At 47.6% G+C, this 121,896-nt stretch overlaps 3 protein-coding genes and 1 long non-coding RNA gene across 19 annotated transcripts in view; 1 reads left to right on the top strand and 3 right to left on the bottom strand.

Moving 5' to 3' along the window:
- CDHR2 (cadherin related family member 2) overlaps window positions 1-17,310 on the bottom strand; it is a 55,259-nt gene extending 37,949 nt beyond the window's left edge. For both annotated transcript variants that reach the window (XR_008525677.2, XM_054556325.2), the window contains exon 1: window positions 16,884-17,310. Coding sequence is in view for 1 of the 2 variants with exons in the window: in XM_054556325.2 (XP_054412300.1) it covers window positions 16,884-16,970 (87 nt within the window). In the remaining variant the exon portion in view is untranslated. The remainder of the gene's footprint in view (window positions 1-16,883) is intronic.
- On the top strand, window positions 15,546-32,178 carry RNF44 (ring finger protein 44). 15 transcript variants are annotated; one of them, XR_010140113.1, is made up of 13 exons: window positions 21,251-22,511; window positions 26,505-26,655; window positions 26,828-27,017; window positions 27,388-27,555; window positions 27,996-28,169; window positions 28,274-28,435; window positions 28,667-28,791; window positions 29,055-29,142; window positions 29,229-29,350; window positions 29,484-29,583; window positions 29,781-29,988; window positions 30,125-30,284; window positions 31,262-32,178. XR_010140113.1 is itself a non-coding variant. In XM_063724520.1 (11 exons), the coding sequence occupies exons 2-11, from the start codon at window positions 26,549-26,551 to the stop codon at window positions 29,841-29,843; spliced, it is 1,299 nt and encodes a 432-aa protein (XP_063580590.1). In that variant the 5' UTR covers window positions 15,546-15,754; window positions 26,505-26,548; the 3' UTR covers window positions 29,844-32,178. The 15 variants fall into 15 exon arrangements, 8 of the variants coding, with proteins under 8 accessions (XP_063580590.1, XP_054412305.1, XP_024102688.1 ...); XR_010140116.1 differs by having other exon boundaries at window positions 21,251-22,033; window positions 31,473-32,178; XR_010140114.1 differs by lacking the exon at window positions 21,251-22,511 and adding an exon at window positions 26,249-26,403.
- Window positions 32,179-50,964: 18,786 nt separating this feature from the next.
- FAF2 (Fas associated factor family member 2) lies at window positions 50,965-114,602 on the bottom strand. Its single transcript, XM_002816244.5, has 11 exons — window positions 112,799-114,602; window positions 81,988-82,056; window positions 74,731-74,865; window positions 72,052-72,128; window positions 68,748-68,886; window positions 66,998-67,083; window positions 66,807-66,898; window positions 64,425-64,602; window positions 61,989-62,160; window positions 60,935-61,078; window positions 50,965-54,257 (listed from the first exon to the last, which is right to left on the bottom strand). Exons 1-11 carry the CDS (start codon window positions 112,859-112,861, stop codon window positions 54,075-54,077), a joined length of 1,338 nt encoding a protein of 445 aa, XP_002816290.1. The 5' UTR covers window positions 112,862-114,602; the 3' UTR covers window positions 50,965-54,074.
- Window positions 106,832-109,430, bottom strand: LOC129056880 (uncharacterized). Its single transcript, XR_008521468.2, has 2 exons — window positions 108,212-109,430; window positions 106,832-108,122 (listed from the first exon to the last, which is right to left on the bottom strand). It is a non-coding gene; the product is annotated as an uncharacterized LOC129056880 (long non-coding RNA).
- Window positions 114,603-121,896: the final 7,294 nt, after the last annotated feature.

Below are 121,896 nucleotides of genomic sequence, written 5' to 3' on the forward strand. Positions count from 1 at the left end.
CGCTCGAGGGCTGTCTACATACATGGAAATAGACATGAAATGAAATGAACATTTCAAGGAGATTTACACCTCTGGCTAGGGTGAAGGGATGAACTTGTGATACCATGTAGAAAACTAAGCAAGCAACCGGGCGCGGTGGCTCACGCCCATAATCCCAGCACTTTGGGAGGCCGAGGTGGGCGGATCACAAGGTCAGGAGATCGAGACCATCCTGGCTAACACGGTGAAACCCTATCTCCATTAAAAATACAAAAAATTAGCCTGGCGCGGTGGCTCACGCCTGTAATCCCAGCATTTTGGGGGGCTGAGGCAGGTGGATCACCTGAGGTCAGGAGTTCGAGACCAGCCTGACCAACGTGGAGAAACCCCATCTCTACTAAAAATAGAAAAAATTAGCTGGACGTGGTGGCACATGCCTGTAATCCCAGCTACTTGGGAGGCTGAGGCAGGAGAATTGCTTGAACCTGGGAGGCGGAGGTTGCTGCGGGCCGAGATCGCACCATCGCACTCCAGCCTGGGCGACAAGAGCGAAACTCCATCTTAAAAAAAAAAAAAAAAAAAAAATTAGCCGGGCGTGGTGGCGGGCGCCTGTAGTCCCAGCTACTAGGGAGGCTGAGGCAGGAGAATGGCGTGAACCCGGGAGGCAGAGCTTGCAGTGAGCCGAGATGGCGCCACTGCACTCCAGCCTGGGCGACAGAGTGAGACTCTGTCTCAAAAAAAAAAAAAAAAAAAAAAAAAAGAAAAGAAAACTAAGCAAGCAAAACCAGTGACCATGCAGGAAAGGAAAGCTGTACTAGAAGGAGCCCAGAACATCATACACCAGTGGCTCAGCTGGGCCCATTCCCATGGTCGTTGGAGTACAACCTTACCGTGCGCACTGGGGAAGCGTGATGGGCTGTAAGATAATAAATTCCTCATCTTTCACTTTAAGAAATTAACAGATAGGCCAGGCTTGGTGGCTCACACCTGCAATCCCAGCACTTTGGGAGGCCGAGGCTGGTGGATCACGAGGTCTGGAGTTTGAGACCAGCCTGGCTAACAGGGCAAAACCCCGTGTCTACTAAAAATACAAAAATTATCCGGGCATGGTGGTGGGCGCCTGTAACCTCAGCTATTTGAGAGGCTGAGGCAGGAGAATCGCTTGAACCTGGAAGGCAGATGTTGCAGTGAGCCAAGATCACACCACTGCACTCTAGCCTGGGCAACAGAGCAAGACTCCATTTCAAAATAAAAAAAAAAAAGAAAGAAAGAAAGAAAAAGAAATCAACAGATAATGACTTAGCCCAGGAGGTTGAGGTTGCAGTGAGCCGAGATTTCATCACTGCACTCCAGCCTGGGCGACAGAGCAAGACCCTATCTCAAAAAAAAAAAAAAAAAAAATCTAAGACGGTGATAATAAAAAAGAAATAAACAGATAATGTCTTAAAAATTATGAGGCCAGGCACAGTGGCTCACGCCTATAATCCCAGCACTTTGGGAGGCCAAGGCAGATGGATCATTTGAGCTCAGGAGTTTGAGACCAGCCTGACCTACATGGCAAAAACCCATCTCTGCAAAAAATACAAAAATTAGGCCAGCATAGTGGCACATGCCTGTAGTCCCAGCTACTTGGGAGGCTGAGGTGGGAGGATCACTCGAGCCCAGGAGCTTGAGGCTGCATATAGCCATAAGCACACCACTGCACTCCAGCCTGGGTGACAGAGTGAGATCCTGTCTCAAAAAAAAAAAGCAAAACAACAAAATATTATTAAATAACAGGCCAGGCGCAGTGGTGCATGCCTGTGGTCCAGTGCTCCTGTGTTCCTAGCTACTCGTGAGGCTGAGGTGGGAGAACTGCTTGAGCCCGGGAGTTTGATGCTGCAGCGAGCCAAGACCTTCCCACTGCACTCCAGCCTGGGCAACACAGCAAGACTCCATTGCTAAAAAAAAAAAAAAAAAAAAAAGAAAGAAAGAGAGAGAAGGAAGGAAGGAAAGAAGGAAGGGAGGGAGGGAGGGGGGAGGGGAGGGGAGGGAGGGGAGGGAGGAGGGGAGGGGACCAAAGGAGGTGACAGCAGTTGCTTCTAGAGAGTGGATATTGGGGATGTGGGGTGTGGGTCAGGAAAAGGCCGACTTTTGTTATAAACCTTGTAGTATTGTTTGATATTTTTGTTTGTTTTAAGGCTAGTGAAGTGAAGCAGTTTGAGTGGAGAAGGAAGAAAGCAATCTGTAACCTGTTGTGATAAATTAGTTGTAAACACCACTGCACTGGACCAGCCTGTTTAGCTGGTTTTTTTTGTTTGTTTTTTGTTTTTTTTTGAGACGGAGTCTCGCTCTGTCGCCCAGGCTGAAGTGCAGTGGCGCGATCTCGGCTCACTGCAAGCTCCACCTCCTGGGTTCACGCCATTCTCCTGCCTCAGCCTCCCGAGTAGCTGGGACTACAGGTGCCCGCCACCACACCCAGCTAATTTTTGTATTTTTAGTAGAGACGGGGCTTCACCATGGTAGCCAGGATGGTCTTGATCTCCTGACCTTGTGATCCGCCCGCATCGGCCTCCCAAAGTGCTGGGATTACAGGCGTGAGCCACCACGCCCGGCCTGTTTAGGTGTTTTTTGAGACAAGGTCTCGCTCTGTCACCCATTCTGGAGTGCAATGGCGCTATCCTGGCTCACTGCAGCCTCAGACTCCTGGGCTCAAGCGATCCTCCCATCTTGGCCTCCTAAAGTGATGAGATTACAGATGTGAGCCACCATGACTGGCCTATTTTATATTTTTAAAAATTAAATGCCCATATTGCTGTGATAAGGTGAGCACTGTTATGGGGGAGTCCCAAGTAGCACAAACAATATGAGAGATGGCCTGGGCCAGGGAAGAACCAGGTGTATTCCAGGAGTTCAAAGAAGGTCCCTGTGGCTGGGTTGCAGGGAGAGAGGTGGGGAATGATGGGAGGGAGGCAGGTTCGGAAATTTGGCAGGGCCAGAGCATGCTCCACCCTATGAGACACAGGAAGGATGTTTCATTTTATTCTAAGAAAAACAAAAAACAGGAGGTCATTTCAGAGCAGTTTTTTTTGTTTGTTTTGAGATGGAGTCTCGCTCTGTCTCCCAGGCTGGAGTGCAGTGGGGCGATCTCGGCTCACTGCAACCTCTGCCTCCCGGGTTCAACCGAGTCTGCTGCCTCAGCCTCCTGAAGATTACAGGCGTGAGCCACCACACCTAGCTAATTTTTGTATTTTTAGTAGAGACAGGGTTTTGCCATGTTGGCCAGGCTGGTCTCAAACTCCTGACCTCAGGTGATCCACCCACCTCGGCCTCCCAAAGTGCTGGGATTACAGGCGTGAGCCACCCACTGCACCTGTCCCATCTCAGAGTTTTAAGCAGGGGAGTGGCAGGGAGTAATTTCCTCTTAAGACCTTTCTGGCTGCTGTGTGTCGCTGGGCTGAACTGGGGGCAGCAGGGCTGGAGAGAAGAGGCAAGAGCAGGGCTGTAGTTTGGAGGTAGAATATTTGGGATTCATAGACTTTCATCTTCACAGCAACTCATTTTGCAGATAAGCAAACGGGCCCTTGCTGGGAGTGTTCTGCTGAGGCCCTCACAGCTGAAAGTGAGCGGGATTCACAGCCACCCTCCAAGCCCAAGGCCCTTGCCTCTCCCTGAGGCAGGGCGAATGAGGCAGCCCTCCCGTGGCCCCAGGGCCCTAGCAAGACGAGAAAACCCCAGTTCAGATGTGGACCCCAAAGCTTCAAAATGTTTGCCCTGTTGACCTACTCACCCAACTAACATAGAACAAGAAGCTCTTTTTCAGAAAGTTGTTCACCATGAGTGACTATTTATAATCATGGGAAGCTGGAAGTGACCGTAACATGAAACACAGGCAATGAACAAAGATGTGGACAAGCCCTGGGTGGGTTGTTCGGCAACAATTAAACATTACGGCAATGAATAGCAAGAGACCCGTGGAGGAAGCACCTCCTGCCTCTCAGAACTTGAGCCGGGCACTATGTAATGCTCACAAAATCCCTTCGAGGCCGGGTGCGGTGGCTCACGCCTGTAATCCCAGCACTTTGGGAGACCAAGGCGGGCGGATCACTTGAGGTCAGGAGTTCAAGACCAGCTTGGCCAACATGGTGAAACCCCATCTCTACTAAAAATACAATAATTAGCCGGGTGTGGTGGCACTTGCCTGTAATCCTCAGGAGGCTGAGGCAGGAGAATGGTGTGAACCCGGGAGGTGGAGGTTGCAGTGAGCCGAGATCATGCCACTGCACTCCAGCCTGGGAGACAGAGCGAGACACTGTCTCCAAAACAAAACAAAACAAAAACAAAAACAAAAAACCCTTCTAGATTGGTACCATTCTACCCACTTCACAGATGGGGAAAACAAAGCTCAGAGAGGTGGAGAGGCTGGCTTGAGTTTACAGAGTCAAGGAGCAGCAGAGCTTCGCTGGGCAGTTCACTGCCCTTCTCTAAGCGTTCCCTCCCCTGTGAGAATAATAACCCCACTAAGTGATGAGGGGGGCAGCGGGGGATGAGTGGGAATAAGAATGTGCCACCTCAGCTCCTGGCACACAATAGGCGCTCAGCAAGTGCAAATCTTCCTTCCATGAGGTTGTCCTCACCTTATGGCTGCTCCTCCCATTGCAATCACCATGGAAACAGCTTCCTCCGTCCCTGGTGACCATCCACGCTCCCCAGGGTCTGAGACTGCTTGCAGAGGCCAGAGCTAAATGGGCATGGCCAGGGCTGTGTGCGGAGGAGCCCTGGGGCTGTTTCTGATGCTACCTTCCATGGGACTCTAGCCAGGGGAACCTTGGGAAGTTGCTGTGGAAAATGCTGGCTTGCCAAGAACCCTGGAGATGACAGCTGGGGACAGCCCACATGCTGAACGGCAGGGCTGCACTCAGCCAGACTGATAAATACCAATGTGCCCCGCTGCTCAGGGGAATTAGTAAGTTCTCAGTCCTCAGAATCCCCAGCAGTGCTGAGCCACAGTCCTCAGTGAGGCAGGGACAGCGATGTGGGTACAGCTACGCCCTGGAGGGTGACATCATAGCGCTGGAGTCAAGGGCAGTGAGTGAGGTGGTCATGCAGGCAGGGTCCGATATCAGGATAGGGATCCCTCGGGGGTCGGGGTGGCACTGGTGGTGGTAAGCAGGGATGGACGTGCTGATGATGTGTGTGCTGATGAAGGTGGAGACGCAGGTGGAGCTGGTGGAGGTGACAGTTGGGGGAGGGAGATGGTGGTGGTGGCGGGGCTGGCAGTGGAGACACAGGTGAGCTGGGCATTAGCGGTACGGCTAGACTGCAGGAGTCCATTGTGTGAGGAACAGCCAGGGGCTGGATGCGTCCAGCCCTGGCATCCCTCCGAGGCTGTAATCTGGGACCTACCTCCCTCATCACTTTTTTCTCTCATGTTCTGTCCTTCAGAAATGAGTCAACTGCCACAGGACAATTAGTCACTAGGTGTGCAGCCAGCAGGTATCGAGATAGATTCATCATCATTACAAAGTTCCCCTGGGCCCAGCCTGTAGGTCAGGAGATTCCTGCCCTCAGGGTCCCTCCTCCCAGTCCCAGAGGTAAATGGGAACTGGCAAGGAAGGGCCGTGTGCCGAGGCTAGCACTTTGCCCCCATCACCATTTAGTCCTCAGCAAACTGAGGTCCAAAAGGGGAAAGGGCATGGCCCAGCCAGTGATGGGATGAGAACCCAAGCCAGGCCTGTGCCTTCTCTCTTTTCTAGGCTCCTGGGTTTTCCTTCTTGAGCTGCCCGATTTTCCCACAGGTCATGCTGAGCCCACAGACATGTGACGTTGAGAAAGAACAGCCCGAACCAGGACCTTCACCCAGTCCCCGAGGCGCCTCCCCCTGCAGCCCCTTCCCCATACTTGCCACGCTTCTCCCTCATGGAAGTGTCTCCCAACTCCCCCCTCCCCATCTCACAGGGCAGGACGGACGGCCTCAAGAAGCCTGTGGACCCTCACTCAGAGCAACAGCGATGCCCCTTTGCATCTGTGTGATGCACACACAGTCTCTCCCCTGCATCTGGGCCCAGCCATCCCCCTGGAAGGAAGAGCTGGGTTCATCAATCCCCTTTATGCACACAGACATGAGTGCAGGAGGCCAGGGTTCCTGCCCAGCAGCTCCAAGGCTGTCAGAGGCAGAGCGGGGGTGCCACCCTGTCTGCCTCCCAGGCCAGTGCTCTTTCTTGCCTCATCCCTGCCTCGCCTGCCTCTTGCTCTGCTGGGGTTGGCCCCGGGTTTCTCGCAGTCCTGCCTCCTCATGATCATGATGAGGCTGGTGTTCTACAGTCCAGAGCATCTGCCTCTGGATTCAGTCACTTGGGGAAAAAGCGCAGTGTCTGTGTGGGCTGGGGAAGGCACAATAACGGCCTGCCCCAATGCTAAGCCTTCCCTATCATAGGCACTGTCACTCCCAAGCTCAAATCTCCTGCGTGGCTCCCACTGGCTGCAGGACACACTGCCTGCCCCTCAGCCTGACAGGTGAGGTCCTTGGAGGTCCTGGGTCTTGATTTTTCCACACGAGCTGCTCTCTCCCACTCCTGAGGTCCAGTGGTGTTGGATGCTCCTGTTCTCGATCCACACCCTGCATTTTCCTTCCTCCTTCATTTGCCTAAACGGTTCCCTCTGCGCAGAATGCCTTTCTTTGCCTTCTGCCTACGTGCAAATTCTCTCCATTCTGTAAGGCCCAGGTCAGCTGTGGAGCTGTGTTCAGGCAGTTAGTGGCCCCCCCTCTGGGCTCCAAATTTCCTGGTACCCCAGCAAGGGGCAGGAGCAAGGTGCAAATGGAAAACGAGTGAATGGAGTTGCCCCTGGGCTGGGACTTGCGGACAGGCACCCTCTTCTCCCTGCTGGGGCAGCCTCAGGCCAACGCGCGGGTGTGAAACAAGGCCCCAGTCACTGCACAACCGTACCCCCAGGCTCTTTTCTCTGTTTGCTCCTTTAAAAAATGGGAACTATTAACCGGGCACGGTGACTCACGCCTGTAATTCTAGCACTTTGGGGGGCCGAGGCAGGCAGATCACGAGGTCAGGAGATCGAGACCATCCTGGCTAACATGGTGAAACCCCGTCTCTACTAAAAGTTCAAAAAAAAAAAAAAAATTAGCCAGGCGTGGTGGTGGGCGCCTGTAGTCCCAGCTACTCGGGAGGCTGAGGCAGGAGAATGGCGTGAACCCGGAAGGCGGCGCTTGCAGTGAGCTGAGATCCCACCACTGCACTCCGGCCTGGGCTACAGAGCGAGACTCTGTCTCAAAAAAAAAAAAAAAAAAAATGAGAACTATTGGCTAGGTGTGGTGGCAGTCCAGGCCAATACCAATAGTTCTCATTTTTTAAAGGAGCAAAGGAGCAAACACAGCCCAGCACTTTGGGAGGCTGGAGTGGGAGGATCACTTGAGCACAGAAGGTCGAGGCTGCAGTGAGCCGAGATCGCGCTGCTGCACTCCAGCCTGGGCAACAGAGCAAGACCTTGTCTCAAAAAATAAAAATAAAATAAAATAATTTAAAATGGGGACTATCTATATTCCAGAAATTACTGCTTCCTTGTTCTCAAGCCCTCCGGCCACTCCTATTCTTTCCCTGCTCTCAAAAAATGCCTGGACCAGCCTGACCAACATGGTGAAACCCTGTCTCTACTAAAAATACAAAAATTAGCCAGGCATGGTGGCAGGCGCCTGTAATCCCAGCTATTCGGGAGGCTGAGGCAGGAGAATCACTTGAACCAAGGAGGCGGAGGTTGTGGTGAACTGAGATCGCGCCACTGCACTGGAGCCTGGGCGACAAGCGAGACTCCATCTCACAAAAAAAAAATTAGCCAGGCGTGGTGGCATGCACCTGTAATCCTAGCTAGTCAGGAGGCTGAGGCAGGAGAATCGCTTGAAGCAGGGAGGCACAGGTTGCAGTGAGCCAAGATAGCGCCATTGCACTCCAGCCTGGGCAACAGAATGAGAATCTGTCTCAAAAAGAAAGTGCTTAGGGAAGGACCAAAAAGGACACAGAGGAGAATCAGGGAGACTCTGGCCCCTACACCATGAGATGTGTAGTCTCCGGGAATCCTCACTGGTCCCACCTGGCCCAGGAGGTGCCAGCTCTTCAGCCTCCGCTGGGAGGGGGCTTCAGCCGCATCTCAGAGCAGTCCACGGCGCCAAGATTTTCTAGAATTTGGAACCACTGGGAGTGAGGATACCCGGACTGCCCAGGGCCTCCAGGGGGGTCAGGGTGGGGAGGTGGGTCCTCCTTCAGTGCGGGGAGCCCCCGGGATGCACTCAGCCATGATGCTACAGAGCTCCCCCAGCACCGCCACCGCTACACGGCCAGCTCGCCATGCACTTTCACTTCTGCTTTTTCATTTACTTCTCACAGCTGTTCCCAAGCAGGAATTATCCTATCCTATTATTCCAAGGAAACCGAGGCTCACAGATGCCCAGAGATGGGTGAACCAGGGACAGCGGGTTAGACCCGGGGTCCTCCAAATCCAGGGGTCCCTGGGCAAGCCTTGGTCTGGGCTCCGTTGACCCAGGAGGCCGTGCCTGCACCCACAGAGTGGACTCCAGCTGAGCCTGGGTGCCCGGAGCAAGGATGTGGGACCTGAGCACCCAGCTCCCCGCAACGGGCCCTCCCAGTGCCTATGGCCTGGGCCACCTGGCCCAGCAGACACGTACAGACTCAAATAGCCCCGGGTTCAGATGGCAGCATTTCACATATTTGTGCAACCCCAGGCAAGCCCTCTCCCCTCTCCAGGCCTCAGTTTCCCCTGCTGAGAAGCAGAGTGAGGATAAAAATCACGGAGCCTACACACGGGCCATGACCTGTTTCCATCAGTGGGACCCCAGTGCTCACTGGGACCCTGCCTTGTGCCTAGTGCCCAACCCAGCACAGGCCTGCCTGAGTGATGCAGCGTGGCCCCGACTCTCAGCTGGGTCCCCACCCCCTCTACCAGGGCAGAGAGATGTGCAGGGCCCGGACTGGGCAGAGCTGGGGCCAGCCTGGGTCAGTCCCTGCCTGACACTTCCTAGCACTGGCTGTGGTGACACTGGGCTGGGTCCTAGGCCACATGCCCACCTTTGCCTCAGGGCTTTCCGGGCCCTTTCTGGAAATCTTCTCATCCCCATTTGATAAAGGAGGAAATGGAGGCCCAGAAAAGTTAAGTAGCCCACCAAGGTCAGGGTGGAGCTGGGATGTGAACCGAGCAGCTGGGGTAAGAGCCCAGGTCAGCTTCCCCGTCCTCAACCCCTGAGCATCCTATGAAGGGGCCAGGCCAGTTACCTCGTTTCCCTGGGGTGCCTGCCTCCCTTCCATCCTGTGAAGAATCATCCTGTGAGGACTTGGATGGGAAGGGGGCCATCAGCCCCCAAGGAAGGAGGTATTATTATCCCATGTTTACCGAAGAAACAGGCCTCACAGCAGGCTGGGACCTGACCCGGCTCTGCCCCATCAAGCGTGCGACTTCCCCTGCCCAGCTTCAGGGGAGACTTTTAAAGACCCCCAAGCTTGCCTTGGCTCTAGGGATCCCCCCAACCCCCACATATCTCTGGCCCAGAGACCCCCGATGGGCTGGATAGTCCCTACCTGTGTCCCCTTCGCCACGGAGGCGGCAGGCAGGCGCCGGACAGGTGCCGGCGAACAGGTGGGCACCCTCTGCGGCCTGTAGCTATGTGGCCAGCAGACTTTGGCACCATCTCCACCTCCACTGAGCAATCATTAACCCTGCCAGAGACCACACCTCCCAGGAGGGGGCCGACTTCTCATGAGGCAGAGCACAGCTGGGGGCCCCGGACAGGAGGAAGGGACCAAGGCGCCAGAGCTCCTGGTGCTCCTGGGGCTGGAGGCCCACACCACAGGAGAAGGGGCCTGACCGACCCTGAGCCAGAGGACCTGGGAACAAGGCCCAACCCTGGGGCAGGCTGGAGGCGGGGACGGTGACAGTCAGAAGGTGATGCCAGAGCCCCCGTCCCCTCCCTGCTATGAGTCTTCAGTGACAGGGGATCTGTGGACAAGTGGGGGATTAAGTCAGGAGAGGGAAGTGGTAAAACAGTGTAACAATCAAACACTGTGTGGCCAGACCAGCCCCTGTGAGGTTCTCGTGGAGGACTGGGGGCTACCTGAGCCTGGACAACCCACTTTCGAGCCTATTGACACTGATCTCAACCTGCATTGAGACCCTCAAAAGGCATCTGCCCGTCCCCAGGGGCTTCATCCACTCCCAAGTTGCCTTTTTTTTTTTTTAATTATTTATTTATTTATTTATTTATTTATTTATTTATTTATTTATTTTTGAGTCAGAGTCTTGCTCTGTCACCCAGGCTGGAGTGCAGTGGCACAATCTCGGCTCACTGCAACCTCTGCTTCCCGGGTTCAAGCAATTCTCCTACCTCAGCCTCTTGAGTAACTGGGATTACAGGCGTGGGCCTCCATACCCAGCTAATTTTTTTTGTATTTTTAGTAGAAACAGGGTTTCACCATGTTGGCCAGGCTGGTCTCGAACTCCTAACCTCAGGCGATCCGCCTGCCTTGGCCTTCCAAAATGCTGAGATTACAGGGACGAGCCACGGAGCCCGGCCCCCAGGCTGGCTTTAAGCGCTGCCCGATGTGGTGGCCTCCCGAAGGGGCTCAGCCACAAGTCCTCCTTATCCTCACTTTGGCCCAGCCATCACAGTTGACACAGAAAGGGGACCCTGGGCACAACTTTCTTAAGGCACACCACTGAGTCGTCACCATTGGGTGGCCCTCTTCTTGTGGGCAGAGGACATGTCTAATTCACAATAGATATATAGTCATACACCATGTATGTGTGTTTTGGTCAACAACGAACCACACATATAATAGCGGTCCCATAAGAGTATAATATCATATTTCACTGCACCCTTTCTGTGTTTAGATGCACAAATACTTACCACTGTGTTGCAGTTGCCTGCAGTGTTCAGTACAGTCCCAGGCTGCATAGGTTAGCAGCCCAGGAGCACAGGTGGTGGTATAGAGCCTAGGTGTGTAGTAGGTGGTACCACCTAGGTTTGTGTAAGTCACTGTATGATGTTCACACAATGACGAAATTGCCTGATGACACATTTCCCAGAAGGTGTCCCCGTTGTTAAGGGATGTGTGACCGTATATCAGGCAGTTGCTATAGTCAGGCATTTTAATAGTTTGTTTCCCAACTCTCCAAATGTAAAACATATTAACAAAATATATATGCCACGAGCATAAAAAGGAGAAGAAACCCAGATGAAGGGAAGTCAAGTGAGAAAAATAAGGGTAATCTACGCCTGAATTGAGGCCATAAAATACTTGTCTTGAGGTGGGGGCACTGGTGTGCACCTGTAGTCCCAGCTACTTGGGAGGCTACAGCAGTAGGATGGCTTGAGGCCAGGATTTCTGTGCTGTAGTGCACTATGCTGATGGGGTGTCCACACTAAATTCAGCACTAATATGGTGAACCCCAAGGAGCAGAGGACCATTAGGTTGCCTCAGAAGGGGTGAACCAGCCCAGGTCAGAAACAGAGCAGGTCAAAATTCTGGTGCTGATCAGTAGTGAGATTGTGCCTATGAATAGCTACTGCACTCCAGCCTAGACAACATAAACAAGAGCTTCTCTCTCAAAAAATAAACAAATTATATATTTGCCTTCAAGTTCTGGGTAATTGTAGAGATGGGTCATGAATCACGTTCTGAGCTTCCCAGCAGGCAAAGCAAAAAGGGAATTGAGATCCATTAAGTCCAGCATCCATCCATTTTAAAACATTTGCATAGGCTGGGCATGGTGGCTCACGCCCGTAATCCCAGCACTTTGGGAGGCTGAGGCGGGTGGATCACCAGGTCAAGAATTCGAGACCAGCATGGCCAAAATGGTAAAACCCTGTCTCTACTAAAAATACAAAATATAGCTGTGCACGGTGGCAGGTGCCTGTAATCTCAGCTACTCAGGAGGCTGAGGCAGGAGATTCACTTGAACCCAGGAGGCAGAGGTTGCAGTGAGCCAAGATTGTCCCACTGCACTCCAGCCTGGGTGACACAGCAAGACTCCATCTCAAAAAAAAAAAAAAAAAGAAAAGAAAAAGAAAGACCAAAAAGACCACTTTGCATATAGCCAGGCTCTGGGAGCTATGATGCAGTTCTGAGTTTTGATACCCAAGAGGCTTTTCCTCTTTTTGAGAAGTGTTTCTGAGGAAAGGATGCTGCAGACACTGGGTAGCACTTGATGCGACTATTACAATGCAGGGGTTAAGAGACCAGGCTCCTCTGGGGTCAGACTGCTGGGTTCAATTTTTTTTTTTTTTTTTTGAGCACCATGTTGGCCAGGCTGGTTTCAAACTCCTGACCTCAGGTGATCCACCCGTGTCGGCCTCCCAAAGTACTGGGATTACAGGTGTGAGCCACTGTGCCTAGCCACAATTTTTAATTTTATTTTAATTTTTTTTAACTACTGTATATTCACAAATGGGTTCAATTTTGGCAGGGCAAGTTACATAACCTCTCTGTTTCCTTATCTGTAAGTTGCAGGTAATACATGATGCCTACCTGGGCAGGTGATGGTGAGGATGTAATGAAGTCACGAATTTAAAGTCCTGAGCACAGTGCCCAACACAATAAGGTCTCAATGAATGTTAGTTTTCGTGGTGGCATGGTGGTGACTATTGCATTACTATTACTAATATCACCTCATTTAATCCTGCCAATAACTCCAGGGATGATTTTTTTCCCCATTACAGATGGGAAAATAGACCTCAGACAGATTAGATCACCACCCGAGATTACAGAAAGTGGCAGAACCGAGATATTAGCACATCTGTGCAATAATTCTTGCCCCTGACTTTCCTGCCACAGCCGCCAGATTCCTCTCTGAAGGAAGCAGGCACTAGTCATCGCTGGTGGCTTAACTGGTAAGAAGAGAGGCAGGTGACCCCACACAAGGCTCCAGGCTCCCCGCTCTGCCTCAGACCACGGGAGTCAGCCTGGTGGCTCTGCTGTGCCCCAAATAGGGCAGACCCCAACCCAAGCCCCCGCCCTCCCTCCCTGCCCTTACGGCTGAGACCGACAGCTCTGAGTCACTGCTCTGGCTGCCAGAGGTGTGTCCTGGCCTGCCCAGACCTTTGGACCCATCACGATGAGGCATGTGTGGCCAGATGGTGCCCTGCCCATCTCAAGGGGCACCATCCACCTGCCACAAGGCAGCCTGGGAAGCACACAGGGATCTGGGCTGTGACGATCCAGGTCCAGGTCTAGGTCCAGGGTTGGCTTCATGGAGCAGCAGGCAGCCAGGCAGAGTGGGACTGAGAGCCCAGAATATGGACTCAGGTGACCTGGGTCCTAATCCCCACCACCACTTACCTGCTGGGGGCTTGGGCAAGGTACATCATCTCCCACACTATTGGTGTCCTTGTCTAAAATAGGCCTAATGCAGACTCCACCTCATAGGCCTGTTCTAAGGAGTAATGATGTAATGCATGACAGCACTTAGCACAGAGTAAGTAATGGGGTGATGTGCACGAGGCAACAGTTTAGATACACATCAGGGTTCCTTCACAGCCACTGTCTGAAGTGTGCGCCTTAAAATTTTTTTTAATCAGAAAAACTTCTCAGCCGGGCGCGGTGGCTCACGCCTGTAATCCCAGCATTTTCGGGACACTGAGGCAGGCAGATCACTTCAGGCCAGGAGTCCAAGACCAGCCTGGCCAACATGGCGAAACATGGAACATGGTGAAACCTCATCTCTACTAAAAATACAAAAATTAGCACAGCGTGGTGGCGTGCACCTGTAATGCCAGCTGCTCAGGAGGCTGACGCACAAGAATCGCTTGAACCTGGAGGTGGGGTGGAGGAAGATTGCAGTGAGCCGAGATTGCACCACTACACTCCTGCCTGGGTGACAGAGTGAGACTCTGTGCCCACCCCCACCCCCAAAAAAAAGAAAAAGAAAAAAAGGAAAACTTCTCATTACCTGTCTTTGCTATGTGCACCCACTGCATACTCAGAAATTTATCAAGTTGAAATCAAGTGTTAGCTTGCCCCGGCGTTAGGCAAGTCTCTCTTTCCCTCTGAGCCGCCATTTCTTTACCTGCAATACCTCTGACGCCCACCTAGTGCACAGCCTCAGAGGTAACCCGGAGAGTCTGGGCTGAGAGTGACTCTAATGTGAATGCATTCAATCCCTCAACTTCCCAATCATCCCCAGAAGTTGCACTTTGCAGGGTACAAAGTCCCTTCATTGCTCTTACAGTCAAGGAACCAGACCAAGAATATCCCCGTGATGTCACAGACTCACAGCCTCCCACCCTAGAAAGAACTTGGGACTGGGCGCGGTAGCTCACGCCAGTAATCCCAGCACTTTGGGAGGCCGAGGCGGGCGGATCACGAGGTCAGGAGTTCAAGACTAGCCTGGCCAACATGGTGAAACCCGCATCTCCACTAAAACACAAAAAATTAGCCGGGCGTTGCGCCCTGCACCTGTAATCCCAGGTACTCGAGAGGCTGAGACAGGAGAATCGCTTGAACCCGGGTGGCGGAGGTTGCAGTGAACCGAGATCGCGCCACTGCACTCCAGCCTGGGCAACAAAGTAAGACTCCGTCAAAAAAAGAAAGGAAAGAGAGAAAGAAAGAAAGGAAAAGAAAGAAAGGAAAGAAAAAAAGAAAGAAAAAGAAAAGAAAGAAAGAAAGAAAAAGAAAGAAAAGGAAAGAAGGAAAGAAAAGAAAGAAATTGGGGACACATGAGACCAACTTCTCCCCACCCCAGAGCCTCCTTCCAGGGCACTCATTCCCTCTAAAGCTCTCCTTTAGGTGGCTGTTCTGTCAACAAACGGCAGCTTTAAAAACTAAGTAGACCGGGTGGCAGCCGCTCCACCGTCTAATCAGCCCTCCGCTGAGGAGCTAAACCTGGGCTGAGAAGACGACCTGGTGTGCAGCTTGTGGGAGGCGCGGTCTGCAGGGACTACCATCACCCGCATGGCAGCCAGAGCGCGGCCCGCGGCGGGGTGCAGCCCTCGCTGGCCTAATGCGCCCAGGAGGCGGGGACGGTGGGGCTACCCTCGGGGGCTGGGACCTGCGGCCTGAGCTGGTCCGGCCATGCCCTGGTCCAGGTTGGCTCTAGCGATGGGGACACAGGGGTTGCGGGGAACGTAATCCCTCCCGACGTCTCGGCCGGCCGCCTCGTTTTTTGTCACTGGAGTCTCCCATCCTCCTCCTGAAGAAGGTATCATCAATTCCATTCCGCAGACTTGAAAACTGAGGCTCAGAGAATGGCCCAAAGTGGCGAACCAAGATCTGCTGACCCCCGCGCCCTCTCTATTAGCTACCCCCGCGCCCACCGGGGCTGGGGGAGGGGACACACTCTCCGGGAAGCGAAGATTCTCTGAACGACCATGGGGTCGTATTGTTTCCCCTGTTTCACAGGCGAGAAAACGAAGTCACTCCTCCAAGGTCACGGAGGCTGCCAGGCCCCAGGCGCCGCGCCCTTACGCACCCCTGACCGACTGACGCTGGGCGGGCGCGGCCGAAAGAGGCTCCGCCCCGCCCGCGCCACCCGCGCTCCGGCACGCGTGGTGCGGTCCAGGCAGCTCCATTCGCGCGGGGCCGGGGCGGGGGTCCTGGAAGCTGCGCAGCCGGTGTGGGCCCCGCGCGCCCGGGTGCTGAGGTCCGCGGACGGTTCCCCTGCACCGGGCCGGAGAGGGGCCGCGGCAGGCGGCGCGCGGGCCGCAGCCGCACCACGAGCCTGGGCTGCAGCGGGAGCGACGCGCCGGCCGCCGGCTGGGGGTGGAGCCCCGCCGCGGCCCCAGGTAACGCCGGGCCCGGACCCTGCGCCGAGCGCCCCGGGCGCAGGGCCGGCGAGCACGCGGCGGTAGGGGGCGGCCGCGGGCCGGCGGAGGAGCGCACGCGGGGGCTTCCCGCCAGGCCTCTGCAGGCGCCCGCACGGCGGGAGCTCGCAGTCCCAGGCCCGGCAGCGGGAGCTGCGCCGCTCTTCTCCCCGTCCGCTAGGTCCAAACGCCCCAGCTCGGGGAGCCCCGGGGAACTCCGAGCCCCCGCGTGCCCTGCGCCCCGCGCACGTCCCGACCGCCACCCCCGGCGGGTGCCGGCTGCGGCTGGGACCCAGGCGTCCGGCACCGCGAGCCGGAGACGCGCTGCAGTTCTTTGGCCTCGCCATGTCCGTCCTAAACATTTCCCCGACGCCCCCTGCGCCAGCCGCCGGGGAGCCAAAGCGGCCTAAGCCCTGCCCTGGAGCGGCTGCAGGTTCGGGGAACAGACCGCTGCACTTCAGCGCCGTCCCTACTGCATTCTGGATGTCGGAACGCCGCGGGGTCCGGAGAGGGTCCGTGTCTTGCCCAAGGTCACACAGCTTCCATTGCCTGAAAGCCACTAAGCTCGAGTCGAGCTGGTGCCAGGGGCTGTGAAGTGGGGGGAGGAGGACGAGTAAGATGGAGGGACAGTGGGGGATTCGGGTAGACTCGTCTTCCTGGATCTTCCAGGGACCGCACTCCTGCAGCCCTCGGTTTTCATCACTGAATAATGTGACGGTTCCTGCCCCCTTTGCAGAATCTGGGGGTTCCAGTAGTGAGAACTGCGGGGTGGGGCGGAGGAGTCAGAAAGGGGAACGCCCCCACGCCACACCCACACAGCGCACACCTCCAAATGCGGACCCAGACCCGAAAAGTCGGCCGGCACACACACACAGAACCACTGTTGACCCACCGAGGAGGATGCTTTCACCCAGCTTCACACCTGGACAAACAGCCTAACAGACCTTACTGACTTCCCCAAGGTCACAGGCTAACCAGAGGCAGGGCGGGCTGGCCTCAGGGGCTCTGTCTCACCCCTCAGTGTAGTCCTTTCGCCCCAGTGGCCTAGTTACTATCGATCACCCGATTTTACAGACGAGAGATTGAGGAGGAGAGGAGCCATAGAACTTACCCAAGGTCTCAAAACTGGAGCCCGAATGCTGAGGGCCAGAGCCCCAGACGGGGAGCACCTCTCCAGACGCCCTGCCCTCGCCGCCATCTGCACGCACAGCCACTTAAGGGAGCCAGAACTCGGGGCTCAGGGCTGTTGAGGCCAGCCCTGAGTGGAAAGGACTTAGCAGGGCTTTGTCTACTCCCTCCCTGGTGTGTGAGGCTCTGGGCCCTGCTCTGATGCTCTGGTGTCTGGGAGGTGTGAACCCTGAGCTGGCTCTGCCAGGCTGTGCTGTGTCCCGCCACCTCCATCCTGGGAAGGTGACTGGGCCCTGCCTCTTTGGAGGGAGGTTTGAGGGGCCTTGGAAGAAAGAAATGGGGTACTTTCTGACTCTGAGGGAGAGAGGCAGCCAGTTGTCCAGGCTCTGGGGTAGGTGAGAACCCTAGTCGGGCAGGGCCCCAGCAGGAAACATGGCCACGCCCTCCTCTTCCTGCCTCAGCTTGCCCAAGCCCCTCCCACTGCAGAGGAGGCCTGGGGGAGGAAGCCGGAATGTGGCATCAAGTGCTTTGTGCTGAAGGATCAAACTTTGGATCCCTCTCAGGCTCCTGTCCACTCTGATCTGGAGCCATCCACTAGTCCCTCAGCCTCTGTGTTCTCCCCTTTCCCTGGGGACATCTGCATTTGGTTGTTCGGCAACCACGGGGCCCCTGTGTTGGCATTCATATTACACAAACCACACTTAATGTGAGATGAGAATGGGATCCCAGGTTTGCCCCTTGATGGCTGCATGGCACTGGGTGAGTCCTGTCACCTCTCACCTCATCTGTAAAATGGGACCAATGCTGGTGGCCAGCTCTTAGAACATGATGAGGAGAGGATCAGGATAGGACTTGCCCAGATCTTGTAGAAGACTCTAGGACTCCCATTTCCCCATAGAACCTCACAGCAGATGCCAGACCAGAGGTGGGCCACTCCCATCTGAGGTTTCACACTTCTGGGCTCTGTGGCGAGGGTCTGCCCCTCCAGGGCTCTGAACCGCTTTCCTCTGTGAGATGAAAGTAAACAACGTCTCCCTTTGAGGGCTTGGGGTGTGGGGAGGACATGGCTCGCACAGTAGGTGTGCAGGCCATGTCCCCACAGCAGGGTTCCAAAGCCTAAGATCCATCAGTGACCCTGAGGAGGGATTCGAAGAAAAGTTCAGATTTCTGGGTTCATTTGAAAAACTGGAAAATTCTGGGAAAATTGTGCCTCCCTTCCCACTTGCTCCAGAGTGATTTCACATCCACACATGAAGGTTTTTCAGGTTAGGGGGAGATGTGTTATTGGCCTCTGGCGCTGAGGGGAAACTCAAATGACTGGGGATTTACTAAGGGTTTCCTGGTCCTGCAGGACAAGAGGCAGATCCAGAGCCCCATTCCTGGGCATCCGCCACCCAGCATGAGCCAGGTCCTGGACTGGGTGTTGTGGGCCCTGCTGGGAGCAGGGGAGCAATCACATGGAGATGGCCTTCTGCTCTCATGATGCAATGTGATGGTAATCCTAATGGACTGAGGAAGCCAGAGCAAGCCAGCAGGGCAGGGAAGGCACCATCCAAGGCAGTGGTCTTTGAGCTAGCCCCAAAGCATGAGCAGGATTTTGCCCAGTAAGTAGGGGATATTGAGGACATATAAAGCAGGGAGAATGCCACAGTCAGAGGCTTGGTGGCTTTAAAGTACGGGATTAGATTGTGGCTGGAGGGTCGCTTTCCTGGGGTGGGGATGGTAAAGGTGGTCTCACTGTGTGGCCTCAGACAAGTCACTTCACCTCTTTGAGCCTCAGGTCCTCATCTGTAAAATGAGGCTAGGGTACCCGTATATGCCAGTGAAGGCTGGACGTCTGCACACTTAAGCCAAACCCCTTCAGCCAGGAGGGGAATTACTTAGTGAGACACACAGCGATTGTGACAGGACTGTGTGCAAATTAAATGGCATGAGGTAAAGGCTGGGGTGCATCTAGCTCTGCGTTCAAAAATGGGGGATTCGGCACAGCTGGAGATGTCACAAGCAGCTTCCTGTAAAAGGTGAGATAGGAACAGAGCTTCAAACAGCCGAAAAGTGAAATGGATTGGCAGAAAGGAAAAGAGAGGGCATCCCAGGCAGGCAGTCTAGCCTGAGCAAAGGCGGGAAGGTGGCAGGGAGAGAAAGCCAGAGGAAGCACCACCATGGTGTGAGAGGGGAGACTGGGGAGAGGCGAGCCTGAAAAGTTTGGACAGGAAGAGCTTGTTAAGTGCAGCCCCAAAACCAGGCTTCCATGCAGTTGGCAGTAGGGAGCCATTGTAGGCCCTATCCATAAGGACAGGCAGGCAGTAATCTAACAAATATGTAGGTACCTTCGAATGTGGGGAGAGTTTTTTAATTTAATTTAATTTTATTTTATTTTTAGACGGAGTCTTGCTCTGTCGCCCAGGCTGGAGTGCACTGGCGCAATCTCGGCTCACTGCAACCTTCACCTCCCGGGTTCAAGCAATTCTCCTGCCTCAGCCTCCTGAGTAGCTGGGATTACAGGTGCACGCCACCATGCCTGGCTAATTTTTGTATTTTTTGTAGAGACAGGGTTTCACCATGTTGGTCAGGCTGGTCTCAAACTCCTGACCTTGTGATCTGCCCGCCTGGATCTCCCAAAGTGCTGGGATTACAGGTATGAGCCACCGTGCGCGGCCATGGGAAGGGTTTTCAAATTGCTTTTATGTGGTGGGGAAAACAAAAGGTTGAAGGAGACATTGGAGGTAAAGGAACAGTTGATGATAAGGAACTGGTTAAAGACATAACCTTGTATATCCACACTTATTCTCATGCACATGTAATTTTTAACTGTGATGGATAGAGTTTGGCGTTCCGGGGAACATCGATAGCACTGCATCATGAACTTGCTCTTGTGTTGCTTAGAGATCTGCAAACAGACGGCTCAGGTCCATCTTCAGTCATTGTGTTGCACAGTGATACTGATCCTTGCTGGTCTAAACATTGCCATAAACATGTCTGTTCCCCAAGCTGAAAGGGGGTTTCTGATTCTAAGGGAACAAAAGGTTTTCTGGCTTAAAAGACTTAAGACATAGTCTTTATAATAGCTTTCTTTAAAAATTTCAGTGGGTTATAATGCATAGGGTTTTTAAAAAAGAGCTAATGTGCAATATATACAATAGTCTATCCTCCTGACCCACTTCTCCCTTCCAGTTCTCCCTAAGGACAACAATTGTTAATCAGTTTCCTGTATACCCTTCCAGAAATATATGCAGATGTGGCATATGTCCAATTAAAGAAACCTGATACATACTGTTACACCTGTTCAGCATCTTGGTTTCAATTTTTATATAAAATTTAGGATTATGAAATATACCAAAGCAGCATAGAAAATGAGCCCCCCATCCCCCTGCCCCATGGCCCACCACACATGTTAACATTTTGCATTGGCGCCTTGTTTATGGCTGTCTTGGAGGTAGCCCCGTGTCGCCTCCAGCTGCCTCTTTGTGGTAACTGCCCAAGAGTCGTTATTGATTATATGCATGCACCCAATATTCATTATTCGACCTGTTCCAGCTCTTGGATATTTAGGAAATTACTGATTTTCTGCTTATATAATTGTGGTGGAGTTAATACCCCATTTTGTATAAATTTTGCCCGGGTGGGTGGGCTTCGAGGCAAAGGAGAACGAGGCTCGGCTTTGGATTAGGTTCACATTCCTGCTCCGCCACGCTTCTAGTTGTGTGATCTGGAGGAAGGGAAGGCCCTCACTTTCCCCATCTGTAAGATGAACTGGCTATAGTAATCCCTCCGTCTCATAGCTGCTGAGAGGAATAGAAAACTAAAGTATGGAGGCTTCACTGGGCTTAGTTCCCAGTTTCCCTGGCTAGGGAGGTCTCCGCGGGGACACCAAACTCTCAAGCCCAGCCTAGCAGCTAGAGCGCCCGGCGCCTGCAGTTTTGCTTTAAACTACAACCTGTTCCCCGCCTCTCTTCCTCTGCCGCCACGCTGGGGGCGGGGCGGTTAAATGTCTCCGTGACGTCAGCGCGAGCAGGGCCAATCTCCCTGCCCGGCAGACGTTAGCTCGTTGGCATGGGTGGCCCGCCATTGGTCTGTTGGGCAATCTGGGCCGTCCCAGCTTTTTAAAGACGCCGTGTAGTATAAACAAGGAGAAGTGGGGCGGCCGGGCCATGATGTCAGCGCGGTGCTGCAGCTCTTGGGGGTGACGTCATCTCCGGGAAGGTGGCCGGCCCAGGGTTGTTAGAGCCAGCCTAACCACTTGGGCCGGTTTGAGGCCGCTCTCGCCCCGTCAGAGGTCAGACCCATTGCACTTCAGTATCTCAGGCAGCACCCTGTCCCCGAGGAGGGGACCATGACACAGTAAGTCCGTACTGCCGGTTCTCCTGGCGGGACCCATTTCTTCGGCAGGGCAACTGAGCCTCAGAGGCACGAGTAGTTAGCGAGTTTGCATAGCAAGTTCGAGTTGCAGCCGATCGGTTTTGCCCACCCTGGGGTCTCCCCATCTTTATGTCAGGATATGTGGCCCCGCCCCTTGCTTTTGACTATGGCTGCGGTCACTTTAAGTGCGAAGGTGGGGGCGAGGAGGAGGTTAAAAAAATTTCAAGATGGTGGCCCACTAGTCACGTGCGTGGTCGCGGCGAGTGATTGGCTCTCAGGGCGGAGCTCCCGGCGCGGGGCGGGGCCTCCGCGGGCTTGCAGCGGGCTACTGTTTGCCGGAGCCTCCCGGCGCGCCCCCGCGAGCCCCCTCCCGTCCGGCGCGCGACCCCGCCGCTTCGAATGTTGTGAATCAAATGTGGGGTTTGTTACATTCCGCTGCCGCCGCGGACAGTTCTTAAAGGGCCAGCCGCCGGCTGCCGCGCAGACCCAGCTGCGTCCTGCGCCGCCTCCCGCTCCCTGAGGGCCTGGGCCGAGAGAGACTGATCGCGCGTGGGCCTCGCGAGGCAGACGCCGTTGGGCGGACAACAAAGAGAGAGGCCCCGGAAGGAGCCGGGCTGCCCCCGGACCCGGGGGTGGGGAGGGGAGCACATTGTTCCGCAGGGCGGGAGCTCTTAAAGGATCCAGACAGGCACCCCCCACCCCCACCGCCCCCTGCCCAGTTTGGCCGTCCTAGATCGGGAACAAAGGAGTCAACGTGTGGCCGGACGGCCAAAGGTGAGTCGGTGCCAGGGCCCCCAACTTCCTATTTCCCCACCCATGGACCTTCTGTTCCCCTCCCCTGGGAGTGGGGGCCGTGATCTAGCTGGCTCCGCAGGGGTTAATCACGGGCGGTCCAGACTGCGGGCAGCGAGACCCCAGGGATCAGGAACCCCCCCCAAGGCCCCCCGTGGCCGGGCCGTGTCTCCCCTCTCCTGCAGCTGAGCGCTGCGGTTGGAGAGGAAGGAGCCGCCCCCCTCCCCCTGCGGCCGCCACTTCCTTTGTTGTTGCTTTTGTCTCACGCCGAGCACATGGTCCGGGATCCTCGGCTCTTAAAGTCACAGCGTTCCGGCCCCTGCGCTGCAGTCTTGCCTCCCGCCTCCTGTGTCCCTCCGAGAGCGGCACAAAAGAGTAGGAAGCGAACGAGGGAGGCCCCTCTCGGGGCAGATGTCCGCGCCTCGGCCCCCCAGCACTATGCCTGGGGAGGGGTGGCTGGGTAAGCTTCCCAGAGCCCCACAGCGTGCACTTGGCCCGCGATGGGGAGCCCCCCCTTCCCCAGGACACTGGTTTCCTCCCCCACTAGTGTGACCACCTGGTTTTTTCTGGGCTCTTCTGGTTTTATTTGGGCGCTGTGGGAAGGAAAGATTTCCACCCCCATTTTACAGCTGTGCCAACTGAGGCTCTCAGAAGCAAAGGGATTTCCTTGACCAAGGTCACCCAGGGAGTCTTCTCTCCTAGTCTGGTGGTCCGGCCCTCAGCTGCCTCCAGGCACCACACGTTGGGAAGCTCTGCTTGCGCTAGGCAGAGCCTGCTTGTTTCGGGTGGGGTGTGGGGAAGTAGGAAGGGGGGCTTCTCTTCCTGGCTGAGTCTGCTCGTGCCCCCAGGGTCTGACTTTGTTTTTATCTGCAAAAGGGAGTGTCTCTTCCTGCAAACAGATCCCTGGGGCTCTTAGACCAAGGTCGGGGTAGGTGCTTGGGGCATTGGACCTAAGGGGTTGGCCGCCTCTCTTGGGTGCGTGTGGGGGGGGGGGTGTTAACTGCAAAATGCATTACATGCCTGGGGCGGACGGGGCTCAGCGACGGGACTCTCAAGACCCGTTCACACAGAGCTCCGTGATAGCACAGCACAGAGATGTGGACGGGCAGAGCAGTTGTTAGGGGAGGCCACCTGGCCACCCTTGCTGTTTGACCTTGAGCAAGTTGCTGGCTCCAACTCTGGGCCTTGCTTGCTTCTCTGTACCACAGAGCTAAAGATGGATGCCTGAAAGAGAGTGCCCTCCCAGCCTCCTGTATGACTTGGAGACTCGGGATTAGGTGATTTCCTCCAGCTATTGATGCCACAAGGAGTTATGGGTTGGGGGAGTTTGGGCCTAGGAGGCCAACTAGGACCAATTCCGTTCTCTCTGGCCTTGTGGCCTAGAGTAACTTCCTTCCTTTCTCTCGGCTCCAGTTTTCTCAGCCATGAAGTGGGTGTAACCCTTCTATGCCACCTCTGTTCCTGGCAGGGCTTAAAGAACCAGGATCCACTCTTACCAGCTGAGGTATTCCCCTAGAGTAGCATATCTGCCTGCTGCCCTGGAAGTGTCACCCTTCAAGCTCTGCTGGAGGTTGGAAATGGAGGTCAGCGTGTCATATTATCTAATAATGATCATTCACACCCAAGCTAAGTTCATACTTTACAAGTTGCTTCTGCTGTTGCCTTGGAGCAGTCCTTGATGGTAAACTGGGAGGTAGTTATTGGGCTGTTCCCATTTTACAGATGAACATACTGAGGCTCGGGAGGGGAAGCCCTTGCCCACGGTCTGTAGGCAAGAATCTCGCTAGAAGTCACTGTCATGTGTGAGTCTGTGAGGGCTGACACTCTTACCCACAGCTGGAGGCCCTTCTGTCTCCTGGCTTGCTTTCACAGCTCCTCACCACCTTCCCTGCCCTGGGGAGTGGGTGCCTTTGTAGGGGGCTGGCCACAGAGCAGACACCCACAGGCCTGGGCCTCTGCAGGAGTGCCTTGGGCCTGGCACTGCTCAGCCATCTGCAAGACATCCTGACATAAGAGGAGCAGTCAAGGCTGCTGGCTTGGTGGCTAATCATGGGTGCTTTATGGCCAGACTGCTTAGGTCATGCCCCTGTGCACTCACGATTCCAGCTGACTGGCCTTGGACCTCACCTGTCTGAGCCTTGGTGTCCTGACCTCCCAGGGTTGCTGGGAGGACTCACCAAGTTGGCGCCGGGGAAACAGCATGGTTATTATGGTGACTGTTCTGCACCAGCAGAACTATGGGCTCCTAAGCTTTCTGAGGTTAGCTAGGGTAGAGATTCCCAAACCTAGCTGTGCTGTGACAACTTCTGGGGAATTTGTTAAAAATCTAGGTGCCCTTGTTCCCCATCCCTCCAAAGCGTCTGGTCCAGGAGGACTGGGATGGGCCAGGCATCTGCTGTTTCAGTTATTTGGGGATTTCCTGAGTCTCCCTTGGCCGTTGGTTGCTTGGCTAGTTTGTCGGCAGGAGTTTGGGAGGCTGTGTGTGTAGACATGCCTGTCAGGATGTGCACTTGGCCCAGGCCAGGGGGCACAAACCCAGTCCCTGATGGTGGGCAGGCAGAGGCTGGGCCTGGGTGACCTGGAGGGAAAGCGCTCGCTCCCAGTGAGGGAGCCAGGCAGAAACAAGTGGGACCAGGCTTGCCATGAGAAGCCAGGTTTTTTTGTAATCTCCCAACTGTCAGTCGTTGGCATTAAAGTCATTGCCGCCAGACTGGGTGACCTTGGACCTGTGTGATTGGCTCTGTTCCGTGCACATTTATCACATCAGGCCTGCCCTGAGCTGGACACAAGGTGGTCCCTGGCCCTGCCCGCACCCTCTGCTGGTCGGGCCCCGTCTCCCATGCGGGCTCCTTTTGAAAAGTAGGGCCCAGGCTTGTGAAGTGCAGTACAGAGGAAATGGCTCTTGCCGCTGTTGGCAGGAAGGAACTAGGTGTTGAGCTGACAGTTACACTGGCTCCCTGGCCGTGTCAACAGGGAGGTGACATTGAAAGCTGGGTATCAAGGATGCATAGGAGTTTTGTTAGATGGGGAAGGGATGGAAGGAGCCTCCCTGTGGCAGGAACAACAAAGAGCTGGTCCTGTTGGACGCACTCTTCAGCTTTGCAGGGCCTGACGGGTTCTAGAGCTTTTCCTGCCAGGGCCTCGTCCCAACTTTGAGTTGAGCGGAACCCTGAGGTTGAGCCAGGTCCCTTGACATCCTCCACCTGGACCCTCATCTCTGACTGGAGGCAGGAGACCCTGCCCCAACCCATTCCTATTCAACTTCCTCTCTCGGGTTCTTCCTTCCCTTTTTTCTCAACAGGCTCCACCTCCCACTTTGAGGGCTGGGTTGGGGGCCCCAGAGCAAGGGCCTGGCTGCATGCCAGACTCCACAGTCTCCCCAGGCTGGCTTCCTTCATCACCTCCCATGAAGCCTGGGGCTGGTCCTCTCCGTCGGCAGCACAGCACAGGGAGAGGCTTTCTTTGGCCCACCTCCCAGCTTTTACACTTTACCGTGGGGCTTTGGGCAAGTTTCTTCTTGCTGAGCCTCAGTTTCCTCCTCTGTAAAACGGGCCAGCTATACATTCCTTGAAAGGTAGATGAAGTCACACGTGGACAGGCACAGTGGGAGCAGGTTAAGGAAAGAAAGAATGGTGTCTTGCTTTGGACTGGAAGCCCCCAAGGGCAGGAGCAGGTTAGAACCTCTTGCTTGGTGCCAGTAAGAGGAGAACTGGGTCCCCAGGCCTGTTTGGAATCCCTGCTGGAACCAGCCAGAGGGAAGGGAGGATGTGGACCCTCCTCAGGAACCCCCAGCTGCCGCCTGGAGGCCAAGTTGTAGCCCCTGGTGTAAGGCAGAGAAAGATCTGGCCCTAAGCCCCTTTCCAAGACAGGGTGCCCTGAGACCCCGCCCAGCGGGAGCCTACCGGGAGCCCGCTGGCTTGGAAGCACGCTGGCCAGCTCGCTGAGCTCCGCAACTGAGGGGGACTGGGTCCCATTTCACACAGCAGGAGGGTGAGGCCTGGGTGCTGGCAGGCTGAGCTGTCCTGGCGTGTCAGCACTGGACCCCAGGGCTCGGAGGAGGGGCGTGGCTGAACACCATTCGTCCCTGGGGTCACACTGCAGAGGTTTGGTTCTGTGGTTCTGTCTCCTGACCCCTCATGGCACAAGGGCCTGGACTCCTCTGTGCCTCAGTTTCTTTCTTTCTTTTTTTTTTTTTTTTGTTTTGTTTTGTTTTGTTTTGTTTGAGACAGGAGTCTCGCTCTGTCACCAGACTAGAGTGCAGTGGTGCGATCTCAGCTCAGCTCACTGCAACCTCCGCCTCCCGGGTTCAAGCGATTCTCGTGCCTCAGCCTCCCAAGTAGCTGGGATTACAGGTGTCCACCACCATGCCTGGCTAGTTTTTGTATTTTTAGTAGAGACGAGGTTTCACCATGTTGGCCAGGCGCCTCAGTTTTCTTGTCTCCTTGCCTCCTAGGGTTGTGAGTCCCGGCCCAGCCCCTCCACCCCCCTGCCCCCCTGATGCGACCATGGGCTCTGGCAGTGACTAGGTGGCCACCCTCCGCCCCCGTGGGTCAGCGGCGATTCTCTGCGGGACCCGGCAGCACCCCGGGCCAGCTCTGGGGAAGGTAGGAAGGAGCCTCCCAGTCCTGGTGCTGGGGCACGGGGGCCAGCAGGAGTGGGGCGCAGGGCCCTGAGCTGCCTTCCCTCCCCGTGGGGGGAGTCACCCTGGTTTCTCTCCCTGCTCTGTGTACGAGTGGCCCCCCTCAGTCCTATCGGGGCCTCCTCTCTGTGGTGCAGCCCTGGCCTCGAGGGCCCCCTGGCCAGCCCGCCTGCCCGGGATGAGCGCTTACCCTCCCAGCAGCCGCCGTCCCGACCTCCACACCTCCCCGTAGAGGAGCGCCGAGCCTCGGCTCCTGCCGGCGGGAGCCCCCGAATGCTGCACCCCGCCACCCAGCAGAGCCCGTTCATGGTTGATCTCCACGAGCAGGTAGGCAGAACCCCATCCCCGGTGCCCCTGGCCCTGTGAGCCAGTCTGAGAGGCAGAGGCAGCAAGGCCTAGATTTCACCTAGCTTGCATTTCACGTTCCAGGGAGGCATTATTAGCCCTGCTTTACAGGTAGGTAAACTGAGGCCCGGGGAAAGGGCCACACTGGGTGACTGGCAGAGCTAGATTCCCACGGGGCTTTCTCTGCCCCGGGGGCCTGGGAGTAGAGGCACGGTCTGGTCTGCACTGAGGTAGGCCGCCGTGGAGAAGGGAAGGGAGCCGGCAGCTGGATGTGGCAGGATGATTTCTCCTGAGAGTAGCCCTCACGGCCAGCTTCCTTCTCACACTTTCCCGGCGTTCTCTTCACCCACAGGTGCACCAGGGACCTGTCCCTCTGTCCTACACGGTTACCACAGTGACGACCCAAGGCTTCCCCTTGCCTACAGGCCAGCACATCCCTGGCTGCAGTGCCCAGCAGCTCCCAGCATGCTCCGTGATGTTCAGCGGGCAGCATTACCCCCTCTGCTGCCTCCCGCCCCCGGTGAGTGAGTGTTTCCAGCTCCTCCTCCACCAGCTGCAAGCCCCAGGCACAAGCCAGCGGCTCAGCGGGCCCAGGGCAGCCCTGAACCGGGCTGAGCTATCCAGCCATCCAGGCTGTCAGAGCGCCTGCCTGGCCTACCCAGGAAAGCATACGTGTGTTCACATTTGGTAATAGAGTGTTTCAAGGTTCAGGGACCCCCAGTACCCCTGTACCTGCCTTACAGCTTGGCAGAGGCCCAGGAGTTGAGGCTGTGGGCCTTAACAGTGGAGTGTCTTGCCTGGGTGGCCTAGGACAGGGATGGGCCTTCCACAGGGTTTCTTGTGCAGACCCTGGAGCTGCTGGGTGTGTGCCCAGTGGGGGCCTTTTGCTGGGTGGCATGGCGTAGACCTGGCCCAGAGCCCAGGAGAATGTTCTCAGCCCCCCGCCCCCTCTCTTGGCAGCTTATCCAGGCGTGTACCATGCAGCAGCTGCCTGTACCCTATCAGGCCTACCCCCACCTCATCTCCAGTGACCACTACATCCTGCACCCCCCACCACCGGCCCCACCCCCCCAGCCCACCCACATGGCGCCCCTGGGGCAGTTTGTGTCTCTGCAGACCCAGCACCCTCGGATGGTGAGTCGGCATGGGTCCGATGCTGGAGGGGGATGGTGTGGGGGGAGGCGAGGTGAGGACAGCCTCGTCTCACTGACTTGCTGACCCGGTGCCGCTTCTTCCAGCCCCTACAGCGGCTCGACAACGACGTGGACCTGCGTGGGGACCAGCCCTCCCTGGGTAGCTTCACCTACTCCACCTCTGCGCCTGGCCCAGCCCTTTCCCCGTCGGTGCCCCTGCACTACCTGCCCCACGATCCGCTGCACCAGGAGCTGTCTTTTGGTGTGGTGAGTGCCACCCCGACCCCCACCTGGGCTCCGGGGTGGCTGAGAGGCAGACCTGCTGGGCTGACCTGCATCTGGGCTCCCGGGCGGCTGGGAGGCAGGCCCGCTGGGCTGACTCGCACCTGGGTTCCAGGGCACCTGGGAGGCAGGCCCGCTGGGCTGACCCCCACCTGGGCTCCGGGGCGGCTGGGAGGCAGGCCTGCCGGGCTGACCTGCACCTGGCCCCTCTTGCAGCCATATTCTCACATGATACCACGCAGACTGAGCACCCAGAGATACCGCCTGCAGCAGCCACTGCCCCCACCGCCGCCACCACCACCCCCACCACCCTACTACCCCAGCTTCCTCCCCTACTTCCTGTAAGTATCCGCACATCCGCCCCAGGTCCCTGATGCCCTGTTCTGGAACCTCCAGTGGTTAGACCTAAACACAGCTCCAGGGGCCCCAGGGCCTCTGAAGCCATCTGGCGTTCCCCCCTTAACCTGACAGGCATGCCAGCTGGGCTCCCTTTCCCGCTGCAACGTTCTGGGCTCTGTTTGCAAGGAGGGAGTCAGGAGAGCGGCTCTGTGTGCCCCCTTCCTTCTGACCTTGACCCTGGGCCCCCACGCTTGTCTCTCTCTAGCTCGATGCTGCCAATGTCACCAACAGCAATGGGGCCCACCATCAGCCTGGACCTGGATGTGGATGACGTGGAGATGGAGAACTATGAGGTCCCATGGAGCCCCATGCTGGGAGGTGGGGTTTGGGAGACCTGCAGCCCTGGGCACCGCTGACCCCGTCTCCTGCCCGCATGCAGGCCCTCCTGAACCTGGCCGAGCGGCTGGGAGATGCCAAGCCCCGGGGCCTCACCAAAGCAGACATAGAGCAGCTCCCGTCGTACCGCTTTAACCCGGACAGCCATCAGTCAGAGCAGACGCTGTGAGTACCATGTCCTACCTCCCACCCCTCTGAACACAGCTGGCTGCCATGGGACGCCCCTCTCGGGAGTCACACTCCACTGAGCCTTCCCGTGGCCCTCAGCGTGAAGGTGACGCTCCGTGCCCCTCTGCAGGTGTGTGGTCTGCTTCAGTGACTTCGAGGCGCGGCAGCTGCTCCGAGTCCTCCCCTGCAACCATGAGTTCCACACCAAGTGTGTTGACAAGTGGTTGAAGGTAACACTGCCCAGGCTGGCTCCTGGGTATTCCTCATGCAGTGATGGTGGGATGGGCTGGCCTGGGCTGTTTCCCTCCTTGTCCTTGTCATTATCTCGGAAGTTCTGGCTCCAGGGGACCAGGTCCCCCTAGGCAGCTGCACAGATGTGATGGGTTGGGGCTGGTGAGAGCAACGCCTGACGTGCATGTTCCCACAGGCCAACCGGACATGTCCCATCTGCCGGGCCGACGCCTCCGAGGTGCCCAGGGAGGCTGAGTGAGGCCACACAGCCGCCTGCCCGGGAGAACCCTGCCTGAAGCTCTGGAAACTTGTGGGTGGGGCCCAGGGAGGATGGGGAGGGAGTGGCCCAGGCCTGCCCCGTCGCTCCCGCCTGCATCTCCAGAGCTGGTGCCAGGGTCAGCCCGGTGAGGAGTCCCTGCAATAAGCCCCTGCATTTGCCAAGCTCCAAAGACTCCCTCCCTAGTCTTCCTGCCTGCCCGCCCGCCCGCCACGGAGCTGCCTGAGTGTCCCTGATCGGATCTCCCTCCTGTGCACCCTCAGGTCCCTCCTTTTCCTGCTGGCACTGAGAGCCAGGGGTCCGCTCCCTCGGTGGGGCCGGTGGAGATCCTTGGCCCCAGGATGGGCAAGACAGAGCACCATCCTGGGTCAGAAGGTCTCATGCTCTGAAATGGTGTGCCCTCTGCCCAGGTGGCACTGCCAGGTGCGTAGACAGACGGTGTCACGAGCCATTTCCTGAGCCCCAGGGCTGAATCCTCCCTCCTTGACCCCAAACAGTGAACTCAGGCAGCCGGCTCTGTGTTGGCTGCTGTGAGGGCTGAGTCTGGCTCCCTAGGGGACCCTCATCCCAGGCACAACATTCCAGCCCCACCCTCAGGCTGGAGGGCGTCCCAGCCTAATCCCGAGCTGGGCACACACGTATCCTGAGGGGCTTGGGCCATACGGGGAGAGGGAGCCCTGTGTTCCCCGGTGGCTGTCCCTCCCAGGGATGCAGCCAGACCCGTGCCCAATCTCCTCTCCCTCTGTCGTTTTGCATGAACGTGAGGAGCAGCAGTTTTTGTTTATTCATTTGGCCCAAAATCGCGTGTAGGATTTGGGGATGTGGATATTTAAGACAATTTCTTTTTTCTTTTGGTTTAATAGGGGCGGGTATAGGGACCAACTGGGACTGAGTGCCCAGGGGGCCGAGCACGGTCGTGCTGACTGGCCTGCATGCATGCGTGTGCCGGGCTGGGCTGGGCAGCCGGCGGTCGTTGGGCAGGGTTGGGGGTCTGTGCTCAGCTGATAACTGCCATGCACTGTACTGCACACGTCCCTAGAGCCTACCGGGACCCGACGCTTTTCAGGGCATTTCTCCCTCCAGCCAGGGCCCATCTCCCACCTGCCTGGGCGAGTCTCCTCCAAGGAAGTCCCAGGAGGATGGGGTCCAGGAAGGCTGTGGGCCCCCACCTCCAGGGGGCCTTCCCAGCCTGATCCCTGTCCTCCAAGTTCTGGAGGAGGCCGCTGTAGGGTCTGGCTGAGCTCCCCACCCTCTTTCCCTGGTCCCAATCCTTTCTTGTCCTATACCCAGCTGGGGTTGCTGCCCTGAACGAACTGCGTGTGGGGCCGGCACATCCTAGCAGGCAGCCCCTGGCGCCTGCTGCCTCAGGGATGCTCCAACCACCCTCGTTCTCCCCGCAGCGGCCCTGGCTCCCACCTCCCGCCCCAGCCTGCCGTGGGGCCTGTCAGCCTGGTCCCACCCCCATGGAGAACCCAAAGTCTTACTGTATATAACTCCAGGTGACGTTTCTATATTTATAGCAGTGTTGAAAACCCACGTGTTTTACACAGAACCACCCTCTCCAACCCCTCCCTTCCCAACCCCAACAAAACGTTTTCAAACCCCTTACAGTTCCTGGGGCAGGCGGAAACAGGCTCACAGATTGTGTCGGCTGCAGCAGTGATTCCAACAAGCAGCTATTGGGGGGGGGAAACACAGCATTTTAAAAAATCATCATTAAAAAACAAGATTTATACAACAATTACTTAGGATGTTTGTGATCTGCCGACCTTGCTATAGATGCCATGTTACCAATGATTTCCTGTGGTGGGGGCTTGCCATTGTTTACTCTTTTATTTACCAACTTCTGGCCTAGGCATGACAGTGGGCACCTTCCCCCAGCCCCGGCTGGGCCCAGCGCCTGTGTTCTGTGTTAGAAAGGTTTTATATATATATATAAAATTACATATATATGTAGAAATATATGTAATTTTGGGGGCCCTGTTCCTTGCACATTTTACAGTTACCTCATTTTTCCCATGTATGTATTTGAGAAAATGCTAATATATAGAGAAAAAAATGGTTCTTAAAGCTTAAATGTGTGGTTTTTTCCATTCCATGGGATTCACGTTGGTTTGTAGCATTTAACATAACTAGTATGTTGTATTATATATATGTGTATACTGATTGAAATTTTTAACAGATTTGTACTTTTTTTAAAATGAAAGTTGCTAGTTCTGCTTGACCAAGTAGTGCAATCATTATTTTTTTTAATATTGTTGCTGATTTCAGAGGGATATTCACTAATAAATGTATGATGTATACCAACGACCACCCACGCTGCCTTTGGCTGCCCGTGTCTTTTTGGTGGGAGGTGGGATGGGGATGAGGCTTAACGCCTGTAATCCCAGCACTTTGGGAGGCCGAGGCTGGTAGATCACTTAAGGTGAGGTGTTCGATACCAGCCTGCCCAACATGGTGAAACCCCTTCTTTACTAAAACTACAAAAAAATTAGGCCAGACGCGGTGGCTCATGCCTGTAATCCCAGCACTTTGGGAGGCTGAGGCGGGTGGCTCACGAGGTCAGGAGATTGAGACCATCCTGGCTAGCATGGTGAAACCTTGTCTCTACTAAAAATACAAAAAAAAAAAAAATTAGCCAGGCGTGCTGGCGTGCACCTGTAGTCCAAGCTACTCGGGAGGCTGAGGCAGGAGAATGGCGTGAACCTGGGAGGCGGAGCTTGCAGTGAGCCAAGATCGTGCCGCTGCACTCCAGCCCGGGTGACAGAGCAAGACTCGGTCTAAAAAAAAAAAAATTAGCCAGGTGTGGTGGCATAAGCCTGTAGTCCCAGCTACTTGGGAGGCTGAGGTAGGAGAATTGCTTGAATCCAGGAGGTGGAGGTTGCAGTGAGCCAAGATTGTGCCACTGCACTCCAGCCTAGGTGACAGCGGACTGTGTCTCAAAAAATAAATAAAAATGAATCTCAAGGTAGGTTTCTTCTGTCCTGACTGGATCAGGGGGCTCAGGCCTGTCATGAGGAAATAAGGTCTCCCTCATTTCACAACTTGTTTTTTCAATAGGAACAAGTCTCACTATGTTGCCCAGGCTGGTCTCGAACTCTTGGGCTCAAGCAGTCCTCCCACCTTGGCCTCCCAAAGTGCTGGGATTACAGGTGTGAGCCACCGCGTCTGGCCTGCAACCTTGCTTTTCTCTGCGCGGTAGCGCTTGGTAGCCCTTGCTCAGTCTCCTCTAATTTAGCATCACCTCTGGGGATCGAGTGTTGTCAAACTGACTTCGGTTGTGTGCCCACACGAGATCCATTTACTGATGTTGGGGAGTGAGAACAGCATGACTGGCCAGGCCTGTGTTCCATACTGCCCACCCTTCAGCCCCACTGAAACTAGGCAGAGTTGCACCTCTTGGACCCAGGCTCAGTGGGGATGAAGTGCCTGGGAGCCACGAAAGAGACCAGCTTGGTGATGAGGAATGTTGGCTGACTTGTTAGCATGTCACAGCAGTGTGGTCTGGAGCCGGAACAGTGGGCTGGAGTCAGGAGACCTGCGACCTTGTGTCTGTGATGCCACTAACCAGAGCCCTGGTCATAGCACTTCTCTTTCCAGTCTTTGGATCATCTGCAAATTAGGGGACAAGATCAGTTGAATAGTTCTCCAAGTGTGTTTCTGAGAAAGTCCAGTGAGACCATAACGGGGTTTGTGCAAAAAAAGAGCTCTATGGTCAAATAAATGTGATAAACTCCATGTTGAAAGTAACAGGAATCTATTGCAGGGCTTCTCTGAGGCTTGGCTATGATGATTGACGTTGTAAATCTCCAAGAGTCAATACTGTGGCATTTCCTGCATTTGGCTAGTTTGGCCAGGTGTAGGGCTCAAGTTACATTCCCTGGAGCACACTGGTACAAGGTGGACTAGAACAAAGGTAGCATCTGAGTTCCTAGGGCTCTATACGTCTGAGAAAATTGTAAGGTTGGGAAGGTTCCAAGCTTTTTACAATATTTTGCAAAGGCTAAAGAAAATCACATGATCATATCAATTGATGCAAAAAATTTTTTGACAAAATTCTACACTCATCCATGATAAAAACTGTCAACAAGCGAGGAAGAGAAGCTAACTTCCTCAGCTTGATAAAGAGCATCTACAAAAACCCCTACAGCTAGCATCATACTTAATGGTGAAAGACTAGAGGCTTCCAGGCCGGGTGTGGTGGCTCATGCCTGTAATCCCAGCACTTTGGGAGGCCGAGGCGGGAGGATCACGAGGTCAGGAGATCGAGACCATCCTGGCTAACACGGTGAAACCCCGTCTCTACTAAAAATACAAAAAATTAGCCAGGCGTGGTGGCGGGCGCCTGTAGTCCCAGCTACTCGGGAGGCTGAGGCAGGAGAATGGCGTGAACCCGGGAGGCGGAGCTTGCAGTGAGCCGAGACAGCGCCATTGCAGTCCGGCCTGGGCGACAGAGCGAGACTCCGTCTCAAAAAAAAAAAGACCAGAGGCTTCCTGAGATCGGGAGGAGGCAAGGCTGTCTCCTCTTACCACTCCTGTTCCACATTGTACTGGAAGACCCAGCCAGCACAATAAGGCAAGAAAAGGAAATAAAATTAGGCAAATAGATGCCTAATATGTAAGGAAAGGGAGAAATAAAACTCCCAATTTATAGCCGATGAGAGGAAAATCTAGGTAGAAAATCTGAAGAATCTACAAAAAAACTCCTAGGACTAAATGAGTGCAGAAGGTCATAGGTACAAGATCAACATAGAAAAAATAATTGATTATGTTGGACGTGGTGGTTCACACCTGTAATCCCAGCACTTTGGGAGGCTGAGGCAGGCGGATCACCTGAGGTCAGGAGTTTGAGACCAGCCTGGCCAACATGGTGAAACCCCGTCTCTACTAAAAATACAAAAATTAGCCAGGCATGGTGGCAGGCACTTGTAATCACAGATACTCGGGAGGCTAAGACAGGAGAATCACTTGAACCTGGGAGGCGGAGGTTGCAGTGAGCCAAGATTGTGCCATTGCACTCCAGCCTGGGCAACAAGAGTGAAACTCTGTCTCAAAAAAAAAAAAGAAATAAAGAAAAATTAATTGATTGTACGTACTAACAATGAACACATGGAAACTGAAATTTAAAACACAATAATACCTTTTTTTTGAGACAGAGTCTCTGTCACCCAGGCTGGAGTGCAGTGGCATGATCTTGGCTCACTGTAACCTCTGCCTCCCAGGTTCAAGCGATTCTCTCACCTCAACCTCCCAAGTAGCTAGGACCAGAGGCGTGTGCCACCATGGCCTGCTAATTTTTTGTATTTTTTTGTAGAGATGGGGTCTCATATTGTTTCCCAGGCTGGTCTTGAACTCCTGAACTTAAGTGATCTGCCTGCCTCAGCCTTCCAAAGTGCTGGGATTACCCGCGTGAGCCACCGCACCCAGCTTAAAACACAATGATACTATTTCTAATTGCTCAAAGAAAAATGAAATACTTAGGACTAAATCTAACAAAACGTACAAGACTTGCATGCTGAAAACTACAAAACTGTAATGAAAGAAATCAGACCTAAATAAATGCAAACAAACCATGTACTCGGATTGGAATATTCAACATAGTAAAGGTGGCATTTCTTCTCAGATCAATCTGTAGGTTTAATGCAATTTCTATCAAAATCTCAGCAAGGGTTGTTGTTTGTTTTTTAAGATGCAGACATGCCTAGGCTGGGCACCGTGGCTCGAGCCTGTAATGCCAACACTTTGGTTTGTTGTTGTTGTTGTTCTTGTTTGTTTGTTTGAGACGGACTCTCGCTCTGTTGCCCAGGCTGTAGGGCAATGGCGCGATCTCAGCTCACTGCAACCTCTGCCTCCCAGATTCAAGTGATTCTCCTGCCTCAGCCTCCTGAGTAGCTGGGACTACAGGCATGCACCACTACGCCCAGCTAATTTTTGTTTGTTTTTTGTTTGTTTGTTTTTTAAGACGGAGTCTGGCTCTGTCGCCAGGCTGGAGTGCAGTGGCGTGATCTCAGCTCAGTGCAACCTCAGCCTCCTGGGTTCAAGTGATTCTTGTGCCTCAGCCTCCCAAGTAGCTGGGATTACAGGCACATGCCACCATGCCCAGCTAATTTTTGTATTTTTAGTAGAGGCAGGTTTTCACCATGTTGGCCAGGATGGTCTTGATCTTCTGACCTCAGGTGATCCGCCCACCTTGGCCTCCCAAAGTGCTGGGATTACAGGAGTGAGCCACCGCACCCAGCCAATTTTTTGTATTTTAGTAGAGAGAGGGTTTTACCATGTTGGTCAGGCTGCTCTCGAACTCCTAACCTCAAGTGATCCACCTGCCTCGGCCTCCCAAAGTGCTGGGATTACAGGCGTGAGCCACCATGCCTGGCCCTGTTTTTGTGGGGTTTTTTTTTTTTTTTTCTCTAAGACAGATTCTTGCTCTGTCACCCAGGCTGGAGTGCAGTGGCACAATCTTGGCTCACTGCAACCTCTGCCTTCTGGGTTCAAGAGATTCTCGTGCCTCAGCCTCCCAAATGGCTGGGACTACAAGTGTGGGCCACTACGCCCAGCTTTTTATATTTTTAGTAGAGACAGGGTTTCTCTATGTTGTCCAGGCTGGGCATGAACTCCTGGCCTCAAGTGATCCGCCCGCCTTGGCCTCCCAAAGTGCTGGGATTACGGGTGTGAGCCACCACACCTGGCCTAACACCAACACTTTGGGAGGCAGAGGTGGGAGAGTCACTTAAGGCCAGCCTGGCTGGTCTCAAACAAGACACTGTCTGTACAAGAGAAAAAAGACACAGACATGCTTATGCTTATTCTAAAATGTATACGAAAAGGCAAAGGAATGAGAGTAGCTAAAACAATTTTGAAAAACAAGAATAGGTTGGGTGTGGTGGCTCACGCCTGTAATCCCAGCACTTTGGGAGGCTGAGGCAGGCAGATCACCTGAGGTCAGGAGTTCCAGACCAGCCTGGCCAACATGGTGAAACCACATCTCTACTAAAAATACAAAAATTAGCCGGGCATGGTAGCAGATGCCTGTAATCCCAGCTACTCAGAAGGCTGAGGCTGGAGAATTGCTTGAACCCAGGAGGTGGAGGTTGCAGTGAGCCGAGATCGCGCCATTGCACTCCAGCCTGGGCGACAAAAGTGAAACTCCGTCTCAAAAAAAAAAAAAAAAAAAACAAGGAAGAATAGGCTGAGCATGGTGGCTTTTGCCTGTAATCTTTGGGAGGCCAAGGGAGACAGATTGCTTGAGCTCAGGAGTTTGAGATCAGCCTGGGCAACATATGTGGCAAAATCCCATCTCTACAAACAAAACAAAACAAAAATTAGCCGGGCGTGGTGGCACATGTCTGTACTCCCAGCTACTTGGAAGGCTGAGGCAGGAGAATCACTTGAGCCCAGGTGGTGGAGGTTGCAGTGAGCCAAGATCATGCCACTGCACTCCAGCCTTGGTGACAGAGGCAGACCCTGTCTCAAAAAAAAAAAAAGAAGAAGAAGGAAGAAGAAGAAAAGAGGAGGAGAAGGACGGGGAGGAGAGGGAGGGGAGGAGGAGGAGGAGGAAGGAGGAGGAGGAGGAGGAGGAGGAGGAAAAAAAGTGGGAAGATCAACTGTACCTGATTTTAAGACTTACTGCCATCGCTGTATTAGTCAAGACAATGTGGTATTTGCAGAGGATAGAGAAATACATCAATGGAACAGAATTAAGAACCCAGAAATACACCCACACAAGTATAGCCAACTAATTTTTAAACATTCAATGAAGGATATTCTTTTCAACAAATAAACCCCACAACTTACACAAAAATTAACTTAAAATGGGTCATAGATGTAAAGGTAAAAAAAACATAAAGCTAGAAGACTTCCGGAAGAAAACAGGTGAAAATCTAGGGCTAGGTGAAAAGGTCTTAGACATGACACCAAAAACAATCCATAAAAGAAAAATCTATAATTGGACCTTATCAAGATTAAAACTTTTAATTTGCAAGCCACATATCTGACAAATAACTCACATCTCAGATATATTAAAAACTCTCAATTTCAACCTGAGAAAGCTGAAAAACTCTCAAAAACCCAAAAGATCAACATACATTTTACTGAAGAGATATTTCATGCACTCACAAAAATATGCTCCACACCTTTAGCCATTAGAGAAATGTAAATTAAGCCACAATGAGGTATTTTTACACACCTATTAAAAGGAACTAAAATAAGAAATAGTGATTATTGGCCGGGTGTGGTGACTCACGCCTGTAATCCCAGCACTTTGGCAGGCCGAGGCAGGGGGATAATTTGAGTCAGAGGTCCAAGACCAGCCTGGCCAGCATGATGAAACCCTGTCTCTACTAAAAATACAAAAATTAAGGCCGGGCATGGTGGCACATGCCTGTAATCCCAGCTCCTCAGGAGGCTGAGGCAGGAGAATTGCTTGAACCTAGGAGGCGGAGGTTGTGCTGAGCCAAGATCACACCACTGCACTCCAGCCTGGGCAACAAGAGCGAAACTGTGTCTCAAAAAATAAATAAATAAATAAAAATTAGTCGGGCATGGTGGCGCCCGACTGTAATCCCAGCTACTCAGGAGGCTGAGGCAGGAGAATCGCTTGTACCCAGGAGACGGAGATTGCAGTGAGCCAAGATTACAACACTGCACTCCAGCCTGGGGTACAGAGCAAGACTCCGTTTCAAAAAAATAGGGGATGGGAAGAGGGTGGCATGACTTTTAAAGAGGCAGCACGAGGAAGATCTTTGCACTGATGGAACAGATCTGCATCTTGATCATAGTGTGGGCTACACACATCCACATGTGATGAAATTTACAGAACTACACACACACACAAATGAGTGCATGTAAAACTAGTAAAATCTGTAAATTGTAGCAACGCCAATTTTCTGGTTTTAAACAAGATGCAGCCATTTGAGGGAAACTAAGGGTGCATAGGTCCTTTCTGTAATGTTTTTGCAATGTCCTGTGAATCTTAAATTATTTCAAAATTTTAAAAAGGTCATTTGTGCCAAACCATTCATTCAGCAGAACTGGCCAAGTGCTTCTGCCCAAGCCGGGTACTGTCCTGGGCATCAGGACTACCCCAGTGGACAAGATGGAGCTGTTATCTCCAGGAAACTGGCCCTCCCAAAGGACGGCGGGACAATATGGAAGTCAGCAATTATTTCAGAGCATAACGAGGGCCGCGAAGGAAAAGTAACAAGCCACAGAGGGTCTGTGGACCCTGACATAGGAGTGGCCTTTCAGAGGAAGCAACCTTGAGATGAGTGAGGCCTGAGTGGTGGGAAGGAGCCGGTCAGGAGGCGAGCATTCCACACAGGACACAGAATGAGCAGGCAGAGGAAGGGCGGTGCTTGAGCGGGAGCTGGGAGCCGGTGAGGTGGCAGAGGGAGCAGGAGCAGGGCCAGGTCCCAGGGCCTCACAAACCCTGGCATTTCATTTGCATCTTGGCATCCAGAGTTGAGGTGTTTATTATATTCTGTTTCTATTTGGAGAAAACGAGGCTTAGAACGGCCTGGGTCTAGGCCCAGCTAGAAAATGGGAGTATCAGGTAGTTCTGTAGTCCCCATTCCTGCATTCCCCAAGTCAGAGAACCCACTTTTGGAAAGCCTGCATAGAGGTCCCCCGGCTTGGTTGGCCTCTGCACCTCGGAGGCCCCCTCTTCAGCCTACCCCTCCTGCCTCCTGCGAGCTCCAGGTGTGCCCTCCCTTCCCGCCACCACCATTGCCACTGCCACTGCCCTGCCACAGTAGGAAGCGGAAGGCCTCTGGCCCTTGGAGGGATCTTTGAGGGGCTGTCAGCAACAGAATACGTTTTTCCTTTATTGAATGAGGAGACTGAAGTAGACTGAATCCAGCCCTGAATTTAAATCTCCTTTGCCGTTTCAGAGGAAGGTGCAGGCTCTCAAAGCGGTAAGTTTGCAAGCTGGACTCTCCCTCCTCTCCCGTCTTCTCCAGCCTCCCTGCGGGAGGGATGGAGGTGGTGGAAGAACCAGTATCCCAATCTAGTCACACTTTGTCAGTTCCCACCTCTCTCTCCTCCCTTCCAGCCATGCTCCAACCCTTGTGGTGCCCCAGTGCCCGTTTCAGCATGCAGGGCGTGTGCTCCCTCTGCCCAGGGCCACTCACACTCTTTGTCCCGCCATGCTGCCACCTCACCTCTGCGGGACCCTTCTGCTTTCTTTCTCTTTCTTTCTTTTTCCTTCTTTCCTTTTTAGAGGCAGGGTCTTGCTCTGTCATCCAGGCTGGCATGCAGTGGCGCAATCATAGCTTACTGCAGCCTTGACCTCCCAGGCTCAAGCCATCCTCCCACCTCAGTCTCCCAAAGTGCTGGGCTTACAAGTGTGCACCACCATGCCTGGGCTCTTCTGTTTTCTTGACAGTAAAACTGTTATTACCTTCCTTCTAGTTCCCACTGAAGAAACAGAGGCTCAGAGAGGGAAGATGACTTCCCCAAGGTCACAGAACCAACAAACAGCAGGGCTGGGATTGAGACCCAGGTCATCTGTCCCTGCACCCTTTTGCCCTTTTATCACCTGCTTTGCCTCAAATGCCTTAACGTGTCTCCTCCTCCTGGCAAGCATGCTCCTTTTCCAGAGCCCAGCGCAAATGTCCTCTCCTCAAGCAAATTGCCCTGACCCCTCCCTCAATCCTGAGCAGCCACGCTTCCACTCTGGGCTCCACTGCACACCTGCAGGTGGCTCTTCTCTGTGCATCTCACCTGTCAGCATGGATCCCGCTGACTGCCCACGTTCACTAGACCAAAGGCCATCATGTTTGCCATGTTCCCAGACCTAGCAAGAGGGAATGGACACGGCGGGCATCAGAGAGTATCTCCTGAGTAGGTGACTGAGTAAGCGAGCAGCTGAGTGCACCGCTGGGAGAGAAAGTGTGCGCGGAGCTGACTCCACCACTGGGCCCAGGTGCCCTTATACAGGCCCTGCCCTCTCTTTCCAGTGCCCCAGCATAGTGAAATGACCTGTTACTTTTCCCATTTCCTATTATTCTTTTTTGCATAATGATGACTCCTTACACCCCTCCTCACTGCAGATCAGACAAGCTGGTTCACATCCATGGGCCTCTGCTGCTGTTTCTACCTGAGATGAAGGCTCTGGAGAGAGGGCACCCTGGAAAGACCCTCATATTGAAGACTCGTGGCTGATGAGTGCCCAGCATGCTGGCAGGTCTGCCCAGGGGCAAGTGCCAAAGTCCAGCTTGGCTAGATGTTAGCCACATCTGCTGAGCATGGATTTATTTTAGCATATCTATAAACATTTTCTGTGATTTTTTTTTTTTTTTTGAGACACAGTATCGCTCTGTCACCCAGGCTTGAGTGCAGTGGCGCAATCTTGGCTCACTGTAACCTCCACCTCCTGGGTTCAAACAATTCTCCTGCCTCAGCCTCCCGAGTACCTAGGATTACAGGCGCCTGCATCACAGCCCGCTAATTTTTGTATTTTTAGTACAGACGGAGTTTCACCATGTTGGCCAGGCTAGTCTTGCACTTCTGACCTCAGGTGATGCACCCGCCTCGGCCTCCCAAAGTGCTGGGATTACAGGCAGGCACACATTTTCTGTCATTTTAACCAAAGTATATCCACGAAAAAAGCTGGAAGCTGACCAGGCACGGTGGCTCACTCCTGTGATCCCAGCACTTTGGAAGGCCGAGGCAGGCGAATCACCTGATGTCAGAAGTTCAAGGTGAGCCTGGCCAACATGGTGAAACCTCGTCTCTACTAAAAATACAAAAATTAGCCAGACGTGGTGCGGGCACCAGTAATCCTAGCTACTTGGGAGGCTGAGGCAGGAGAATCGCTTGAACCTGGGAGGCGGAGGTTGCAGGTGAGCCGAGATTGCGCTGCTGCACTCCAGCCTGGGTGACAGAGTGAGACTATGTCTCAAAAAATAAAAAAATGAAAAAATTTTAAAAAGCTGGATGCAAATATGCCAAAATATTAATGTTAATCATTTTGGATGGTGGGAATAATGGTTATTTTTTCTTTATACTTTGCTGCAATTCCCTTTCCTCTTTTTTTTTTTTTTTTTTGAGACAGAGTCTCACTCTGTCGCCCAGGCTGGAGTGCAGTGGCACGATCTCGGCACACTGCAACCTCTGCCTTCTGGGTTCAAGCGATTCTCCTGCCTCAGCCTCCTGAGTAGCTAGGATTACAGGCATGTGCCACCACACCTGTCTAATTTTTTGTATTTTTAGTAGTGACGGGGTTTCATCATGTTGGCCAGGCTGGTCTCGAACTTCTGAGCTCAAGTGATCCACCTGCCTCAGCCTCCCAAAGTGCTGAGATTACAGGCGTGCGCCACCACACCCAGCCCTCTTTTTTCTTTTTAGAGACGGTCTTGCTCTGTTGACCAGGCTGGAGTGCAGTGGTGCTCACTGCAGCTTCAAACTCTCAAGCTCAGGCAATCCTCCTGGCTAGGTGCGGTGGCTCATGCCTGTAATCTCAGCACTTTGGGAGGCCAAAGCAGGCGGATTACTTGAGGTCAGGAGTTCAAGACCAGCCTGGCCAACATGATGAAACTCTGTCTCTACTAAAAATACAAAAATTAGCTGGGTATGGTGGCAGGCGCCTGTAGTCCCAGCTACTCGGGAGGCTGAGGCAGGAGAATGACTTGAACCTGGGAGGCAGAGGTTGCAGTGAGTGGAGATCACACCACTGCACTCCAGCCTGGGTGACAGAGTGAGACTCCATCTCAGAAAAAAGGAAAAAAAAATCAGTTCTCCTCTTCAGCCCTCCAAGTAGCTGGTAGTATAGGAACAAGCCACCATACTTGGCTGATTTTTTTTTTTTTTTTTTGAGGTGGAGTTACGCTCTTGTTGCCCAGGCTGGAGTGCAATGGCGTGATCTTGACTCACCGCAACCTCTGCCTCCCGGGTTCAAGCGATTCTCCTTCCTGCCTCAGCCTCCTGAGTAGCTGGGATTACAGGCATGCACCACCACGCCAGGCTAACTTTGTATTTTTAGTAGAGATGGGGTTTCTCCATGTTGATCAGGCTGGTCTCGATCTCCCGATCTCAGGTGATCTGCCCGCCTCGGCCTCCCAAAGTGCTGGGATTACAGGCATGAGCCACCGCACCTGGCCTTACTTGGCTAATTAAAAAAAAAAAAAAAAATTGTAGAAATGGGGTATCACCATGTTGCCCAGGCTTGTCTCGAACGCCTGGGCTCAAGTGATCCTCCCACCTCAGCCTACCAAAGCACTAGGATTACAGGTGTGAGCCACCACATCTGGCTTGTCTACAACTTTTTAATAAAGCTCTGCCCTTGTCTTTTTTTTTTTTGAGATGGAGTCTCACTCTGTCGCCCAGGCTGGAGTGCAGTGGCACAATCTTGGCTCACTGCAACCTCCGCCTCCCGGGTTCAAGCAATTCTCTGCCTCAGCCTCCCGAATAGCTGGGATTACAGGCGCCCACCACCATACCTGGCTAATTTTTGTATTTTTAGTAGAGACTGGGTTTCACCATCTTGGCCAGGCTGGTCTTGAACTCTTGACCTCATGATCCACTCACCTCGGCCTCCCAAAGTGCTGGGATTACAGGCATAAGCCACTGCGCCCGGCCAGGTATTTCTTTATAGGAATGAAAACAGACTTACACATCTCCCTTCTAATCCCCATGGTGACAGAATTACCTATAACCCACGTCTGATAAAGCCCTTCAATGGCCCTTGGGGCAAAATGTGATTTCCTTAACCTAGTTCACACAATCTGACCTCAAACTTGCGGGAACAGAGACAAGGGAACTTACTCTGTGTCAGGTACCAGCTGGGGAACTTTTACATTCAAGAAAGTTTTGTAAGAAGCCAATGAAGATGGTAATTAGGAGGTCACAGGTGACCCATAAGAGATGGTCAGTGGAGGTGGAAGTTCAATTACAGGAGGCTAAGGAGGAAGTGGAGGCTGGTTGTGTAGACGATCCTGGCAGCAACTTGTGGGTAAACTGGGATTGAGGTTTTGTAAGGGAGGGGACTCCAAACAGTTTGAGAGAGAAGATAAAGAGATCCAAGCGGTTTAGAAGGGGATGATTGTTGGTGACAGTTCTGAACGTGGTGACAGGTGGGAGGCTGAGCACACACTCGTACACCCCTGGCAGGAAGAGAAATGACTTTTCTGGACTACAATTTTGAGATAACACAAACATTAAAAAGAAGAAAAAATTGTATCCCTTTTTGACTAAGCAGTTCTAGGATTGTTATTTTTTTCTCCTGAGGAAACTAGCATGGATGTTCACATTCAGGTGTGGGGATGTTTATCAATTTGCTATTTTAGAAAAGAGAAAAAAAGTTCAGCATGTCACAAGATAATTTTCATCAATTTAGTGAAATGCTGTACAGCCATTTAAAAAGATACAGAAGAGGCCGGGCATGGTGGCTTATGCCTATAATCCCAGCACTTTGGGAGGCCAAGGCGGACGGATCACCTGAGGTCAGGAGTTTGAAACCAGCCTGACCAACATGGTGAAACCTCGTCTCTACTAAAAATACAAAAATTAGCTGGGCGTGGTGGTGGGCGCCTGTAATTCCAGCTACTTGGGAGGCTGAGGCAGGAGAATTGCTTGAACCCGGGAGGCGGAGGTTGCAGTGAGCCAAGATCGCGCCACTGCACTCCAGCCTGGGTGACAGAGCGAGACTCGAAATAAATAAATAAATAAATAAATAAATAAATAAATAAATAAGATACAGAAGAATGTGTGAACTTGAAATAATACAGTATTTATATTATATCCCATTTCTGTCTCATTCTGTTGCCCAGGCTAGAGTGTAATCTTGGCTCATTGCAACCTCTGGCTGCTGGGCTAAAGTGATCCTCCCACCTCACCCTCTTGAGTAGCTGGGATCACAGGCCTGTGCTACCATGCCCCACTAATTTTTGTATTTTTTAGTAGAGACTGGGTTTTGCCATGTTGGCCACACCAGTCTCGAACTCCTGGCCTCAAGTGATCTACCCACCTTAGCCTCCCAAAGTACTGGGATTACAAGCATGAGCCAGTGTGTCCTGCTTGAAAAGTTTTTATATGCAATGAAAAGTCTAGGAAGGTAAACATCAGAATATTAACAGTGGAGACCGGGCATGGTGGCTCACGCCTGTAATCCCAGCGCTTTGGGAGGCCGAGGCCGGTGGGTCACTTGAGGTCAGGAGTTCAAGACCAGCCTGACCAACATAGTGAAACCCCGTCTCTACTAAAAATACAAAAAATTAGTTAGGTGTGGTGGTGGGCGCCTGTATTCCAGCTACTCGGGAGGCTGAGGCAGGAGAATCACTTGAACCCAGGAGGCGGAGGTTACAGTGAGCCAAGTTCGTGCCACTACACTCCAGCCTGGGTAACAGAGTGAGGCTTTGTCTTCAAAAAAAAAAGAAAAAGAAAAAAAAAGAATTTTAACAATGGACATTCCTGGCCAGTGTGGCATGATGAATTTTTCCTTGTCTTTTTCGTTTCTTTGCATTTTCTAAGTTTTCCTACATGAAAAGGAATTAAACTCAACCAGGAAAACAATTGATAAACCACCCCTCCAATCCCTGCAATATACACACACACACACACACACACACACACATACACACATACACACAGAGTTTAGTAAGAACAGGTAACCTGGGCAACAGTGAGATCCTATCTCTACAAGACAATTTAAAAAATCAGCTGGGCATAGTGGTGCCTAGCTACTTAGGAGGCTGAGGCAGGAGCATGACTTGAGCCTGGGAGTTTGAGGCTGCAGCAAGCCATGATAATGCCACTGCACTCCAGCCTGGGTGACAGAGACCCTGTCTCAAAAAAAGAGGAGGCCGGGTGCAGTGGCTCACACCTGTAATCCCAGCACTCTGGGAGGCTGAGGCGGGCAGATCACGAGGTCAGGAGATCGAGACCATCCTGGCTAACATGGTGAAACCCCGTCTCTACTAAAAATACAAAAAATTAGCCAGGCGTGGTGGCAGGCGCCTGTAGTCCCAGCTACTCGGGAGGCTGAGGCAGGAGAATGGCGTGAACCCGGGAGGCGCAGCTTGCAGTGAGCCGAGGTTGCACCACTGCACTCCAGCCTGGGTGACAGAACGAGACTCTGTCTCAAAATAAAATAAAATAAAATAAAATAAAAATAAAAAGGAGGAACAGGCAAAACTACGGTGAATGAAGTTAGAATGATCTTGAAGGCACTATTGACTGAGCAGGCTCCCAAAGGAGCTTTCCTGGGGCGATGGAAGTATTCTGCATCTTGATTTTGGTGTACACATAGTTAAAAAATTATCAAACTGTGGACTTAAAATTTGGGCATTTTATTGTTTGTAAAGTATGTTTCATTAAAAAGATATATCCACAAGACAAAAGGGAAAGAGGAAGTAAGTAACATCACTAAACAATTTTTTTTTCTTTTGAGACAAGGTCTTGCTCTGTCGCCCAGGCTGGAGTGCAACGGCGTAGTCATGACCCATTGTAACCTCCACCTCCCAGGCTCAAGCCATCCTCCCATCTTAGCCTCCTGAGTAGCTGGCACCACAGGCACACGCCACCATGGTCAGCTAATTTTTCCATTTTTTATGGAGACAGGGTTTTGCCATGTTGGCCAGGCTGGTCAAACTCCTGAGCTCAAGCAGTCTTCCCACCTTGGCTTCCCAAAGTGCTGGGATTACAGATGTGAGCCACCGCACACAGCCCACAAAACAATTTTGAGGTGAAAAAGGAAGATAAAGTTCTGTGATGTCATTTTTTTCAAGAGGCGGGCTCTCATAGTAATGAGCTTAGAATGAGGATGCAGGTGGGCTTGGATTTGAGAAAGGTGGACATGCTGGAGCCGTTCCTATGCGGCAGCGGTACAGGAAGTGTCCTAGAGCCAGATTCAAGGAATGGCCACCAACATTCAGGGCTCCCAAGTTTGCTGTGATGTATGCTGGGGTTCTCCAGCCTGAGGAGTAGGAGGAGAGAAATCAAACAGTTGAGTTTACTTGAGGAATTGTGGTGGTCAGTACTGGTTCGTGAGGGAGACGGGAATGAAGGCAAGGAGGTTCTAGTCGTAAGAACTGAGGCAACTGCAGAGGGACAGAATGGCTTTGTGGACGGAGCAGGGACAGTGGGAGCTGGAGAGAGAAAGGCTGTGTTCGGAGGGATTGGTGCTGAGGTCTTGAGGGCGAGCAGTTCCAAGTGAGGCATGGCCCCGCTGGGAGAGGGCTGGGAGGAAAGCAAGCTAACACTGACTAAGCAGCCCAATGCCCGATGCCAGGCACTCCAGTCATCAGCTCACTTAAACAGCACCCCAACTTTACAAGGATGTGCTACTGTAGTATTTATGGGTGAGGAAACAGGTTCCGAGGTCAACAAATATCAATGTCAGCAAGCAGCGGAACAATTTCAAATCCAGATTTGACTCTGAAGTCTCCACCACACTTTAACACAAGTAAAATCAGAAACAGTAGAGCCGGAATTTCAGGGAATCCATGTATGCAGATGTGGGAGTCATCTAGGCTGCCAGTGGAGGTAAAAATACCTGTTGTTTTGAGTAAGACTTTCAATAAACGTAAAAATAAAAAAGGAAAAAAATATCAGTTGCCAACTTCTGGAGAATGGCTAGTAGCAAGCAGAACAGGACAAAGCAGATGGCATGCTCTTCAGCACCGTCCTTCAAGACCATGCACCAAAGTGGCAGAAAAGAAATACAGATCTTGGCCGGGCGTGGCGGCTCACGCCTGTAATCCCAGCACTTTGGGAGGCTGAGGTGGGTGGATCACGAGGTCAAGAGATTGAGACCATCCTGGCCAACATGGTGAAACCCCATCTCTGCTAAAAATACAAAAATTAGCTGAGCGTGGTGGCGCGCGCCTGTAGTCCCAGCTAGTCAGGAGGCTGAGGCAGGAGAATCGCTTGAACCTGGGAGGCGGAGGTTGCAGTGAGGCAAGATCATGCCACTGCCCTCAGGCCTGGGTGACAAAGTGAGACTCCATCTCAAAAAAAAAAAAAAAAAAAAAAAAAAAAAAAAAAGGAAAGCAATACAGATCCTGCCTCCTGGTGTCAAAATTCATGGGAAAATGAGTGGCCTTTGCTTAAGGGTTTTTTGAAGTGGCATCTTCAATGGGAAACCAGGTTTCAGTTAAAGGGGAAGAAACCTGGGACTTTTGGGGCATCATTCTGTTAGTGAGGACAGACAGGCCGGGGAGGGGAGAAGGAAGACTGGGAGGGGCTCAGCAGTGCAGTGGCCGAGCTCACAGGCATGAGGGACCCTGGGGGCCCAAGGCTCCCTCAGGGTAAAAGTGCACATGGAGCTCTGCCTGCCACGCCAGAGAGAGGTGTGAAGAAAAAAATGCCAGGCACTCAGCCACATCTAGGGTAAATCTTCAGTAGTAAGCTACAACTGTTTTGTAAACAGCAACAGGAGGTATTCCAAACACCTACTACGTGCCAGGCGTTCTGCAACAGCAATTCATTTTAACGTCACAGCAATGCCACAGTCAACCCTATTTCACAGATGAGATGTAGGTCTAGGAAGTTGAAGCCAGTCACTTGGCCACAGTCATGGCCAGAACCAGGATTTAAACCCAAATGTTGGCTGGGCACAGTGGCTCACACCTGTAATCCCAGCATTTTAGGAGGCCGAGGCAGGCAGATCACTTGAGGTCAGAGGTTCGAAACCAGCTTAGCCAACATGGTGAAACTCCATCTCTACTAAAAATACAAAAATTGGCTGGGCATGGTGGTACACGCCTGTAATCCCAGCTACTTGGGAGGATAAGGCAGGAGAATTGCTTGAACCCAGGAGGCGAAGGTTGCAGTAAGCCGAGATCGCACCACTACACTCCAGCCTGGGCAGCAGAGCAAAGACTCCATCTCAAAAAAAAAAAAAAAAAAAAAAAAAAGTGTAATCTGGCCTTGGAGTTTTGAGTCTTCTGATTCTGTTCATTGATAGCAAAACTTTGTGGGTTTTTTTTGAGATAGAGTTTCACTCTTGTTGCTCAGGCTGGATTGCAATGGCGCAATCTTGGCTCACTTCAACCTCTGCCTCCTGGGTTCAAGCGATTCTCCTGCCTCAGCCTCCCAAGTAGCTGGGATTACAGGCATGCACCACCATGCCCAGCTAAAACTTTTATACTTAAGTTTCTTTTCTTGTTTTGAGACAGTCTCACTCTGTCGCCCAGGCTGGAGTGCAGTGCGAGATCTCAGCTCACTGCAACCTCCGTCTCCTGGGTTCAAGCAATTGCCTCCCGAGTAGCTGGGACTACAGGCGTGTGCCACCACGCCCGGGTAGTTTTTTTATTTTTTAGTAGAGACGGGGTTTCACCATGTTGGCTAGGCTGGTCTTTAACTCCTGACCTCAGGTGATCTGCCCACCTCAGCCTCCCAAAGTGCTAGGATTACAGGCATTAACCACCATGCCCAGCTTATATTTAAGTTTCAAAATCAATTGCGAAATGTTTTTAGTGGCTTCTCAGCTTAAACTCTTGCACACTTTATTAAACTGAGCAATAGAGTTCTAGTTTACACTTAATGCACATTAAAAAAAATGAGGGCCCCAAATCTTTGGCTAGTAACAGGGGGACAACTCTGAAGGTATCAAGAATCTACACCCACAAAACTGAGTATCTGCACAGGAGAAAGGCAGAAAACTGAGGCTTAAATTTCCTCTCAGAAATGAAAACATGAGGCCTGGTGCGGTGGCTCATGCCTGTAATCCCAGCACTTTGGGAGGCTGAGGTGGGCGGATCACGAGGTCAGCCTGGCCAACATGGTGAAACCCCATCTCTACTAAAAATACCAAAATTAGCCAGGCCTGGTAGAATCGCTTGAAACCGGGAGGCAGAGGTTGCAGTGAGCTGAGACCACACCACTCCACTCCAGCCTGGGCAACAGAGCAAGACTCTGTATCAAAAAAAAAAAAAAAAAAAAAAAAAGGCCGGGCGCGGTGGCTTACACCTGTAATCCCAGCACTTTGGGAGGCCGAGGCAGGAGGATCACAAGGTCAGGAGATTGAGACCATCCTGGCTAACACGGTGAAACCCCATCTCTACTAAAAATACAAAAAATTAGCCAGGCGTGGTGGTGGGCACCTATAGTCCCAGCTACTCGGGAGGCTGAGGCAGGAGAATGGCCTGAACCTGGGAGGCGGAGCTTGCAGTGAGGGGAGATCGCACCACTGCACTCCAGCCTGAGTGACAGAGTGCAACTCCATCTCAAAAAAATAAAATAAAATAAAATAAAAATAAAAATAAAAATAAAAGCATGAGGCCGGGCGCGGTGGCTCACACCTGTAATCCCAGCACTTTGGGAGGCCAAGGCGGGTGGATCACGAGGTCAGGAGATCAAGACCATCCTGGCTAACATGGTGAAACCGCGTCTCCACTAAAAATACAAAAAATTAGCCAGTCGTGGTGGTGGGCGCCTGCACTCCCAACTACTCAGGAGGCTGAGGCAGAATGGCGTGAACCTGGGAGGCGGAGCTTGCAGTAAGCCGAGATCCCGCCACTGCACTCCAGCCTGGGGCAACAGAGGGAGACTCTGTCTCAAAAAAATAAATAAAAATAAATTTAAAAAAAGAATAAAAACATGAGCAAAAATACCTAGGAGAATGCCAACCATCCAGAATCTGTAAATCAGAAGAGGCTTTTTCTAGCCACTCCTTTGCAAGGACACAAGTTGGTTCCAACAAGTGACAAATTCCTTAAGAAAATGTTATTGCAAGAAAATATTCTTACAAAATACACTCCCATAGAAGGGAAACAATGACATCTACATATCAGAAGCCTCATATACATTTACTTGATTGAATCTATAAACCTATCCTGAGGTGGATGGCATTATCTTCATTTATAGTTGGGGAAATTCAAGTTCAGGGAAGCTAGAGAATTTGCCCGAGGTTGCAAACCTGACAAACCAGAGAGCCCAAATTTGAACCCAGGCCTGTCTGCTCTCTCTCTCCATCATACTAAGTTGCTATTTTTCCACAGAGATACAACAGAGAAGACCTAACTCCATCCTTCTCTTTGACTCTCCCTTCCTTCTTGGCAATGCCACACCACGCTGTTCCCTCCTGGTGTTTTTTCAACCTCTCCTTCACACATAGAAAATTATCTACCATATCTGCCCTACACAGAAAGATCCACAGCCTGTTATGAAATTTTTGTTATAAAACATTTAATGTTAACCTACAATACAATGTAAACTTTTATGAAAAAAATTTAAAGTACACTAGATTTCTTCAGTAAAGTATCACGACTATTCAGGCGCAGTACAAGTTGGGGCACTGCATCCTTTGTGGATGGATTTCCGTTGCTGCATTCCTCACAAGTCCTAAAAAACCAGTTGTAGAGCGGAGCTCCTTGTTCAAGCACCGGATAATGATGCCCCTGATTTTGCATTCTGGGGGTTATCGCTCCTTCTCAGTCACTTTCTGAAACTCTTTGCTTGGCCTTGGCACCATTAGCAATTTTCACAACTGCTCAGTTGAAGGTTCTAGGTTCTTTTTAGCTTAGTTTTTAAAAGAGATAAGTGTTATCCTCTGGCCATCTCTTATTCAAATATCATGGTGGAGGCAAGCAAGGAGAAAGAAGTATTTGCTAGAGGAAATTCTGCAGAAGTGGAAGAAAAGACCAGAAGGGCTCCACTGAGGGTACAAATATTCAACTGACTCCAATCGAGTGTCTTTGCTTGGTCACTTCCCATGGTTATTCAGCTCCATCTACAACTTCAGTCTTGGGAGTGCAGAACAAAACTTGAAACAAGTGCTTTTAGTTGATGACTTGCCATTTGGAAACAACAGCTGAAATATCCCAGAGGTGATGTGGAAACGAGCAAATGCTTGCAGATCACCGGCTTCTCAGTGTCTTCTCCCTCGCAGGTCTCATCAAAATCCCAAAAGTCCTTAGGAGTAACACAGATTGTACTGGCATTAAGTGACAAAATGTGCAGCCTGTATTTGACTTAGGAGGAAAGGAAATGGCACCTAGGCAGCAGCACTAGGGTCAGCAAGGAGACTGGCCTAGGGTCTCAGTAAAGCAGAACTGTTTCAAATGGGACTAGACAGGGGCATGTGCTTCCGGTGAACCCTCTTGAAACCTAAAGTAAATGGGTAGGCCGCCCCAACAGTTGTACTGACATAAAGGGAGATCCTTCTTAATATTCTGGCAGCTAACTTCCTTCACTGAACAACTATTATCAAAAGGCAAGAGGCATAAAGTGCACACTGTAGAGTAAGATGAGACTGAATTATGATGGAAAAAAAAATAACTTCCCCAAAGAGGTGTGGACAGTGTACCTAGCCTCACAAAGGTCCTTAATACCCTCCTGTGTGCTGCCAGGGAACAGCTGTGAATTCCAGATGGGGAGGAAGGCTCTGACTTAAGTGGAAAAATTCCTCTGCATGGTTGTCAGCAGGAAGGTTTCACATAAGGTTATCCTTATGTGGAGAACTTGGGTTATCCTGCTGTTCACTCCAGATACATTTTATTGAGAAGTCAGATGGTGATTCCACTCATCTGGCCTTGGGACAGCAGAAAACGAAGTGGAAGAACAATAGCTGGCCAGGGACAGAATTAAATTTTCCTAGAGATGGTGTTCTAGACAGCTATGCCAAGGCCACTGGGAATTTCTCAGGCTCTCCAAGTTAATTTCTGTGGGGTGCCTTACTCTGTCATGTGGGATTTACCCCAACAGCTGAGGACTGCAGTGGATAGTAACCATATAATTGCTACCAAAAACAGTGGTCCTTAGGTTTTAGTTAAGCAAGAGAGAAAGCCTTGAGACTACAACTCCAGCAAGTTATGCTTTATGTTGATCTGAACCCCCCTGCCCTCACAGCATTCTAGGAACTATAGTAACGTCAGTCGGTTGCAGTGGTACAACGAGCCTGCATGTCTAGCTACAGAACACTTTGGAATACTTGTCAGAGTGCACTGGCATCTGTTAATACATGGCCTGACCCATGTACCCATTACCATAAACTCAACCACAGACGAGACATCCAGAGGTTAAAAAAAACCCTATTACTTCAACATAGCAATAGAGAGAAAGGATAAAAGCTGCCTCCAGAAGGTGGCTGCATCAGAAATGAAAATGTGCCTTCCAATAGATTACACAGGCTGGGAGTTCTGTCTTGGCTCCCTTCAAGGCCTCTGGTTCTTTCTATCCTTAAAACAATAATACACTTCCACTGAGACAGGCAGGGCACTCTCCTGTGGTTCTGCTGGCTCCACCACAGGCCCTGCTAGTCCTTTGGAAAGGCACCAGGCTTGGCAATTCAGGAAAGCCCAGGGCTGGGAGGAGCAGCATGCACATGTCAGAAGAGGAATGAAGAGCTGCTATCCTTTGGTTCAGACCCCATAACCACCACCTGGTACAGACTCCAAGGAAAAGCTGCAGTTGTGTGTAAATGTGAGTTCCACCACATACATAGGTGTATCTTTACATATACAGCCTTTGTGGGGCCACAAACCCAGATTTCCTCCCACTGCTCCAAGTGGGGTGCACAGGTGGTAAGAAAGGACAGCAAGAGTTGGACCAAAAAGAATGACCTCTCTGGGAACGTGAGAGGGACAATGGCAGAAATAAGCACAAACCAGCCCGGGGCACTTTTATTACACTATTGTGGGCTAAGGAGCCCAGGGCATAAACTCATGGGTTTAAAGAATTGGCTCTTTATCAAATAAAGGAAAAATATATATATACCTATGTCAGCCTCATTCCTTTGGTCATTACAAAACAGAAATAAAAGTTATTGAAAAATTGTGGGCAGTTCAAGGAACATCTCTGCTTTTCTGCTCTGTGCTTTCTCTTCCCTCTCTTCCCCAGAGGCAGGAGAAGCAAGTCCTCAGGAGATGCTGCAAGTAGCTGGTTGATGGAGGTTTTTCACTTTTATTTTCCATAAAAGCAAGAATGAATGAGAACTAGTGGGAATGTCCCCTTCCCAGCTGGGACAATGAATGGGTCGAAGGTGAAGAGTCTCTGTTCACTGGAAGGTGCGTGCACAGAGGCCATAGGAAGGGTGGGCTTGCCGAGTGGGTACGTTTGTGGCTAACCTTGCGCGCACACACACAGGTTGTGACTCTTATGGGCAGCATGGTTTCTGATCCTTCCTAAGGATGCAGCAGTCTTTTAAAAAAAATATTGTATTATAATAATAATAATAATATGAATTTCTCTCTCTTGTTTTTTTTTTTTCTGACTTGTTGTTTTCTTTTTTCCCCATTTCTTTTAAGGACTGGGGTAGGAGGGGAGAGGAAGAAAAAAATGTCATTCGTCAGTTAGGTCCTGAACAAAAAGAACTTCTGTGTGGCTGAGTCCGGCCTCCTGTAGCGTAGGGGGATTGGGCCACTCCTCTGAAGGGATGCAGGGCAGCACTCGCCTGGGAAAATTGGCTTCAATCTGAAACTTTTCTGGGCTTTCCTTCAAGGAGAATAAGAAGTCATGGATTACCTGCAGAGGTCATATAGAAAAAGAAGGGTGGTGAGAAAAAGAGAAATACACACACACACGCACACACACGACTCTGAAGTCAAATATCCCCCAACTCTCCCCAGGATGACTCTATAGGAAAGAATCACATTACACTGGAATTCTAGATCTTTTCATTTCCCATGGCATATACATGGGGCAGCCCTTTTAAAAGAAATTACACAAGCCCAACACTAGTCCTACTCTGAATTAATCTGTCTCTTCTTTGAGGTGTCTGATAAAATGCTAACTTAGAAATAATCACAAAGTTACAGAAAAGTTGGAAGTATAGGACACTAATTTTTTTCTTTAAATCAGTTGAGAGTGAAGTGCCAACTGTAAGACACATGGCCTCAAGTATTCTGAGGTGATCACGGACTAATAGGGCAATCTTCTATATAACCACAACTTGGCTCTCAAAATCAGGAAATGTAACTGACACATTATTTCTATAATATATTATTATTCAGGCCCTATTCAAGTTTTGCCAATTATCTTTTATATAATAGCAGAAGGATCCAGTTTTTTTTTTTTTTTTTTTGAGACGGAGTCTCGCTCTGTCGCCCAGGCTGAATGGAGTGCAGTGGTGCCATCTCAGCTCACTGGAAGCTCTGCCTCCCAGGTTCACGCTATTCTTCTCCTGCCTCAGCCTCCTGAGTAGCTGGGACTACAGGCGCCTGCCAGCACGCCTGGCTAATTTTTTTATATTTTTAGTAGAGATGGGGTTTCACCGTGTTAGCCAGGATGGTCTCGATCTTCTGACCTTGTGATCCTCCTGTCTCGGCCTCCCAAAGTGCTGCGATTACAGGTGTAAAGTGCTGGGATTACAGGCGTGAGCCACCGCGCCCGGCCAAGGATCCAGTTTTCAGCCCATCAGTCAACGTGTGGATAAAGAAACTGTGGTGTATATATATATATATATATATATATGACGGAATACTTCTCAGCCATAAAAAGGAATGAATGAACGGCATTCACAGCGACCTTGATGAGAGTGGAGACTATTATTCTAAGTGAAGTAAGTAGAAATGGAAAATCAAACATTATATGTCCTCACTGATATGTGGGAGCTAAGCTATGAGGATGCAAAGGCAAAAGAATGATACAATGGACTTTGGGGACTTGTGTGGAAGAGTGGGAAGGGGTGAGGGATAAAAGACTACAAATAGGGTATAGTGCATACTGCTTGGGTGATGGGTGCACCAAAACCTCACAAATCACCACTAAAGAACTGACTCATGTAACCAAACACCACCTGTTCCACAATAACCTATGGACAAAAAAATACAATAAAATAAATGTGTTGCACCTCATATGAATCTCCTCTCTGTGGTAATGTCCTCCTTACCCTGCTCTGGCTCTGACAAGGCACAGCTAAAATCCTTAGTGAGAAGGGAGGTAGTATTAGGAGAGTCCATGATGCTAAAACTTAAACTGTGTGTGAGATGCCTGTGGAACAGGCCACTGTCATCTCTCCCTGTCCCTGCTCTGTGGCCTCTCCATCTAGCATTCTACTTCTAATAACAATTCTGCCAACCTCATTCAGATCAACCCCAAAGATGACGAACGTGCCATTCAAGTTATTTTTCCTTTTTGGGAGGAATCTATTCCATTTTCTTTTTGATACACCTCTCAAAATGATGAATTCTCTGGGTTTTATACCCCTCTGTGTAAAGCAGTCCTTCATTTCTTAAACTTACTGCTTTAGGGAACTTTTTTTTTTTTTTCCAGACAGGTCTCGCTCTGTTGCCTAGGCTGGAGTGCAGTGGCACAAACACGACTCACTGCAGCCTCGACCTCCCAGGTTCAAGCAATCCTCCTGCCTCAGCCTCCCAAGTAAGTGGGATCACACATGTGCAACACCATGCCTGGTTAATTTTTAAAATTTTTTGTAGAGACAGAGTCTTGCCATGTTGCCCTCTTCAGGGATTTTTAAAGGGCTATAATCCAGAATTTAAATAGTAAATCCATGTTCCTCTTATCTAATCCATTCATGATTTTATAAACTTCTCATATTTTAGTCTATCAACCTAACTCATTTTCAGTTTCCTTCTCTCTTTGCAATTCCCATTAATGTTCACTCTTTCTTAACATGCATCAATTAGACTTACACCAAGTATTCTTGGTATGAAACCAATATGAGTGAAAAAAATACCTTTTTTTTTTTGAGATGGAGTCTTGCTCTGTTGCCCAGGTTGGAATGCAGTGGCAGGATCTCGGCTCACTGCAACTTCTGCCTCCCGGGCTCAAGCGATTTTCCTGCCTCAGCCTCCCAAGCAGCAGTGACTACAGGCGTGCACCACCATGCCCAGCTAATTTTTGTGTTTTTTGTAGAGATGGGGTTTCACCATGTTGGCCAGGCTGGTCTCGAACTCCTGACCTCGTGATCCACCCACCTTGGCCTCCCAAAGTAGGCTGGGACTATGGGCGTGAGCCACCAAGCCCAGCCAAAGACAGGGTTTCATTAGGCTGGTCTCGAACTCCTGACCTCAGGTGACCCACCCGCCTCGGCCTCCCAAAGTGCTGGGATTACAGGCATGAACCACCACGCCTGGACAAAAAAATACTTTCTGATTTCTTTTTAATCTCTGCTTGAGAATACCTAACACTCATACAAACTTGACTTTTGTTTTTCTTTTTTTTTTTTTTGAGATGGAGTCTCACTCTGTCGCCCAGGCTGGAGTACAGTGGCACAATCTTGGCTTACTGTAACCTCCGCCTCCCAGGTTCAAGCCATTCTTCTGTCTCAGCCTCCGGAGTAGCTGGGATTACAGGTGCATGTCACCACGCCTGGCTAATTTTTGTATTTTCAGTAGAGACAGGATTTCACCATGTTGGCCAGACTGGTCTCGAACTCCTGGCCTTAAGTGATCCGCCTGCCTTGGCATCCCAAAGTGCTGGTATTACAGGCATGAGCCACCACACTCGGCCGGCATTTTTTATTACTAATGGCAAAGGGTTGATAACCATCAGGAAATAGATTACATTACTACTAGAGGTCCCTTTTGGTTTGCAATGGACAGAAAAATTAGTTCTGGGCTTTATCTCTTATACATTTGTTTAAAACAAAGTCAGCTGCCTCTTTTATGACCACTCATGGGACCTGGAGATTTTTCTGCAGCGTACCCCTTTTATCTTAGCATTTCACTACTTTCCAGAGCTGAGCATTACCTACAAATCTGTCACTCCTCGAGATTATTTACAAAGGACCAAGTTCACAGGAAGGTGATACAAGGTCTTTTTTTTTTTTGAGACAGAATTTTGCTCTTTTCACTCAGGCTGGAGTGCAATAGCACGATCTCCATTCACTGCAACCTCCGCCTCCCAGGTTCAAGCGATTCTGCAGCCTCAGCCTCCTGAGTAGCTGGGATTACAGGCCCGCACCATCACGCCTGGCTAATTTTTGTATTTTTAGTAGAGATGGGGTTTCACCATGTTGGCCAGGCTGCTCTCAAACTCCTGACCCCTGGTGATCCGCCCACCTCAGCCTCCCAAAGTGCTGGGATTACAGGCATGAGCCACCGCACCCGGCCGACACAAGGTCTTTAAGGGTACTAAAAAACACTACAGCATTATTTGGTTTTATGTGATTATCTCTGTGAATGTTAAATTCCAGGCCAGCACCACCAGGGCACTGCTACTTTACACACTTCTTTCCATCTCTAAACCTCATTTATGACCAAGCATTTCTCTTAGACTAATCTCACGTGGCCATGATACTCTTTTTTATTTTTATTTTATTTATTTATTTATTTATTTTTGAGACACAGCCTCGCTCTGTCGCCCAGGCTGGAGTGCAATGGCGCAGTCTCGGTCCACTGCAACCTCCGCCTCCCGGGTTCAAGCAATTCTCCTGCCTCAGCCTCCCAAGCAGCTGGGACTACTGGCACCCGCCACCACACCCAGCTAATTTTTGTACTTTTAGTAGAGACAGCGTTTCACCATATTGGCTAGGCTGGTTTGGAACTCCTGACCTTGTGATCCGCCTGCCTCGGCCTCCCAAAGTGCTGGGATTACAGGCATGAGCCACCACGCCCAGCCGATACTCTTTTTTAAAAAACAGCTTTTAGTGAGGAACCCATTTAAAAGTCTTCAAGGATCAAATAGTTAATGAATGGTTGGTTTCCTTTTGGCCACAAGCCTATTCTGTTCCACAGTTCTAACAGATTTTTCCTCCAAAACTCTCAGGAGAGTAAATTTTTGTTAGGTTTTTCTTTTTTTTTTTTTTTTTTTTTTTTTTTTGAGCCAGAGTTTCATACTGGTTGCCAGGCTGGAGTGCAATGGCATGATCTCGGCTCACCACAACCTCTGCCTCCTGGGTTCAAGCGATTCTCCTGCCTCAGCCTCCCAAGTAGCTGAGATTACAGGCACACGCCACCACACCCAGCTAATTTTGTATTTTTAGTAGAGACAGAGTTTCTCCATTTTGGTCGGGTTGGTCTTGAACTCCCGACCTCAGGTGATCCACCTGCCTCAGTCTCCCAAAGTGCTGGGATTATAGGTGTGAGCCACAACGCGCGGCCTAGGTTTTTCATATATAGTTTTATCTATCAGAATTTTTGGGGTAGAAATTCCACGTAATTCGTGTGTACAATAGCAAAATTGCTAGTGAACACGAAAGCTAAAATACATACACAAACCCATAGTTAAGAAATGGGACACCAGGGGAAGGAAATTAACGCTAATAACCACCTACTACATGGTGGATACTGTGTGAGGCACATCCATATTATCTCAATTTAAAAATCCAAAGTTAGAGACATGAGGCCAGGCGCAGTGGCTCACACCTGTAATCCCAACACTTTGGGAGGCCGAGGCGGGTGGATCACTTGAGGTCAGGAGTTCGAGACCAGCCTGACCAACATGGTGAAACCCCATCTCTACTAAAAAAAAATACAAAAATTAGCCAGGCATGGTGGCGGGTTCCTGTAATCTCAGCTACTCGGGAGGCTGAGGCAGGAGAATTGCTTGAACCCAGGAGGCAGAGGCTGCAGTGAGCTGGGATAGTGCCACTACACTCCAGCTACGGTGACACGCCGAAACTCTGTCTCAAAACAAAGAGACATAAGCACTTCCCCCAATATAAATAAATGCATAAACAAGACAGAAATAAAACAAGGAAGCTATTTGCTTCTCTCTTACCAAAATGTTTCGTAACTTTAATTCTGTATTAGTTCTCTGAGTCTTACATTCTGTACTGGCCAATAAGCTCCATGAATTCCAAAACCATGTCTCACTCATCTAAATGATCCCTAGAGTATCTAGCTCACTGCATGACATACCTGTCTTCAGTTTAAACTTATCAGAAGGCAGATTATAGTTCCAGTTCACTAATGGGAAATCTGAGGCCCTGTAGAATTTTGCAACTTGCCCAATGTTGTCCAGTTAAACAAGCAGAAGCAATGAATGTACTACCCAGCCTCACCTGACTACAGTGCATCCTCTTTTAATTATGAGGTTTACCCTTGATTATTCTCAGTGATCAGGGAAACTGTAGAATCCACTATAGGTATGAATTTGGAAAGGCGACATACTGACTCTCAGTATCAACAAATTTTCTTTTGGTTACAAATACCAAAAATAGTAGTTAGTATTTAAGCGCTTACTAGGAGCCAGGCACAATGTTAAGAATTTAATTCTAATAACAATCCTACTAGGGACTGCCTATTATTATTATTTTTTTTACAGGGTCTCTCTCTGTTGCCTGGGCTGGAGTGCACTGGTGCGATCTTGGCTCACTGCAACCTCCGCCTCCTGGGTTCAAGTAATTCTCCTGCCTCAGCCTCCCAAGTAGCTGGGATTACAGGCGCCTGCCACCACGCCCAGCTAATTTTTGTATTTTTAGTAGTGACAAGGTTTCACCATGTTGGCCAAGCTGGTCTCAAACTCTTGACCTCAAATGATCCACCCACCTCGGCCTCTCAAAGTGCTGGGATTACAGGCATGAGCATCGCGCCCAGCCGTGCCTATTATTAAACCCATTTTACAGATGAAGAAATTGAGGCTTAGAAATTAAGTAAACTGACCAAGGAAACACATCTAGTAACCCTGGAAGAATGAAAATTTGATCTTCATGCTGTGAGACTCTTGAGTTTCTGCTTTTAATGACTTCCATGTGGAAATGACAAACACTATTACATGGCTATCATATACCCAAAGTAGCCTCAGAAAATGGGGCTTCTTTTGGGCTGAGTAGAAAGAGAGAGACAACTGCATCCAAACTGCAAATGCACTTATATTCAGATATGTCACTCCAGTGCTTTTAGGTCACTGGAGACAGAGCTTTTTCTACAGAGCAGGGGTTCTGGTGGGATTCTGAAGCCAATGCAGGAAGACAGCATGGAAGAGCCTCCCATCTTCAAACACACAAGTCTTTTGAGGGACTTATGTAAGGTACCTTTTTTTCTTAGCAGAGCAGAAACATAATTAAACAAAAACTTAAAAATTGCTTTGAGTTGGAAGCTAGAACTGAAGGAGCCTACAGCAGTCCACAGTACTCTTCCTGGTGTCCACTGATGGCATACCCATCTCTCTCTCTCTCTCTGTTCCCTGTTCATCAAAGCAGCAGATACACCAACAACACTCTCAAGAGTCAGTAAAAGCTCCAAATCTATAGCCCAGATGCTACATACACTTCACAGAACTTAGGTGGTCCTTACTGTTAGAGACTGTGAAAAGTGGAATCGTCTCTCTACTCGAGAATCATTGGGTAATTTGAAGATGATCTTGACACTTTCAGGGTCATCAGGGGAAGGTTCAGGGGGCAGGCATTCCAACTTCCTTTCCTTTTCCTCCTGTAAATTCTGCAGAGACACAAAGCAAAGGTGAGGCTATGGCTCAAGAAATAAATACAATGACCATGTAGCTTTATTATGCAGTTGTCAGAAGAAAAATTAATGACTAAGTATTCTAAGAAAAACTTCTTGGGAATAGTCAAAAACAACCTAAATTTAAAGTACAATTGCATCTCATGTATTCTTTATTATGTCTAGGTATTTATTTGAGAAAAAGGGGAAAGGGAGCAGGGTGCCGTGATGTGTGCCTGTAGTTCCAGCTACTTGAGAGGCCACAGCAGGACTGCTTGAGCCCAGGAGTTTCAGAGTGTAGTGTGCCATGATTGCACTGGTGAATAGCCACTGCACTCCAGCCTGGGCAACGCAGTGAGACCCCATCTCTTAAAAAAAAAGAAATAAAAGGAAATGGCTAAAAGACACTGGTTATAGGTAAGTGGTAATACATAATCAAATAAGATAACGTATATTTCAGTCTGATTGCTAGGGAACAAAAACAACAACAACAAAACAAAACAAAAAGAAAAAGATAATGAGTAAAATGCCAAATCAGCTAATACTGGTATTAAGAATGAATATTTAGGGCCAGGCATGGTGGCTCACGCCTGTAATCCCAACACTTTGGAAGGCCAAGACAGGCAGACCATGTGAGGTCAGGAGTTCGAGAGCAGCCTGGCCAATATGGCAAAGCCCATCTCTTTTTTTAAATTTTTATTTAAAAAAGAACGAATATTTAAATGGTATGAAAAATTTAAATCACCCCTAATCCCAACATGTTGTATTTTTTTCTTTCCTTTCTCCTTTTTTTCCCCCTCTTAGTCTGTTTAAGGTGGCTATCGTTTTTTCCTTTCACACTTAAGACCAAGATGGCAAAGTCTCGGCAGTTTGGAAACCACAGGGAGCAAAGCCACACGTCCATTACCCGCCGCCGTCTCTCCTCTGCCAACTTTTGCTGTTGCACCTCCTCCTCCTTCCGCCGCTTACGCTCCCGCTCCTCCCGTTTCTTTCTTTCTTTCTCCTGGTCAGCCCTGAGAGAGGCCAGGTAGGCCTCATCCTGCTGCTGTCTCAGCACTTGGGTCTGGTTTCTTTCTTCCCTGTGAACAGATCAAAAGCAAGAGAAGAAAAACAGCACTCTCACAAAGTTCTGTGTTTTCTTATACTGAAATTTTCTGGGTGTGTGTGTGTGTGTGTAAAAATATTGATATTCTTAGCAGATGACGATTTCACACTGCCATAAGGGATTCCAAAAGCAGAGCATGGCAGAATCTGAATAAGCCACCTTTTTTCTCAGTTTAATTTGGCAGAAAAGGAAACAGCAAGCTTTCCTCTCCTCTTTTAAAATAACTTTTCCCCTAATTCTAACAAATGTAACACAGTACTGTTATTATGAAGGGATCATCAATATCATATTTTACAAGTAAATACCATTTTGGGTTACTGCATTTTTGTACTGATCTCATAAAACCAAAACACACACATATATATCCATACACACATTGTAGCAGATCTGAAAATGTAGAGTTTTCAGAGTTATTGAGAGAATCACTAATCAAAGATAAAACATTATAAAATTTGGCATATCTCCTCTATTTTCTCTCCAATAAATTTGTTTTCTCTTAGCCAAAATATTTAGCCAATCAAAATAGTTGAACAGATGAAACATTCTTGCTTTATACTTTCTTTAAAAATTAAGATAAAATTTACATGCAGTGAAATGCACAGATCTTAAATGTACAATTCAATGAATTTTGATAAATGTAACCACGTAATCACCACTCCAATCAAGACAGAACATTTCAGTTACCTCAGAAAGTTTCCTCTTCTATACATTTTTTTACACTGTTAAAATAACACTATATTTACAGGATTTTGATCTTGCATTTTTCTTTATTTTTGGAGACAGGGCTAGCCTGTCACCCAGGCTAGAGTGCAGTGGTGCGATCATGACTCACTGCAGCCTCAACCTCCTAGGCTAAAGCAATCCTGCCACCTCAGCTTACAGGCGTGTACCACCACGCCTAGCTAATTTTTGTATTTTTTGTAGAGATGGGGTTTCACCATGTTGCCCGGGCTAACCTCAAACTCCTGAGTTCAAGCAATCTTCTTACCTCAGCCTCCCGAAATGCTGGGATTACAGGTATGAGCCAACATGCCCGGCCTGATTCTGCATTTTTCTAATATGTAACAAGCATGTCCCCATGTTATTAAAAGCTTTCCATAAAATTTAAGTTTGTTTAACTTTCTTGAGGGCAAGTTGGCATTACAAATCAAAAGCCTTAAAATATATTGTCTCACCCAGAAACTGCACTTCCAGGAATTTAAATTTTAATCTAAGGAAACCATCACAAATTGCAAAAAATTATCTCCCTGTATGCTATTTATAATAGTAACAAACCGAAAATAATCTAAAAATCCAACGAGAGTGGCCTGGTTAAATTATGATGTATTTAGATAATGGAATGTTATGCAGTAATTTTTAAAATGTGGCAGAATATTTAATGATGAGGGAAAACGCTGTGATACATTCTTACATAAAGAAGGGTTGTAAAAAAGTATTATCCCAATTTTACAAATAAATGTGTATGTATATAGGGGTGTGTGTTGTGTATAAAATTAAAAATATATATAACAATGTTCAAGTGGTGGTAGGATTATCAGTGATCTTAAATTTCTTCCTTGTGCTTTTTTGTGGTTTTAGGATTTCCTATAATTAATGTACATAACTTATGTAATGGAGAGGAATTATAACCATTCCACTTTTTTTTTTTTTTTACATCGAAGTTCTTTATATTACATTCAGCTATTCTAAATGCCACAATATACATTCTTGAGCATAGAGGCCTGTCTTTGTTTATTCATTCATTTATTATTTTTTAAAGACAGGGTCCTGCTCTGTCATCCAGGCTGGCATGCAGAAGCACAATCAGAGCTCACTGCTGCCTCGAACTCCTGGCCTCAAGCAATCCTCCTGCCTCAGGCTCCCAAGTAGCTGGGACTACAGGCATGTACCACCATGCCTGGCTAATTTTTTCTTATTTTTTGTAGAGATGGGGTCTCGCTTTGCTGCCCAGTCTGGATTCAAGTAATCCTCCTGCCTCAGCCTCCTAATGTGCTAGGATTTCAGGTGTTAGCCACTGCACCCAGCCCTTGTCTTTATTTTGAACATCTCTAAGAACAGATTACCTGATATAGAGTAATTTAGGTCTATATATGTAAATATTTTGACAATAAATGGGCAAAGCTAAAAGCTAATAGCGGCCTGATGCACAGAAGAAGTCAGGATTGGTAGAGCCCCAGAGGTCAGCCCTTCAAATTTACAACTGGTCTCTCTTTGTTCCAGAAGGAAACTCCCTTGTACCTTTCTAGGCGTTCTGACACCAGGTAAGTCTGGTTAGCATCCATGATAAATGTCAGTTGGTTAATGAGGTCATCAGGTTGAATGAGGCCTTCTAGCCGTCCCACCACAGTCATTCTTCGATCCTTCAGCATAATCATGGCCAGGAATGGATAGGTGTTCTCTCGTAAAGCCTGTGAGACTGACAAAAAGACCCAACAGATCAAGGGCAGGACTTGACGGTGAAAAAGATCAACCCTTAGACTTTCCACAATGAGTGAGAGAACTGTTTTAATCCTGGTTGGGGAAGACGGGACATATCATTTAGTCTCTGCTTTTTCCCCCCTCCTAGTTTCTTTTCTTTTTTTGAGCCAGGGTCTCACTATGTTGCTCTGGCTGGTCTCCAACTCCTGGGCTCAAGTGACCCCCCCACCTCAGCCTCCTGAGTAGCAGGGATTACAGGAGTGTGCCACCATGCCCAGTTCCTCCCAGTTTTGTAATCTTTTGTTTTTGTTATCAATTTGCACACCTATCCCTAGGTGCTTGACTAGAATAGGACAGGCTTTCCTGGCGGCGGTGTGGTTGTCGTGATGATGCCAGGGAAGGCTGCAGAGTTTAAGCATAATGTACACTTGATGGTAGGAAAAGGGTCTATAAAGAATTTGGCACAGTTTTTCCCTGTACAAGGGCTCAAACCTAAAAGGGCACAAGGCTGCAAATCTCAGCCTGATGATACCGATAATAATCTCCATCATCATTTTTTTTTCTCTTGCCTAATCCTTTCCTTATCCTTTCTCCCCGTGTATCTTTTCTCTATCCTTAAAAAGGTTAGTTTTTCTGTTCCAAAGAAGCTTATTGATAGAAAGTTGAGGCTGGGCTGGTAGCTCACACCTTTAATCCTAGCACTTTTGGGAGGCCGAGGTGGTTGGATCACTTGAGGTCAGGGGTTCGAGACCAGCCTGGCCAACATAATGAAACCCCATCTCTACAAAAAATACAAAAATTAGCAGGGTGTGGTGGTACGCGCCTGTAATTCCAGCTAGTCGAGAGGCTGAGGCAGGAGAATCGCTTGAACCCGGGAGGTGGAGGCTGCAGTGAACTGAGATCGCACCACTGCACTCCAACCTGGGTGACAGAGTAAGACTTGGTTTCAAAAAAAAAAAAAAAAAATTGGTTTCCAAATGACCAAGATTTTTACCATAACAGAGTTTTACCTATGTTTTCCTTATGGTGTGAAATAAGAGATTTTATAAACTTCTATTAAAAAAAAAAATCCTTACCTTCCTTCTATTCACAACCTCCCTTCCGCCCCCCGCAAAGCCATATTAGAATGGCAAAACGCATGCAGGAATTTGGACGTTTAAAAACAATTAGGCTTAAGATTCAGACTCTGGGATGCAAGGACAACATCTGCCACATCTTTGGTTCTCAAGACATGGCACAGTATGTGGCATGCTAATATAAACTCAAAAGTTGCTGGATAGAGGTAGCCACAAAAATGACTACATTTTTCCTTACTGGATGCCTTCGTATCTTTTACTAACCGTCTAAAAATACTTATCTCCAAAGAAGAGTTACTGTCAGCAAAGATCTGAACTTTCCAAATCCATATCAGCACTCAAGGTACTCAAACAACTGACTCACTATGCAAGGGCTCTGTTAACATTGTTGATGAAAAGAATAAACTCTTCAGTAAAAAGCCCATTAAGATTAAAAGCAAGCTGCTAGCCAAGACTGGGTATTTCTAAGAATGTGGCAGGTTTTGGCAATGCTGAATGTGAAGAACGGGCTTTAGAATCTGGCAGACCCAATCGTACGCTACAACTTGCTAATTATGGCGGGGCGCAGTGGCTCACACCTGTAATCCCAGCACTTTGGGAGGCTGAGGTGGGCTGCTCACTTGAGTCCAGGAGTTTGAGGCTACGTGGTGAAACCCCATCTCTACTAAAAATACAAAAAAATTAGCTGGGCGTGGTGGTGCACGCCTGTAGTTCCAGCTACTCAGGAGGCTTAGGCAGGACAATCGCCTGAACCCAGGAGGCAGAGGTTGCAGTGAGCCAAGATCGCGCCACTGCACTCCAGCCTGGGCGACAGCAAGACTCCATCTCAAAAAAAATTTTTTTAATTAATTAAATAAAAAACAAAAAAATAAAACTTGCTAATTGTGTCATCTTCAGCCAGTGGCTTAAACTCTCTGAGCCTATTTCCTAAACCATAAAGCGAAGGTAATATGACCCCCCATCTCTCAGGACTGCTGAGAGGATTAAATGGGACAATATAAAACAGCAACTAGCATCGTATCTACCACAGAACAAACACACTTGTAATAAATGGCATGGCATGTCTTTCCAGACTATTCCAAAGATACTCCAACAATCTCAATGAGGCAGAAGAAACGTAACTTACCCCTGTATCCCTCAGGTTTGTTTGTAGAGCATGCCCAGAAGAGCATCCTAGTGTTTATTAGTGAAATAACTTCAGGTGCACAGAGTGTGTTGCTGTGGAAAGGTATGAAAAGGACATGAGAACAACTTGCTGACTACAAACTGTCACCAGAAAGAGTCAGAAAAGAGAAAGAAAATGATCAATCCACTTACCGACAAAACTCATCAGAGTCCTGGTGATCATCTCCATGAAGATAAACCAAAAGAAAGCGAAGCTCCCGTTTGGCATCGTTAAGTGCCTGTGAGAAAGATAAGATCACTCATTATTAAGAAGACTGCCTTGAGCTTATATTTAGGCTAAGGGTCCTAATGGATACAGTTATGTATTTAGGAACAAAAGGAAAAATAAGGAAAAAAGGTGAGCGAGAAATCAGAAAATTCCTGAGCTCCTACCTTCACACCCCTGGCATTGTTCTCCCTATAGAAACTCCATGCTAACAAGCTTTAATGAAAAGGTTTTAGTGTTGTTAGGATTCAAACTTAACAGACACATGAGAGTAGACAGGCTTACAAACACAGGTTCCCAACAAATCATAGAAAAGTCAGCTGCACCCACAGTGTAAGGAAGATAAAAACAGGAGAATCTGACCATATGAAAGGGAGGTGAGAATTTTTCTACTTCACAGCTACAACATCCTTGTAAGTAAAAAATAACTGCGAAGACAACCCTGACCCCAGGCCACATATCGAGTAGGAATGATGGACTGTACGATCCAAAGGCATTCTAAAGAGCATAGGGTGTAAAAGACTTTCAAAGACAAGGCTAGTGTCCAAGACTCCTGTGCGTGCTCCTGCATGTGCATGCTCCTGAGAACATTACACTGTACAACTGCTGACATGGTCAAGGGTGGTCTACCCTCAGGATCATAGCAGAGAGGGTACACGGGAGGTGCTCATCTCATTCATCTCTGTATCTCTAGCACTGAGGACATTGCCTGGCATACAGTAGGTGCTCAGTTTTTGTTGAGTGTGGTGGGAACAGCCAGCGAGGAGACTGACTATGATAAAAAGCAGATGTGGGAAAATGAAAGCAGGAAGCAAGGGTGAGCATTTTTCTCTTTCTCCAGATAGATTCAGGAATTCTGGAGGCTGCATAATAGAACCCCCTTTTGCCTATTCCCACAGCATTCCCATAGTTTTCCCTATTCCCATAGTGTTAATTCTATGTATTTCTCTGGCAAACTAGAGATATACCAAACACCCACAGAACTCTAATTTTTCCTCCCCTGAACGGTGAGGTCTTGAGTCAAAGGTCGACATGGCTGAGGTTGAACGAGATGTGCTGCCCTGAGTCTATGGTCTATGTCCTTATTCAATTCTGTGAGAGATCAAAGAAGATGTAGGCTTTGCCTTCAAGGGGCTTTCAGTCTGGTAGCAGAGATTAGCCATGAACACAAATAATATAGGAAAGAATATAAAATTGCTATCAATTTTTAAAAGCTATGGAAGAACAAAGGGAAAGATTAGTATTCTAGATTATGAGATAGGGCAGGACAGGGCACAACAATCAGGGATAGCTGTAAGTGGGGAGTGACATGATCCAGCTGAAGGACTGGCAAGATTCCAATTAGCAAAAATGTGAGGAAGGCATTCCATGTGGAGGGACCGGCAAAAGCAAAGGCACAGAGGTAGGCAAGTACAGACTATGTTCAGGGAATGAGTCAGCTGGAACTGAGGGTATGGTAAAATAAGTTATGCAGAAAAGACCTCAAAAGAAGGGCAGCATTAGATCAAAGAGGGGCCAGCTAAAAGGTTTGGTCTTTTTTATTACCCCCCTGTAAGCAGTGAAGAGCTAATTAAGGTTTTTGAGTACAAGAAGGACATGATCAGTGCTGGGCTATGCTTTCCTTTGAGGATAGAATCATTTCGGTAAGTTGGCATCTATATGGTTTGTGGCACTGACCTGGCTGTACGTTCCCTGGTAGAAGACAGGGTGTGCCCTCCCATATTTCTCTTCAAAAGAGTGCATAAATGAAACAATGTCCCCAACGGGGTCAGTGACCCGGCTGCGAGGGTCAGGCCGTATAAAACGAAGAGCAAACCTGGGGAGGAAGGAATAAATATCACATGAATCCAGCTTACTATAGTGCATATGGAGTGGGCCAATTTGTACAGATTCCTGTAACAGAGCCAGAGGCACGGCAACAAAGGGAGGTGAACGGTCTGTGAGTGGACCATCAAATCCGAGAGTAGAGTCTGGTTCAAAAGCCATAAAGCAGCAAATGTTATTTTATTGCCTGTTCATGAAGAATGCAAACTACTGGGATTATAAATTCCAACACTGGCCTACATAAATCCTGAGTATTTTTTGTAGAACAATTTAGGGCTAGAAGGGTTTGGAAGGGAAGACACAGTATCCAAAAAGATCATGTGTCAGGCTATGCACCCAGACTCTCTAGAATGGCACTGTCTCAATACTGTAGCCACTAGTCAAATGTGGCTATTCTGAATTTAAATCTATTACATACAATTAAAATTCAGTTCCTTCCTAATGCTAGCCACTTTTCAAGTGCTCAACAGCCACGTGTTTAATGGCTTTCACATTGAACGGCGGAGATACAGAACGTTTCTATCATCACAGAGAGTTCTACTGGACAGTGCTCTAGGACAGAGGTCACTTTCTGGTTGTCCTACTTGCCCCTCCTTTTCCTTTCTGTTTTCCTGGGATTTTAAATATTGAGTTCACAACCCCAAACTATTCAAATTATGGATAGGAACTTCAAATCTGAAGTTGCAGTTATGATTTACTTGCTCTTCAAAGGGGCAAGTACGTTTTGCTTGATGATTTATGGTTGATGGCATCCATGGAGGAAGTTATAAAACTGCTCCACAGTACCCTGGCAGATGTGGAGTACTGGCAGCTCTTGTAAAGTGAAGAATACATACCTAATGGTACCAAACATCTGTTTCTAAAGGGCCTACCCTATTTGTATAGTACCATTTATTTATCCTTTGGGTTTCCAGAGAAGGCAATGGGACAGAGGCTAATGTGTTACCTAACATTAAACAAGTTGGTTGGATGATACAGCTGCATTAAAATTAGTAATACATGCCATGCATATTTTCCCTAGAAAAGCAAACAATATTCATTTACTTGAAAAGTTTTCAGCACAGACAAGGTGATTAAACTATGATACTTTCCTTAACAAAAAGTGAGTCAATTCATTATCCCAACAAATTCCCCCTGGGTATACAATTCTACTTGGAATTTCTCCCGAGTAATCAAACCAAATTCATTGACACCAACATTCCAGAGCGAATTAAAAGCACAAAATGTAGTAAGTTGTATACGTGGGGGAATGGTTAGAAATTCTTCAGAAGACTGATGTTTTAACTACTTTCTTTGAAATTAAGCATTTTAGAATTCTCTCTTAAAGGCTTTATATTTTGTTCCTCATTACACAATATTCCCACGATCTACACAGTTTAGGACAATCAGCTTTTTTTATTTTTTTAGAAAAAAACAGAGATGTCAACTTAGTTTTCATTATGATTTTAAAGATTTTTACATTTTCATTCTTAAATAAAATGGGGATGGAAAGAGTACTAAGCAATTAATTAGTGACCATGAAGAATGTTGCTAAAGCAAGAAAGCCATTAAGCAGACAGCCTCATAAAACACCAAGGGGCCAATATAAAAGGTACTATCTGATCCTTGTACTTATGCAGCTGCTGGACCCACATCTTCAGCCTCTGCTCCCTAGAGCAGGGTAAAGGCTGTCCCATATTTGAAGGGAAGTACAGGTTCCCTGTATACACAAGGCCCAGACTACATATCCCAGCTCCATCTGCTGGCCTGGATGCCCTTGAACATTTTAGTTCCCCATAAAGCCTAGACGTGGCTCTGGACCAGATAACCCAAGCCTGATGTGCTAAGAAGTTGTGCCCCACTCATTTTCTTTTCTTTTTCTTCTTCTTTTTTTTGAGATGGAGTCCCGCTCTGTCGCCCAGGATGGAGTGCAGTGGTGCGATCTAGGCTCACTGCAAGCTCCGCCTCCCGGGTTCACGCCATTCTCCTGCCTCAGCCTCCTGAGTAGCTGGGACTACAGGCACCCGCCACCGCGCCTGGCTAATTTTTTGTATTTTTAGTAGAGACAGGGTTTCACCGTATTAGCCAGGATGGTCTTGATCTCCTGACCTTATGATCCGCCCACCTCGGCCTCCCAAGGTGCTGGGATTACAGGCGTGAGCCACAGAGCCCGGCCAGTTGTGCCCCACTCATTTTCTGGCCTTGGACCCTCTGTAGCTTCCAATGATGAGCTCTTTTAATGGTACATGAAGGAAGCTAGAAGAAAGGTGAAGGTATGAAGCAAGTGGGTATATACATAAAGGGTTCCAGTGTTTGCAACCTAGGGGCTGCCAGGGCAAAGTGAAAAGGTACCGAAGCTGCCAGGCATGGTGGCTCATGCCAGCAATCCCAGCACTTCAGGAGGCCAAGACAGGTGGATTACTTGAGGCCAGGAGCTCAAGATCAGCCTGGCCAACAAAATGAGACTCCATCTCTACTGTCTCTACTAAAAATACAAAAATTAGCCAGGCGTGGTGGCGCATGCTTGTAATCCCAGCTATTTGGGAGGCTGAGGTATGAGAATCGCTTGAACCCAGGAGGTGAAGGTTGCAGTGAGTCGAGATGGTGGCACTGCACTCTAGCCCGGGTGACAGCGACAGAGCAAGACTCTGTTTCAAAAAAAGAAAGAAAAAGAAAGAAAGAAAAGGTATAACAGGAGTGTCTAGGGAGGTCCAACTATTGTAGGAGGAATCAAGGGCAAACTGGGTAACCTCAGAGCAAGAGAATTTGTTGGGATTGTGAGTAGTCAGGTGGAGAAGTAGTTTAGGAAAAAAGTTCTAAGGAGTGTGAAGCTAGGAGATGACAGTGGTTAGAAAGGAAAGGGTGTGGACATCAACTAGGAAGTGTAGAGGTGACAAATATGGTGGGGGGAGGAGGGGGAGACAAATAAATATAGTCAGACTGGTTTTTGCAAACAATAGGTAAGACTAATTTAAAAACAATTCCATTTCACAATGCCTGCCAATGCTTCAACAATTTAAAATACCTGTATATTATATTAAAAGACAGTTTGGGAAGAGTATTCGATCTCATGACAAATTGGTAAGTCAACATTGATAGAGCATAAAACTTATTTTGGCCTAAATTTCAGCTCCAAAGTCTTACTATTCTACTAATACATAAATCCAAAGGTACATACCTAAATATATCAAGTATCGTGTAATAGGTAAACCGGAATGGAAGCATTATCAAGTAATAACCCCATCCAAGCAGCCCCTGAAAGTCCAAAAACAAAGTTAGAGACAATTCTCTCAATCCCTAATATTTTATCAAATGGCTAGGTCAGATTTTCTCACTCTTTTTGGTCCTTCCATGTGATTTGTTCCTCTAAAATACAGTTCCTTCTTCCTGGCCACCTCATCCTTCTAAGTGCCACCATCTTTGGTCTTATTTCATCTTACTATCATTTTTTTTTGCAGAATTTTTGTATTAAATCTGCTTTAAGGTCCAGAGCTATATCTCCTGCCTGTAATCCCAGCACTTTGGGAGGTTGAGTGGGGCGGATCACCTGAGGTCAGGAGTTTGAGACCAGCCTGGCCAACACGGTGAAATCCCATCTCTACTAAAAATACAAAAATTAGCCAGGCATGGTGGCATGCACCTGTAGTCCCAGCTACTCAGGGAGGCTGAGGCAGGAGAATCGCTTAAACCCAGGAGGCGGAGGTTGCAGTGAGCCGAGATCTCACCACTGAACTCCAGCCTGGGGGCAGAGCAAGACTCTGTCTCAAAAAAACAAACAAACAAATAAAAACCAAAACTGCTTTAATACTTATTTTTGGCAGCTACTTATAGACCTGTCAAATTCAATTGCAAATTAATGTCCCCCAAATGATACACACTCATTCTTTCCTTTTTAGATTTACACATCAAAATATGGTATACAGAAATAAGCCAGGCTTGGTGGCTCACGCCTGTAATCCCAACACTTTGGGAGGCTGAGGCGGATGGATCACCTGGGGTCAGGAGTTCGAGACCAGCCTGGTCAACATGGTAAAACCCTGTCTCTACTAAAAATACAAAAATTAGCTGGGTGTGGTGGCTCACACATGTACTCCCAGCAATTTGGGAGGCTGAGGCGGATGGATCACCTGGGGTCAGGAGTTCGAGACCAGCCTGGTCAACATGGTAAAACCCTGTCTCTACTAAAAATACAAAAATTAGCTGGGTGTGGTGGCTCACACCTGTACTCCCAGCAATTTGGGAAGCCAAGGCATGCAGATCACTTGAGGTCAGGAGTTTGAGACCAGCCTGGCCAACATGGTGAAACCCCGTCTCTACTAAAAATACAAAAATTAGCCAGACGCGGTGGTAGGCGCCTGTAATCCCAGCTACTCGGGAGGCTGAGGCAGGAGAATCACTTGAACCTGGGAAGCTGAGGTTCCAGTGAGCTGAGATCACACCACTGCACTCCAGCCTGGGCAACAGAGGGAGATTCTGTCCCAAAACAAAACAAACAAACATAAAAACCTAAAATAATGTATATAGAAATAGCAAGAAAGATAATCACTATTACTAACCTTGGACATTGGTATACAAACGTTAAGTAATTATATTAACCACAATGACAAATCCCCATATAGCTGCTTATCTTAGTAATAATGCTAATTATTATTGCTGTTATTAATTATTAAAACTAGCATACATCCAGGGCTCTATAGTTTATAAAGCATTTCATAGATGTCACATTGTGTTAACCTGAGACACTTTCTGGGTCTGTGGCCAGGAAGCTCTGGAGCCCCATGGCTGACATGGGAATCTGCTACTGTACTTCAGAAAACCACAGAGCACTACTTAGAAACATGTTTTAAAACATCAAGTAGGCCAGGCACAGTGCCTCAAGCCTGTAATTCCAGCACTTTGGGAGGCTGAGGTGGGCAGATAACTTGAGCTCAGGAGTTCAAGACCAGCCTGGGCAACATAGCAAGACCCCATCTCTACAAAAAATACAAAAATTAACCAGGATGGTAGCGCACACCTGTAGTCCCAGCTACTTAGGAGGCTGAGGTGGAGGACTGCTTGAGCCCAGGAGGTAGGACTAGGCTGCAGCGAGCCAAGATCATGCCACTGCACTCCAGGCTGGGCAACAGAGTGAGACCCTGTCTCAAACAGAACAAAACAAAACAAAAATCAAGTACTCCACAAAAAGGCTTGATGATGGAGTAAATTCTAACTGCTGCAATATTAAAGGGAGTGTTTTCTTAGGATTCTAAATGCAAGTATAAAAGTATAAGAGGTGAGTATAACCCCAAGGGTAAGAAAAAGAAAGTCCAAGAAGTTCTTTAGAATTCATTATCAGTGTACACATTTGACTTCCTTCAACAGACTGTGAGAAATTGAATTTGAAATGGGAAGACTGGCTCTTTATTCATGTCTGGATCCCCAGTAGCAAGATACCAGGTTATTGGAGTACTCTTAAATGTCTGTTAAATTTAAGTGAACCTCCTCCTTGCTACTAGCCCTTCAAGGCTAATTTCAAAGACGTGGCCAAAGCTCCTACAAAGATTCCATGTACTTCCTCAAAACTGGTTTAAGATTAAGTAAACTGAAGCAACAAAGAACTTGAGTAAACAAATTGTAACTTAAGAGGTAGAAAACACTCTCCAAATAACTGACAAAGAAAAGAAAAAAAAAAAATGAGTAGTTTCTGTAACAATTCCTTGAGGAATCAGGGCAAAATAATATACCCAAGGGGCCAAGTCTAACTACCAGGTTTACATTCTAAATATTTATTTTGCTCCTGTCACAGGGAGATCAATATAACCAAGTGAATATACTTATAAATAAAAAAGGGGGAAATTCCAGCTATGAAATAACTTGCCCTTGGTTGAGGTCTTGAGACAACATAGCTGTAGATCCTGTGGTCAGCTGTATTAACCTGCAGGGGTCGTGATGGAGGTGGGTTGAAAACACTAGGTACACCCTCTTGCTCATTCAATCTGTCCTGTACAGCAGCCTGAGAAGGAAAACAGAGTGGCAAGAGTTTCAGCGATGCTCAAATCAACCAAGAACAAGAGGTGAGGCAACTATTGCGTGGTATTCCAAAACAGGATGGTCATGAATACACCAAAAGGTCACTGAGGAGTGCGCCTTCACGGGCCTGTTAACCAGCTGTACTTGGAGGCAACTGGAGTGACGGCTCCAGAATGCATCCACAGTAGAGGAGACGAGGAAACTTGTCTGGAAGCTACATTTATGCAGCAAGCATACTGCCTGTATTCAGATGGTAGGTATTATTCAGGGTGGCTGGGATATAAAGTGCTTCACTGTACAATCCCAAGAAAAGCTATCCTCAGAGAATACAATGTGGGCAGTACCCCTGGAGTTATGCAGTGAAGCAGTCCTGATGAGTGGCATCTGATGAAGGGGTTTGCAGCAGAGAAACTTCGGTCTGATCCTAGCTCCATCTCTCAGAAAAGTTGCTCAATGTATGAGCCTCAGGTCAGGCACGGTGGCTCAAACCTGTAATCCTAACACTTTGGGAGGCTGAGGTGAGAGGATTGCTTGAGCCCAGAGACCAGAAATTCGAGACCAGCCAGGGTAATGAAACGAGACCCTGTCTCTAAAAATAAAAAATAAAGAAGAAAAAAACATATGAGCCTCAGTTTCCTCATGTGCAAAATAAAGGAACAATATTTCTGAGTTAATCTGAAAATTTAATGAGTTGGCCATACATAAAGATCCTAACACAACTCCTGCCAGACTACTGATATTCAGTTTAAAAAATTCATTCCCTCCTTAACTCTGTCCTTGAAATAGATATTTGTCTCAATGTAGTAAAAAAAAGTTGACCTTACCCAAAGAGATGTCTGGCCTTTCCCTTTTGGGAGGTAATCTATGTCAGACCTGATAAGCATGTCTTTGTTACTAGATTTTAGGTTACAGCTGCAACACCCAGTAGTCTTAGGGTGAAAGCCGGCCATGCCAGAAAGACCAACCATGTGGTTTAGGGTGGGGAACTTTGGACAACTTGGTATCAGTTGACTTAAAGATTGAGTTCAACCATGTGGGCAGCCAAGCAAATCAATCGTGCCTATGTAATGATGCCCTAATAAATACTCTGGAAGCACTGAAGCTTCCCTGGTTGGCAATACAGTAGTCCCTTCTTATCCACAGGGATATGTTCCAAGACCTCCAGTAGATTCCTGAAACCACGTATAGTAATGAACTTGAATGCTGTCATTGGAAGCTATTTCTCTTCATGTCTTCCACTCAAAAAATGCCTTTTCCATCTTAACTATGCACTTATCATGCACTGTGGCTGCAATTTTTGCATAAGTGTGACAACAAAACTAGTATGAATTTCTTTTTCTTTCTTCACAATTTCACAAACACAAGCTAGATCTTAGCAACCTCAGCATATAATTTTTTTATTTCCTTATTAAGTCAGGAACTTTAACCCTTTTTTTTTTCTTGAGATGGACTCTCACTCTGTTGCCCAGGCTGGAGTGCAGTGGCACGATCTCAGCTCACCACAACCTCCACCTCCTGGGTTCAAGTGATTCTCCTGCCTCAGCCTCCCGAGTAGCTGGGATTACAGGCATGCGCCACCACGGCCGGCTAATTTTGTATTTTTAGTAGAGACGGGGTTTCACCATCTTGGCCAGGCTGGTCTTGAAATCCTCACCTCATGATCTACGCGCCTCGGCCTCCCAAAGTGCTGGGATTACAGGCGTGAGCCACCGCGCCTGGCCAGGAACTTTCGCCTTTTCACTTAAAGGACACATTTCCTGGCTTCTCTCTGGCATTAGCTGAATTGCCAGCATCACTACTCTTGTGCTTTGGGGCCAATATTAAGTAAAATAGGGGGACCTGAACAAAAGTACTGTAATGGCACAACAGTTGATCTGAAAACGGCTACTAACTGACTAACAGGTGGGTCTTGTATACAGCGTGGAGATGCTGGACAAATGGATAATTCACGTTCCGGGTAAGGTAGAATGGGACAGAGTGAGATTTCATCATGTTTCTCGGAACAACATGCATTTTAAAACTTATGAATTGTTTATTTCTGGAATCTTCCACTTAATATTTTCAAACCACAGTTGCCTACGAATAACTGAAACCACAGAATGTGAAACTGTGGGTGGAGGGGGCTACTATACTTCATGCATATTGTCAGACATCTATGCCAAGAAGGTAATGTGTCCCGACTCTGCAGGAGCGCAGTATGCAAGCTTCATGTCCAAAATCCTTTTAGATTTTGCCCCCTTTTTCTTTTTTTTTTTTTTGAGACGGAGTCTAGCTCTGTCACCAGGCTGGAGTGCAGTGGTGCAATCTCAGCTCACTGCAACTTCTGCCTCCCAGGTTCAAGCAATTCTCCCACCTAATCCTCCGAGTAACTGGGATTACAGGCACGCACCGCCACACACAGCTAATTTTTGTATTTTTAGTAGAGATGGGGTTTCACCATGTTGGCCAGGATGGTCTTAAATTCCCGATCTCGTGATCCACCCACCTTGGCCTCCGAAAGGGCTGGGATTACAGGTGTGAGCCACCGCGCCCGGCCAACTCTGCCCTATTTGTCTCTTCCTTTAGCTGCTTTTAATCTATATGTTCCCTATAATAAACTATAATCATGACTGTAACAACTTTCAGTGAGTTCTAGTGAATTAGCAAATCTGAAGATGGTTTTGCGACACTCTGAAACTGCAGGTGGTTTCAGAAGTGAAGGTGGTCTTTAGGAGGGCAGTGTGCCCTCTAAACTCAATTACTGGCTTCAAACTTTGAAATCTGGCTAATATCAGGTAGTCCCCTAGTTTTACAATTCAATGAGGAAAGAATAATCTTTCAACAAATGATGCTGGGATAACTGGATATCCACATGCAAAAGAAAGTGGATTAACCCCTAGATCACACTATACGTAAAAATTAACTACAAATACATCAAATACATCAAAAACCTAAATGTAAAAGCTGAAATTATAAAACTCTTAAAACAAGGGTGTAAATCTTCACAACATCAGATTAAGCAAAAGTATCTTAGATACGACAACAAAAGCACACGCGACAAAAGAAAAAAGTAGATAAATTGGACTTCATCAAAACAAAAAACTTTTCTGCATCAAATTACACTATCATGAATATGGCAAGATGGCATGTACCTGTAGTCCCAGCTGTCAGGGTGGCTGAGGCAGGAAGGCTTCTTGAGCCCAGGACTTCAAGGTTACAGTGAGCTATGATCATGCCACTGCACTCCAGCCTGGGCAACAAACCAAGACTCTCTCTCTCAAAAAAAAAAAAAAAAAAAAACAGGCCAGGTACAGTGGCTCACGCCTGTAATCCCAGCACTTTGGGAGGCCGAGGCGGGCAGATCACGAGGTCAAGAGATCAAGACCATCCTGGCCAACACGGTGAAACCCCATCTCTACTAAAAATACAAAACAACAACAACAACAAAAAACCACAAACCACTATCAAGAGAGTAAAAAGATAACTCACAGAAAGGGAGAAAACATTTGCAAATTAAATATCAGATAAGCGCCAGGCATGGTGGCTCACGTCTGTAATCCCAACACTTTGGGAAGACAAGGTGGGAGAATCACTGGAGCCCAGGAGTTTAAGACCAGCCTGGTCAATACAGCGAGACCCCATCTGTACAAAAAATCAAAAAATAAAATATTAGCTGGACGTGGTGGTGTGTGCTTGTAGTCTTAGCTACTCAGGAGGCTGAAGTGAAAGGATCACTTGAGTCTGGGAGGTCAGGGCTGCAGTTAGCCATAATAGTACCACTGTACTCCAGCCTGGACAACAGAGAGAAATCCTGTCTCAAAAAAACCTAAACTGGCCAGACGCAGTGGCTTATGCCTGTAATTCCAGGAATTTGGGAGGCCGAGGCGGGTGGATCACTTGAGACCAGGAGTTCAACACCAGCCTGGCCAACATGGAAAAACTTCGCCTCTACTAAAAATACAAAAATTAGCCGGGCATGGGGCACCTGTAGTCCCAGCTACTCAGGAGGCTGAGGTAGGAAAATTATTTGAACCTGGGAGGTGGAGGTTGCAGTGAGCCGTGATCACGCCTCTGCACTCTAGCCTGTGCCAGAGTGAAACTTCATCTCAAAAAAAAAAAAAAAAAAAAAAAACTTTCACAGCTCAACATGAAAAAGATAACCAAATTTAAAAACTGGCAAAAGACTTGAATAGACATTTTTGCAAAGAAGATATGCAAATGTTCAATAAGAATATGAAAAAATATTCAACATCATTTTAGCCACTAGGGAAATGCAAATCAAAACCACACAGAGATACTACTACACACTCACTAGGGTGAGTATGATCTAGAAGACAAATATTAACAAGTGTTGGTGAGGGTGTGGAGAAATTCAGACCTTCCTACAATGCTGTTGGGAATTTAAAATAGTATAACCACTTTGAAAACAGTCTGGGAGCTCTTCAAAAGGTTAAACATGGTGTCACCATATGACTCAGCAAAGTCCATTCCTAGGTATAGACCCAAGGGAAATGAAAACACATATTCACACAAGAACTTGAACACTAGGGCCCGGTGTGGTAGCGTGGGCCTGTAGTCCCATCTACTTGAACCTGAGGTCAGAGAAATGCTTGAGCCCAGGAGTTCAACTGCAGTGAGCTATGATCAAACATGCACTCCAGCTTGGGTGACAGAGTAAGACCCTGTCTCTCTCTCTCTCTCTTTCTTTTTCTTTTTTTTTTGAGATGGAGTCTCGCTCTGTCCTACAGGCTGGAGTGCAGTGGCGCGATCTCGGCTCACTGCAAGCTCTTCCTCCCAGGTTCACGTCATTCTCCTGCCTCAGCCTCCTGAGTAGCTGGGACTACAGGCACCCACCACCACACCTGGCTAATTTTTTGTATTTTTAGTAGAGACAGGGTTTCACCGTGTTAGCCAGGATGATCTCGATCTCCTGACCTCATGATCTGCCCGCCTCGGCCTCCCAAAATGCTGGGATTACAGGCATGAGCCACCGCGCCTGGCCCAACCCTGTCTCTTAGAAAGAAAAAAACAAGGCCAGGTGCGGTGGCTCATGCCTGTAATCCTAGCACCTTGGGAGGCCGAGGTGGGTGGATCACAAGGTCAGGAGATCAAGACCAGCCTGGCCAATATGGTGAAACCTCCTCTCTACTAAAAATACAAAAAATTAGCCGGGGGTGGTGGCATGCACCTGTAATCCCAGCTACTCAGGAGACTGAGGCAGGAGAATTGCTTGAACCCGGGAGGCGGAGGCTGCAGTGAGCCAAGATCACACCACTGCACTCCAGCCTGGGCAACAAGAGCAAAACTCCATCTCAAAAAAATAAAAATAAATAAAGACAAAAAAACAAAACGCAAAACTCTACAGATCCTCTGTTCCATTTCCTATGCTCATCTCATTTGTCATTTATTTATTTATTTAAATTATACTTTAAGTTCTGGGATACATGTACAGGATATGCAGGTTTGTTACTTAGGTATACACATGCCATGGTGGTTTGCTGCACCCATCAACCCGTCATCTACATTAGGTATTTCTCCTAATGCTATCCCTCCCTTAGCCCCCCAGCCCCCCAACCCCCGAGAGGCCCCGTGTGTGATGTTCCCCTCCCATCATTTATTACAAACTGAAATTCTCTAGAATTAAGTTCCATAAGAGTAGCGACTTGGCTGGATGTGGTGGCTCACACATGTTATCCCAGTACTTTGGGAAGCTGAGGCAGGAGGATTGCTTGAGCCCAGGAATTCAAGACCAGCTTGGGCAACACAGCAAGACCTCGTCTCCACAAAAAATTAAAAATTAGCTGGGCATGGTGTTACGTTTGTAGTCCCAGCTATTTGAGAGGCTAGGGCAGGAAAATTGCTTGAGCCCAGAAGTCAAAGGCTGTAGTGAGGTATGCTTGTGCCAATGCATTCCAGCCCAGGTGACAGAGCAAGACCCCGTCTTAAAAAAATTAAAAAAGAGTAAGGACTTACTTTTGTTCACTAATATAATGCCAAAGCCTAGAGTTTAATTGCTCAAAAATGTGTTGGATAACAAAATCATATTAGGAATACGTTTTATAAAAAAAAAAAACTGGAAAAAAAAAAGGAACACATTTTTAGGAATCCAGCACCCTTTTTAAATAGCATATAATAATTAAAATGGTAATTTGGGATCAAAAGGGTGTTTGACAAAATTCAACATCCACTCAGTATAAACTATTAATATACTAAGAATGGAAGGGAAAAGCCAACAGATATTTATTTCCATGTTACATGTTGGGAATACAGCAGTTAAAACAAAACAAAAAAATCTCTGCTCTTAGGGAGCTTACATCCTTGGAGATCTATCTCAAAGTAACAACTAACATCACACTTGCTAATAAAAAATCAGAGGCATGGCCAGGCGCGGTGGCTCACGCCTGTAATCCCAGCACTTTGGAAGGCTGAGCAGGGCGGATCATCTGACGTCAGGAGTTCAAGACCAGCCTAGCCAACATGGTGAAACCCCGTCTCTACTAGAAATACAAATTAGCCGGGTGCAGTGGTGTGCGCCTGTAATCCCAGCTACTCAGGGGGCTGAGGTAGGAGAATTGCTTGAACTTGGGAGGCAGAGGTTGCAGTGAGCTGAGAGCATGCCACTGCACTCTAGCCTGGGAGACAGAGTGAGACTCTGTCTCAAAAAAAAAAAAAAAAAAAATCAGAGGCATTATAGTGAGGACAAAATGCTATTACCATTATCAACTGACAGTGTTTTAAGGTTCTTGCTAATTCAATGGTCAAGGAGAAGAGTTGCAGAGAACATGACTACCTAGACAACCCCAAAGAATAAACTATAAAATATGTAAGAAGAAGGTTCACATCAAGACATCTGGTTAAAAACTAAATATACAAAAACCAATTGTTTTCCCAACAAGATACTAACAAACAGTAGGGGGTGGGGCACTATATTGAGGGATTTAGTCACAAATTTTTCTATGATTTTATAAACTTTCTCACATTCTTTACCTTCCTGCACTTTTATTTTTAGAGTTATAATTCTAAAAAAAAATCTACTGAAAAGATTCCTGCTATGGAAAAACATATGGTTTTGATTCTTAATCAGACCAGAGAAAAAGAAATAAGCTCAGAACACATCCTATTATACCTCTATGTTCCAGTTATGCTGTTCCAAGGTATGGCGACACTGATCCATAGATTCGATGCCAGTGAGATCCTGAAAAGAAGGATGAAAACAAAAAGTTACTTAGAGAAAAACCAACAGTATACATGTGAGTAGTTTTACACCAAATACTGCTAGGAAAATACAGTAAAAAATGTTAAAAGTGGATGTTAAAGTATAGTAAAACTTCACTGATTCAGAATTTATACAGTCAGCTAACTGTTCTAGATGCGTGAAGAACTAAAAAAATGGTAATTCCTTTTAAAACTTCAAGGCTTTCAATTAAGAGGAGTACTGACTAAGATCAATATTCTCCTCTTAAATTCAAGTTTAAAAAATTAAAGATTTTTCAACCTGTGGGCTAAGCAAAATATTATTTAATGCTAAACAGCTATTCTGTTGACAGTACAGGTTGAGCATCCCAAATCTGAAACCTAAAATGCTCCAACATTTTTTGAAACATTTTGAGTGCTGACATGTCTCAAAGGAAATGCATAGTGGGACATTTCAGATTTGAGATGCTCATTCAGTATAATGTAAATATTCCAAATTCTCAAAACAATCCAAATCTGAAACACTTGTGGTTCCAAGCATTTTGGATAAGGAATACTCAACCTCTACATAATGATATAATGCACCTTTCCTGCAAAACGTCATGCCTTTCATTAACTTATTTCATTTTATATACTGGTATTAACCTAGTTTATAATATGAACTGTGTAAAACCTAACATACCGACCCCCCTACCCCCCGCCACTCTTTTTTCGAGACAGGGTCTTGCTCTGTCACCCAGTTTGGAGTGCAATAGCGCAATGACTGCTCACTGCAGTCTCAACTTCCCAGGCTGAAGCGATCCTCCCACCTCAGCCTCCTGAGTAGCTGGCACTGCAGGTGTGCACCACCACACCCAGCTAAATTTTGGATGTTTTTTGTAAAGACGGGGTCTCTCTATATTCCCCAGGCTAGTCTCCAACTCCTGGGCTCAAGCAATCCTCTTGCCTTGGCCTCCCAAAGTGCTGGGATTATGGGCGTGAGCCCCTGCAGTTACAGTATTTTCTCACTATTTCCCTTCAGATGTCCAATATGCAGCAAATCTAACAGTTCATGTATACATCTCATGCCCAGAATTTCCACAAAGCTAAACTCTAGCATTCCTTCAAAGTCTAACATAAAAGCCAAAACCATCCATCTATCCATCCATCCTTTCATTTGACAAATGTGTGCTACATGCCTATTCTGTACAGCACTTACTATGTTGGAGGGACAGAAAATGACTAAGATATAGTCTCTATCCTCAAGAAACTCCTCTAAACAACCAGTAAGCTTCAGAGAAAAGAGATTGATCTCAACCTGACAAGAATGTAGTAGTATGGACTGATGAGTCTGAAAACCGAAGTTCTTGCCTAACTCTGCACCCTATGGCCATGGACAGGCACATTTTAACTCTGAATTTAGTTTCCTTTATGTGCAATGTGAACGGTTTAATGTGGAATGTATTTCTTTTCTAGAGCTTAAAAAAATGAAACAAAATTCAAAAACCGAAATTTGGATTTTTAGGTATACAAGCTTTCATTTTTTATAATTATACATGTAGTACAAAAACTTGCAATAAAAAATGTTAATGTTTAAAATGCTGAAATAGAAAAGTTCCTTTAAGAACCACTGGCTTTGACAGTTCTGAGTCTGGATTTTAGGTCCTGACCATTACAGGACTCTTCTCATTTGCCTATTCCCTTCTGGCTTCTAATAGGACCCCCTTTACTTTCAGTGTCCTATATTACAACCCACTAAAGGACTGGGATGTCCAGGGTTCCTCCTTTTCGCTGTGGATTCTCTTTAAGAATTGGACTCTAGGCCAGGCATGGTGGCTCACGCCTGTAATCCCAGCACTTTGGGAGGCTGAGGTGGGCGGATCACTTGAGGTCAGGAGTTCGAGACTAGCCTGGCCAACATGGTTAAAACCCCATCTCTACTTAAAAAAAAAAAAAAAAAAAAAAAAAAAAGGCCGGGCGCGGTGGCTTACACCTGTAATCTCAGCACTTTGGGAGGCCGAGGCAGGCGGATCACGAGGTCAGGAGATCAAGACCATCCTGGCTAACACGGTGAAACCCCACCTCAACTTAACAAAAAAAAAAAAAAAAAAAAAGGCCGGGCGCGGTGGTTCATGCCTGTAATCTCAGCACTTTGGGAGGCCGAGGTGGGCAGATCACGAAGTCAAGAGATCGAGACCATCCTGGCTAACACGGTGAAACCCCGTCTCACTAAAAATACAAAAAATTAGCCAGGCATGGTGGCGGGCGCCTGTAGTCCCAGCTACTCAGGAGGCTGAGGCAGGAGAATGGCGTGAACAAGGGAGGTGGAGCTTGCAGTGAGCCGAGATGGCGCCACTGCACTCCAGCCTGGGCGATAGAGCAAGACTCCCAACTCAAAAAAAAAAAAAAAATTAGTTCAGCATGGTGGTGCTGCGTGCCTGTAGTCTCAGATACTCTCGGGAGGCTGTGGTGGGGGAATCGCTTGAACCCAGGAGGCAGAGGTTGTGGTGAGCCGAGATCATGCCAATACCTTCCACCTAGGTGACAGAGCGAGACTCCATCTCAAAAAAAAAAAAAAAAAAAGAATTAGACTCTAATCTTACCATCTTCCCAGTGTGCAAATGACTGCTCCCTCCTCTAAATACCAAAATTGTTTTCTATGTCTCTTATGTGCCTATTGTTTCCTATCTTATGATTATTTACATTCATTCTATTGCCTTCTCAGAGGGTGTAATGTAAGTTCTCTGACAGCAGGGAACAATTCACTGTAATATTCACTAGTACCAGGCACACACTATGGGCTTAAATCGTAGAAGAATCAGTCCAAGTTAAAAGGACCTTTTTGTATAAGCTTCAGTCATCGTAGCTATAAGCTGAAATTCTCTAGATATTATCACAAAATCTCACTTTACATTAATACACTGTTTTTTTTTAAATTTTGTTTTGGGATTTTTTTTTTTTTTTAAGACAGGTTCTGTCTGGCTCTGTTGTCCAGGCTGGAGTGCAGTGGAACGATCTTGGCTCACTTGCAACCTCTGTCTCCTGGGCTCAAATGATCCTCCCATCTCAGCCTCCCAGCAGCTGGAACCACAGGTGTGCATCACCACGCTTGGCTAATTTTTCTATTTTTCTTGGGTAGAGACAGGATTTCACCATGTTGCCCAGGCTGGCCTTGAACTCCTGGGCTCAAGCGATCTTCCCACCTTGGCCTCCCAATGTGTTGGGATTATACGCGTGAGCCACCATACCTGGCTACTGGGGTTTTTTAACTTCAAATGTTCTGACTAGATGCCAAGCTGGTTGTTAAAACATTACAAATTTGTAGAATTTTCCTGAAAATCAGTAAGTCAGGAAAGAGCTCACGAAGCAGTGTTGGTTCTTAAAACTCCTCAGTTGATTCTAATGTACAGCTGAGCTGGGAAATCCGTGGTATTGATAATAATTTTTTTTTTTTAGACGAAGTCTTGCTCTTGTCCCCCAGGCTGGCGTGCAATGGCGCGGTCTCAGCTCACTGCAGCCTGCGCCTCCTGGGTTCAAGTGATTCTCCTGCCTCGGCTCCCCAAGTAGCTGGGATTACAGGTGGCTACCACCACGCCTGGCTAGTTTTTGTGTTTTTAGTAGAGACGGGGTTTCACCATGTTGGCCAGGCTGGTCTCGAACTCCTCACCTCAGGTGATCCACCCGCCTCGGCCTCCCAAAGTGTTGGGATTACAGGCGTGAGCCACCGAGCCCGGCCGGTATTGATATGTAATTCTAAGTAGGAACAGAGATTATAAATCCCTCACTAAAATAACTTTTAGGCTGGGCACAGTGGCTCACACCTGCAATCCTAGCACTGTGGGAAGTCAAGGTGGGTGGATCACTTCAGCCCAGAAGTTAAGACCAGCCTGGCCAATATAGAGAAACTCCATCTCTATAAAAAAACAAAAAAATTATCCGGGTGTGGTGGTGCGCCTGTAGTCCCAGCTACTCAAGAAGGATCATCTATTCAGGATCACCTGAGCCTGAGGAGGTCAAGACTGCAGTAAACTGCACCACTGCACTCCAACTTGGGTGACAGAGAGACCTCATCTCAATAATAATAATAATAACCTTAAATAAATGGCTATAAACATTGCAGGAGAAAACAGAGTGACTGCCATCTTTAATACACTGAAACACTTAACCTAATTTGTAACCAAAACACTTTTTAAGTAGTGAAGCAGAGTGAGCTAGAAACCCAACTGAACAAGCCTGCTTTCAATCACTACTGATCAGTACTAAAACGATCCCCTAGAAATAAGCGATGCTGGACACACCTGGGACAGGATTAGTCATTCATATATCAACATACATTCACTATATATCCAGGATACAGATACAGTCCCTGCCCTCTTTAAATTTTCATCCTAGTAAATGGAGACTGGTCAAAACAAACCACACACACTGAAGAAAATACACTAACAAAATTTTCATTTTGTTCTAGAAGATTCCTTTAGATTGGGTGCTCAAGGAAAGCCTCCTCAAGGAGATAATATTTGAGCAGAGATCTGAATGAAAGATAAGGGGCCAGTCATGGGGAAATATCTGGGAAGAGTATTCCAGGCAGAAGGCCAACATATGCAAAAACTGTGAGACAGATAAAAACCCACAGAACTTTACAGCAGAGTGAACCTTAACGTATGTAAATTTAAAAAATCATTTAAGAGATCAGAGGATCTCCAGATGGAACACAGACTTTGACAAAAGAATCTAATTGTCTAGAAAATATGTGAAGCAACCTCACCAAAGGGGGATGGAGGGTGCTAAGAAACTTTGGAAATGAAGTCTGTAAGACTAAGGCAACAGGAACTACACATAAGCACCGTCCTCTACTTGATAAGGTTTTTCTCCATGCGAGTACATATTAATTCTGAAGTCACTATATCTGCATATGTATCCCAGATTTGAACAATTAAGTCAAAAGATGGTGAATGATGAAAGCCAGTTTTCTCACTGTAGAAGTGGGAGGTGACAGATAACCAAAGGAAGAAGGCTAGAATGGATAGAGTGGCAATGGATAGAATTGGAAATATCAACTCATGTTTAGCTTAATATAGATACAGATGACTGCATACAGAAAAACTTAGTTTAGTATACATACATGTATATCCCTTGCTCAGTCAGCTGAAAGGCCCTACAAGCAACAACATCCCAGTAGCAAGCACACCTAATGCCTAGATCTTGGTTTCTAATACCATTCTCTAATAAAAAGAATCAAGGCTCCTTGGAGAAGTGGCTGATTCTAGGACTGGGGTCGGAAATATATAAGATGTGCCTAGAGAATCTTGTAGTCAAAAGGATAAAGGAGGCTGGGAGTGGTGGTTCATGCCTGTAATCCTAATACTTTGGGAGGCCAAGGTGGGAGGACTGCTTGAGGCCAGGAGTTCAATACCAGCCTGGGCAACACAGCAAGATCCCATCTCTACCAAGAAAAAAAAAAAGAGGAGTCAACTGAAAAAGATCCCAGTGACTAAAGCTCGAACAATTTCAGCAATAAAATAAACACGCATGATATAAATACATGGCTGAATAAATAAACTGGGGAGAATAGAAAAATATCCTGTGCAGAAGAATTCCAAGTAACTTATGTAGATATTTTACCTTTACCTTCAAGGAAGCAGAACCTAACTTTTCATTCCTTCCCAGGATGGGCTAGGCATGATGACTTCCTTCCAAAGAGTACAGTACGGAAACAGTGGTGGGGGGATTAACAGTGGAGAAACCTGACCAACGCTACCGCAGCTAGGTGATCAAGGCCAAAATATCGACAGTGATAAAGCATACTGAGAGTACCTTTGATTTGATGTAGTGAAAATCGCGCTTTACCTCTGTAATCTTCCTGCCAAAAACCCATAATCCCAGCCCCAATTATGAGAGAAACATCAGGCAAATGTCAATTGAGAAATATTCTACAAAATACCTGACTGGTACTCGTGAAAACTGTCCAGGTCACCAAAAAGAAGAAAAGCTCAAGAAACTGTCAGAGCCCAGAGGAACCTAAGATGTGACTACTAAATGGTATGTAGTACCCTAAATGGGATCCTGGAACACAAAAAGAGTATCAGGTAAAAACTAAGAGAATCAGAATAAAGAATGGACTTTTGTTAATAATAGTGTATCAATATTGGTTCATCAATTGTGACAAGTGTATCATACTAACAATGCAAGGTGTTAATAAGAAACATTCAGCATGAGATTTTTAGGAATTTTCTATATTATCTTCACAATTTCCTGTTAATCTAAATCTCTCCTAATGACAAGTTTATTTAAAAAGTAAAACAAAACTTGAAGGAGGGAGGAAACAAGAAGGGAGGAAACACTGGAGACAGAACCAGCTTGGCAAGTTGACTGTTAAGGTCTGAGAAGTAGGCAGGGGAAAGATCATTCATTTCAGGCAATATTTTTCCATTTTACCTGTATAAGAACCACATGAGGAGCCTTATTTTTCTTTCTTTCTTTTTTCTTTCTTTTTTTTTTTTGTAGAGATGAAGATTTCACTACGTTGACCAGGCTGGTCTCAAACTCCTGGCCTCAAGCAATCCTCCCACCTCAGCCTCCCAAGGCATGAGCCACCATGGTGGGCCTGTATGAAGGAACTTTTTAAAAAATGCTACAAGCCGGGTGCAGTGGCTCATACCTGTAATCCCAGCATTCTGGGAGGCCAAGGTAAGAGGATCACTTGAGCCCAGAAGTTCAAGACCATCCTGAACAACATAGCAAGACCCTGTTCTCTGCTTAAAAAAAACAAAAACGGGCTGGACGTGGTGGATCACGCCTGTAATCCCTGCACTTTGGGAGGCTGAGGTGGGCAGATCATGAGGTCAGGAGTTCGAGACCAGCCTGACCAACATGGTGAAACCCCATCTCTACTAAAAATACAAAAATTAGCTGGGCATGGTGGTGCGCGCCTGTGATCCCAGCTACTCAGGAGGCTGAGGCAGGAGAATCGCTTGAACCCAGGAGACTGAGGTTGCAGTGAGCTGAGAAAGCAGTGAGCTGAGATAGCACCACTGCACTCTAGCCTGGGCGACAAGAGTGAGACTCCGTTTCAAAAAGAAAAAAAAAACAAAAACTCAAAACAAATTAAAACCCTACAGATGTCTGGACCCTCCAATCCAAACAATTTAACCAGATTCTCTGAAGGTAGAGCCTAGGAAAAGGTCATGTTTATTTCCTATAGGGAAAGGGAACTTAACACGGGTGATTGGAATGTACAGATAGGGGCTGGGCATGGTGGCTCACACCTGTAATCCCAGCACTTTGGGAGACCGAGGAGGGCGAATCACAAAGTTAGGAATTTGAGACCAGCCTGGTGAAACCCCAACTCTACTAAAAATACAAAAAATTAGCTGGGCATAGTGGCAGGTGCCTGTAATCCCAGCTACTGGGGAGGCTGAGGCAGGAGAACTGCTTGAACCTGGGGGGGCGGAGGTGGTTGCAGTGAGCCAAGATCGCACCACTGCACTCCAGCCCGGGTGACAGAGTGAGACTCCATCTCAAAAAAAAAAAAAAAAAAAGAGGCCGGGTGTGGTGGCTCATGCCTGTAATCCCAGCACTTTGGGAGGCCGAGGTGGGCAGATCACCTGAGGTTAGGAGTTTGAGACCAGCCTGGCCAACATGGTGAAACCCCGTCTCCTCTAAAAATACAAAAATTAGCCAGGTGTGGTGGTGGGCACCTGTAATCGGGAGGCTGAGGCAGGAGAATCGCTTGAACCCGGGAGGCAGAGGTTACAGTGAGCTGAGGTTGCACCATTGCACTCCGGCCTAGGCAACAAGAGCAAAACTCTGTCTCAAAAAAAAAAAAAAAAGAATGTACAGAGAGGGATGAGAATCACTAATCCAGACCCTTCATTCTAAATTTCGTGCCAGTGACATGATCATATGCACATTTTAAAATAAGTCATTCCTGTTTGCATATGAAGTAACTGCAGAAGGCATGAAAGACAGCAAGACACCAGCAAGATTATATAGATGAAGTCCAGGGAAAAGAGAATGATGGCATAGAATAGAATAACAGCAGTGAAACAAAAAATGGACATATTTGGGGTTTATTTTAGAGGTAGGGCCAAAAGGATCAGGTGATAGATTAAACATGTGGGGGTGGAAAAGAAATATTAAGGTGTACTCATAGGCTTACGCAAATGGAATTATGGTGTTATTTACAAAGAATGAGGTAAACTATTTGCCTTTGTGAGAAATTTTTATGTATGGTAAAGTAAATCTATCTAAAAAGAACAAGAGATATATAACACCTCATTGCTAAATCTGAGTGGCTTTAAAAAAGTAAAAAGAATGGGAAAAAGTGGAAATAGACTGCCAGATAAAGGTAAAAACACTATTTCATCACACCAAATGCGTTGTGTGAGAACTACCTGACCTCACTGCTAGTCAGCAGGATCGTTTTCTAGTGATCTCTTAAAAAAGCCAAAGTAAGCTAGTGTGCTGAACTCATTTGGCATTCACTGTCTGGAAACAGTTGCATTCATAACTCAGACAGGGTTAGTTACCTGGGTTTTCTATCAGAGGTGTGTGTGTGTGTGTGTGTGTGTGTGTGTGTGTGTGTGTGTGTGTGTGTGTTTAAACCTAGTATAAGTTAGGTAAAGTTTATTTATATTTTTGGAGACAGAGTTTCGCTCTTTGCTGTGTGTGTGTGTGTGTGTGTGTGTGTGTGTGTGTGTGTGTGTTTTTAAACCTAGTATAAGTTAGGTAAAGTTTATTTATATTTTTGGAGACAGAGTTTCGCTCTTTGCTGCCCAGGCTGGAGCGCAATGGTGCGATATTGGCTCACCACAACCTTCACCTCCTGGGTTCAAGTGATTCTCCTGCCTCAGCCTCCCGAGTAGCTGGGATTACAGGCATGCGCCACCACGGCCGGCTAATTTTGTATTTTTAGTGGAGATGGGGTTTCTCCGTGTTGGTCAGGCTGGTCTCGAACTCCCGACCTCAGGTGATCTGCCCGCCTCGGCCTCCCAAAGTGCTGAGATTACAGGCGTGAGCCACCACACCCGGCTGGTAAAGTTTAAATATCAGAGAAAGATTAGAAATGGGGCGGGGTGAGAGGCTACCCTGTGGTGGTTCCAACCATTAGTAATACAACGGGTTTACATTTACATATTTCCTTCCAGTTCCCCACACTCCAAGGAAAAGGTTTAGGGCTTGATTCAACCTCTTTTACAATTAAATAAAATTATTATGGGGAAACTGTTTAATGGTCTTTTCTTCTCCATTCTAGACTGTATGCATGCTGAGGAAAATCCATTCATCTCTGCCTTTGATCTTTACAGGAATCTTCTGGTGTTTTCTCTCCCGGCTGGAAAACCAACTTTTCCACCCCACCCTCTCACATCACTACATACAAGTCAAGGTTTGAGGAGCCTTCTCTATTTTCTCTTACCTGTGTGAGACTCCTCTCTTTCAGATATTTATAATTTTGCACATTATTTTACGAAATACTCCCTTCTAACTCTTCATAAACTTAATACACTCTTCATAACCATGGTTATACAATACTCTAAGTAGCTACAACAATTTACATATAGATGTTACGGCTGCTTCCAATTTTCACTATTAAAATAGCACTATGATAAACACTACTATTTATAAAGTTTGCCTGTATTTAGGATTTCTTCTAGATCTAGGTAAAACTTGGAGCCAAAGAATATACGTTATTTTTAAAGTTCTTGACCCACAGTGCTAAAATGCTTTTCGAAAGGACTATTCCAATTTACACTGGAAGGGCTGGATTCAATATGAGTCAAATGCTAAGTACGTCTCAAGCCAATATTTATTGCCATTTCAGTGCCAACCTAAGTTTTGCAATGCCAGCTTTGTTCAGAGAGAAAGAATACTGCAGTTTTGGCTGGAGACATTCCATTAGCTTTGCTACCAATTCTCTGCTCAGCAATAAAATAATGTTTGGCTATCAGCATTTCTGGAAGAGAGGTAAAACAGAGAAGCAGAGGAATGTTAGACTTAACATCAGTCACAGGCTTTAACTTCCTACTAAAGTAATTTCTTCAGAACTCCAATTATAATTCTTTTTCTACAAGTTTTTATTTTTATTTTTAGAGATGGAGTCTTGCTCTGTCACCCAGGCTGGAGTACAACGGTGCGAGCTCGGCCCACTGCAACCTCTATCTCCTGAGTTCAAGTGATTCTCCCACCTCAGCCTCCCGAGTAGCTGGAATTACAGGCACATGCCACCATGCCCAGCTAATTTTTGTATTTTTAGTACCGACAGGGTTTCACCATGTTGGCCAGGCTGGTCTTGAACTCCTGACCTCAGGTGATGCACCCACCTTGGCATCCCAAAGTGCTGGGACTATAGGTATGAGGCACCACGCCCAGCCTAAAATTTTTTATATTTTTTAGAGACAGGGTCTGTCACTCAGTCTGGAGTACAGTAGCATGATCATGGCTCACTGTAATCATCGGCTCCTGGGCTCAAGTACTCCTTCTGCCTCAGCCTCCCAAGTAGCTAGGACTACAGGCACATACCACCATACCCACCTTTTTTTTTGTTTTTTGTGGGGGGTAGATTGGTGGGGTCCCACTATGTTGCTCAGCCTGGTCTTGAACTCCTTGCCTCAGGTGATCCTCCCACTTCAGCCTCCCAAAGTAGTGAGATTACAGGTGTGAACCAATGTGCCCAGCCCCATAATTCTCTTTTAAAAGGAACTTTCTTTTGAGGAGGGAATCTATTTACTTCTATTTTTTTTTTCTTTTTGAGATGGAGTCTCACTCTGTCGCCCAGGCTGGAGTGCAGTGGCGTGATCTCGGCTCATTGCAAGCTGCGCCTCCCGGGTTCACGCCATTCTCCTGCCTCAGCCTCCCGAGTAGCTGGGACTGCAGGCACCCGCCACCACGCCTGGCTAATTTTTTGTATTTTTAGTAGAGATGGGGTTTCACCATGTTAGCCAGGATGGTCTCAATCTCCTGACCTCGTGATCCACCTGCCTCGGCCTCCCAAAGTGCTGGGATTACAGGCGTGAGCCACGGCGGCCAGCCTTTATTTACTTCTATACTCCCAAGACCCAGTGCAATGCCTTGGCATAAAATAGGAAATGTCTGAATAAATAAATGAATCCTTCCTCAGTCTAACAATCAACTTTTGTTTATATCTCTCTAGTTTCTTTTCTTTTTTTTTTTTTTGAGACAGATTCTCACTCTTGTTGTCCAGGCTGGAGTGTAGTGGCAAGATTTCAGCTCACCACAATCTCTGCTTCCAGGATTCAAGTGATTCTCCTGCCTCAGCCTCTCAAGTAGCTGGGATTGCAAGTGCCCACCAACACACCCAGCTAATTTTTGTATTTTTAATAGAGACACGGTTTCACAATGTTGGCCAGGCTAGTCTTGAACTCCTGACCTCAGGTGATCTGCCACCCTCAGCCTCCCAAAGTGCTGGGACTACAGGTGTGAGCTACCACACCCGGCCTTCTAGTTTCTTAAACACTGACCTTCTCATTATTACTCATTTATTCCTACTCTGTGTCAGGAACTAACATAGCTATCTTCACATTTTCCTCAACAATCCTGTAAGACAGATATTGCTATCTTGCCCATTATCAATTGAGAATGCTGAATCTTTGAAAAGAATTATGTGAAAGTATCCCATACCAATTTGGGTATACAGTAAGTGCTTAACAAAGGTCAGCTAAAACTAGCATGCTCTTTAGAACTCTGCTTTACATTAAGATCTACTGACATCTGGCTAGGCGTGGTGGCTCACGCCCATAATCCCAGAACTTTGGGAGGCCAGGAATTTGAGACCAGCCTGGCCAACATGGCAAAACCCGGTTCTGTATAAATACAAAAAAGTTAGCCAGGTGTGGTTGTGCATGCCTGTAATCTCTAGCTACTCGGGTGGCTGAGGCACAAGAATCGCTTAAACCTAGGAGATGAAGGTTGCAGCGAGCTAAGATGGCACCACTGCACTCTAGGCTGGGCAAAAAGAGCGACACTGACTCAAAAACAAAAAAACAAAACAAAACAAAAAAGTCTACTGACATCTAAGGTGGCTTGAGATAGCATTGTACAAATTAGCTGCAACGGATACAAAGGTTAACTATGGCACCCCCTTCTCTCTCTAATCTTTCAGGGCGTCTAATGTCATCAATTGCTACCATAAATCCCCCACTGGTCTGGGACAGACAGGTGACCAAAAAAAAAAAAAAGGAAAAAAAAAACAGCCATTGGGAAGGCCCATCACAGTCTGTCTTACTGAGAAAAATCCCTTGCTCCATGATCCTTTCCCTCCTTCCTCCTCCCTTCAGAGATGTTCAGAGATGACTCCCCTTCCATAAACTGATTTCCCAAGGATTTTGGAGAGCACTGCATTTAATTACAGTAAGTTAAAAATGTAATTGTCTGATAGTATCAGTGGGAGAAAGGCATTATTTACTTTTGGGGCATCTTACTAGAGACTGAACCCCAATTAGTCTCTAGTAAAATGCACAGGGGAGATTGGGGAAGTGTGTGAACTATTCTATACTACTTTCCTACTTCAGCTTTGGTCAAACATCTAGTAAAATGTATACGGGAGATTGCAGAAGTGTGTGAACTACTTTCCTACTGCAGCTTTGGTCAAACTTCCTCCCCTCCCAAGTCAGAAGACAAGAAGGTGTCAATCACTTGGAGACTAGCTTTTGAAATACTGTGATCCCTGATCTATCTCTTGCTAAAGCATGACACAAAGAAGGTATCACAAACAATAATAGATGGTGTGTAGTATTTTAACCAGATGGCTCAAACAGCTATTTGGATAGGGATTGGGTAACCAGGGTGTAATCTCCTCATTTTCCTAAGTGGAGTTTATCTTTCCATATCTCATCTGTTTATACTAACAAACGCTGCACAGGGTTGGTGTGAAATCTCAGCTGAGATTTAAGTACTCTCTAAATTCCAATTGGCTTGTTGGTTTTAGCTTGTGAAGAATGCATATTTTAGGTCTTGTTTTCAGTTATTCCCAGAGAGAAACTTGGCAAAAACTAGGAATCTTTGTTCTTTCCTTCCGACCACACAGACGGCTTTGCTTTGCTTTGCTTTATGTAATAGGCACTATGCCTTCTCTGATAGTAGCAGGAGAAATGAAATCTGAAATCCATTCAGGAAATTAAGTGATCACGGCTAGGCTCTGATCTAAAGTAATTTAAACTCTTACACACTCAGATCTTTATTATTCACATTTAATTACTGATACTCCAAATTAAGTACCAGCAGCTCCCATTTACTAAATATCTATTACCGTATAATAAAATAGATACTGTAAGTATTAAAACCCTTGTTTTCATCACTGAGAAAGCCAAAGATTCAAAAAGTTACATGCCTTGTCCAGGAATATCTAGATAATGGTAAATGGTGGAGCGAAGACTGAAATCTAGATTAATTACTTCCAAAGCCCAGACTCCCTCTCATGCCAAAATGCCTCCCATTATTACTTCAAATCGTTTTCTTTTCTTTTCTTTTTTGAGATGAAGTCTCACTCTGTTGCCCAGGCTGGAGTGCAGTGGCATGATCTCGGTTCACTGCAATCCCTGCCTCCTGGGTTCAAGTGATTCTCCTGCATCAGCCTCCCAGGTACCCATTACAGGTATAAGCCACTGTGCCCAGCTAAAATAGCTTTCAATAAATCCTTAATTCAGAAAATTTCAATTTCTAGGCTGGGCATGGTGGCTCATAACTGTAACTTCAGCACTTTTGGAGGCCAAGGAGGGCAGATCACCTGAGGTCAGGAGTTTGAGACCAGCCTGGCCAACATGTTGAAACTCTGTCTCTACTAAAATACAAAAATTAGGCAGGCATGGTGGCAGGTGCCTGCAATCCCAGCTACTCAAGAGGATGAAGCAGGAGAATTGCTTGAATCCAGGAGGTGGAGGCTGCAGTGAGCCAAGATTGTGTCATTGCACTCCAGCCTGGATGACAAGGGCCAAACACCACCTCAAAAAAAAAAAAAAGAAAAAGAAAATTTCAGTTCCTTTATTGTATATACTAGTAGCTGAATATCAGCCCACAGATGTATATAAAACTGTTCTCCTTTAGGCATAAGATCAACAAACATGTTGATACAGTTTTTCTCTATGGACAAAGGGTTTGGGGTCAAATAAGACTAGAAAATGGTACATATCTGGCCAGGCTCTGTGGCTCATGCCTGTAATCCCAGCACTTTGGGAGGCTGAGGCGGGCAGATCACTTGAGGTCTGAAGTTCGAGACCAGCCTGGCCAACATGGTGAAACCCTGTCTCTACTAAAAATACAAAAATTAGATGGGCGTGGTGGTGGCGCATGCCTGTAATCCCAGGTACTCAGGAGGCTGAGGCAAGAGATATCACTTGAGCCTGGAAGGCGGAGGTTGCAATGAGCTGAGATCATACCACTGCACTCTCTAGCTGGGGCGATAGAGCGAGACTGTCTCAAAAAAAAAAAAAAAAAAAAAAAAAAAAAAACAGTGCTTATCAAATACCTCTTTTCAAATACCCCTTTTAGAAATCTGCAATATAATCTTGTAAAGGCTTTGAAAGGTTCTGCGTCTAGAAAAAAAGAAAATTTAACCTCACAACTTCACATAAGGGAAGGTCTTTAAAAAAAAAAATACTAATATCCCTTGAAGAATTTTCGCTTAGAATCAGTTTGGCAGCCTGACAACGCAGTGAGACCCATCTCTACAGAAAATAAAAACATTAGCTGGGCATGGTGGTACACGCATGTAGTCCCAGCTACTTGGGAGGCTGATGTGGGAGGGTCACTTGAGCCCGGGAGGTTGAGGCTACAGTGAGCTATGGTTGTGCCACTGTACTCCAGCCCAGGTGACAGAGCAAGACTCTGTCTCAAAAAAAAAAAAAGAAAGAGAATCAGCTTGGAAACACCAGAAGTGGAACCAAATGGTCTGTGCAAATCAAGATATAACCATACCTTAATCTTAAATAATAGATTCTCAAATATTTGATAACTGATTAGACCCAAATGGCATTACACAAGTGTGGATGTTTACTGTATAAATATTCGAATATTCATAAATACCACATGAATAAACATTTCCAAAAAAACCCCCCACAATATTCTTTATCCAAGCAATTAAAATAGGTGGGGGCTGGGCGTGGCAGCTCACACCCGTAATCCCAACACTTTGGGAGGCCAAGGCAGGAGGCCTTAAGGACAGGGGTTTGCACCCAGGCTGGGAAACATGGTGAGACCCTGTCTCTACAAAAAAAAGAAAAGAAAAAAAAGAATAAGTGGAAGAAGTGGCTGAGCTTTGTTGGAAAGTTAGAGACACAAGCAATTTTAATTTGTGCAGCAGCAATAGAAAAATTTAAGGCTGGGCGCAGTGGCTCACGCCTGTAATCTCAGCACTATGGGAGGCTGAGGCAGGCAGATCACTTGAGGTCAGGAGTTCGAGACCAGCCTGGCCAACATGGTGAAACCCCGTCTCTACTAAAACTACAAAAATTAGCCATGTGTGGTGGTGAGCACCTGTAATCCTAGCTACACGGGAGGCTGAGGCAGGAGAATCACTCAAACCTGGGAGGCAGAGGTTGCAATGAGCCAAGATCACACCACTGCACTCCAGCCTGGGAAACAGAGCAAGACTCTGTCTCAAGGAAAAAAAGAAAAATTAAAAAAACAAAAAACAAGCAGTAACCCTTTATTCTAATTCTACCACGCACTAGCTTGGTAACCTCAGGCATCTTTCTTAGGTTTAGCTTCCTCACTGGTAAAATGTAAATAAAAATAGTGCTTAATTCCTTGGGTTGTGCAGATTAAAACAGCTTAGCTAATATTACTATTGAGAAACATGAGGTCTTCCAGAATCTGAGTGAGGAAAAAAAAGAAACATGAAGGACACATTAAGGAGACTTTTGTAAAGCACTGTGAGATGAGTCTGAACTAGCTTAAAAGGTTCTGAAGTAACACAATTAGATTTTGGGGGAACCAAATAAATTATCTTTCATTAATTCCTTTTTTTTTTTGAGATGGAGTCTCACTCTGTTGCCCAGGCTGGAGTGCAGTGATACCTCTTGACTCACTGCAACCTCTGCTTCCCGGGCCAAGTGATTCTCCTGTTTCACCCTCCCGATTACAGGAGTCTGCCACCATGCCTGGCTAATTTTTTTTGTATTCTTAGTAGAGATGGGGTTTCGCCATGTTGGCCAGGCAGGTCTCAAATTCCTGACCTCAGGTGATCCACCCGCCTCAGCCTCCCAAAGTGCTGGGATTACAGGCATGAGCCACCAGGCCCGGCCCCCATTAATTCCTATTCTAGTATTGAGTCTTTCACTTAACAGACTTAATTCCACTAAAACAAACACAAAGTATGTTGGCTATATTCAACCTTTCCTAAATGTGACTTTACCGCTCAGATTCAAGCAGAAACGTTGTTTCAAGAGAAATGAAGGTATTTCTGTTATCCTCTTTGTGAAAAACACTACAGGGAAGCAAACTTTATTGGTCCTCCAAAAATAATAATTTGACCTTGCCTGTTCCCTGCCCATCCCTTACCCCTTCTAGGCTGACAAATTCTGCCATTATGTTTCAAAATAGCTTGAAATCACACCCCTAGAATTTCACACGCATAAGATGTGTATATATTAGCAAAATTTAATGTCAAGTCACAAAATGTTAAAAATTTATCACTTTTCAATCTTAAAACTTGACATGAGAGGATGCTCTAGGATTTAGATTCAACTATTTATTAAACATCTATTTTATTTTATTTTTTTGAGATGGAGTCTTGCTCTGTCGTTAGGCTGGAGTGCAGTGGCACGATCTCGGCTCACTGCAACCTCCGCCTCCCAGATTCAAGTGATTCTCCTGCCTCAGCCTCCCGAGTAGCTGGGACTACAGACATGCGCCACCACGCCCGGCTAATTTTTGTATTTTTAGTAGAGATGGGGTTTCACCACGTTGGCCAGGATGGTCTCGATCTCTTGACCTCATGATCCGCCTGCCGCGGCCTCCGAAAGTGCTGGGATTACAGGCGTGAGCCACCGCGCGCAGCCTATTAAACATCAATTAACCAAGCACTATTGTATGTGTTTGCTGATCCACTCTTTTTTCTTGTTTTGTTTGGAGACAGAATCTCACTCTGTCACCCAGGCTGGAGTGCAATGGTGCGATCTCGGCTCACTGTAACCTCTGTCTCTTGGTCAAGCGATTCTCCTGCCTCAGCCTCTCGAGTAGCTGGGACTACAGGCGCTTGCCACCACGCCCGGCTGATTTTGTACTTTTAGTAGAGATGGGGTTTCACCACGTTGGCCAGGCTGGTCTCCAATTCCTGACCTCAAGTGATCCTCCCACCTCAGTCTCATAAAGTGCTGGGACTACAGGCGTGAGCCACTGCACCTAGCTTTTCTGATGCTTTCTTATAACACCCCTGTAAAGTTTAAAAATATTAGTCATTAAATGTAAGACCTAAAACTATAAAAATCCTACAAGAAAACCTAGTAGTATCATTCTGGACATTGGTCTTGGCAAAGAATTTATGACTAAGTCCCCAAAAACATTTGCAACAAAAACAAAAATTGGAAAGTGGGACCTAATTAAACTGAAGAGCTTCTACACAGCAAAAGAAACAATCAACAGAGTAAACAGACAAAATGGGAGAAAATCTTAGCAAACTATGAATCTGACAAAGGCCTAATATCCGGAATATATGAGAAACAATTCAACAAGCAAATAATAATAATAATAACCCCATTAAAAAAAAATTGGCAAAAGCCAGGCGGAGTGGCTCATACCAGTAACCCCATCACTTGTGGAGGCCAAGGTGGGAGGATCACTTGAAATCAGAAGTTCAAGACCAGGCTGGGCAACATAGCAAGACCCTATCTCTAAAAAAAATTTTAAAATTAGCCCAGTGTGGTGGAGTACACCTGTAGTCCCAGCTCCTCTGGAGGCTGAAGTGGGAGGATCACTTGAGCTGGGACTCTGAGGCCACAGTGAACTATCATCACGTTACTGTACTTTAGCTTGAGAGACAGAGCAAGAACCTGTCTCAAAAAAAAAAAAAAAGCTGGGCACGGTGGCTCACACCTGTAATCCCAGCATCTTGGCAGGCCGAGGTGGGTGGACTGCTTGAGGTCAGGAGTTCGAGACCAGCCTGGACAACACAGTGAAACCCTGTCTCTACTAAAAATACAAAAATTAGCTGGGCATGGTAGTATGCGCCTGTAATCCCAGCTACTCAGGAAGCTGAGGCAAGAGACATCGCTTGAACCCGGGAGCAGAGGTTGCAGAGAGTCAAGTTGGCACTACTGCACTCCAGCCTAGGTGACAGAGTAAAACATTGTCTCAAAAAAAAAAGGCGGGGGGGAGGTGGGTGCAAAAGTACATGAACAGACACTTCTTTTTTTTTTTTGAGACAAAGGTCTTACTCTGTCACCCAGGTTGGAGAGCAGTGGCACCATCTTGCTTGGCTCATTGCAACCGCCATCTCCCAGGTTCAAGTGATCCTCCCACCTCAGCCTCCCAAGTAGCTGGGACCACAGGCCCACACCACCATGCCTGGTGAATCTTTTGGATTTTTGGTACAGTTGGGGTCTTGCCATGTTGCCCAGGCTGGTCTCAAACTCCTAAGCTCAAGTGATCCACTGCCTCAGCCTCTCAAAGTGCTGGGATTACAGGCATCAGCCATCACACCCGCCTCAGACACTTCTCAAAAGAAGACATTTACAGGGCCAGGAGGCGGAGGCTGCAGTGAGCTGAGATCATGCCACTACACTCTAGCCCGGGCAACGAAGTGAGACCCTAAGGGAAACACACACACACACACACACACACACACACACACGGCCAAAAATAGTCTCACACACACACACACACACACACACACACACACACACACACACACACACACACACACACACACACACACGGCCAAAAATAGTCAACATCATCGATCATTAGAGAAATGCAAATCAAAATCACAATGAGTTACCATTTGATACCAGTCAGAATGGCTATTACTAAAAAGTCAAAAAATAACTAGATATTGGCAAGGCCACAGAGAAAAACGAATGCTTACATAACACTGTTGGGAATGTAAGTTAGTTTAGCCACTGTGGAAAGCAGTCTGGGGATTTCTCAAAGAACTTAAGAAAAAAAACAGAACTATCATTTGACCCAACAATCCCATTAATGGGTATATACCCAAAGGAAAATAACTCGTTCTACCAAAAAGACACACACTCACATGTTGATCACAGCATTATTCATGATAGCAAAGACATAGAATCAACCTAGATGCCCATCAACAGTGATCTGAATAAAGAAAATGTGGTACGTATACACTATAGAATACTACGCACTCATAAAAAAGAACAAAATCACATCCTTTACAGCAATATGCATGTAGCTGGAGGCCGTCATCCTAAGCAAATTAATGCAGAACCAAAAAACCAAATACGACATTCTTACTTGTAAGTAGGAGCTAAACACTGAGTATACATGGACACAAAGATGACAACAACAGACAATGAGGACTACTAGATGGGGTAGAGTGGGAGGAGGGCAAGTGTTGAAAAATTAAACTAACTGTTGGATACTATGCTTACAATCTGGGCGATGGGATCATTCATACAATAAATCCCAGCAACAAATAATTTACTCATGTATCAAACCCGCACATGTACCCCCTCATCGAAAACGAAAGTTGAAAGAAAAAACAAAACAAAACAACCACACCTGGACCCACACAAATATCTATGTCATTTTGCAGATACAGAAACTGAGGCCTGGAAGGATTAAGTAACTGTCAGAGATCTCAAATTGCCAAGTTCCTAATATAGACCTCCTTCCCCTACATTGCTGCAAAGATGAGAATATGGTTAACTTTCAATGCTCAAAAAACAAACAAACAAACAAAAAAAGAAGCTGAGGCAGGCAGATCGCTTGAGCCCAGGAGTTTGAGACCAGCCTGGACAACATAAGGAGACCATGTCTCTACAAAAAATAAAAATAAAAAAATTAGCTGGGTGTGGTGGTGTGGGCCTATAGTTCGAGCTACTTGGGAGGCTGAGGTGGGAGGAGTGCCTGAGCCCAGGAGGTTGGAGCTGCAGTGAACCATGAATGAGCCACTGCACTCCAGCCTGGGCAACAGAGTAAGACCCTATCTCAAAAAGAAAAGAAAAAGAAAAAGGTTAACTGGAATTTTGGCTTTCTTCTTTCTTCTAAAAATAGGATACTTAATGCTGTTGGAATTGCTTTAACAAAGAGAGGGAGAAAAAAAAAGAATACAACAAAAAACTCTTTGGGATTGAGATTTCTGGTGAAAGCACAAAACAAAGAAATCAGTTTGAACCCCCCAAAACTCTGTGGAGTTAAAAGACATGTAAATTATTTTATTATTATGACAATTACTACACACCAGTAAACAAATCCTTAAGTCCTTCAAGGAACTTATCAAGAAAGAAATCAAGGTTCTGAGCTGAAAACTAGTGGAAGGAGAAATTTCAGGACAAGGGAAGAGCAAGTATGGAGGCATGAGAAGGAATAACATGTATCATTGGAATAGAAACAAAAGGGTAAAAATGTAAGGTTTGACAGTGAAGTCAGACCATGAGGTACAAAGAAAAATTTTATGCTGCTCTAATCAATGCCACTCCAATTATTTTTGTTAGAAATACTGTTCTGGGCCAGGCACGGTGGCTCACGCCTGTAATCCCAGCACTTTGGAAAGCCGAGGTGGGTGGATCACGAGGTCAGGAGTTCGAGACCAGCCTGGCCAACATGGTGAAACCCCGTGTCTACTTAAAAAATACAAAAATTAGCTGGGCATGGTGGCACGCACCTGTAATCCCAGCTACTCGGGAAGCTGAGGCAGGACAATCGCTTGAACTTGGGAGGCGGAGGTTGCAGTGAGCCGAGATCGAGCCACCGCACTCCAGCGTGGGCGAGAGAGTGAGACTCCATCTCAAAAAATAAAATAAAATAAAAAAGAAAAAGAAAAATATTATTCTGAGGCCGGACGTGGTGGCTCACGCCTGTAATCTAAGTACTTTGTAAGTCCAAGGCAGGTGGATCACTTAAGGCCAGGAGTTCAATACCAGCCTGGCCAACATGGCGAAACCCCATCTCTACTAAAAATACAAAAATTAGCTGGGCGCGGTGGCACGTGCCTGTGGTCCCAGCTACGCAAGAAGGGGAGCTGGGAAGATGGCTTGAGCCCAGCAGGCGGAGGCTGCAGTGAGTCAAGACTATACAATTGTACTCCAGCCTGGGCGACAGATACTCTGTCAAGGAAGAGAAGAGAAGAGAGAAAAGGAGTGAAAAGAGAAGAGAAGAGAAAGAGAATAGAAATATTATTCTGGAAAAAGTAGGAAGGCTGAATTGAGAAGACTTTAAATGTGGGGTACCAGTTATAAAAGTTTAGTCCAGAGGAGAAATGAAGTATGAACTAAGGCAGTGGCAATGCATATGACAAGAGGGTTAATTAAGGACTGTGACTTTTTGTGACTTAAAACAAAACTCCAATAAGAATTTACAAACACACATTTAAAAATATTCCCCAGTATTTAATATGAAAAATTGTTCTCTTTCAAATTTATTCCAGGACTGTGAGAAAGTTTGCATAATTTCCTTGGTGGAAAAGTCCAAGGCCCACACACAGGCCCCTCAAGTGTTCACGGTGATTTCTGCTATTCATCACTTCTGGCATTCTCACTAACAGTAGTAACACACACACACACACACACACACACACACACACACACACACACACCCCTGAAAACAGTTCAAATCAAATAATCAGTTTTATGACTATTTCATTTTTGATACTAATTTTAAGCAAAAATACAATGTTGGAGAAATGGCAACTAGAGTCCTTGAATATGTGAAATAATCCTCAGACGGTCCAAAATAAAAATGACAAAATTAACCTTTATGGCCAGGCACAGTGGCTCACGCCTGTAATCCCGGCACTTTGGGAGGCTGTGGCAGGTGGATCACCTGAGGTCAAGAGTTCGAGACCAGCCTGCCCAACATGGTGAAACCTTGTCTCTACTAAAAATACAAAAAATAAGCCAGAAGTGGTGGTGGGCGCCTATAATCCCAGCAACTCTGGAAGCTGAGGCAGAAGAATCACTTGAACCTGGGAGACAAAGGTTGCAGTGAGCCGAGGTTGAGCCATTGCACTCCAGCCTGGGAACAAGAGCGAAACTCCATCTCAAAAAAACAAAACAAAAAAAACTAATCTTTATCAATACCCATCTCAAAGACCTACTTCTAAAAGAATATCTGCTGTAAAGGTAATCTGTTACTCAGAGTAATCAGAATGTATACTACTTTGCAAGGTTCAGAAATATTCCTCTTAAATACTTAGAGGAGTTCATAAATATCAATGCCCAGCCCACTCTGAAAAAATAATGCATTTTGCACCAACTTGATCATAAGTGTCTGTACTTGTCAAATAAAGAAGTACCCCAAAAAAGGGAGGCCAGCAAACACTACTGAGTAAGTATGTCAAAACCTTTCCAAGATATAACTATGCTCTTGAATAGATTCAGCAACATAAAGATGTCAATTACAACCCCTGAAGTTCATTTACAAATTTCATAAAAATTTCAACTTTAAAAAGTTGATTACAAATTTCTTTTAGAGGAGCAAATAAACAAGAAAACCCAGGAAAACTCTGAAAAAGAGCAATGGAGTGGAGGCAGGGGTGTTCCTCCAGATCAAAATACATCATAAGACTCTATAATTAAGTGTAATATTGGCATATATAGGGGAAGACCAGTGGAACAGAAATTCCAGTTGAGGCTGGGTGCAGTGGCTCACACGTGTAATTCCAGCACTTTGGGAGGCCAAGGTGGGCAGATTGCTTGAGCTCAGGAGAGTTTCTGTTTCATTGCTGTTTTAATTTGCAATTCCTTAAGGACCTCAAATCCTTAAAGATTTGAGCATCTTTTCATATGCTTACATGCCATCTGTATATCCTCTTTGGTGAGTGGTCTGTTCTGATCTTTTCCCTACTTTTTGATTGAGTTGTTCATTTTAAATTTTAAAAATATATTTTGGGCCAGGCATGGTGGCTCACGCCTGTAATCCCAGTACTTTGAGAGGCCGAGGTGGGCGGATCACTTCAGGTCAGGAATTCAAGACCAGCCTGGACAGCATGGCAAAACCCCATCTCTACTAAAAATACAAAAATTAGCCGGGCATGGTGGCACACACCTGTAATCCCAGCTACTCGGGAGGCTGAGGCAGGAGAATTGCTTGAATCCAGGAGGTGGAGGTTGCAATGAGCTGAGATCACACCACTGCACTCCAGCCTGGGCAACAAGAGCAAAACTCTGTCTCAAACAAACAAACAAATCCAGTCAGTCTTCATGACTACTTACCTATGCTATGCAGAGTTAAGTATAATATAATCATGTCTCTATAAGACAAAGACAGAAGTTCTCTTATCCAATGAGAATGAGACCCATAACTAATCAATTAACTGAAGTCAAAGTAATAAAAATATTCTATACATTACGTAAATATTTCATTTTAACATAAATTACTCACATGAACACAAGTTTCTGATAAAAGCCTATCCTTTTCTTTAGGGAATGAATCCACTGGCACTCCTTGGAATTTCTTTAGTTTTTTAGTTTTTTGAGAGGGAGTCTCGCTCTGTCACCCAGGCTGGAGTGCACTGGTGCGACCTCAGCTCACTGCAACCTCTGCCTCCCAGGTTCAAGTGATTCTCCTGCCTCAGCCTTCTGAGTAGCTGGGATTACAGGCACCCGTCACCAAATCTGGCTAATTTTTGTATTTTAGTAGAGATGGGTTTTCACCATGTTGGCCAGGCTGGTCTCAAACTCCTGGCCTCAGGTGATCTGCCCACCTCGGGCTCCCAAAGTGCTGGGATTACGGGCATGCACCACTGTGCCCAGCCATTTTTTACTTTTTCTTTTTTTGAGACAGGGTCTCACTCTGTCACCCAGGCTGGAGTGCAGTGGTGCAATCACGGCCCACTGCAGCCTTCACCTCCTGGGCTAAGGTGATGCTCCCACCTCAGTCTCTCAAGTAGCTGGGATCACAGGCCCACAGGTATGCACCACTACGACCAGCTAATTTTTTTGTTGTAGTTTTAGTAGAGATGAGGTTTCACCATGTTGCCCTGGCTGGGATCTTTTTAGCATAACCCATACTGATTTGATTTCTTTAAGTGGAGTGCAACCTTAAACACTTGCTAAACAGTAAGTGCACAATGTTGTATCTCAATGATTTTTCCCTAAGTCATTTACAGTTAACTTGCCCACACCTAACTATTTTTTTTAGCAATTTCCCCAGACAGAGCCTGTTTAAAGCTTTTTAGTTTTCATATCAATGAAACTTTTTTTTTTAGCAATTTCCCCAGACAGAGCCTGTTTAAAGCTTTTAATTTAGTTTTCATATCAATGAAAACTCTTTTTGCACTGGTATTGTATAGGTTTATGTAGTGTTTAATTAAATGCACATGACAAACATAACCAGCACACACTAGTTTGGGAGCAAACATAACTGCCTCTTGTCAGGAATACAACTCGACTGGTGAGACACTTGAGCGTATTACAGAGTAGAGTTTGCAGAAATGCTTGAACATATTACAGAAGAGAGTTTAGGAAAAGAAGGATATCTGCTCCAATTAATCAGTCAAGTGAAGGTTAAGGTTAAGAGAGCTTCCACATTAAGCATTTGTAGATCTGTGTATGCAGAAAACAAAAATACACAAAGATAAACAACAAACCTGGAATTAGAATGGGGAAATAAGATTTGATTACTTTTTAAAATACAATTGTACGCTGCTAACTTTCAACAAGCATGTATTATTAGTTGTTTTTTTTTTTTTTCTTTCAGACAGAATCTGGCTCTGTTGCCCAGGTTAGAGTGCAGTGGCACGATCTTGGTTCACTGGTACCTCCACCTCCTGAGTTCAAGTGATTCCCATGCCTCAGCCTCCTGAATAGCTGGGATTACAGGCCTGTGCCACCACACTTGGCTTTTTTTGTATTTTTATTTTTATTTATTTATTTTGAGACGGAGTCGCACTCTGTTGCCCAGGCTTGGAGTGCAGTGGCACGATCTTGGCTCACTGCAACCTCCGCCTCCAGAATTCAAGTGATTCTTCTGCCTCACCCTCCCGAGTAGCTGGGATTACAGGTGCATGCGACTATGTCTGGCTAATTTTTATATTTTTGGTAGATACGGGGTTTCACCATGTTTGTCAGGCTGGTCTCGAATTCCTGGCCTCAAGTGATCTGCCTGCCTCGGCCTCCCAAAGTGCTGGGATTACGGCACCCAGCCTACTAGATTTTTTAAAGTAAAAAATAAAAAGAATGCTGTGAACTAGATAATAGTATCTCCAACTTTTTTTTTTTTAAGACAGAGTCTCACTCTTGCCCAGGCTGGAGTGCAGTGGTACGGTCTCGGATCACTGCAACCTTCACCTCCCAGGTTCAAGCAATTCTCCTGCCTTAGCCTCCCGAGTAGCTAGGATTATGGGCACCTGCCACCACGCTCAGCTAATTTTTTTGTATTTTTAGGAGAGACGGGGTTTCACCATGTTGTCTAGGCTGGTCTCAAACTTCTGACCTCGTGATCCACCAGCCTCGGCCTCCCAAAGTGCTGGGATTACAGGCGTGAGCCACTGCGCCCGGCCAGTATCTCCATTTTATAGAAAATGAAAGAGGTTCAAAGAAGTGAGAACCTGTTCAAGATCATAGAACTCACCAGAAGCTGCTGAAAAGTTAAGTCATGTTTGCCTGGATTTTCAAAGCTCTTGTTTTCTCAACAGTGCCAAATTCTCTGGCAAAAAAACCCTCAAATGGACCACTGTATGTTCTGTTTTAAATACATGAACAAAAAGCACCATGTGTTTTTTTTTTCCTTTAGGTAATAGGTGAAACCAAAACAAAGATTTTCAAAATGAGTTATAAATTTGATTCTACAGCCCAGCGTTCAGGCTATCATTTAAAAGGATGAGGGTCATAAATTTCTTCCTCCTGTGCAAGCAGAAAAGGGATCATTTCTTCCTCTGCTGGCCTGCATAACTCCTTTAGTTCCCCCTTCTCTCTGTCCATGTTATCCTTCTCCAGTTGTTCAAACAGCAACCTAGAGGCAGTAAACCAAGACACTAGGAGAGTCTGCTATATTTGGAAATTTGGGAAAATGAACGCCAATAAAAGTAACCTTCCACATACCTGCATTAACTCTCCTTAAAACCTATGTCCTTATTCTTTCCCATCTGAAATAGCTGAAAACAATTGTCTGCAATAGTTATTCATATTCAACTGGTTCCAAAATAAACAGAAGTGGAGAACTGTAGAAAAATCCTGGAAGACATCAAATGGGCTGAGAAACATGATATTAAATAAAATGCTTTGGGGAGTTCTAACCAAATAACATCACAAAAAAATTGAAACACAGGAAACCTAGATTTCCAAAATATTTTACTTTTACTGATTTCAATATACCAAATGAAGAAACGTATTGAGAACCAACTCCTAGCAGTGTCATCCTGTTCTGTCCTGACCCCTGTGGAGATTCCAAACACATACTCCATACTGCTAGTGAAGCAAACCTGAAACCTAGTGTCACTCCCTAGTTGAAAAATCCTTTGATGGCTCCCCTCGTCTACAGATTAAAGTTTAAACATTGTGAACAGCTTTGAAAGGCCTCCAAAATCTGGCTTTAATGTACCTTTCTAGTCTTATTGTCCACTTTCAATACTCTTCAGTTCATCACCACAGACACTTCACTTTCCCAGCTCCCTACCTAGGTATATTGGTAAGAACTCAGCCATCAAGTCCAGATCTAGACCCACTAGAATTCCACTACCTAGTAGCTTAATCACGTTGAGTAAATACATCATCAACAGATCTGTTTCCTTATGCATACCACCTATGGTACTTTATAAACTGCTGTAAGGATTAAACATAATAGTTATACATTAACACCATGCCTAAAGGCATAGCAGATACTTAATAAATGTTACCTGCTGGCCAGGTCCGGTGGCTCACGCCTGTAATCCGAGCACTTTGGGAGGCCGAGGCAGGTGGATCACCTGAGGTCAGGAGTTCGAGACCAGCCTGGCCAACACGGGGAAACCTTGTCTGTACTAAAAATACAAAAAGTAGCCAGGCATGGTGGCAGGCGCCTGTAATCCCAGCTACTCAGGAGGCTGAGGCAAGAGAATAGCTTAAACCTGGGAGGCGGAGTCTGCAGTGAGCCGAGATCTTGCCACTGCACCCCAGCCTGGGGGACAGAGCAAGCCTCCATCTCAAAAACAGACAGACAAAAATTAGCCAGGCACTTCTAGTCCTAGCCACTTAGGAGGCTGAGGTAGGAGGATCACTTGAGCCCAGGAGTTTGAGGTTGCAATGAACTATGATCACACCACTCACTTCAGCCTGGGCGACAGATATGTTGTCTCAAAAAAAAAAAAAATATATATATATATATATACACACACACACACACATATGTATATATACGATATACATATATATACGATATACATATATATATATATATATATATATATCTCGCATACCCATTATTTATGTGTGTACTTGACTTCTCCATTAAGTTACACAGAAGATGGTTGTGGATATAAATTTCTAAATCTCTACCACTTACTACTTGTGAAAGCTATTTGACCTCTCAGAACCTGTTTCTTCATTATTAAAATGAACAAGATTAACCCTTTACACTGTTATATTAAAAGGTTTAAAAGAGTTAAGGGGCCAGGTGCGGTGGCTCACATCTGTAATCTCAACACTGAGGCAACTCATCTCAACACTGTAATCTCAGCCTCTGAGGCAGGAGTTTGAGAGCAGCCTGGACAACATAGCAAGACTCCCGTCTCTACTTAAAAAAAATTTTTTTTTTGAGACAGAGTCCTGCTCTGTTTCCCAGGCTGGAGTGCAGTGGCACGATCTTGGCTCACTGCAACCTCCACCTCCCAGGTTCAAGCTAGCCTCCTGCCTCAGCCCCCCTAGTAGCTGGGATTACAGGGACATGCCACCATGCCTGGCTAATTTTTGTATTTTTAGTAGAGACGAGGTTTTGCCATGTTGGCCAGGCTGGTCTCAAACTCCTGACCTCAGGTGATCCACCTGCCTCGGCCTCCCAAAGTGCTGGGATTACAGGCATGAGCCACTGCACACGGCCTAAAATATTTTTCTTAAAAAAAGAGTTAATGCACATCAACTGCTGCTTGGTATAATGCTTGGCATCTAGTAAGTTTCAACAAATGTTTAATGGCAATCTGGATAATAAATCCGATCCAGCGATTGCTTATAGAATAGAAAAATGAAAGATGCATTTCCCTCAATAAATCCAATTTCATAAGGCAATCTTAATACAGCTCGAACCTGCTACCCACCTCTCTTCTAATAAAGATCTCCACAGTTTTCGCTGGGCGCGGCGGCTCACGCCTGTAATCCCAGCCAAGGCGGGCGGATCACAAGGTCAAGAAATCTAGACCATCCTGGCCAACATAGTGGAACCCCGTCTCTACTAAAAATACAAAAAATTCGCTGGATGTGGTGGCGCGTGCCTGTAGTCTCAGCTACTCGAGAGGCTGAGGCAGGAAATCACTTGAAACCGGAAGGCGGAGGTTGCAGTGAGCCGAGACCGCACCACTGCACTCCAGCCTGGGCAACAAGAGCGAAACTCCGTCTCAAAAAAAAAAAAGATCTCCACAGAAGATAAAATGGAGGTTCCTATGCACTTTACTTCAGAAATGCTATCATAGATTTATATTCATGATCTTCCAGTATGAGACTAAATATACCATAATTTATAACTCACATTACTTCATTGCACTTAAACCACGTTAGCTTACCCCTGAAGAGTTCTAACGGGTAAAATGGTCTGCCAACGTTAAACAACACTCTGAAATTGGTGGTCTACCTGGAAGTGTAAGCTGGTTGTCTGTTTAACTCATTCTCTAATAATAATTTGCTGGGTCATCAATTCAATTTCTCTACCAAAAATTCCAATCAAATGTCAATTACATCTATGACAGCATTTTCCCATTTATACACTTCCAACCCACTGCTCAATTTAAGAGGGGAAAAAATAACCACTTCAAAATTTATTATAGTGAAGTCTATTCAAGGAAATTGCAAAAAAGTGAGAACTCGCCAAAAAAAATTTATTTTCTCAGCATTTGCATTCCACACTCGACTGTACACTGAAATATAAGGTGCACAAGACAGAAGTCAGAAGCCTGGGAAGGGTTCTGGAAGATGGACATAGCTTTAAATCTGACACCATCACTTTCTAGCTGTGTAACCTAAGCATTTTATTTCTTAGTCCTGATACCCTTCATCTGTAAATCAGGGACTGTAACAGTATGAACCTCATAGGGTTGCTGTATTAAATGAGGTTATGTATGCTAAGTGTTTACAAAGTACTTACATCTGAAATAGTAAGTGGGATTCTACCTAGTAGTGCTGCGCACTAAGGTTCTTCATAAATATAGTTGAATAAATGAATATTTACACATTTTATATAAGGAAATAAGTGTATCAATAACTTTAGGTCTATCCTAAGTCAAATTAATAGCAGAAATACTATTTGGGGGCATTTTGCAGTCTACAAGGCCCTTCTAACACCCATATGTCCATTTGATCTCCAGAACATCCTCAGGAGGTAGATTTTTTTTTTTTTTTTTTGAGACGGAGTTTCACTCTTGTTGCCCAGGCTGGAGTGCAGTGGCACGATCTCGGCTCACTGCAGCCTCCGCCTCCCGGGTTCAAGCGAGTCTCCTGCCTTAGCCTCCTGAGTAGCTGGGACTACAGGCGTGCACCACCACGCCCGGCTAATATTTGTATTTTTAGTAGAGATGGGGTTTCACCATATTGGCCAGGCTAGTCTCGAACTCCTGACCTCGTGATCCGCCGGCCTTGGCCTCCCAAAGTGCTGGGATTACAGGCGTGAGCCACCGCGCCTGGCCTGGGGGTAGACATTTTTAAGACAGTCCTTTCAGAGATAAGGAAACTGGTAACAACGTGCCAAGGTTACCCACCCTAGTGGTATCCTCCAACCATTCTCCAGCTCAGGGGTAAGTGATTAGTGGCAAATGTTCTTAATATAACATCTTGTATTAACACAACATTTCTGCAAGTTACCACCCTCCTCAAGCATAGTCAAGCACAGGAATCCAGGAATAAGCCGAAAGTAATAAATCCCGACAGATCACTGATGACACTTATCATCTTACATTGTTTCCTCACTTGGTGTCCTCCCACACATCTAGGGCGGGGGCCAGATCTGTGTGTAGGTGCCCCCTCCCCGACCGGAACCCCCAACACGAAACCTGGTATCCGAGAGGCCCCAGTTTGTGGGAGTGTTTGTGGAAATGGCATGGGATGCTGGCAGGAGGTTTTCCTGTCAGAGACCCGAAATGACGCCAACTCCGCGGTGGGGACTAAGCTTCTCCGGCAGATATAGACTTGTTGGGCGGAGAGGGTCCGACTGGTAACCGGGCTGGGAAGGATGGCTGAGGACTGACGCCGCTAAGGGAAACCAGGGAAGCTGACACGCTGAGGGCACAGAGGCACAGACGAGGCGGGTCTGGCCGCAGCGATGGCTGGAAGGCTAGGGTCCAACAGAGGCTTGGGGGCCGGGGGAATCAGGGCAGTTGGAGTCTGGGGGGAGGGGGCCGACCTGCTGGTCTGAGAAGGATCTGAACCCAATCTGAGGAGGGTTCTGAACTCCTCTAGGGGCCTACTCCCCATCCCACGGAGGCATTTGCTGCACCGAGTACTCGCTGCTACCTGAAACTGCAGCAGTTTCTCTGTCTGCTCCTGGGTTAGATCCCGCTCCTCAGGCGCCGCCATTTTGCCGCCGCCTCTACGCTCCTGACCCGTCCGCACCGTCACCCGCCGGAACTGACCTCAGCCACAACTACATCCGGTCTGAACTGCCGCCGGCGCTCAACTGCGTCTGCGCGCGCTGGCCCACTAACCCCCACCCCACCTCTGGCCGCCGCCAGAGGGCGCCACGCTCGGGCCTATCCCGAACACCTTCGGAAACTGCCGAGGGACTGTCGGTACAAGTCGCTGTTACCATTTAGGCGACGAAAGGATCTGCTAAGATTAGGCGACGAAAGGAGACCTAAGATTCCAGCGCAGTCTTGCAGAGCCGAGAGGGCCCGAATGTGCCTCGAGAAGCTCCGGAGCATCCCGAATGTCATTCGGCTGATTTCGGCTGCTCTCCAACCATTTTCCGGCAACCTCAGATACTCTTGGAGGTTTCTCAGGAGATGCAGCCGTTCCGAAATACCAGCCTTTTGATCGTTGGCCCCTGACCTAAAGTTTCCAAAAGCTCCTGACCATCTCTCGGGAGGTTTCGAAGGGCTCTGGATACTGGCGCGGCATTTCCGACGCCGCCTTCGAAGCGGAAGCTGTGGGCAGGCTTCGGCCACCGTTCCATTGCCGCTTCGGGGTCACTTGCTAGGAAGGTCTGGACTCGGCTCCCCGGATCCTCGACGATTCATGGCGCCCCCAGCCGTCCGCACAGCTTTCCGTCCACCGCCGTGGCTGCAGCGCTGGAGCCCCGGCCCGGCGTCTGCTTTTCCGTGCCTGGAGCCTTGTCCCTCCGCACTAGCGCTGCACTGGCCCCTTGTCCCTGTGACAGGCGAAGAAAGATCCCTGGACCGGGATTAGGAGACGCGGGTTCTAGTTGCCACCTTGCCAACTGCTGGACATCCTTGGGCAAACCACTTGGGCTCCATTTTGCCATTTGTTGTTGAATGAGATTCCCCAAAAGCCCCCGACGTGCTGCCGCTGCCCCTTCTCCTCGAGGCAGTCCCCTGCCCTTCCCTTCTGCTGCTTACACTACCCTATCACCACTCCTCAATCTCTATCTTCCTCTGCACGTCCCTTGCCCCTTCTAGTCCGCCACCTCTCTTTAGATTTCCCGTTTTCATTTCCACCTCTCCCGCCGAACGCCTCGTCTGCCCACCTTCCAGAGAGGCCTGGGTCGGGTACATGCTTTTCCACTGACCACCTGCAGGATTCCCAGCAAGGCTCTCGGCCGCCTGCGCCCCACCCTCATCCCCTTGCAGGATTGATCCGGTGAGACAGAAAAGGCTTTGAGAGCTGGTTCTGTGAAGAGTACATGACATTTTGGCTACATCTTTCAGGACTTTATCACGTCTTACCAGGTCTGCACAAACCACGACGTCCTGGAAAAACAGCACATTGTACGCCCTAAAACACAACCCCAAAAAAGTGCTAATTTGAAAAACAAAACAAAACAAAAATCCTGCAAATTTGAATCTGCATATGAAATTTTTCCATTTAAAAATGGTGTCGGCCGGGCTCTGTGGCTCACTCCTGTAATTCCAGCGCTTTGGGTGACCGAGGTGGGCGGATCACTTGAGGTCAGGAGTTCGAAACATGGCGAAACCCTGTCTCTACTAAAAATACAAAAATTAGCCAGGGTTGGTGGCGCAGGCCTGTAGTCCTAGTTACTCGGGAGGCTGAGGCAGGAGAATCGCTTGAATCTGGGAGGCGGAGGTTGCAGTGAGCTGAGATTGCCCCACTGTACTCCAGCCTGGGCAACGGAGTGAGACTCCGTCTCAAAAATAAATAAATAAATAAATAAATAAATAAATAATATGTCAATTAAGTAAAAACCCCCTAAGGTAAAATAGGAAGCAGACAGCTGCTATTCTAGAGAATTTATTACAGCAGCTCAAAGCTCAAAGGAGACTCAGTGTTGTTTAATCTCACCAATAACGTTGGGTTCAGATAAACTAAATGAGGGGTGGCAAAGTCATATGTCCTCAGGAATTGTGTAATTCTCACTTAAGATATATACTTGCCAGTAGGCATGGTGGCAAATGCCTGTAGTCCCAGCTACTCGGGAGGCTGAGGTGAGAGGACCACTTGAGGCCATGAGTTCAAGGCTGTTGTATGCTGTGATCGCACCACTGCATTCCAGCCTGGGTAACATATTCTTTCAACAGACCTAATTTGTAGTTATATTAAACACCATTGAATATTTCTTCACTTCCTCAAAGAAACTTACACTTTCTTTGTCTATCTTTCTGTTTTCTTCTTTCTTTCTTTTTTTTGAGACGGAGTCTTGCTCTGTTGCCCAGGCTGTAGTGCAGTGGCCCAATCTTGGCTCACTGCAAGCTCCGCCTCCTGAGTTCCTGCCATTCTCCTGCCTCAGCCTCCCCAGTAGCTGAGGCTTACAGGTGCCTGCCACCATGCCCGGCTAATTTTTTTTGTATTTTTAGTAGAGATGGGGTATCACCGTCTTAGCCAGGATGGTCTACGATCTTCTGACCTCGGGATCCGCCCACCTCGGCCTCCCAAAGTGCTGGGATTACAGACGTGAGCCATCGCGCCTGGCCCTGTTTTCTTCTTTCAATAAAAATTAGGTTACAAGAAATAATTCATTTGTTTTTTTTTGTTTTTTTTTTTTTAGTATTTATTGATCATTCTTGGGTGTTTCTCGGAGAGGGGGATATGGCAGGGTCATAGGATGATAGTGGAGAGAAGGTCGGCAGATAAACACATGAACAAAGGTCTCTGGTTTTCCTAGGCAGAGGTCCCTGCGGCCTTCTGCAGTGTTTGTGCCCCTGGGTACTTGAGATTAGGGAGTGATGATGACTCTTAAAGAGCATGCTGCCTTCAAGCATCTGTTTAACAAAGCACATCTTGCACCGCCCTTAATCCATTTAACCCTGAGTTGACACAGCACATGTTTCAGAGAGCACGGGATTGGGGGAAAGGCCATAGATCAACAGCATCCCAAGGCAGAAGAACTTCTCCTAGTCAGAACAAAATGGAGTCTCCTATGCCCACCTCTTTCTACACAGACACAGCAACAATCTGATCTCTCCTTCCTTTCCCCACACTTCCCCCTCTTCTTTTCAACAAAACCGCCATCATCCTCATGGCCCGCTCCCGATGGTCGCTGTCTCTTCGGAGCTGTTGGGTACACCTCCCAGACAGGGCGGCCAGGCAGAGACGCTCCTCACCTCCCAGACAGGGCGGCCGGGCAGAGGCGCTCCTCACCTCCCAGACAGGGCGGCTGGGCAGAGGCGCTCCTCACTTCCCAGAGGGGGCGGCCGGGCAGAGGCGCTCCTCACTTCCCAGACGGGGCAGCCGGGTAGAGGCCCTCCTCACTTCCCAGACGGGGCGGCCGGGCAGAGGCGCTCCTCACCTCCCAGACAGGGTGGCCGGGCAGAGGCGCTCCTCACTTCCTCCCAGACGGGGTGGCGGCCGGGCAGAGGCGCTCCTCACATCCCAGACGATGGGCGGCCGGGCAGACACGTTCCTCACTTCCTATACGGGATGGCGGCCGGGCAGCGGCGCTCCTCACCTCCCAGATGGGGCGGCTGGGCAGAGGGGCTCCTCACATCCCAGACGATGGGCGGCCAGGCAGAGACGCTCCTCTCACTTCCTAGACGGGGTGGCGGCGGGGCAGAGGCTGTAATCTTAGCAGTTTAAGAGGCCAAGGCAGGAGGCTGGTAGGTGGAGGTTGTAGCCAGCCGAGATCACGCCACTGCACTCCAGCCTGAGCACCATTGAGCATTGAGTGAGCGAGACTCCGTCTGCAATCCCAGCACCTCGGGAGGCCGAGGCAGGCAGATCACTCGAGGCCAGGAGCTGGAGACCAGCCCGGTCAACACCGCGAAACCCTGTCTCCACCAAAAACACAAAAACCATTCAGGCGTGGCGGCACGCGCCTGCAATCCCAGGCACCTGGCAGGCCGAGGCAGGAGAGTCACAGGAGCCCGAGGCAGGGAGGTTGCAGCGAGCCGAGATCACGGCAGTACAGTCCAGCTTCGGCAACAGAGGGAGACCGAAAAAAGGAGAGGGAGACCGAAGAAAGGGGAGAGGGAGAGGGAGAGGGAGAGGAGGGAGAGGAGGGAGAGGAGGGAGAGGAGGGAGAGGGAGAGGAGGGAGAGGAGGGAGAGGAGGGAGAGGAGGGAGAGGAGGGAGAGGGAGAGGAGGGAGAGGGAGAGGAGAGGGAGACGGAGAGGGAGAGCAGTTCATTTGTTTAAAACTCTACTTTAACGTGCCTCCGTGTGGGGACAAAACATGAAAATGTGGTTTTTGGCCAGACGCTGTGGCTCATGCCTGTCATCCCAGCACTCGGGAGGCCACAGTGGGAGGGTTGTTTGAGCCCAGGAGTTGGGGACCAGCCTAGGCAATATAGTGAGACTGCCTCTACAAATCGTTTTTTTTTTTAAATTAGCCAAGTGTGGGCCGGGCATGGTGGCTCACACCTGTAATCCCAGCACTTTGGGAGGCTGAGGTGGGCGGATCTTGAGGTCAGGAGATCAAGACCATCCTGGCTAGCACAGTGAAACCCTGTCTCTACTAAAAATAAAAAAAAAATTAGCCAGGCATGGTGGCAGGTGCCTGTAGTCCCAGCTACTTGGGAGGCCGAGGCAGGAGAATCGCTTGAACCTGGGAGGCAGAGGTTGCGGTGAGCCGAGATCATGCCACTGCACTCCAGCCTGTGCGACAGAGCAAGACTCTGTCTCAAAAAAAAAAAAAAAAAAATTAGCTGAGTGTGTTAGTACGCGTCTGCAGTTCTAGCTAGTTAGGACGCTGAGGCAGGGATAATCACTTAAACCCGGGAGGCAGAGGTTGCAGTGAGCCATAGTCGCGACCGCACTCCAGCCTGGGTAACAGAGCAAGACCCTGTCTCAAAAAAACAAACAAAAACAAAACAAAACAAAAAACAGAAGGTTTCTGCCTTTTAGCTGTAGAGGATGGCTTCCATGTATTGCCATTTTTTTTTAAGAGCGCAGACATTCTCACCCCAAAAAAATAAATGTGAGGTGATGCATATGTTCAACAGCTTGATTTAGCCATTCCACAAAGTACACATATTTCAAAACATCATGTCATACATGATAAATTTTATTTGAAAAACATCACATTGTACACCTTAAAAAGTAAAATATGCTAATTTGAAAAGAAAAACTCTACACATTTGGATTTCCATGTGAAATCCCCCCATTTAAAAATGGTGTTGGCCAGACGCAGTGGCTCATGCCTGTCATCCCAGCACTTTGGAAGGCCGAGGTGGGTGGATCACCTGAGTTCAGGTGTTCAAGACCAGCCTGGCCAACATGGTAAAACCCCGTCCCTATGAAAAATACAAAAATTAGCCAGGTGTGGTGGCCTGCACCTGTAATCCCAGCTACTTGGGAGGCTGAGGCAGGAGAATCACTTGAACCTGGGAGGCGGCGGTTGCAGTGAGCTGAGATCATGCCATTGCACTCCAGCCTGGGAGACAAGAGTGAAACTCCATCACAAAAAGAAAAAAAGAAAAAAAAAGGTGTGAACTAATTCAATTCAAAAAAAGGTGTCAATTTCAAGAAAATTACTCTGCAAGTCAACCAGAATTGGAAGAAGCCTCATAGCCTCTGTTTGCCATGGGAGAAGCAGACCTGGGAAGAAACTCAAACTTTTTTTTTGATAAGTTCAGGATGAAGAGTGTGAAAAGTGTTACCAGTTATTGGCTTGCCTTTTCTTTTTTTATTTATATTTTATTTTATTTTATTTTATTTTTTGAGACGGAGTCTCGCTCTGTTGCCCAGGCTGGAGTGCAGTGGTGCAATCTTGGCTCACTGCAAACTCTGCTTCCTGGGTGCACGCCATTCTCCTGCCTCAGCCTTCCAAGTAGCTGGGACTACAGGCGCCTGCCACCACGCCCATCTAATTTTTTCGTATTTTTAGTAGAGACGGGGTTTCACCATATTAGCCAGGATGGTCTCCATCTCCTGACCTCCTGATCCGCCTGCCTCAGCCTCTCAAAGTGCTGGGATTACAGGCGTGAGCCACCGCGCCCAGCCCAATTTTTTTTTTTTTTTTTTTTGAGACAGATTCTTGCTCTGTCACCCAGGCTGGAGTGCGGTGGCACTACCTCGGCCCACTGCAACCTCCGCCTCTTAGGTTAAAGCGATTCTCCTACCTCAGCCTCCCAAGTAGCTGGGATTAAAGGCACATGCCAACAAGCCCGGCTAATTTTTGTATTTTTAAGTAGAGATGGGTTTCTCCAGGTTGGTCAGGCTGCTCTTAAACTCCTGACCTCAGGTGATCCACCCGCTTTGGCCTCCCAAAGTGTTGGTATTACACGCATGAGCCACTGTGCCTGGCCTTCTTTTCTTTCTTCTCTCTTTTATTTTTTCTCTTCTCTTTTCTTTTTTTTTTTTTTTTTTTTTGAGACAGGGCCTCCCTCTGTTGCTCAGGCCAGAGTATAGTGGCATGATCATGGCTCACTGCAGCTTCGACCTCCAGGGCGCAAGCAGTCCTCTCACCTCAGCCTCCCAAGTAGCTGAGACTACAGGTACACACCACCACACCAGGCTAATTCTTTTATTTTATTATTTTATTTTACTTTATGTTCCAGGATACATGTGCAGAACGTGCAGGTTTGTTACATAGGTATATATGTGCCATGGTGGTTTGCTGCACCTATCCACCCATCCTCTAGGTTTAAGCCCCGCATGCATTAGGTATTTGTCCTAATGCTCTCACTCCCCTTTCCCCCCACCTCCAGACAAGCCCCGTGTGTGTTGTTCCCCTCCCTGTGTTTACATGTTCTCATTGTTTAACTCCCACTTACGAGTAAGAACATGTGGTGTTTGGTTTTCTGTTCCTCTGTTAGTTTGCTGAGGATGATGGCTTCCAGCTTCATCCATGTCCCTGCAAAGGACATGATCTCATTCTTTTTTATAGCTGCATAGTATTCCATGGTGTATATGTACCACATTTTCTTTATTCGATCATTGATGGGCATCCATGTCTTTGCTATTATAAATAGTGCTGCAATGAACATACGTGTGCATATGTCTTTATAGCAGAATGATTTATATTCCTTTGGGTATACACCCAGTAATGGGATTGCTCACAGCAGGCTAATTCTTGTATTTTTTGTAGAGATGGGGTTTCACCATGTTGCCCAGGCTGGTCTCACACTCCAGAACTCAAGCGATCTTTGTGCCTCAGCCTTTGGAGTAGCTTGGTCTAACAGGCCTGCACCACCAAACCCAGTTTATATTTTAATCCAAAGTGGATTTAAAAATTCCACCCAGGGCAAGAGGATTGCTTAAGCCCAGAAGACCAGCCTTGGCGACACAGTAAGACCTCTGTGTCTATAAAAAATAATAAGTAAAGTAAATCAGAGGCGGAGCTTGCAGTGAGCCAAGATCGCACCACTGCACTCCATTCTGGGAAACAGAGCGAGACTCTGTCTAAAAAAAAAAAAAAAAAAAAAAAAAGTTGTTTGTAAAAAATTGCGTGATTTGTGAACTGTGAACAAGTTTAAATAACACCTGAGCTGGCAGAATGGGAAAGGGAGGAAAAGCAACAGACCTACTTACAGATGGTTTAAATAACCCATTTGCATTTAAATTGTCCCTACAATCTTAGCTTCTGCCTGGTTGGAGGGGAGGCATGTTTCCCAGGAGACACAGTGTAGTTTCCATTGAACTGCTTGCTGCAATGACCACCCGGACACTTTGGACACCTCATGCCGTAAACCTGCGAGTGGAGGAGTTGTCAGACCAGCAGGGTAATCCCCCTGTTTACAATGAGGGGCCAGGGTTGCTGTTATACACCACAGAGTCAGGAGTGTGTCTGGAGCTCAGGGGACTTACTGGGACATCTTCTGTCACTTCCACACCAGTGATAACAGAAAACAAGCAATTGCCACAACCACAGCCTGACAAGGGAAGGTAATTAAAGGCTGAGACCCTTCCAAAATAAAAGTCTGGATTGCCCAGGCTGGAAAAGCATCAGGCCAACCAAAATACTAGCCAAGGGTGAGGGAAATGCGGAATGAGTAATGGAGGAAGGAGATGATGATTATCACTTACAGCCTCGGGACCAGTTGCAGCTGCAGAGAGCTTAGTTGGTTTCACCAGCTAGCTCACCTTAAGTCTTTGTAGAGATTGTTGCTGGCTACTGTATGAAAAGGGATTTTTATGAATGTTTGGACTCCTACTGTCCCTCTTGGAAGGAATGAGGGCATTTTGTTCCTACAGTCGTGGAGAACTATGGGACTGGATATAACGGGAGGGAGTGAGCAGTGCAAGGGAGGGATTGCATCCAACATCTCTTACATTTCACCTGAGATCTTTGCAGTCTTACCTATCTCCAAGGCCCTTGGTCACTTGTTGCACCCCCAGCCACTTCTGTGCTGATCAGTTCTACTTGGATGGATTCTGTCTGGCCACCCCCGTGGTGACCAGCTTGCACAGACCCAGTGCAACAGCATGTCACTTGCACGTGCACTACAGGCTTTGACTCCTGCCCTGGAGCTTTTCTATTGCTACTGGAGCAGGAGACACCATGGACCAGCGTAGTGCCTACCCATGTGTGACCCAGAAGTGCAGGGGAAGTAATGTCCCATGGGGCAAATTTTTGGCCATTAAGAGATGGGAGTGTGAACCCTGAAAGAGCCAGTCCTTCAAGATGGATCCTGAGTGGCTAAGTGGGCCTGAATTCAAAATACAGCCAAGCGGCCATTCACTGACTCTAGGTCACCCACGTATCCTGCATTCCCAGGAACCCACATGCTCATATAATGTTGGGACTTTCATACCTGTCTGTTCTTGTTCATCCTGCCTAAAATAACGGCTGTTGGAAAATCCCATTTCACCTCCTGAACTACTATTGTTTGAATATGGTTTGTTTGGCTCCGCCAAGTCTCATGTTGAAGTTTGATCCCCTGTGTTGGAGGTGGGGCCGTGTGGGAGGTGCTAGGGTGTTGGGGGTGGATCCCTCATTAATAGCTTGTTGCTGTTCTTGTGGGAGGGAGGGAGGTCTCACTCTTAGCTCTCAAGAGAACTGATTGTTGAAAAGAGCATGGCACCTCCTTCCCTCTCTCTTGC

The sequence above is a fragment of the Pongo abelii genome, chromosome 4, assembly GCF_028885655.2.
Source record: "Pongo abelii isolate AG06213 chromosome 4, NHGRI_mPonAbe1-v2.0_pri, whole genome shotgun sequence".
In the NCBI taxonomy this organism is placed as follows: Eukaryota; Metazoa; Chordata; class Mammalia; order Primates; family Hominidae; genus Pongo; species Pongo abelii.

Excerpts from the sequence above, each read along its gene's own strand:
- RNF44 (XM_063724520.1), top strand. The coding sequence starts at position 26,549 with ATGCGACCATGGGCTCTGGCAGTGACTAGGTGGCCACCCTCCGCCCCC. Across the intron at positions 28,792-29,054 it reads AGCTTCCTCCCCTACTTCCT|CTCGATGCTGCCAATGTCAC; the intron begins GTAAGTATCCGC and ends GTCTCTCTCTAG. Across the intron at positions 29,584-29,780 it reads GTGTTGACAAGTGGTTGAAG|GCCAACCGGACATGTCCCAT; the intron begins GTAACACTGCCC and ends ATGTTCCCACAG.
- FAF2 (XM_002816244.5), bottom strand. The coding sequence starts at position 112,861 with ATGGCGGCGCCTGAGGAGCGGGATCTAACCCAGGAGCAGACAGAGAAA. Across the intron at positions 82,057-112,798 it reads AGAAACTGCTGCAGTTTCAG|GATCTCACTGGCATCGAATC; the intron begins GTAGCAGCGAGT and ends CCTTCTTTTCAG. Across the intron at positions 74,866-81,987 it reads AGCATAACTGGAACATAGAG|GCTGCTGTACAGGACAGATT; the intron begins GTATAATAGGAT and ends TTTCCTTCTCAG.